Below are 142,802 nucleotides of genomic sequence, written 5' to 3'. Positions count from 1 at the left end.
AAATGGTAAATAACATTCTGTGTCAAACTCAAAAAGAGTCTCTACGGGCTAAAATAAGCTCCTAGACTGTGGTACAAAATGTTTTAATTTGTTATGGGGGAGCAAGGCTACAAGAAGACTTCCTCAGATCACTGTATTTGTACAAAATATTTCTGAAGATGGTTTTATCATCTTTCTACTATATCTGGATAATATGTTGATTGTGGGCAACAATACTTCTAAGATTGACGAGCTGAAGAAAGAGTTGTGTAAGTCTTTTGCTATGAAAGACTTGGGTCATGCCAAGCAAATTTTGGGCATGAGAATTACTCGTCTCAGGAATGAAAACAAGATTTATCTGTCACAAAAGAAGTACATTGAATGTGTACTGGAGTTCTTCAACATGAAGAATGCTAAGCTTGTTAGCATACCTCTTGTTGGTCATATGAAGTTGAGCAAGAAGATGTGTCCTACAGCTCAGAAGGAAAAAAAAGAGCATGGCCAAAGTTCCACATTCTTCTATCGTCGGATGTTTAATGTATTCAACGGTATGCACTAGACCTGATATTGCTCATGTAGTTGATATTGTCAGCAGATTTCTCAACAATCCAAAAAAACAACATTAGGAAGCTATAAAGTGGATACTTAGGTATCTGAGAGGAACCTCAGATAAATATGTGTATTTTGGAGGATCAAATCCAATCTTGAAGGGCTATACAGATGCTGATATGATAGGTGACCTTGCTAACAGAAAATCCACTGCTAGATATTTATTTACTTTTTTAGGAAGAGTTATATCATGTCAGTCGAAGTTACAGAAGTGTGTTACACTATTTACAATTGAAGCTGAGTATATTGCAGCAACTGAAGCTAGCAAGGAGATGATATGGCTCAAATAATTTTTTTAAGAGCTTGGCTTGCATTAGAAGGAGTATGTCGTTTATTATGACAATCAAAGTGCAATAGACTTGAGCAAGACTCAATGTACCATGCAAGGACTAAATACATAGACGTGGTATATTACTGGATTCGAGAAAAGATAGAAGACGAATCTATGCAGTTTGAAAAGATCTCTAATAATGAGAATCTTGTAAACATGCTGACCAAAGTGGTAACAAGAGACAAATTTGATTTGGGCAAAGTACTTGTTAGCATGAGCTCTCTCTAAGAAGATGAAAATACCTCATTTTAGTGAATGAGATTGGAGGGGGAAATTTGTGGGGTCCAGCCCCTATTTTATTCAACAAAGTGGCAACCTCTATTTTATTTAGCAAAATAGAACTGCCCTTTTTTCTTTTCTGTCTTCAAACTACAACTGCCCATTTTTTGTTTTATCCAACAAAGTGTCACGCCCCGGGAGGGTACCCTAGACGTGGCCGGCACTCGAAAACCATTTCTGGACTTCAAGCGAACCACTTGGTCCAATCACACTTTCATTCAGTCACATTCTATCAGCGGAAGACTCAATCATAAGAATACTATTCATAATTTAGGGCCAAAGGCCAAACTTATATCCAATCAACAACTAGTAAGAATAAAACTAGTCAAAATGAATAATTCAATATTTTCCATACTCTAGTCTATGAAGCCTCTATCAACAATCCAGGAGGTGCCGATGGCAGGTCCATGACTACCAAAAATCAAAATAAAAGAAAACTAATCAAAGCAAAAAAGAAGAAGATATTTCGGCATCCTCCGGAAACAGAGAGGACTCACCAACTAGCTGGAAGTGAATAGATCTTCAACGATGCGTCGGTTGATGATCTCTAGTACCTGTCTCTGCATTATGAAATGATGCAGATCAAATGACGTCAGTAGGTGAAATGTACGAGTATGTAAAATGGCTGAATGAAACAAACATCAAGGGAGAATCAAATCAACTCGGAATCTCAACTCAGAAGAAGGAGCAACTCAATCAAGTGTCCTAAGTCTAAACAAAAGTATGGTTTGAACACGACCAATCACATACAATTCAACCCAATCCGACTCAGAGTACTATCAAGACCTATATGAGAGTTTTTCTTATCCGACAACTATCACTTATGAGCCAGTGATAGTACAACAAGCCGACGTTGTTGCCACATCCGTTCATACTTTGCCAGGGTATGAACGAATCAACCAATTATGGATTCATAACCAACCAAGTCATATCATATCAGGACAATAATTTGGGAAACATCCAACTTTAACGGTCCAATTTCCTCCTACATTTGGCGACGTAGTTATTGGATTCGAGTTATTACTTACTCTTATCCAATTCGGTGCTCGATACTCCTCCCAAGACTCAATGCTCATAAAACTCCATCCAATCAACTCAATCTAATCATAGCGATAAGTCTCATTTGGAACCTTGTCAGTTCATCAATTCTATCACAATCAAACCTCTTCCAATTATACTGTCCGATCAATCCTAATCACATTTTTCAAGAGTAGTTTAGATATGCATTTATGACAACATGTAATCCTATCCAATCATTTCTCCATTCATTTAGCAAATCTTTTCGGGACTCATCAAGACTCCAAGATTCTAAATAGACAATTTAAGATAATCAACATATTTAAGGAAATTAACATATTTAAAATAATCAACATATTTAATAAAATCAACAAAATATGTTTAACAACTTATATCAATCAACTCATACCAACATGAAGAATTTATCAATTTCTTGACTCAACAACATCAACATAACAAAAATTAAATTAATAGATGAAAAAGATTCATTTGGACATAAGCCTATCAAGAAACTCCATTTTTATGAACATTTAATCTCAAAGAAGATGTAGAGCACATGGGTGGATTCAACCCATGCTTTGAGTAGCCTTACATACCTTGGTGAAAACTTTGAAGGAACCTTGATGTTAGTTCTTCAATGGAAGGCTTGAATCCTTAGAATTTTTTAGGGCAATTCTTGTTGGAGATTGATTGAGAGAGAAGAGAATGGAGATTAGGGCTTTTTTAGAGAGGCACAAGACAGAAAAAAATGGTCCAAATCATCCCAAGCTAGTGTATATATAATTAGGGAAAATGTCCAATTTGCCCTTCCTAAAAAATCTGGAAAAATGGGCTAAAAACCCTCCTAATGCTATAGTGGCGCGTCGCGCCACTGCAGCGCCAAGCCAAAATGGGCTTAAAACCCTCCACACCTAACAGTGGCGCATCGTGCCAAGGACCAAACTACTGAGGCTGTTTTCTGGCGCGTCGCGCCAAGCCTAAATTTTTCTGAAATCTGGAAAATGGGCTTAAAAACCCTGCGGGCCTAATAGTGGCGCATCGCGCCAAGGACCAAACTACTGAGGCTTGTTCCTGGCCCTATAGTGGCACGTCGCGCCACTGCGGCGCCAAGCCCAGGTTTTCCGTAGTTATAGTCCAGGCTTGAAATTCCTACAGTACTAGTCCGTCGTAGGATAATCATAACTTTTGACTCCGAATTCCAAAAATTACAATCTTAGTGGCGTTGGAAAGAAGACTCAAAGACCTTTAATTTAATAGGTTATGGGCCACCCAGTTTGTTATATTCAAAAAGATAAGGTCGTTGGAAGTTGATCCCTATACGAACTCATTCGGAAACTTAGCCAAGACGAGTTCTTTGGATTTGACTCGATTTTAGGGATCCCTTATGACCTTAAATCACATCTAACACCATTCAATTACTTAGGAATTGATCATAACTCATGCATTCACTTTAAAATCATCGAGTACGATCCTACACGTACACGAAGAATGGTCCGAATCTTAGTAAAAAATTTTGGGGTGTTACACAAAGTGGGCGAGGTAGCTGAGAAGAGTTCCTATAAAAGGATCTCTTCAGCTCCTCAATTTATACACTCAAGATAGATAAAAATTTTTTTTTTAGAGAGCTATGAGGTATTCCATAGACTATAAGAAAATAGTCTGTGAAGAAAAAAATAGAATGTGAGCGATATTTTAGAGATCAAAAGAGTGTGTAGTAGTCATATTTGAGTATTGTACTTGGTACTATCCAGTGTAAAATTCCTTACTATAATGATATCAGTTGCTCTTCTTGACCCGTGATTTTTTTCTTATTTAAAAGGGTTTTCACGTAAATTTTTTGATGTCATTATTTTTCCATTTTATTTCTATTATTTTGATCATATATATTTTTGTGTTAGTCCGCATTTTTCCAACACATTCTACTGCAATATACAATTTTATGTGGAGATTAGTCAGTTTCTCCATTTTACCAACCAAATGTCACTCTCATTTATGAATAGTTTTCTCCTTGATTTACTAATTCAGATTCATACGCTATAAAATTTATTAACGAGAAAAAGTTTTCTATTTTAAAAAAAATGTCAATTTCAAGGCTTAATGCTGAAATGTTTAAAACGATAAAAATAATTTTTCATCCCAATATGATCCTCGATAATATAATCCTCGTAATTAATAATAAATCAAATATTATCATACACCTTTTCAACTGTTTCTAAATACCAAAGAAACTATAAAGTGCACTCTTTGTAATAACGAAGAATCAACGAATTGTTTATGTTGAGTCTTTGAAAACTGTCAAAAAATCTAAATATATGATAATATAATACAAAAAATGAGGGAAATTTTGACATCTTTAGAAGGAACTTCATTACGTGAATAAATACTTAAGGGGCTGATGTTGAAATAAACAATTCTTAAAATAGGACGAAATGTTTGGTTTTCAAAACTTAAGGACCCAAAACGACATTTACTCGGCTTTTACGTTCCCGGTTTCTCCCACATCGAGCACAAAGAGAACTTTACAGCACCATAAGAACCCTAGCGAAGTAATGGAGTTCGTCCCTTCGGGGACATCCGATAAAATTGGAACGATACAGAGAAGATTAGCATGGCCCCTGCGCAAGGATGACACGCACAAATCGAGAAATGGTCCAAATTTTTTTGCCGGTCGTCGGCGCTGATTCTCCGATCCATTTTTTGGACGGAGGCGGCGGTCTCTCGAGTTTAGTCGAGGTTCGTGACCTAATCAGAGTTTACTTCATCTGTTTATTTCATGTTTACCCAAATTTAGCCGACGGTGATAGGCATAATTATACGGTAGTGCTCCGGTCGAAAATTTATCTGCCGGTTGACGGCGGCGACGATCTCACGAGATTTTTCGAGTTTCGTAAACTACTCGGACTTTTGATCGTTTATATTATTATGCCCTAGTTTAATTTTTTTTAATCCTGATATTACTACTAATCTACTATTGTGAAAGTCACTCCTGAATCCTGAATTCACTCTCCACTCCATGAACTTTCATATTTCCTCTTTTTGAAGATAAGCAAATTTGAGGAGAAGTTGAAAGATCATTCTTTGTTTAGTAGATATCCTATAGTGGTTCTGTATTGCAAAAATAATAATGAATGCTTGAGTGAAAGATAATCCAAATAGTGCTGCTTAGGAAACAGGGTTGGAAAATTGTTATGATTGGTGCAATCTTTAAAGCCTCGATAAATTATGCACGTTAACTATGAATTTTTTTGGGAGAAAATAGTTGATATTCTGCAAAATATTTGATCTGTCATTCTAGATAATGATGAGATGAATGAACACGGAGGTATCTATTGGGCTGCCGTGGTGTTCCTACATTAATGTAAAACTCTGTGACATGATATTTGGTATTTGAGTGTCAATTGCATCATGTTTTAGTGTAAAACTCTGTGACATGATATTTTAGTGTGTTATTGGTGTTCATAGTGTGAATTATAATGATTTCAGCCTAATTGTGGTTTTCTATGTGTAGGAGGTATCCGGGCTAAAGTGAAATGAAAACATGCGAATGAGAGTGAAAAATGGTGAAGTTGGAGCAAAATTGTTAGTGTGTTGCAGGCCTTGCGTTGCAGACGCGAGGGAATTGTATTCTTTTTCATTGGAGAAATGGTAAGTTAATTTTATTGCTTCTGCACTGGGGATTATTTTATGCAAAATTGTACATATAGAGCAAAAACCAAAAGTATATCCTATCTGGCAATTGTTAATGAGGAAATTTGTTCCGGGATTGTCAGTTGTGATACTTTGTGTCATACTTATGTTTTTTTTTTTTGGTGGATTAAGTGTGGGATTATCTAGTACTGTGCTGTGTTGGTGGGAGTAGTCCAGTGAAATAGTCAGGTGTGAGGTGTGTGTAAGCTGGCCCTCAAATCATCGTCATTGAAAACAAAGCTAGCCAAAGGTGTATTACATCATAATAAGAGCAATCATGCTTGACTGCAAGGTATCACACATCCCTTTCCCGGGGATAAACTTATCGTATGAATGGGGGAACTCTAATCCGCTTTCAAGTCCGAATTCCACACACCAAAAATAATCCTAGAACTTCGACCATATTTCGTTCGACATTATGCAACCCCCAAATTAACAATCATGTTCAATATAGTTGCTTGTTTGCTATTCAGAATTGACAATTTTTTGTAGATTCATTCTACTATCTTTAATCTACATCATGAGCCGCTTTATGCAATGGATTTTCTCCATTCTTCTATACTTTTTAAGTTTAAGAAACTCGTCCAAATTGTTGTAAATTTGTTTATGATATTTTCTGTCTGCAATGAAGAAACTACAATACTAACTTGCAACTATTCTAAGTCAAGAAGTATCTATGTCCTAAGCTACTGTGCATAAATGTTAAGTAAGCCTTTTCTCATCCAGTAACTTTTGTGACATAAAAGCAAATTCCCCCCCCCCCCCCCTCCCCCTCCCCTTTCTTTGACAAAGAAATATTTCCTTGCTGCTAGAACATTGAAGGAGGAGTCGTCCTAAGGCAAAGATGAAAAAAGGGACTTCATTTTGCAGATTAAGTCTGGTGTAGGGTGAGCCACGTGCGAGCTAGAATCATGTCCCTTCCATTTTGGTGATCTCAGTCTTGATCGTGGGAGCACGTTACAATGACAACAATTCCAAGGTGATTTCACAAGTGGGTCCGAAAAGGGTGATGAGTACGTAGCCTTAGTGAAGATCGTGAGAGCACGTTGGATGATATAATTCTTTTTGTATAGTTTGGTCATATGCACAAACTTTCTCCATTTTTCATTCATAGTGTTACAGAGGCTTCATAAATAAACTTGTATAATATTTTTGTGGTTATGGGTACTCATATTTAATCTTTTATTTTTGTGCAGTAATTTCTGAGTTTTGAGAACATGATTTGGTAGAAACACATGATAATAGTTTGCTCTGATGCTTGGGGTTATAGTGATCCTTAAAGGCAAAAAAATATATGTTACATATAATTTTCTATTCAAGCCAAACAAATCAAATAGTAAAAAGATAACTAATTTCAGTATAATTAATCTCAACATAACTAGTCTTCAAACGAAACAGCCCTTTTATGTTTTCTGCCCAAGGTTTGTCCCTATTTTGAGATCCCATTAATCTGAATTTATGTTACGTATAGAAAAAATACTTCCATTAAATTTTTTTTTAATTTTTTTTTAGGACATGAACTAGAGAGCTCGAGTTAAGGAAGAACAAATCCTATTCATCCCAAGTTCCCAACACCAAATTTAGTGGTATTTCTCATAATTAATATTATATCTATGACAATATAGTACTTCCTTCATTTCAATTTATGTGGCATCTTTCGAATTTTGAAATTCAAACAAATCCCAATCGATTCGAATCAGTCAATCTAACAAACAAAGACTATAGTTCGCGATCAAGTTGTTCGCTTCTATAGCTGTTCGAAATTCCATTTTTCTCTGTAAAGTTGTTCAATTGATCCATCGAGTATAGGAGGGAGAAGGGGTATAAGTAGGGGCTTCTTGAATGGGATTTTCTGGATATCCCAGAAATAAGGCCTCCAACTCTATGTTATAGCCTTCATGCCCTCGATCTGACGGTTCTCATTCTCCCACTTGGCAAGCTGCTATTGTGAACAACAAAGTCAAGGATGCTTCCAGAAACCGTCTAGGTTCTTCCTAGGAAGATTCCTTCTTTCTTTTCTGTCCTATTTAGAGGATGATCCCTGGCCATCGCCCGTGGTGTTAGATCAGAAAGGTGACCACATCTAGTTTCAAGGTTGGCCTAACCTAACTTGATAATAGGCTTATAGAATTTTTTGACCTGAAATGCTGCGTAAAGTGTCTTTCTTGCTTGGTGATCAGTCAATGAAGTCATTCTGGATTCCTAACTCGTCTCATTCTGAGCCTTTGGGCAGTTTGACATTGGGTCAAATCTGTATTGACCACAATTTTTTCATAGATCTTTTAAATATTTTGAATTGTCAATTATTGTGACTTATAATATTTTTTATGTAGTTTACAAATATATAAATTTTATTTCAAAAAATTTGAAGATTCGATGCTCAAATTTCTGTTTAAACTTAAACTAATTGACTCTCAAAAAGCGAAAAGTGTTATATAAGTTGGGACGGAGGGAGTTAAATAAAAAAGAAGAAGGGGTAATTTGGTTAAGGAACTTCATTATGTGAATGAATACTTGAGGGAGCGTTGAAATAAACGCTCATAAAAAGGGGACGAAATGTTTGATTTTCAAAACTTAAGGACCCAAAACGACATTTAATCTACTGATATCTTCTTTTACGTTTCTCCCATCGAGCATGGAGACAACTTTACAGCGCAATAAGAACCCTAGCGAAGCAATGGACTTCGATGACACGAACAAATCGAGTAATGGTTCAAGTATTTTGACTGGTCGTCGGCGCTGATGCTCCGGTCCAAAATATTTTGTTTGTTTTGTCGGTAGGTGGCGGCGAGGGTTCGTAAGTTACTCGGAATTTCTTTCGTCTGTTTTATTTCCCGTTTCCTCTAATTTAGCTGACGGCGATAAGCATATTATTGCGCCTTAGTTTTTTTTTCCTTCTAACAATTCTGATATTTTTGTGAAATTCACTCATGTTACATCTGAAACATTTATCCATATGAGCAATTAAGTACTTTATTCCACTCTCATTAGATGTCCCTTTCTGTTTCTTCTTGAAGATAAATAAATTCTATGGAGAAGCTGAAAAGATCATTCTTTGTTTAGTTTTCACTGCAAAATATCCTTTTCCATATAGACCACAAGCTATAATTATGGCCCATCTCCAGTCTGGGATTTGAAGACCGATGGGGCACCGTTATCTTAACGTAGGTGCTAGCAAATGATTGAGGGATAATAGCGTGTGTGATTGGTCATAGTGGTGTGAGCAGTAGCGAAAATACAAATAAATAGGTGAAATATGAGTTCTAATACTTAGATTTTAGCTTTGTTGTAACAATTAATTGTTATAGCTCCATGGTCAAAGGTGATGAATATACATGTTGATTGCAGGTTGTGGAAGCAGCAGCTTCAACCAACGCCTCAAGGTGCACTTCTGTTTGTAAGAGTGCACAGTTAAATATATATATTTGTTCCTCAAAGTATATACACACACACACACACATATATATATATATATAATTTTTTTCGAAGTCAACGGGTGCACATGTACCCACACCTATACATATGGGTCCATCTCTGGTTGTCAATTGTGTGATACTTGTGTCATTCATTTGGTTTTTGGTGGATTAAGTGTGGGATTGCTCAATACCTATGTTGGCGGAAGGTAGCCGAGGTACGCCTAATTTGGTTGGGACACCATTGTCATTAAGAAAAGCTAGTCAGAGGTGTATTACATCATAAAAGAATTACAATAACAATTAGACTGTAAGGTATCCCACATTAACTTATCCTATGAACAGGGAACTTTAATCCGATTTCAAGTCCAAATTCTACACTCCAAAAATAATCCAAGCACTTGTATTTTTTGTCCTCCATTATGAAACTGCCTATCTGCTATCCAAATGATCATGTTGAATACAGTTGCTTGTTTGATATTCAGAATCGAAAATTGTTTGTAGATTTGTTCTACTATCTTTAATACATTGAGACGCTTTTTGTGCAATATTTTTTGTTCTGTTATATACTTATGATTACCATTGGAATGTCTAAATTGCTGTATCATATGGCTTATGTTATTTCAGGATCAAACAAAATGGATTAGTTTCTATTTACCTTCCCGGCACAATCCCCATCCTTAATGATTTCATCTGACATAAACATGGTTTAACTATGATTCTCCTAATTCTTAAATTGTCTCTTTACCAAGTGAAGTGAATAGGAGAAGACTTCTTTTATTTCCATCTCTTGTTTTGCATAATACCTAATTGAATTGTTTAATGTGAAACGCACATTATGTTTGCTTTCAGACTTAAATGATATTTGTGTTTTTCTTGGCAGATTCACAGTGGATACCTCTGGATCTAGAGGTGTCCATATGCTCAGGTGCCTCTGCAAATGTGAATACTGAGGCCTGAGGGTGTTGCTTCCATTCTTAATAGACTAATATTGAAGACAAATTTGGATCTAAGCATGCTTACATTGGCTGGAGACTCTATTTACAATCATTTTGGGTCGGTTTTCTGGTTATGTGCCTTTGGTATATCATCACTCTCTGTTGGTGGTGACTCCGCCGTGGGAAGAGCCACTTCCTTCTTGCTTGATAGGGGGAGGGGGTTTGGATGTAGAACAACAATCTTATGGTTATGAATGTTTTGTGGAAGATTAGAATTATGGCAACTGATGTATGGGTTGATAATTTGTAGGACAATAGCATAATAGTAATTTGTGGTTACGAGTATTCACATTGGTTCATCGTGCTATGTCCTATCGTTGGTTGGGCTTTTTTGCGAATGTATCAACCTTTTTATTTATTTTCTTTATAGTATTATTATTGGGTTTTATCTTATTTATTTTTATTCATAAAGAAAGACATTGGTATATTCAAATTATTAGGAATAGTTTTTTCTAATGATAGAATTAAGCATAGACTCATTCGCTTGTAAGAAATTGGAACCAACTACCCCATTGTGTATTGTACTAGTCGAGTATAGACGCTTTACCATGATTAACTAATAAAAAGTCTGGGGACTAGAACTCTAGAAGTGGTCTTAATAGACGAAAGAAAAACAAAAATTACATTTTTATTATGATTTTAGAGAACAATTACTTCAATATATTTTTATCTCCTGAAAACGACACATTTTATTTTAAGAGAGTCGAGGTTGATTGATTGTCAGTCAAGATGAGTATCGAACGTTTATCTTTATGTTCTTTTGTCTATTAAAAAAAAATGTGGTAAGAGAAGGAACTGAGGAAGTAACCAAATTATTCCGGGCAACAAGTACTAATTTAGAAAATCTAAAGGTGCATTCATGCAAAATTCAAAAGATAAATGGCAAGTGGTGATGAAGTGGAAATATCTAACTTCCTTTGAGAGTGTGCTCGATGAATTAATCTCCTGTTATATTTGGAATTTATAGAAGGAATCAATCACAGAAATTCGCTAGATTGTAAGTTTATTTTCTATTTCTGCCAAAGATTATTTTAAATTAACAGCCTAAAACACTGCAACATAAAGATGTTTCTGGTTTCACCTTCTTCCTTTTTTGCTCCTCCATCCACAAGCAGAATCAGACCTTCGCCGATCAAATCCATGGCAGTTAACAGAAGCAGCACCGCTCCTCCGCAGCGGAGAAACGGCATGTCAGCTCTCGAAGCTAGAATCTCCCTCGTCATAGCTCTCGCCTCCCAAACCTCTTCTCTTTCTCAGAAACGTAAGTTTTCCTTCCAATTCCTGATTCCTCAATTAATCATATTTTTAGTCCTCGAGCTAGATTTGGAATGAGAACGATGTTGAATGATTGATTGATTGTTATATTGTTGGCAGTTCTGACGGAATTGGCCAGTGAAACCGCGAAGTACGTGTTTCCGAAGAGGATATTTGAAAGTCGGAATTTAGAGGAAGCTTTGATGTCTGGTATTCTTTTTTAAAATATTTATGATTGTTATATTCTCTTTTTTTCAATGATAATGCCCGACAACTCCGGTACATGTAACTCCTACACTGTCATCTTCTTGAAGTGCCGGATCTAGAGACAGTGAAATTCAAGGTTTTGAAACGCAGTGATCAGTATGAGATAAGAGAAGTCGAGGTATATGTGCTGTGACTAATTTCTATTCATACTCTTTTTTCCAGTAGCATCGAGAGAGTATATGCATCCGTTCTGCAAGTTTATCACAGTATTGGTTCTAGATGAAAGAGAAGCAATATTTGACTAACAAAAATAGTTTGAAAACTTTCATTAAAAATATGTGGAAGATAGAGAGGAAATTTGTGATGAGGAAACCTTTAGAATACTACTTACCATAGATACATGTATTAGGCCAGATACATTGTTTATTAAATTTGTTTGCACCAGCTGCTACATGTTCTCTCACACAGAATCTTTAGTCAGTATTTCTTGATATATGGTGATTATAGTGAGTTCTCTCAAAGTGATCTATGGTTCTAAATACTAATACGAGAAAGCATTAGTTGGTGAAAATTACTAGGTCATGTCAATAGATACAAGGGAGGCATTTTGCAGATTTTGGTATAAAATTGATTCTGAGTCTTTTCTTGAAGAAATGGGCATTTGTTCATACATGTCAGTAACCTTATTGTGGTCATAAAAACAAGCATTAAAGGATTTCAAATAGCTGAAATGCACAATCCACATGGAACGAGGAGAGTAATGTTGTTTAATCATACTGGAGAACGGCAGTTATAGTGAAGAGTCAGCATGTCTATCATGAGAGAGATTTGGTATCCAAAATTATTCTAAAACAGTAAGAAATTGACTGAAACAGACTAACGATCACAACTCAGCAGTTTCCTCAATTTTGAGTAACATGTTTGTGACACTGACTCAGCATTAAGACATGATTAGAAAAGCAGAGTTGACAGTTTCTTGAAATAAGATTATTATGTTCTAACTTTTGGTTTGATCACCTAGAATTAAGCATGTCATAAGCTCTCTCCATTCGTATTGAAGCCATGAATCCTTTGTTTGAAAGTCATTGACATTAAATTTTGGCAAATAGTCCTTTGCATTTAACCTGAATTCTGGATCATCAGTCACTGTGTTATCATATATTTCTTCTTAATAGCATTAATCTACAATATTATAGACATGCTGTATTATTAGAACTTTACTCACCGACATCTCTTTATGCTGTCATCTTGATCAAAATTTTTTCCTAATTATCCTTTTAACCATCTTTCTTTTTCATTATAATTTTGTTCATTTATCTAAAGTAGTATTGTGACTTTAAACAGCCTTACTTTGTTGCCGAGGCTACAATGCCTGGGAAGTCTGGGTTTGACTTTAATGGTGCATCTCAATCCTTCAACACATTGGCAGAGTACTTGTTTGGTAAGGTAGTTGAAGGTACTTATAGAGTCAACCTTAGATCGCCTCAAACCACATTGTAATGGTGGCCTTCTTTGTCTCTGTTCTGTTTCTTGGTGACTTCCAGAACACGAAGAAGGAGAGTATGGCAATGACGACACCCGTAATCACTCGTAGAACTCAATCTGATGGGGAGAAAATGGAAATGACTACTCCAGTGATAACTAAAAAGGTAAAACTCTTCTACTGGTCATTGCTTTTTTTTCGTTTTAGACGGCTTGATTACTCTATGTTGCATGCTTTTTGCTCGACTCTTTTCTGTGCAGTACCTTTGGAGACATATTGTGTTTTTCTCGGGGAATTGGAGATACTCTGGAAGAGGGACTACTAACATGGATGCTGATGCATGGTGTTACTAAAAGTAATAAAGTGATAAAATAATGGGGTTGAGTCACTACATAACTTGAGAAATGATAAATGAAGAACTACTCTAATAAAGACCTCGTGTCGCCAAATGGAAACACTGACTTTTACTGATTCTATTGGGGAAAAAAAACATCATCTAGTCACCTAATTCACAAAGAGAAACACATTTACGTTCTTGATGTGGATTTGATAAAAGCCGAAATGAGGTGCCTCGAGCACCCCCATTTAGAAAGACGGCTAGGCTCTGCTGGATGCTTCTGATCTATAGAACACAAAGAAGAGGAAATAAAATTATGTATGATGAGCTTGAGTAAATTATTTATACTGACTCTCTTGTATCATGATCAATCTAGCCACTTGAGGATCTTTCAATTGTTTGCTAGGCATATATGCCAGATCAGGTACATATGAAATGTAAACATTGTGGTTGCTTATTGTTTGAACCTGTAGTATTCTCAGAGGGTACTAGTGCAAATCCATATCTGGGAGAACGGGAAACTATTAGATGGTACTATTGCAAATCCATATTCTCAAAAACAGCATTCGTCCATTCTAGAAAAGAAGAAGTTGCTTTTAACTGATGTCTGATCCTATGTTTTAGTGATTAACCCTCCCACGTCCCACCCCATCGTCACCCAAAATGAAAAAAAGATGAATATTGTGTATATAGTTGTTATATTTATTTCCTGCTCTCGTATTTTCACAAAAAACTACACCTACTGGAATCTCATTAAGAATTTCATTAGGTGGAAGATCAGGAAAAGTGGAGGATGTCCTTCGTCATGCCCTCCAAGTATGGTTCGGACTTGCCACTACCAAAGGATTCCTCTGTAACTATCAAAGAGGTGCCTAGGAAAACTGTCGCCGTTGTTGCTTTTTCAGGTTTGTAACTTCATATTTAGCATGTCAATATAATGTTCAAGATGGAATTTTAAGTTTTCTTTGAAATTCAACATCTGAGTAGTCAGAAAGCTGGGATCTGTGTCATTGGTTTATAGATGTAGATCTTGTTAAAGTTACTTAGTACTTTTATTGATCGATTCACTTGTTATGATATGGGAGAAACTTGTACATAGTTGTACTTCTGTTTGTTTCTTTAATGTCCTATAAGCCTGCTGTGACGAATGGTGGTGTTCAATTCAGAGTTCAAAAGAGAAAACATTTAGGAATTCTGTTTTTCAAGTTTTGTATCCTTACTTACAGCCTTCTATTCCGATGAAGGTTTTGTGAATGACGAAGAAGTTAAAGGACGAGAATCAAGACTTCGAGCTGCACTAAAGCGAGATGCAGAGTTTCAGGTAAAAGATGGTGCCTTGATAGAAGTCGCACAGGTATATTTGCAGAACTATTTCAATTATACTTATAATATATCCTGGAGAAAAGATTTTGACCTAGTGTAACTAAAGTAACTTACTAGCTGTGTATTTGTTATACTTCTGCTTGCAGTATAATCCACCATTTACTCTTCCTTTCACACGTCGGAATGAGATTAGCCTGGAAGTTGAAAGGAAACAGGAATAGATAGTCAATGTGCAGTATATTGCATATAAATCCGTTCACTAATGTATAGAACCAGAGAAGCAAAACTTCGCCAGTATTCATTCAAGACATATATTGTGTGTGTATGTATATAATATTGTATTAATATACTCCTTGTATATATACATTTCAGGCGATTGCTTGACCTTTTGGTCACTAGGTTATGTATATGCACAGCAATGTACAGGTCTTATATTGCTCCTACTCTGAAAATAATAAGACACTTTAGTCTTTTTTACTATTCGTGTTCCTCCATTTGATTCTGTATTATTAGGCATATCTTGGGTAATATTTATTCATTTACCAGAAGCTTATCTATATTTGAATTTTAGATAATATGATTACCTATAATACTATGGTCGGGTGTGTATTGGATCATCCAAAAAAGTTGTGCAATTTTGAAGGACCAGTACAGAAGCAAAAGGAGCAAGCACATGCGGGGTTTATAGTAATCATAACTTTTTCAAAACAGAAGAGTTGTGATGACTCCTTGTATTGACTGTTCACTTCTAACATACAATTTTTTCTTTAAAAAAAGATAATTTATTATCAGTGGACACTTTTCATATCACACTGAAATCACGTTTTTATTGTTATATGTACAAGGGAGGTTTTTTTATAAAATGAATTTTGGCCTTTAGATGGTGAAGCCATTACTAGTAGCTCTCCATTATGATGTAAGAAAGCTGCCTAGTAACAGTTAATCCATTAATTTTCTGTCCATATTTATCAATTAGTATTAGGTACCCTAACAATTTGGTCTAGTAAATCGAAAAAAGAGCAGGAGAACGCATAATAATTATTAGCTACCAAACTAAAGGGTGAAATTTCCACTCGTTATCCTTTTTTGTGATAATTACTTAGTAAATGATTTTCATAAATCAAAAATTTTATGAAAAAATATTACTCAACAATTTAAAATTTTGTAAGTTAACTGGTAAGTTTGTAATGTTTTGTAGGTTGATATAATGAGCAAACCTTTACGCAAATGTTACTTTATTAGTGCTGAGGTCAGTCACACAGACAGTTGTAGTTTTTCTCTGTTTTCTCAGTAACTTATTCCATTCACACTTGCTTTGTGTTAACAATCCTTTGGACGAAGAATTATATAAATTATATTGTATATTCAAAATTTAATTTATATTTTAATATATATATATATATATATATATATATATATATATATAAATTTGAATCCTTTAATTTTTTTCACTGATTTACTTTTTATATTTTAATTTTTAAACAAAAATTCTTACTTTACCGATGAGGATATTCCATTCCATTCTTTAATGATTCTAGTACCAAATAATTGGTGACTAGCTTTAATATGATCCGATTTGTATACAAGTAATTAAATCGTCACGAAGTAGCAATATCGTGCATACATATTAATCTATTTCTACAGTTTGATAGCCTTTATTTAACAAATTAGAAAGCTGATATGATGAAGATTGACAACCAAATTTGTAAAGTTTTCCATGCAATTATCACAAAATATTTTTATGACAATAAATATCGTGGATAAAAAAATAATCTATTATCACAAAATGTCTCTTTTATTATTTAGCGTAAGAAAAGAAGCCCAATCAATTCCTGCCCTCTATTAGAAGAAAAGAAAACCTTTTTTCTTGGTACCTCCCATGATTTTTGTGTCTTACTAAAGTTATTTTACAATATGGGAAACTAAAATCCAAAGACTAATGAATAAGCTAGCTAGCTAGTCTAATTCATGTATACTTATCTAGAGATGGCTTCCATCCTATACAATCATTAATTTCACTAATAGAGCTTTGTTCTTTTTGAAGAGGACATTGAACAACCATGTTGCCATCTTGAACTCTTAATTCTCCTTCACTTAATAGAAAAGCTTGTAACTCTTGCTTAGTGATAACAACCTTAATTCTTACAACCTCTGATGATGAATAACTTTTGCCACTACTTTCCATAACTATTACTTCATCAGCAAACTTCACCTTCTTTTTGACATGTTTTATTTGTGGCTCTTGTAGAAGAGGTGACACTTCATGAATCTTCATGGGAGCTTTATATTCAAGGACCTTCTTCTTATCATTTTGCAAAAGTACTATGCAATTTCCCATTGTTGTTTTGCTATATGTTGTGTTGTTGCTAAGGAATTATAGGGACTTGAGGAGTTGAGGTACAAGTTGAGTTTTTGAGTAAGCTTGTTTTGAGCACACACTACTCCTTTTATAAGGGGAAAAAAAAAGATATGTTAGAAAGCTAGGCCTACCAGGATTTCTTAGTGTTATGTCTGATTTGATTAGGCACAAAATTTAAGATTATTTTTTTAAAAAAATTATAATTTAAAATAAGTTATGATTATTTGTGCGACTATAAATTCAGTATCCCATAAAGAAAAGTATAAAGTTTGTTTTTAAATATGAAAATATATCATTCTTTTTAAAATAACGAAAAATATCTCACATAAAATGAGGTATAGAAAATGTATAGTATTGACATTATATTATCATGTATTTTAACATATTGTAACAGATAACCTGTCTAGGTTACTAATCTTAATTTTTATGAACAATTATATATATATATATGTAGTTATCTTTTGAAGTGTTTTTTTTTTGTTGTTATTTTTACATTGAAATTAAATTTTAGTGGAAAGCATATTAGCACTTTGGACCCCACCTTGTTGATTTTTGTTGTTGTGCAATTGAGTCGTCATGATTTCTCTTAGATTTTCTGATATACAATCCACTATAACTGAGAGATGTAGGCCTGCTTAGTTTTTTTTTTCTTTGACCAAGACACCAAGTAAGCATAAACGTGTTACTATACAAATACTTGTAATTAATGATAAAATTAATGATTATCAGAAAACAACTAAAGTAAAGAAGATTAATACAGCTGATTTATTTGCAATTTAGTAGTAAGTTTTTTTCCTGTTGTAAAAATTATAGGTTTTTCCTGTTGAGATAAATGTCCGCTCAGGTTATGTGGCAAAATCCTCACCAGACACTATTTTTAAAGTGGATGGTCAATAATGGTGAGTTGAGAATTATAAAATTTTAAGTTTAAATAATTGTTTTTTATTTGTTTTAATCTTAGTTGATAGAAATAAATACGTGATACTTGTTGTTGGTGAGAACTGAGAAGTGATAAATATTCCATAAAATTAATTAAAATACGCACAAATTAATTCTAACACCATGATTATAAAAAATAAAAATAGGACCACTAACGCAAAAATTAAGTGATTTTGACAAAAATGCACCAGAAATAATAGTGGTATTCTCATTTTGGACTCCTCTTTTTAATTTAGTGCACTTTGTTTCTTTTTGGCAGCAATATGCCTTTATGACTATGATTTTCTTAACGAGGTCGGTTTGGGCATCCAAAACCATCATTGCATTTCTAGTTACTTTTACAACTTTTTCCTTAATAATATTATTATTTTGTATGAGTGAAATTAATAGCTTTGAGAAGATTAATATTATTGTAATTCATGTTTATTTTTCTCTTTCGTACGTTCTTTTTATACCTTGATTCGTTATATATTTTATTTGAATCAAAAGTTTATTTAAAATAATTGGTATATCTTTACAAAGTTATAAGAATAAGATTATATTGCACGTGCATCATTTTTTCGAACCCCATATTTAAACTTATATTGAATATACTATTATTATCGGTATCTTATTTATACCTTATATTATGAAAAGCTAAAGGAAGAAGGGGAAGAATTAGAAGAATAGAATTTGACAAATTATAAAGTGTTTTTTGGTTTTCCATCCGGTGTTCGAAGTCCGTGGAGCTTCGATTAAATTTGAATTGCACACTGCAGGGTCTATTCAGGGGTGGATTGCGCTCCCAATAAGATTTTTTTCATACCCAAAACTCTAATCTAAGATCTCTGATTAAAGGTGAAACAGTCTCACCACTACACCAAACTCATATAGATGACAAATTATAAAGTTAGTGACAAAAAATGGTCATGATATTTTTCATCAGGACAAGTGTAGGGTCAGATGGTTCTTCTTCTTTTTGGTTAGCCCTCAACCAGGAATCATCATATAAATTTGTAGCAACTTTGTAATTTTCCACCCTCGATCTTAGACTATTTGATCAGTCTTCAGGATCTAAGATCCTTGTGCCATTTCACATTTCATGTCAAAAGTGTCATTTATATTAAATTAAGTTAATACTGATAGTTTTAATTTAAGTGTTTTAGTTTGATCGAATATAAAATTTAGAAAATTAATGGAGATTTTTGAATTTTATGATTTTAAATTAAAGATATGTATAGTTTATTAAGTTTTGTGATCTTAAACTAGTCATACAGGATATTAAATTAAAAAACTTACTAAATATAAAAAAAACTTTTTTTTTGGGATAAATCAAAAAAAAAGTACGACACTTAAATAGAGACTGAGGGAGGAAAAATTTGAGAGGGCCTATACTTCAACAATTTAGGGGGACAACATATAGATGCATATAATTTTTAACTGAGGAATTGCAGACACCATGGTCTTTTTCGAAGATTGGAGGGGCATGTATGGCCCTCTTGTTTCCCTTAGTCATATGTACTTTGTAAACTAACTTAACCACTAATTAAAATGAGATTTTAACTTTAGAAGCTTCAAGATATGAACTCATATTCATTGTTCAAAGAAAAGGGGAAAGTTATATATTTGGTCGGGGATATATATTATATATAAAATATACGATAATAACAACAATCCAGTGAAATTCCACAACGTGGGATATGGAGAGGGTAAAGTGTACGCAGACCTTACTCCTACCAAGGTAGGACGACTATTTTCGAGAGACCCTCGGCTCAAAAAAAGCATAAAATGAGGTCAGATAAGGCTAAGAAGTTGAAAGCGTTATGGGAAAGCAAATAACGAATAACGCAAATAACGAAAGCGACATAGATAAAATAGAGTAATCAAAGTATAGAAAATAATAAAAATAATAATAACAGAAGTCAGAGCACAAGAAATTATAGTGCGCTAATGCACCTACTAATACGGAAGAATAACGAGACTATATACTAGCCTTCTACCCTAATATGGGTCCTCCACACCCTCCTATCTAATGTCATGTCCTCGGTAAGCTGTAACTGTGCCATGTCCTGTCTAATCACCTCTCTCCAATATTTCTTCGGCCTACCCCTACCTCTTCTGAAATCATCCATGATCAACCTCTCACACCTCCGCACTGGGGCATCTGTGTCTCTCCTCTTCACATGACCAACACCATCTCAATCGCATTTCTCGTATCTTGTCTTCCATCGAGGACACTCCTATCTTATCTCAAATAACCTCATTTCTAATCCTGTCGCTCCTGGTATGCCCGCACATCCATCTTAACATTCTCATCTCGACTACTTTCATCTTTTGAATGTGAGAGACCTTAACTGGCCAACACTCCGCCCCATATAACATAGTTGGTCTAACCACCACTTTGTAGAGCTTGCCCTTAAGTTGTGGTGGCACCTTCTTATCACATAGCACACCGGAAGCGAGCCTCCATTTCATCCACCCTGCTCCAATACGATGTGTGGCATCATTGTCAATCTCCCTGCTGCCTTGCATTATAGACCCAAGGTACTTGAAACTACTTTTCTTTTGGATGGTCTGGTCACCAAGCCTAACTTCGACGCCAACCTCCTGAGGTATCTCACTGAACTTGCACTCTAAGTACTCTGTCTTGGTCCTACTCAGCTTAAACCCTTTAGACTCCAAGGTATGTCTCCAATCCTCCAACTTAGTGTTAACTCCGCTACGAGTCTCATCGATCAGGACTATGTCGTCCGAAAAAAGCATACATCTTGACACCTCACCTTGAATTTGTCGCGTCAATTCATCCATCACCAAGGCTAATAAAACGGACTAAGGGCTGATCCTTGATGCAACCCCATCATAACTAGGAAGTGCTTTGAGTCCCCTCCTACTGTCCTTACCCTGGTTTTGGCATCCTCATACATGTCATTCATCACCGTAATGTACGCCACAGGTACACCTTTAGCCTCCAAACATCTCCATATTATCTCTTGTGAAACTTTATCGTAAGCCTTTTCTAGATCGATGAATACCATATGCAAGTTCCTCTTCCTCTCCTTATACTGCTCTACCAGTCTCCTCATAAGATGGATGGCTTCTGTAGTTGACCGTCCCATCATAAATCTGAACTGGTTCTCTAAAATAGATACACCTCTCCTAACCCTCATCTCTACCACTCTTTCCCACATTTTCATAGTATGGCTTAGAAGCTTGATACATCTATAGTTGTTGCAACTCTGGATATCCCCCTTATTTTTGTATAGAGGGATCATTACGCTCGACCTCCATTCTTCGGGCATCGTTGTTGTCTTAAAAATAACATTAAATAACCTAGTTAGCCACTCCAAACCTACCGAGCTCGCGCTCTTCCAAAATTTCCCAAGAATCTCGTCAGGTCCGATCGCTCTTCCCCAGCGCATTCTACGCACAACACCCTTAACCTCTTCGACCGAAATACTCCTGCAACATCCAAAGTCGTGAAGCCTCCCTGTATGTTCCAAATCTCCCAACACAATCTCTCTGTCCCCTTCTTCATTCAAGGGTTTATGGAAGTACAACTGCCATCTCTGTTTAATGAGGGTCTCCTCTACCAATATTTTTCCATGCTCGTCCTTAATGCACTTCACTTGATCCACATCGCGTGCCCTTCGCTCTCACACCCTGACTATATATATAAAATATGTATATAGAAATTAATACATAAAAAATAAGTATATATCTATTGACTATTATTTTAATGGATTATATAGTGTAAAATCCTAAAAAGGAATGTTCAGTATGAAGATGCATGCTTTCATCTTATTCTCAACGAGAACGAATTTTTGGGTTTTGGATTTTATTTTTTTGAAGTTACTTGATTCTAAATTAATAATTTGTATATTTAATAATTTTTTAAAGTAAATATAAGATTTAAACGTAAGCTATTGGATTCAGTCAAATTTATAATCGACATTCTAGCTTTGCCCCTAACTCAATATCTTATTAATTGTCTAGATTATATACACATATTTTTAGAATAATATTTACTTACTTATCAAATACAAATAAGAGAACTATTTATTTTCCAAAAAAAAAAAATCAAGAAAATATTTTCCATGAAATTTTTTATTTGTACCAAACACATCCTAAAGGAAGCGATATTCTGTCCGTCGTGCGAAAATAAGGTTGTCCAAGTTTGTTAAAAAGGCACTTTATCTTTTAATGTAGAATTTATTAATGCGAATTTAAATTTAATTGATTTTAATATAAATATGGAACATAAGGCGATAAATTTAATGAATAAATCTATGTATCAATTTTGAAGAACACCCAAAATGGAAAACCAAATCCAGAAGATACTTTTCAAACATATGAGACAAATATTACCTCACAAATCATTTCCAAACTAAAAAAAAGGTCACTATCTGCACTGCATTTGCCACTCCACGTTTAAAAAGAACAATAATTTGTTTTCAACTCTTTGGAAAATCTATTTATGTTGTGAACTTTTCAACTACTGTGGATTTGTTGGTTAGTACACACTGAAACTTGTCTTCCTTCGTGGGCGGCCACCGCCATTTGGTTTGATATTACGGTGTTTGATTTGATATGATATTTTAAGAATTTTTTTTTTGAAATTTGTGATTTAAAATAATTTTTTGATATTTGTGTGGTTATAAGTTATTTTATTAAGAGTGAAAGAGAAATGTTAAAATTAGATTGTTTTTAATTATAGTAAGGTGACATGCCACTTACTAATTCATCATCAACATCTCAACTTTTGATATTGTATATGACACCGTTTGATTTGACACGATATTTAAGAAAAAAGTTAGACTTTTGAAATTTATAATCTAAAACAAATTTTTGATATTTATATGGTTGTAAATTATTTCAGTAGGGGTAAAAGAAAAATTTTGAATTGTTACTAATTATAATAAATTAAAATGGGCTAAAAAATAACATGGGACAAGACAGGAAATATTTTCCAGTTAATTTATTTTTATAGCCAATCTATTTTTATAGAGTGAACTGGTCCTAAGTAAATTGAAGTATTGATTTCATTTTTAATAATATTTCTTAAAAAATTACTTATACAATTATCACATCATTAAATATTATATTTCCAGTTAAGTGAAAACTAAGTAAGCAAAATTGAATAACCATGAACCTAACTACACAAAATTAGATGATTCTTCTAGCATGGGTGCCAAGTGCTAATTGATAACATTATATTAATTTTTAAAAATACATTCATAAAATATCTTATTTTAGAAAGATAATACCTCAAATTTTGCCGATGCTCGAAGCTATTCACTTTTTGAAGTTTAACTCCCCTATTATAAGAAACCAGTGTTAGGTTGTGTAGACCTTACTACTGTTGTATATCAGTAAGATATATAAAAATGTGAATTGCTTATTCTCAACAAATATAAAGTACAAAAATATTACAGTATAGTATTTGAAGGCAAATAAAGACAGAAAACTTATCAAATCTCATTAGTTTAGGAGCTAATTATTTAAATACACTTTAATTTACAATATTATGAATCTTACCAGATTTATCTCGAATATTGTCATTTAATGGTTACAAATTACAACTTTGTCTCGAATCTTGATCTAATGGTTAAGTAGTTCAAATAATTCAATGGCGCGGTTTGCCATTCAAATAGACCGATTTTAAAGTTTTTTTCTTACAAACTTGAACTTATACTCAGTTGTACATAAGTTCCTTAAGGTTGTGGAGACATAACTTAGATATTATAATGTAAAAATATAAATTTATGTCTCGAAAAAAAACTATTTTTCCTAAGAGGCAAAAATTAAAGACCAATATAAAATAGGTAACAAAAATACAAATAACTAGATTCCGGTATTAAGTTTACCATTTTACATTACTTAAAAATATATTTGAATAGTTGTTCACTCAATCAGCTAAATTAAAAACAATTAATTGAGCTATAATATATATATATATATATGGAAAAGGCAAGTCTTGGAAACAGCCTTTGACAAAAATACAAGGTAAGGCTGCGTACAATAAACCCTTGTGGTCGGGCCCTTCCCCGGACCCTACGCATAGCGGGAGCTTAAGTGCACCGGGCTGCCCCTTTTTATATATGGAAAAGGTCCTGATATACCCCTCAACTTTGTCGTTTAGAGTTGATATATCTCCCGTTATGAAAGTGACTCATATATACCCATATCGTTATACAAATGACTCACATTTACCCTTTTCTTCTAACAGAAGTGAAAATAATTATTTTAAATTTATTTTTAAAGTTTTTTATTTTAAAAAATACATATAGGGTATATTTGATCCTTCTCACACATAATTTATTTTTTTGACTGTTCTGATTCAACGGCTAATTTGAATTTATTATTTTGATGGTCAAATTTATTTTTCTCACTACTTTTATTGTAAAATTTATTATACATGCTCCAATTTTTTTTATAGATACAAAAACTAAATTACAATATTGCAACAAAAAAATTAGTTTTAAATTACATTATAGCTACAAAAAAATAGTTTTAAATTTTTTCTCTTTTTTTCATTCACACTATTTTTTATTTCTCTTATATTTACACCAAAGAATGAATAATAATAATAAAATAAGAATTAAAAACTCAAATAATGATAATCAAAGAAGTCAAAAAATAATTCATACGTGAAAAATATTATATATACCCTTAAACTTTGCTAAAAAAAATCACATCTATGGGTATAGATATTTTTTTATTATTTTTTTACTTTCTCAAAAAAAAAATATACCCCATACATAAATTTTTTTAAAAAAAATATTTTTTTAAAATTTTTGTTTTCACTTTCTTAAGATGAAAAGGGTATATGTGGGTTATTTTTGTAACGGTGGGGGTATACGTGAGAAACTTTAATAACTGTGGGAGTAAAAAATTATTTTAAATTTATTTTTTAAAGTTTTTTATTAAAAAAAATACATATAGAGGTATATTTGATCTCTCTCATACATAATTTAATTTTTTGTCTTTTCTGATTCAACGGCTAATTTGAATTTACTATTTTGATGGTCAAATTTATTTTTCTCACTACTTTTATTGCAAAATTTATTATACATGCTCCAATTTTTTTTATAGATACAAAAATTAAATTACAATATTGCAGCAAAAAAAATTAGTTTTAAATTACATTATAGCTGAAAAAAATAGTTTAAAATCTTTTTCTCTTTTTTCCATTCACACTTTTTTTATTTCTCTTATATTTACACTAAAGAATGAAAAAATAAAAATAAAATGAGAATTAAAAACTCAAATAATGATAATCAAAGAAGTCAAAAAATAATTCATGCGTGAAAAATATTATATATACCCTTAAACTTTGCTAAAAAAAATCACATGTATGGGTAGAGATATTTTTTAGGAAAAATTACGTGGATATGTAAATATATACTAGTTAATTAGCTAACATAGTTATAGTTTGAATTAATTATGGCTTGCGGCAAATTTTTAGTTGTATACATAATTATTTTTAAAAATTAAAAATCAAAAAAATATATTTTTTTCACTTTCTTAAAATGAAAAGGATATATGTGGGTTATTTTTGTAACAGTAGGAGTATATGTGAGCAACTTTTATAACAATGGAGGTATATTTGAGTCATTTGTGTAATAATAGAGATATATATGAGCCATTTTTATAATAAAGAATATATCAATTCTAAATAATAAAATTGAAGAGTATATCAAATCCTTTTCTTATATATATATAAAAGGGACATAATATTTGTATACCTACTAGAAAAAAAAAGATAAATAGTGAATTGGGATGTCAATTTGTGTAAAAATTCCACTTCACCCACTATAAAATTTATAAAATCAATAACTTTAGTATTATAATTTATAAGAACAAATATTATCCACTAATGGGATTTTAGAATTGATTTCTTATATCAACATTCAACTAATTATTATCTCATGAAACCACTCTAAAGAAACTCAAAATTATAAATATGAGTTTATTTCATAAATATGAATTTCTGAAATAATAATATGATTATATATATATATATATATATATATATATATATATATATATATATAATATATATATATATTTTAACTATATATAAATAACATAATTTTGCATGAAGGAGAACAACGTGGTTCCGCTCTGCATATGAGAAATCGGGGAGATTGTTTTCCCCTCAATTGACAACACACTTCAGTGGAATTTGCATGAAAGTGAAAGATCACTATGAAGAAGAATCACGTGGGTAAAGCTTTTAAAAATGGCGAAGAATGGGCATTTCTCTACTTTTTTTTTCCTTATAAGGTATACATGTATGCACGCAGATGGAGATAAAGATAATAAAAGGGAAGAAATTCGATACCTTATCAGTTTCACTGAAGCATATCGATGAATTTATCAATTACACCTTTTATTTACTGTTCAATTGAGTATAAATGAAAAGAAAAAATGGATCTTTTTCTTCTTTGTTACAGCTCGTGTCGATTTCAGTTTTTATTGGAGTATCATTTTATGCTTATTAGGTATTTGATGAAATGCCGGAAGTTTTTTAGTACTCCAACTTTTAGAGTACACATCTAGATTGTCCCTATTGTGTCTCGTGGACACTTGATGCTTGACATGACACATAAATTTTTGAGTTGTCTAGATGATTATTTTGTAAGTTGGAGTGATCAATTGATAGAGTGGAGATGAGTTGAGGTGTTTAGATGTACATATTTAAAGTTGAAGTGCTTACTTGCCTACTCAGACTAAATTTGAGTTTCTATTTATGAATTATGCCTATGGCAAAATAACAATTATCCATGTGAACTTTTATGAACTTTCATAGGTCAAGTGGTTGTCTATATCACTTGTATAGTATTTCAACATTAATTGTTAGGATGAGATATATACTTGAGAAAGCTGCTTTAAAATGAGTCTCTGATTGGTTACAGCTCTGAATTGAGAAATCAGACTAGTTAAACACTTGATTTTGGCTAAAAGTGACTTCAGCTATGATCATTACTTTTGATCTGAAGAAGTATTCACAATATTTCTGGAGAAGAAAATTGAGGAAGTGCTTAGCATGTGATGTATTTAGTTAGAATGAGTTTCTGTATATTACCTTTCGAAGACTTTTTACTGCAAGAATTTTAGATATATGGAACGTTCAACTGCTAAAGGTTACTCGTATTTGTACTGCTAAAAACTATGCAACACAATAGGTTAGATATTAGACCAGAAAATGAGAACCTCTGAAGATCCAATGGTGTTACAGTATTATATATAATCTTGAGTTCTAATCGTTATAAGTTATTTTATTCCTTTCAAAAGGAGAATCAACTCAGTTTCCCACATGCGGGCGTCTGTTTGAGACATAATTACTCATGTTTTTCCTTCTATGTGGAGATGAGATCTCTCAATTCCAACTGAAACCATTTAAGTCAAGGTGCTTGCAACTCGAAGCAGCATCAGTTTGATCATCCGTGTTTAGGTCCAGCTTAGGAGAAAAGTAAGGAAGCTTATACTCTTGTGGTGACGCCTGCTTCTCTGCTTTCGTTGAATCACTTCTGTCAGTTGCAGCTTGGTGAAAAAGTTTGATGTCTGCATCTATTCCATTAAGTCTTCCATCAACGTAGCTACTGTTAACATTCCGTTTTCCTCCTTGGATACCAACATTCATTGATAAGTTGCTCCAGTTTGTCTCTTTGGCAAATTCTTTTTCTGTAACCTCATCCATTTTGGGAAACAATCTGTTCTCTTTGAGGTCGTCACGCCATCTTAGTGCAGTCTGATGTAATCTGGTCTGATTTTCAATGTCTTCTGTACATGGTCCAAAGTTTAAAGTCCTCAGACCTATTTGGTTATTATGCATTTCCTGCAGGTCCCTCAAGGGGCCTTCAGATGAGGTTAAGCAGCTATCCATTGAACAATCTGCTAACCGCTGGGTTGCTTGTGTTTGTGGAGTGTGAAATCCTGAGAGTTCTTGTATCTCTGAAAATGCAGAATTCAGGAATTGGTTGGATACTTTGGATACCAAATCAGATAGTTGAACCTTGGCTGCCTCTAATCCAATCGTTCCCAAGTTTTGTGTTCCAAGGGTTTCTTGTGCTTTCTCGAGCACAGCCTGCAAATATTTCCCTTGAGCCTCTATCCTTAGCTGTAAATGTCGTTGCACCTAATCAGTTCAATTAGGCCTAATTTAGAAGACAGCACAGAAAACTTTTCATCGACTTGTAAAGTTTTTGGCTAGAAGATAACCTATGCAGAGTCATAATTTAGATCGTCGTCTTAAAACAAAAGCATTATAAGTTGCTTAATATATAATTTTGAATTCAATTAGGCATCATTGGAAACTGGTAAGGAAAATTTACCGGTACTAGTAAAGTTTGTTTAGATGAAAACCTTATGGATGGGTCACCTTGTTAAATTATTAATTCTTATAACAAAGCACTATATACATCTAGGACTATTCAACTACATGATCAAGCTATCATTTTGTTATCTTGTTTTCCACAACTATGAGAAATATGTTTCTGGTTGTCAATTAACCTGTGAAGTCTTCTTTCATGAAAATTAAAATGCCATATAAAATTACCATAATGTATTGCTTCTAGCTTTTCTTCAGATTATGACACAGGAAGTCTTATAAAAATGATTTCTTGCATTGGCCTTTATGGTTCCAACATCTCTGATGTAAGTTAAACTTGAAGCAGTTTCTTACCTCAAGCTGCTCATGGAGCCTTCTTTGCACATCAATTTGCATTTGTATTGCTTCACTTATTGGTATATTGCTGGACAAGGAAAAATTCGGTTGCTATAGTGTAAGGTACGGTTAAGACATGAAGCAGGTTGATATTAACAACTCAATTTTGTTATTTCTTACTTGTTTGGTTGGGGTCCAATGCTTGGATTGCTCGTAGGGCTTCCAGCGCTCTCACATATTTTCTCCATACTTGCTGCTACAATTATTTACAAACAATAAATTTTGGAATGTTCTCTCTCTGTAGAACAGTAGAAGAAGCTTTTTAGATTTATATATCCTTGAAAAATATTGGATTTCTTACCAGCTTTATTGGCCCCGCTAGTATTTGCTTGTCCATGGTGGTTCTTACTTAGTCTGTATTTCTGCCAGCAAAAATAGAAGGTTAGATTTTCAATTGCAACTCAAAAGTACCTGAATGTCATGTTCACTCTTCAACTATTTTGACATAAACAATTTTAAGGGTCTTTGCAACCAAATGTTTTTTGGCCTGAATGGTTCTGTGGAAGCTATGCTATGAAGGTTTTTCAAGGCTCATTGTGTCCCTCTTGAAATGTCTTGTTTCTTCACATGTAATTTTGTGAACCATGGAGAGAATAAAAAGTTAAAAACTAACCTGAAGATGGCTCTTTAAGTGGTACAAGGTTAGTCCCGGGATCCCCATAAGTTTCAGAACTGATTTTGGTGTGGCTTCTGCAATAGAAGAATGGTGGATATTTAATTATCTCAGTGAGAAACAACATGTATCTGGTGTGTATCCAAATTAACATATTTGTGTGCACTTACTATCTGCCCCACCAAGTTGGTTAACTGCTTCTATAAACCTCTCATGGAGGTCTGGCGTCCATTTCAATCTTGGCTTAGCATCGGTTGAAAGAACAAGCCCCGAGTCTCCATTGGCATTTCCACCTTGTAGGAACAGATGCCTTTCAGGGAAAGACATTCTTGTTGAAGAGTGCATGTTAGCAGCTTGGTGATGATGATGGTACATCTTCTGGCCTTGGATGAATATTTGGTTATCAGCGAATAAGTCTTATGGTAAGATTTATAGGCATGATGGGTGACTGAAAGTATTTATCGCTTACCTAGAGGGAATCTGATGTCGCTTCAGGTTCAGTGGCTCCAGTCTTGTCTTACTCTTGAATTACAAGTTATGATTCTTTACTATTATTCGTAGCATATAACATTGTTTTCCATTTGGTTAAATAAAGTTTTCTGCTACATCTCTATATATCTCCTTGTTTTTCTTTGACCAAATTCACAAAAAAGACCCAATCCTCATAAGCAAATGAAGAGAGAGGGAGGGGGTCCAGAAGGCATAGCATCTTGGACGGGTCCAGCAGAACTAGATAAGGCGGATCTATGGCAGGTTCTGTGGGTTCAACTGAACCAAATGTTATCAGCTCGAACCATGTATACATAGGAAAAAATCATTTAAAATATATGCATATAAACATTCCGAACTCACTGACTCTAAATCCTGAATTTGCCTCTAACTCTAGACCAATCTAATTTTCATACCAGCTTAAGAAAAAAAAATCTTGTCCTTCTAATTTTACACATTTGTGGGTCCTGAATGCACGTTCGCTTTCTAATCTAAGGGAAAGGCACTATGTATTATATTCCTCTGCATTATAAGTTGCTGAAACACTTGCACACCTTACAATAGGTACAAGAATTGATCCACCAACGACTTTTTCCTATGCACACATATTCTTTATCTGGCAAAGTTTGGGAACCATATTCCAAGAATTAATAGTGGAATATTTTTTCCCTAATGGAGATTGGAGGAATCCACTATCTATGATGTCCTGAAAACCTACAAAACCATCTTCCGTTTCAAACGGAAGATTCTGTTGACTGGAGCATCTAGTACTGGGTATTAGATACATGCAAGAAAGAAAAGGCAAAAAGGTAGGAAAATGGTTAAGATGCTTCTCGTATTGAACACCCAAACAAGAAGAAATGATACATTGTTTTTATTTAGTTTCAGTTTGATTAGTTGTGGACATGATACATGCAATTAGTTGAGGATGCATATTTTATCATATCAGATTGACTATAGCTTGTCTTGGCAAATGGAGATAATATAACGTCTTGGATTTTCTAAATATCGTGCTGTGTCAAATCCTCTGCTACTAATATATTTCTTCTTATTTGTCTGCAATCCATGTCATGCTATTCAATTCCTTTCCCCGTATCTCTAGATTTATACTTGCATATATTCATTTCTGGTATGAGGAAAAAATCATCTAATTTTATGAAGTGTAATGTCCCTTTGAAGTCCTGCATGATTTTTTTGATCGGAAGTGGGGTGGGCAACCTCTACACAGTATAGGAACAAGCATGCCAGCTTTGGATTGTTAATGATTTTAGTGCAATATCTTGGCCTGTACCTAGTGATATGAAACTTCCTGAATATCTTGAGCATCCTTTCCATTCTATGCTATTCTAAAATATGTGAATATTGAAAAGGGAAGCAGAAATAAAATAAATAGATATAGTGGGAGAAATGCTTCTTCGCTTTGTCTGAAGGCTGAGAATCAAATGAAGAATACTTTCTTGTTCTCTCCCTCGGTAAATTTGGTACTTATTCTGCGTGGATAGCCCTAAAATAGAGAGAAGAGGACCTCTAGCTAAAAGTTTTCTATTCTTTTATTGATATGAAATGGCCATCACCAGAGCATTGGGGCCCCTTTCAAAAAAAAGGAAATAAAGGAATGTACTTCCATACTTGTTTGATAGAGAACATGACAACTCGCAACTGGAAGATCCCGATTTACCTTTCACTTATGTCTTAATTGGATTTGGAGTACCCTTGATGAATCTATCTATCCTGTCCTTACAAGATAACTTTTACATTCTTTTGTGCTCATTTATGGATTAAAACGTATCCATACGCAATATAAAGATACAGGTTACTTTGTTTATAATAATAGTTCTAGTTTCTTGGACAAGCTTGAGTATATCTGTCTCGTTTAGGGAACTCATACTAAGCTTCTTTTGAAGGGCTTAGCCTATTTTGCACCTCTGTCTCGTTTACTTTGTTTTAAAAGTGTATATCTGTTTTATCATATTTGCAGATAGGAATAAATTAGGGACTATTAAACGAGTAAAAAAGAGTATGGTGTGTGTATAGATACCGTATGCAGCTGCTTAGTATAAATTGAGCTGTACAGCATTTCAATCTACTGTATAGATATAGATGATTACATTGGACAATTTTTTCAAAGGGGAATCTTGTTTCTGTTTTGTAATTTAATTCCATCAAGGAATCGATCCTCGAGATCATTTATACTTTGAACATTATCTTGGATCAGTCCTTGTAATTTCATTTAATGGTTATGATATGTTAGTTGAAAAGCATGCCACACCCTTCATTTCATGTTGCTAATGGATTAAATCCTGGATATCAATACAGCCTATTAAAATAAGACAGAATATGATCAACTGATGAACAGCCAATATCGAATAAATTTGCATGGAGCCTAGGTCTGCCCATGGCCATTGACAATACAAGTTAAAATCTGCAGCTGTTAACAGAAATGAGGTTACTGTTTTGCATAATTAAGAAATGTCAGGTGTCAAAAGGGAAAAGAATTTGACATTATTACTGGCTAGTCGTGTGTCATGTACGTTTAATTAGTTACAATTTTGATAGAAAATAAGTGAAAACTCCTCATCTTTGAAAATGATATGCATATTTGTTTTCAGTTGAACTTTTGCAGAAAAAAAAAAGAATCAGTTGATTCTGATATGATAGAATATTTTATGGAGTTTGGAGGAATGCATTTTATATGCAGTTTAAAGGAATCTATCACAACCTTCACTTAAAGTGGCAAAAAGAATCTCAACTGTTTTGCTGGCATGGTGGCTAATATGGCTATGATGATAAATAACTTTTGTGATGCTCATGGTTTACTTCTTATCATTAATCAATGTTAGAGTTTTTAAATTCTTGATGTTCAGCAGACGTTTTTTTGCACGGTGAAAATGGTGCTTAATAACATAGTTCTATTGGAACTTGTACTTACTTCCTCTCATCAACACATGTACCAAGTGACTCTGTCTATAGATGCTTAAACATATCAAAATAAATTATTTAGAGTTCCTTTTTCTTTTATGTGATTCTATATATATGTATGTTGTAACTTGTGTAGAATAATTCTTTCTTTAAATACTCTTTTCTTTAATTTTTCAAGGGACCACCTCAACTTCTCCAAGGGAAAGGATGAACAGAGAGTACTGCAAATTGGGAAGCTTTTCTCCTGTCAAGGTAAATAAAACCTAGTACTACTAATATGTAAAGAAATGGATTTTGGCTCTAACTAAACCGAAAAGCTAGCCATATAAGGAGACAATCCATATCATTAACCACCGATGTGGCACTTTTTCATTCATCAACACAATATTTTAACCCTTCAAGAAAATTACGTGTAATGTTATTCTTCCAGCCTAACTGTCACTTGATAAGTGTTGAATTGTTTTGTATTTATTGTATTCTAAGTCTCCCTTCCAATATCTTAACAATGAACTTTTGATTGATGATGTGCAAGATTTATAAGTTGTTTTATGTTGCCATATCAAACCATAACTTCTACAACCATGTCGTAACCTTCATTTCATGTCTCTTTGAAGCAGGGGCGGAGGCAGGATTCAAAAAATGCTAAAATGTCACCTATGGGAATCAAACCCATGACTAATACATATCTGAACCCCCTTTGTAAGTTGTAGCTACACTATAAGCTTTCCTTGTGTTAATGAGATTAAACATCAATATGTACATTAAAAAAATATTCACCTACACGCATTGTAACTTTCCAATTAGGTCAATGTTACTCTGCCATTGCTTTAAAGGACCCAAAGCTTTTGTCTAGAATGTCAAACAAAAGTACTTATCTTTAGTGTTGCCATAAAGCCATGACTGCTGCTTCTCTCTTTGGACTTACAGTATAGAGTTAGAAACACACTTTGCTTTTTACCATCCAATCTATTTTGTTCCTCTACTGTTTCCTTTGTGTTATTTGCAAATGATATATTCTCCACTTTAAATAAGAGAACATGTGCTCTTGTTCTTTCTTGTACTTCCATTTCCTTTTTGAGGTTAACTTAATTTTACTTTGAAAAAACAAGATGAAACTCACACACACACAAAAAAAAAGATAAGAGCATTTACCATCAATCATTTAGTCAATGATTGGCTAAAAATTAGAAAAAAAGAAAAGGATAGAAATGACCACAGAATGATATTCCCTGTAAGGAAAAGGGATTCTGCTGTGAGGGGATAATTTAAAGTTGGATTCTGGGGAATGGAATATCAGAATCTTAACTCAAAACTAAAGCCATAGGTCATACTAGTCCCAAGGTCAAGAATTTATTGGTCGATGTTTCACATTCGAATGAAATAGACCTGAATAAAATTAATCTAAAACATACTTAGTAAGATGAATACTCATTTGTGTTCATATTATTCGATTCCAACTAATACAGAAATAAGAATAGTTGATTGCTTGTTACTTAGTAGTAACATTTTAGATGCTCCTAAACAATCAACGTGCATATAATCGATGATTTTATCCTCCAATATAATTTGCCAAACATTTTTAATGCTTTGAGATATGTTTGTCTTTGTTTTGCTTATGATAGAAGAACATAAGATAGAATCAAGATCTGCTGGTCATAGCCGTGTAGGGGTGTCAAAAATGAGCCCAAACTTAAATAATCCGCCCATAATTTTATGGGTTGGGTACAACTCATAGGTATTATAGTGTTGCTTTGAGAAAGGAAACTGTGACAGAAAACTATTTATTTATAATTTTTTTTTAATAATTATTTTCAATATACTTCATTACTAATATACCTCAAGGGTGTATGTGTAAGATTTCGATCCTACAAAAAAAATGGAGTCTTGACCCCAACTCTAGTGTACAGGAAATCCATCTATCTTATATTTGTAATGTTAAGTTTTACTTGTTTTCACTAAATAGATTCTTTGAGACCATATATTCTGTTAGAGCTAGTAGCACTTTCTTCTGTTTGCTTTCACGAATGCACCACTTTTCTTTGATTTCTATTTAGTCTTGAGTACTCGCTTTGAATTTTCAAACTAGAAAAATTTATATCCATCTAAGGATCGAAGAACTTTATCCATCTCACTACAGCTCTTGATGGTACGAATTCATCAGTTTAGAGCCCCACCTTTATTATGTAGACTCCACTTCAATTCAAGCCAAAGACCTACCTTAAAACTTCATGAGAAATTCTAAAGGGAGGAAATTAAGGTCTTTGTGAGATTTGAACTATATGCACCTAAGTTAGTGGCAAATGCACCCTTAGGCACTGGCGATTTCAGGGATATGGTCTAGTGGTCAATGAAGTTGATTGAGTCAGGTTTAAATCTCAGCAGGTATGGAAATTACTCAATCCTGACACGGGGAGGTAGTGACAATAATAAATTAAACTCAATGAGTCTGATAATGGAAATGAGTATAATCTGAATTCCTTAATAAGATCCTTGAGGAGTGTGTAACAACTCACAAGTTGAATCAGTTAGCCTCAAAAATGGATGGTGCTTAAGCGTTCTACCTAGCTACACCCGGTGTCTGGGCAAGTGCTTGGCCCTGATGAGGTGATTTCTTAGCATGTATCTATCCTTGTGGGACATAACAAGTTTTTGTGGAATTAGTCGAGGTGCATACAATCTAGTGCGGACACCACAGGTGGAGATAACAATTATCTTGTGAAATTAATTGAGATTCATGCCCACAGTAAAAAATATTCCCTAAAACATTTTGCAGCATTTATGGTACTAATTCAGCTACGAGAATATGATCTCATTTGATACTCATTGCCACTCAATTAAGACCCTCTAATCTTTTATGCAATTGGAACTTAAAGAGTGTTGGTCCTTATTATTTTAGCTTGATTATCATTCAAAAAGGAGAAAAGTTTGCACATGTCAAGTTTCAACTTGTGTCTCTAAATTTGATCAAATCAAATGCTTTGGAATCAAATTCTCTACAAAATATTGTTAGGTTTCTCAGGAATTTTGGACTTGAGAAGTCCATCTAAATAATACACAAAAAAGCCCTATCTTATAAAATTATATTATAAAGTTAAAACTTCAAACAGTGTTCTGCCTCCATCTTATATGTTGATATTTTGTACTAGAACTCTTTTTAAGAAACACTGCTCTGTGCTTTTTATTAGATACTGTGAAAAATCCTAGAAACCCAAAAAAACCCGAAAAAATTCGAGAAAAATTGATATCAAAAAACCCGACTTTTATTGATTTGGTTTGGTTTATAGATTTAATAACTCGACACAAATAATTTGATTTAATTTGTAAAAAATCCGAACCAACCCAATTCATGTACACCCCTACAATACAATATAGCTTTTAACAATCATCCAAAAACAAATTGTTACAAAACATGGTTCCTGCCAGGCTGCCACCAGTGAATTTACGTGTGGAGAAAAAACAAGATACGGAGAACCTCTTCAAATTAATACTCGATTGATTAATAAATATTTTAAGGTAATATTTTTCTCTAATTTCAATTTAGATTAGGAATTTTTTTTTATTGATTTCGATAAGATAATAAGGTAATATATTTTTGAGAGACCCCTATATAAATATATGATTCAATTAATATTATAAATTAATAATCTTTTAAAATTACAAAAATATTTAAGACGATTTAGTGAAATATGATTCTAGTATTTTTTTATTTTTTATTAAAATTTAAATCTAGTTGAAGCTCATTTCTAACTTTTCTTATTGCATTCAAAAGTTTCGGTGCCGTCTTTTCGAACTGCACCAGAAAATTGTGAAGAGTTCTAGACGCGGTAAGTGATTCCTTACACGTAACTGATTTCAATAGTATTGTATCATCTTCAACTTCATCGTTAACATTGTTTTCTCTGATGGTATCTTGAACCTTTGAACATGTATCATTTTCACTCGCATAATCCAACAGGTTATTGACATACATTTTATTACTGTAACTGAAATTATTAATCATGACCTCAAGTTCATGAATGTCGTTTTCATTAGTGGGTTCATTTAAATTTCTTGAGGCTTTATTGAATCTCAAAAACAATCTTTAAATTAATAAATATTAATTTATTTATTAGATAATACCTCTACAAAATAATAATATATATTTCTTGATTCCGATAATATTAATTTTCATATATTTTATTGTATACCGTATGCAATGTCTCGTCCCAATCAATGAACAGGAATATAGTTTTTATATTGTCAATATAATTACTGGAAAATATGTGGTTTGAAAATATGAACAACTTCTAGTTAAGTCTCATTAATGTTCTTAATTATTTCAATTCTTCAAAATAATAAAAGTCAATCATCGTGACCACTGACCAAGTCCTAGATCAACAGCAAGGATATTATAGCTCAAGAAATTAAACACAAAACAAAGAAAATATATAATTGACTAAATTAGGATAATTTTCCTCCGTAAGGATGTATGTGCTACGTGCAAATGGACTTTTTTTTAGGTTTCTGCCTGATGTCCGAGATTCATATTGGAGATCGATAAAGTGTGTTAGAATGTATGCGTCCACTATCATTTAGGGATCAAGTCCCTAAATAGAACAATAATAAATGAATAGCTAATGCATACAAGGAACAAGACAAGATTTTACGTGGAAAGACTCATTGCTCAAGGAAGAAAAACTCACAACCTGTCCAACATGATTTCACAACCAATCTTTCTCTAATCAAAAAGAGCAAAGATTCAGTTTACAAACTCATGTAACCCTAGAACTTTAGCTCTCAACCCTTCCCACTTGCAATAACTCTATTACAAGCCTTAAGCCTAAGTAATATCTCTATTGCCCACTATCCCAACTAACTCTAGTTGACATAGACTTTAGAAACCACTTCAAAGCTAACTCTAGCCATGAACTTGATGTGAAACAAATACAAAGAAAGATGATCAATATTCCTTTATAATGTAGGAACTGATCTTACAATATTTAGTATACTGGACTCAACATTATAGCAAAGCAACAACCTAAAATCTATTCTTCAAAAGTAGCTCGACCAGGTCTCTTGCTGCCTTGAGGAAGTTGTTCTATCATTTGAGTACACATACCTTTTTCCTAGAAAATATGATATGAAGAGCTGAGTTGTTTCATGTCCTAAGGATAGTATTTAACATATGGACGAAATAATCTACTCTTCTTTGATTGGTTGGACGCCTGATGTCCTTCAGCTGCTGCCCACCAACCACAGTAGGTAGTGACAGCTTTTACAGTTGATTCCCATTTGATCTATGACACACATCGTTCATATGATCAGGTCCGCGAATCAGGTCCCATTGTTTGTTGATACATCAAAACCTGAATTATAACAAAGCATTTTCTAACAAAGACCACTCAACTCCATACTCAGGGGATTTGAATTCAAAATTTTTGGATGAAGGGGTACTTACTACTCCATCACAACCCCTATTGATAAGTGCAAATATACTTATAAGTAGGGGTGTACATGAACCGGGTTGGTTCGGATTTTTTATAAACCAAACCAAATCATTTGTGTCGGGTTATTAAATCTATAAACCAAACCAAACCAATAAAGTCGGGTTTTTCGATATTAATTTTTCTCGGGATATTCGGGTTTTCGGGTTATTCGGGTTTTTTCGGATTTCTCGGGTTTTCATAGTATCTAATAAAAAATAAAGAGCGGTGCTTCTTGAAAAGAATTTTAGTACAAAATATCAACATATAAGATGAAGGCAGAACACTATTTGAAGTTTTAACTTTATAATATAACTTTATAAGATGGGCTTTTTTTGTATATTATTTAGATGAGTTTCTCAAGTCCAAAACTAAATGTAAGAAAGAAAAAACAATTATGAAAAAAATTTAAAAAATATTTATAAATTACATTTTAATAAATATTTTATGTATAACATAATTTAAGAGTAATATATCTATAATCGGGTCGGTTTGAGTTCGGTTTGACTTTTTTTTAGTTAAAATCAAACCAACCCTATAATGATCGGGTTTTTTTTCCAAACACCAAACCAAGTCAAACCAAATCACTAGTCGGGTTTTTTTTCCGGTTTGGTTTGGTTTATCGGTTTGGTGCGGTTTATCGATTTGCCCTGTACAACCCTACTTATAAGTGCTTATAGACTACATATTTATTTAGTAATCTCAAAAGTGACTAAGTATTATAAGCTAAGATCAGTCAAAAGTCATAAATTAGTTATCTTAACTTACTATTTTACAACTTATAAGCTCTTTTAATTGATAGGATCTTTTACTATTTCATCTCTTTATATCTTCTGTGATCTATGAAGGGGAGTCTTGGAGTAACTGATAAAGTTGCTGCTATGTGACCAGGAGATCACGGGTTCAAGCCTTGAAAACAGCCTCTAGCAGAAATGCAAGGTAAGACTGCGTATAATAAACCCTGGTGGTCGGGCCCTTCCCCAAACTCTGTGCATAGCGGGAGCTTTAGTGCACCGGGCTGCCCTTTATATCTTTTGTGATCTATGAAATAATTTTTAACAAAAAACATCACTTTTAATTATCTCTTTATCTATTTCCGTTATTCATTCTTTTTATGTGTGTTAATTTTATGTACAATTTTTAATAAATATCTGTCATTTTAATATAAAATATGTTTATGTAACATCTTTTCACCAAGTATACTAATTGTTTATTATTAATTTCAATACTTTGTAATCAATTTCAGTACTTGATGCTTTCTAGTTACTTTAACTATAAACTTATTTTGACGAACAAGTTAGGATCATGACATTAGTTTTGGAAAGAAAATCAGACAGAATCATAAATAAATTTTTGATCAAACTTAAACTTTTTTGTTATAGTTCATTTGTATATTGGATTGTGAAATTAGTGAATGTAGTTATAGTTTTAATAATAATAATAATAATAATAATAATAATAATAATAATAATAATAATTTGAAAAGAAAGGGAGATAACGTGTTGGACCCTTCATTAAGTGGTGCTGTTTAAATAATTTCCTCCAAAATGACAATGAAAACTTGCCCATAATTTCAAGGTTTAATTATTATTATATATTAATTTGAAATCGTTTTGAATAATTGATAAAAAATTTAATTCTATATCCATTTTGTCCATATATAATTGAGTTTAATTATTTATTTGTAAAATATCAGATCAACGTGGAAGCAGCGTCTGTGAAGCAGATTCATGTGATGACGCTCGGTTGTGTCTTCAACAGAGTGTACCTTTTTTTTTTAGGCTCCCATTATTTCCTCTTCTCCCTATGTGCATGTTTTTCAAATTTAACTTATATTTGTCGAAAATAATATTTTTATCTCTAAATTAGTGAACTAAAAATATGGGGTATGTTGTATTTGTAAGTGAATCGTGGTTTCTTTGTAAAATCATATATATATATATATATATATTATTTATTATTATTATTTATTATTATTATTATTTTATCATTTTATTATTATTTTTTTAAAAATTAATATAATATTATTATTAATCTTGATTAAATATTAAGTTATTTATCTAGAAGACTATAGATCAATTCTCACTTGATTCATTTTTCATTTCTTTTTTTAGTGGCATGCACCCATGTTTCACATATCCTAAATTCACTAAGATAGAAATAAGATATGTTATATTTTATTTTTATTTTTTTGATTTTATTTTATAAGATTAAATTGAATATATTATTGTTGTTGTTGGTATCATAATACTGTATAAGTGTAGCTTAATTTGTTGTAAAATATTAATTGTACCTTTTTTCCGGTCGTTAGCTTATTAATATGACTTATTAGTGTTGAACTTTTTACATTGTCAAAATTATATAGTTGAAGTTAAAATCACTTGGATATACATGTAACAACAACAACAGTATTTTAACATGTCACATTTTTCAAAGTTGTCCTAATTCCAAAGAAACTTACAAATTGAGATTTTGAGTTGTTGAACTCCCTTAGTTGCTTTATGAGAGATAGTTTGACCAATTTTTTAATTTAATTAATTTAATTTAATTAATATAATATTTTAAATTTAGTTATTTGAAATAATATGAAAAATATAAGTTGTATTCTTTTTTATATATATTAATATGATGAAAAAATAAATTTTAAAATATTAATTAAATTTTATGTAATTTGACTCTCAAAAATCAAAACATGACAAATAAAAATAAACAAAAAAATTACTATTGAAAATAATTTTGACTCTTAAAAATTGAAATATAATAAATAATAATGAACAGAGAAAATAATATCAAAAGCAATTTGACTCTCGAAAATTTAAACGTAACAGATAAAAGTGAACGTAGCTTTTCCTATCGCTTTGTTACTATAGAATTTGGATGTTTTCTATGTATCTCCATATTAATTAAGTGAAAATTCATAGTACTAACTCATAATTAATTAAAAACAAGTAGCAACTGCAGCGCGCAAATTGATGCACGAGAATAATGAAGTTATTAATCTTATAAACTATAGATTCTATTAAATATATAAAATGTGTAGTATGTCAGTATTTTGAACATGTTAAATATTAAATGTTGAGTTACTTGATTTTATACTTTTTTTATGCACAGTAAAATATACAATGTTTTATAAGTAGTAATTAATTTTTACATAACATTCATCATACTATCCACTTTATTCAAAAAAAGAATTTACATTATAATTCTGGCATAACTAGTTGAACCAACAAAAATTGAAAATAAAAGTTTTCATGCGATTTTAACCTCAACTAAGAAATTGTTAGTTGAGAACAAGATTAAAAAAAAAAAGTAAAAATGTAGTAAATTTTACTGCCACGTCCGATTAATGACCTTACGCGCGCTCCTTGACTGGAATTCAATTTCTTCCATTGGGACCCACTTTCCGATCTGTACCCAACTCTGAAAGCACTGCATCGATCTCATCGGCGGCCCAGGATTCCGATCTCCGGCCTGATGTGAACCGCATCATCCCTCCTAAACCGCTTGAATCGGAAACCGAAACCGGTTCAACACTCACCGGAACTTTACGAACCTTTTCGACTACCAAAGCGTTGCTATTTCTCGGCGGAACTGGCTCTAGCTCTTCTGGTATGGAATCATGCGTTCTCTCAATACTAGCCTTCACCGGTTTAATGTGACGCCGACCGAACCCGAACATTGAAAGTACTCGTGCATAAAATCCGATTTTACGTTTAGGTGCTCTGCTGCTTTTTGATCTCTCGAGTGATATTTCACATTTTTGTGCTGCTTCACATGATTTCCGGCGACCTTTCTTCGATCTCACTCTTCCCATACACGATACCTTCGGTGACACCGGTTCAGGAGCGGAAACCGCTTTCAATGCCGATTCAGACCGTTTCGTCGGGAAAAAACGTATATTCACTGGTTTACATGTTTTCCGCTTCGAATCAACGGAGCTACTCTTCGGTAATCCGAAAAAAGTAGTTTTAGTTTTCAATGTCAATGGAAGTCGTTGTGAGCTCGAATTCAAACTCGGATGCAAATTTGGAGTCACATTCGTTCCGTGTGAACTGTTACCTTTCGCAGATTCCTTACGCTCTAGAAAGGCATTTCTATCAAACCAATCGAGTTCGGCATCTTTTGAAAGGCAGAATGATTCCGGCGGGAAATCCGGCGGAAGTTCCTTTTCGTCGTCCGGAATATCATTTTTGACGCCGGCGGCTTTCGCCAGAGTTTCACATACAATTTTCCGGTCATTACTTCCACCGGAATTGGTAGGAACTAGTGATTCCAAATCAACTTGAGTCATTATCGAGAAAGAGAGAGAGAGAGTAGTACTGTTGAAAGTAAAATTCCAAAACTCTGAGGCGATTTGAGTCTGTGGATTGAAAATTGCTTAGTGGAATATCCTTAAAAAGGACTCGCAGATAATAACTGTATTTGAAGAAGGTAAAAATCTACCACGTTTATACTAAAATAAAATTATAGTACTAATTTACTAGAGTTAAAAGTTAAACAAAAAATAAAGTTAGTGATAAGGTATGTATATATTTTATTTTTCTCAAATTTTACTTATGAAATTATACTAATATGTTATTGTTGTAATACATGTCCCATCCGAAATTCTCCATCTGACCCGTAATAAGTTGATTATATAAAAAGTGACTTTAATAACATTTATCTAAAAGAATACTATTGTTATTCATTTTTCCTAGATGAAAAAACAGATAATTATACTCTTGATTATGGGTGTTCATGGGATCGGTTTAAATTGATTATTGGTCAAAATTAAAATCAAATTAGTTAATCAATTTTAAAATTATTAAAATTAAATTAAATCAAATAAAATATATATTCATCGATTTGGTTATTCGATTATTAATTATACACAATAATAAAAAATACGATTCATTCAAAAGAGAAAAAAGGACAATAATTCATTCAAAAATAAATAAATTATTTTCAAGCCATTTTGAATCTGATAATTCTTATATCAGAACATTAATTATGTTTAACTTCCTGCTTATATTGTTAGCTAATTCAATGTACAAAACAACATAAACTTACTGAATAATGCACAAGCTAATGATATAGTTGTACAAATAAAAGACGCATTATACCTTACTATTTTAAATAAGTTTGTTGCATTTTATGCAAAAAAATGGTCATACAAAATAATATATATGTATATATAATTTTTAAAAATATATATATATATATAATTTGTCGGTTCGATTATTTCTTTAATTTTTTGTACAAAATTAAAACCAAATCAAATATTATCAATTCGTAAAATTATAAAACCAAACCAAATCAAATAAAAGATCAATTTAATTTGATATTTTCAATTTGAATTAATTTTTACTCAAACCATGAACGTCTTAGATATATTAACTAATTTTTACATCACATTTCATTTGTGACATTGGACTCTAAAGTTGCTTCACTTAGAACTAGTTTTGTTAAAACGGTATACAACTATACATTAATAGTCTAGAGAATTACTCCGTAGTAATTTTTTTGTAATATACATTAATTAGTGACCATAATACATTACACTGCAACTAGCATATATATATATATATATATATATATATATATATATATATATATATATATAACTCAAAATTATTTATTTATTTTAATTGCAGCAACAATTTACAAACAATAATCCATTTAATAATTGAAAGATTGATGGGATCCCAACACCAACTAAGCAATGTTTAATTATTTAAATTAATAATGAGTTGTTTTTAGTCATATTCGATGAGGACAGACTTAAGAGTACCAAATTGTGTGACCAATTGATCGTATTTCATATGACAACAATGCACGTGCCAACCCATGGACCCTTGTTTGAAAGTAATTTGGAGTGGAATCTAAAATACCTCGCGATTTAAATCGAATATATTTTTTATTAAAAAGTGATATATATATATATTTTTTTTTTTTTTTTATCGTATAAATAATATTGCATATCTTTTTTTCTTTTATAAAATGAATTGTGATCCTCAACTAAAAGAACATAAGTTTCATTCTCGACATTGCAAATTCTTTTGTTACCTTTTTTATGATGCGGCTCATTTTGGTTATATCAGTCAATTTACTAAAATAAAAAACACATCCACTAAATAATTTCATTATTACTAATCTAATATTATAATTAAATTTATAACTCCTTAATTTCAAATCAAACGACTCAAAGTGTCTTAGCCCCTAATTCCAATTACCTACTATTGTTGGTCAAGTGGATATTCTCACCTCTTTATTGACTTTGTAATACGAAAAAAATTAATACTTATATGGATAGTAAAGACCGGAGACTGAAGACTTGAGAATTAAATAATGGCCTCATTAACATAATTTCCAAAAAAAAAATAGATCTTTTTATATGATCTTGGTAATTTTTACGTTTTAATATGATATTAGATTCATATTTATCCCAATCATGATTCGTCAATGTTGGATCTCTATGTTAAATTATTCACCCTTTTGATGTTTAGTCTTGAATATGTAAGGTGTGTTGAGTCTCACATAGATGGAATGAAAATAAATTGGTCTTTTTATTTGATTTTGAACAATTCTCACCTTTTGAATTAACTTTTGTGATTAAATTAGATTTAAAATGCATTTTTTTAACATATTGATTTTAATAAACCTTTAATTTTGAATGTGAAAAGCTCATTTTAAATTAGAGGCAGTCAAAACAGGAAATCGACAATTTGAGATTGTTTTAACTTTTTATATTGTACAATCTTACTTTCATTAAATGTTCAATTGGAGTAAAAGTTCCAAATTTTTTTCCCAAATTTAATTGGCGTATTGACCTTACTAATTATTTTCCAATAATTCTTTTTTATGGTCTTGGTTTGGATGGTTCCAAACAACAAACAATAGATCCCAATGGTAAAATCGATTTTCATACTTAGTAATTCTCACTAAAATTTAGCTAAAATCTCAATTCATTATGAATTTGGTTAGTCTTTCCTTTTTTTTCAATAGGTCTAATATATTACAATGAAGTGTACCATTTATTCAATCAGTAACAATTCAAAAAGATTAGTATGGGGCAATATTGTTTGGGCTCAGTATCCATTGACTTAATTAGTTGGATTCGCTTAAAGCACACAATTTATCCATCTAAAGTGTTCAATAAATACGATAAATGATCCGATGTAGTCACTTTTTTTTCAAGATAACAAGCATGTTATTCTCTACCTCAAAATAGTGGATGATATAATACTCAAGTGCAAAATTATGTCATATCTGCTGATTTTTCTTAACCATCACTCCCATAAATGAATCAAGTTCGATAACAATCCATTAGTAGTCGTTAACAAGATCCATTTTCATGACCCAACAATACTTTGGTTGGGTAGAAAAAGACATTGGGGAATGTTGATTGGTAGTGCTAGAAGATGAAAAGTAGCAATATTATACAGAGTGCGGATTTCTTAAAATGGACCAAAGCTCAACATTCAATTCATACCTCTACCAAGATTGAAAATTGGAAATGTCCTCATTTTTTTTCAGTATTATTGAATCATACAAATAGTATGGACACGATGGTGAGAAACGTTAAACACAATCTTAAAGTTATTCTTGATGTTATTAGATTTGAGTGCTACATAATTAGTACCTATGACATAAAAAAAATAGATATATTCCAGACGATACAATGATTGATAGATGAAAACAAGGGATTGAAATTGAATTATGACAATTTTTATGCATAAAAAATTTCTATAATCTTAGCAAGAATCGAAGAATTTTGTGAAAATGAATCAATGAATCGGATATTGTTTCAAAAAATTCTGTCAAGAAAGGATGGATTGGAATTTAGTCTATTCCTTGAAAATTGTGGCTGATCCTAGTGACCTAAAATGACCAAAGCTCAATATGTTGTTGTATATTTATCTTATGCTAAAAATTATAGCTATATAATTCACACCTCTTAATTTTCATACAGTTTATAACCTCCAAATGTTGTTGTATATTTATCTTATGCTAAAAATTATAGCTATATAATTCACCCTTCTTAATTTTCATACAGTTTATAACCTTCAAATGTTTGGTTTGTAAGTTATTTTCAACTAATTTCATTTAGGTATTTGAATTATGGTTTGCTTTAAATAAATATCACAAGTTCCTATTAGACATTGTAGATTTCAAGTTTTTAAAAAAAATTGCGCTAGTTCTCAAATGCTTATTACATAAATAAGTTCACCACATAAAATTTGTCATTTCTTTTTATTATGCATATCATTGTCAATTGGAACAAACATGAGGCTTTACGACTTATTGATCCTAATTTGTATAGTTAAAGGAGGCCGGTGACCTAATTTAAGTGGTTAACTTATCTATGTAATGAACCTTTGAGAAAATTCACAGTCTTTCTTAAAAAATTAAATCGAAAGTGTTTTATTGACTATTATCAAGGGCGAAATGTTTTGTTCTAATAAGGATGAAGAATCGGAGGTTTAAGAAAAAATGAATCAAAAGCAGGATGGATTTAAAATATGGGTGACTTTTATTTAATTCTAAATTTAAAACGTGAAAAATTATAATAGGTCACATACTATTTAAAGAGAAAAATTTGAGCTAGATTCAGAATTTGTTTGAGAGGTATCCTTAAGTCAAAAATTAGAGGTTAAGGATATTTTTATATCTAAAAGTTGAAGGACGTTATTGTGTCATTTTTCATACATTAGGATACCTTTGGCTCGTTTCTGTTGTATAAATTAATTTAAGATCGTTATATGAACTCCATAGACTTCAAATTCTAAATCCCCTTATATACATGATGACAACATATTGAATTATGTTATACAAGTACAACTTGGATACTAATAAAGTTTTTGTTTTAAGCCTGACAAAATTTTGTAATATTGATTCATCAGTTAATTTTTACTTTAAAAAATATTGAAATTTGCAGGGGGAAAAAGAGTGCAAAATCTTTATTTAAAAAAGAAAAGAAAAGAAAGATTATTTCTTTTTTTTAATAGTAAAAATATTTCAGATCTTGAATTAAATTATTCAAATCTTCATATTTTAGATAAAATTTTCTATGCAACAAGATCTAAGATAATGTATTACACACACATGGCTAACTTATTAACTTGACATAATCCAAATAACATTATTGCTATCAGATTTTTGTTCTAAACTTAATAACACTATACCTTATAAAAATATTTATACAATACACAATAAGTACACGAATAAAATACACAAATGATAATTCGTTTTGAATAAGTTTTTGACCAAATCAACACTTGTTGATTCTAACTTTCTAAAAATTTCATTGTCCAAACACATTTGTAAGAAAAAAAAAAATCCAACAAAATGATTTTTTTCCAAAACAGATAAATCTGCAATTAACTTTTAGTTCCTAATTTTATAGTAACAATATCAATTTCTTCTTTTTAATATGATTTTTTAGGTTCACTATATCTCTATTTGTTTTTAAAAATTATAATAACAATCTCAATTTTATCTTTTGCTATTTTATTGGTTAATTCTATCTCTATTTTTTCTTTAATAAATTTGTGTTCTGAGTCCTATATTTTGTTATTATGTTGGTTGGCTATTTGTTTCTAAATTTTATAACAATATCAATTTACTTTTAGCTATTCTTTTGGTTGCAATTTGTTTCTAAATTTTAAAAACAATATCAATTTACTTTTAGCTATTCTTTTGGTTGACTCCCTCTCTATTTTTTCTTTATAAATACTCTTCACATTCTTTCTAACTTTTTCATTGGAGTTCTTAAGAAAATGTTTTCTCCGCCTTTTCTAATGATATATTTTCTACTAAATTTTTTTTTCAATAATGAGATTTATGGTTCACACAAAAAATTTAGAAAGTTGAGTCTACAAGTATTGATTTAGTTAAAAATTTAGTCAGAACTAGTTATCATTTTCAACCTCCTAAATATTGGATCAATGGTATGTTTTTCTCTAATCTCTCATTTGTTCATTTACAATTATAAACACAAAATTTTGTTTGAGACTGCTGGATTATTTTGAATATTTTATTTTGTGTCTCAAATTGATATTTATTTTATATGCATGAACAATTATATATATATATATATATGGGGGGGAGGGGGGGGGGGGGGATTTAATAGTATAGCGTATGAGTTTATGTAAAAATAAAAGTTGAATGAGCCTTATTATTTTAGCTATCCTTTTTTTTTTTTTGAAACACAATTTTCCTGAAATATGGAATAGTGATTACAAGAGAATATTTTCATCATGTTATGTAATTAAAAAATAATAATTTATAGTATTACAAAGTCTACATCTTGAATGTACTCACTCTATATTTTTTCGAAGAGAGAATTCAGTATGTAAATTTAATAGTTCAATATTTAAAGTTTTTATTATTTTTTCAAATTTAAAGTTATAAAATTTTAAAAAATTCACTCACACGTGTGTGAAAAATTATTAAAATTTTAAAAATTAAACTCGGTAAATATAAACTATATCTGCCCGTGTGCTTTTGGCTGCTAGTTCTTATTTTGTTGTCTATATCTTTTTATTTGTTTGTTTTATTTTAGTTTTTTTCACATAATAAAATACATATAGTGATATAATACATGCTTGATTCTTATTCGTGTTACATCAATAAATATATGAGAAAATGTGCCATAACAAACATGGTTATCACAAACAATAGTTAAATAATTTTTATTTTAATCATGATAGTAGTATTGTTTGGTATAACTGATGCTAAGAAATATTTACCTACTCTTCAATAATCATGAACATAATATATATACAACTTACCGCACTTTGTGATTAATTAGTAATTTGATCTCTTCGAATGAAGCTACTATTTGACTCAGAAAGCAACATCAATAGAGCAATCTGCTTTTATAGAGAAGCTCAATTTACTACTAATAACATGAAAACTAATTTAGGGATTCTCTAATCAGAGATTTAGAATTTTTCTTTTTAATAAGTTAACCAGAGATCTAGAGTTTGAAGCGGGAAAAATGGAGAAATCCCCCGTAGGAGCGCCTCCTATTAAATGGGTACCAGATATAAAATGGTTATTGGCTTATAGCGGAAAAACAAAGACAACTTTGATTTTTCTCTTTCGCCCTACAATGGAGGTAGAGAGGTTTTTTCCGATAGACCATCAACTCAAGCGAAAGCATATTAAAACAGATCATACTAGAGATAAAATGAAGAGGAAAATAAATTGTGTGATCGAAACAAACCATGGCTTGAAACCATTGCATTTGACTAGCAGCACTTACATTTTAAGAGTTTTAATTCGAGTGATTTTAACATGCTCTTCACTTAAAGAAACCGGGCAATAACTAGAGTAAAATCAATTAAACTAACCTTTAGTGTCCATAACTTCATAAACTCCTGGTGCTGAAGATGGCAATCTATAATAGTCATCAAGCCTTCTAATTCATGCTCAGAGAAGTACCTTCTAGCCAAAGTCAAAACATAGTGCTTTAAAGTCCTTTGCTTTGCTTCCACATTGACACGAATCTATAAACGAAAACAAGTGATTTACCATGCAGTTGAATGTACGTATACTCTGACTCGAGGGACCAGAATATTTACATTGTCACACCACAAGCTACCAGAGATGATGTATGTAAGATGTTGAAATGCAAGGGAGGAGGCTCACTATAATCACAATGTTGCCAATCTACCTATACACATTTTCAAATAAAGTTAACGGTTAACAATTACGAGCACACATAAAATGAAAATTTGAGCATACAGAAATTTACTGAACGCTCAAATTACACTAACCTCAGGCTTCCCATGAATACAGAAAATTTGAGCATTTTTCTGGTTCTAGATTAGCAGCTAATAAGCTTCTAAAATTAGTAATCTCAGAGGAAAGAAACAAATATAACATCCTTTTACCAGTCATTGCTCTTGTGTAAATCCTTCTACCAGAAGTTTTATCGCAACCATATAACCTTTCAGTCATCTACATTTTGATCCAAATCAATTCCAAGGACCATACAGTTTGACTGCAGTTCTACCCACCCAGAGAAATAAAAACAAGAACAAATTTGACGCAAGCAGCACACAATAGTTGGGGAGATAAATATATGAGTATAAAGCATAAAAACTTCCAAATTCTAACTCCTCTTGCTACAATCAACTTTTGAAACTGGCATGACATAATTAATAAGATACAAATGACATGGGTCGATAACCATAAGACAAAACGATTTCTTCACATATGTTCAAGAGTTACCCGATACATGTGCTACCGGGAGGTAACAGGTACCTCGTGGAATTAATCAAGGTAAACAAAACCAAAAACCCAACAATGTATCTTACATCTTGCAATGGTGGTTCTGGCAAGCGTACGAGCTAGTAAAGCACTTTTCCTCAGAGCAAAAACACATCATCAAACAAAAAACAAAAAACAAAAGAGCTGAATCTTACTTTGGAGATGGGTCGACTAGGATTGAAGATTTACTATCACTGGAACAATTCAACCTCATTTTACAAAAATCACGTTGCATAGACGAATATTTCAAGGTAATCATCAAAAAGAAAAAAGAATTCTCAAGTAAGACCAACACAATTCTCCCCATACCAGAAATGTAGTTCTCAGTAGTGTACCTGATAATTATTCACTACTGGTTGATGAAGATCTTGAAACCACAATTTTGCATATAATCAACTTGTGCTTCCTGGATATTCATAGCTGACTGCACGACGGATTCGTTGCACCACTTTACCTCAATGGACTTCAAAGAAGGTTTGTCTTCGAAATGTGAAGGGATTTCCTCGAGACGTTTGCAACCAAACAAAACCAAACGCTCGAGGCAAGGGAAAGCATCGTCGGAGACATTCCATTTGTCAAACCAATAACAATGTACTATTTTCAACACCTTAAGTTGAGGGAAAGAGTACTCAATATCATTGCTCACTTTCCATTCCTTATTGTAAAACTCAATGGACTTCAGTTTTAGTACCTCCAAGTTGGGAAGCATTGCAATATTTGATTCGTCAGGACCGCCCAATTTGGCATAGCATAGTGTCAACTTTTTGAGATATGATGGGAAGATGTATGCATCTCTTCCGAATGGAAGCCTTCGGGAGTAAATCTTTACAGTCTCTAGCTTTGTCAGCAAATTCAAGACAGGGAACGATTTGGAATAATCATTCAATGAACATTTCAGTTTCCGGAGATTAGGTGCTTTTCTCAACATCAATTCCATATCCTCAGCCTGAGAAAAACGTAGAAAGGAAAGAGTTTCACACCCATGAAACTTTGAGGGGTTATTGACAAGTAATTCCTCTGCAACATGTGAAGTGAAATAAGTTTCGAAGTATGTCTGAAGATGTCTCAATTTATCTATCTTCAAAAGTGCAATAGGCAGTGAAAAACTTCTTCCAGATGATCTAAGTATCAGCGTCTCAAGGTTCACAAGATTGGCTATGGATGAGGTAACTATATCACAAGTCATTGTTGCGGCAAAATACCTCAAGTAAGGTAACTCAGTTGGGATAGAATCAATATAGATGAACTCCAAATCCAACACTTTTACAAACTTGAAGTTGCGAAAAAAGTGTGAGGCATGGTAAATTGCAACGCGACTTTTTTCATTTCTGTAAAATACAGAGCCAACAAGTGAGCAAGACGAACTCCATGCCTCGTGCTTCCCACCATAAATGGACATGCGACGTTGAGCAAGCTGCTTGTCAGAATAAATACAAGAAGAAGGATTCGCATTTTGATTCCTGTGAAGATATAAAATAAACTGTAAGATAACTTGACTTCTCTATTTGTATGAAAAAATAAAGTATCATTGCTTGGCGTATTACCTGTTTATCCATAGTAGAAGATTCTCCTTGCTAGCTCTTTCCTTGCAGAAATCAAGCAATAGGTCATGGATCTTACATGTTTTGACCTTACCAGTAGAACTCCTCTTAACATCCGTCACTACATTTCTTCCAATAAGATTCTCCAAGTAACATTCTGCTGTATCTTCTAAATTCTCGTCTTTGCAACTTTTTATGAATCCTTCTGATATCCATAACCGTGTTAACTTTAAAACATTAATCTCTTCATCCTCTAGAAATGCTCCAAAATAAAGAAAGCAAAGTCGGAGATGATAAGGTAAATGCTGATAACTTTTCTCTATAATGTCGTTTGAATCATTGTGAATGTGCGGACCTAATTCTGCAGCCACTTGTCTCCAACAGTGTTCTTTCTTCTCCGTCTTCGCGAGAATACCTGCCACCAGAACAACTGAAAGAGGCAGCCTTCCACATTTCTTTGCTATTTCTTTCCCAACTTCAGTGAGATGTGGAGAGAAGCTTTCTTTACCAAACACTTTCTTTTCAAGTAACTTCCAACTTTCATCTTCCTTAAACATACGAAGCTGAAGAGGATCACTAACAGATTTTGCATAAACGGCAACTTCATGATCTCGCGTGGTGAGAATAATTCGACTACCATTATTAGAATCATAAAAACAAGAACTCAAATCATCCCACGCAGTAGTTTCCCATATGTCATCAACAAGGATAAGATATCTCTTGGGCAACAAAACTTTACGTAGCCTATCTGCTACATCAGCATCACTAGGCGGTCTAGGAAAATCAGGGATATGACCAATAGCATCACGCAGAATGGCTAGTAACAAGTCCTTACGAGTATACACTTGAGACACACAGCACTGTGCACGAATATCGAAGTGAGATTTTACAAGCTCATCAAAATAAAGTTTGTTGGCCAAAGTCGTCTTACCTAGTCCAGGCATTCCGACAATTGAGACGACGTCTAGCTCTTTGGATCCTTTGATTAGCTTTTCTTTTAATGCTCCCATCACATCCTCAAAGCCTACAATTTCTTGATTCATCATTGGAGTCGTCGCCAATTGTGTTGATGCATGAGCAGTGGCAGTAGTATCATGTAGTACTATGCCAAACTCAACCATTTTCTTTTCCTGAATCTGCATTATCTCTGTCTTGATATGTATAATCTCCTCTATGATGTCTATGAACCAAAGCACAAGACACCAGTCGGGAACTTCTTTGCTTATACAGGCATCAACCACGAATTCTACCTCATATGCTTTTCCAATCAATAATGTAGCACAATCTTGAAGTCTTTCATGCTTATTGTGTCGCTCTTCTGCAACATCCTTGAGAAAAAGTTGCACGCTCTGAAGTTCGTCCTGAATTCTTTGAAGGTGATTCTTGACAAAATCAAGTGAATTTGAGTAACGGCCTTGGAACTCCTTCAGGTTGTTTAAAAGAAAATCGACATAGCCTAGTCCATGAATCCTTGGCAAATTAGATTGGAAGGCCTTCCGTATGATGAGGTAGATCACTGCCCTGATATGCTGAATGTTGCTTGGAAAATCAAGAACTGATGCTTCATTCATTTCCTCAAAAGTCACATCTTCCTTCTCCTTCTCGTTATCATATAACGAGTAAACGAGAAGTCCAACATCAACAATTATAGTGTCTATATCTTGAATATGAAATATAAGATCTTCCATTGGCAGAGGAATGAGATTGGATCTCAGGAGGTTCATCATCTCCTGAAGGGTTGCCATTTGATCTTTTAAAGCAACTATTCGACTTGGGGTACTAGTAGTTGATATCTCTTCCAGATTGTGTAGGAGACTCTTTACAAAGCTAGCCTCACAATCAGCTACATACTCAATTGGGATAACGGGATACCATCGTGATTGTGTTGACTTCAAAGCTTGAAGAACCTCAACATAGATCTTGCGGATGCATGGTTGAATGGGCTTAATTCTCATTCGCAGGAGTTCAGATAGCAAAATATTCATTTCATCTAAAGCTGAGTCTTGATCTCCATTGGCATGGCATGGAAAATACAACCAAGGAATCATCGCTGCGTGGCCAGCCAAAACTAAAACATGAGTGAAGAAATCATGTTGGCTTTGAGTCTCTATGCATCTGTTTGAAACAAAGCATACAAAAGTTGTCAGTAAATTCAACTCCTTTAACACCTCTTCTATTTGTGATGAATGCAAATCAGAAATCTTCATTATATCACTGAGATTCACCACCACACTGTCGATGAATTCCGTTACAAATATGGGATTAGCAACAACTCCACGCTTCTTGGATGAAAGTTGAAATGATATTTCCGGAACCAAGTATTCAGCTCTAATTTCCAACTTCGTAGTCCAAATCTTGTTTTGCACTTGAGAGAACATGAGATCAAAATCTGGACCAACGTGCTCGAGCCTGTACACATGATTTCCAACGTCTCCTGCAGCCTCCTGAAACAGAACTTGCACTTTCTGTATGACCTCTAGCATGTAACTTTCATGTATGAAGTTCTGCAGACTGAGTAAAATATCAAGGAATTTGAACTCCCTTTTAAGGAAATCGATTCGATCTTTCAAAGTCTCCAGCAAGAGTGAACCCCTTTCATCTTCAATCTGTTGCAAAAGATCAAGAGGATGATAATTCTCTGAAGACATTATAGTTCTTTTTTAGAATTTTGTTTTCAGAGATTAATTGTTTCCAACTTTCATTTATACAATTACACAAACACTTAAGTTGCTTCAATTATAAAATTAGATAACCTTTGTTATTTAGAGTATAAATTAATACTATCAAGGACAGATTTCATTAATTATCATATTACAGGGTTATTAATAGATCTACATGAAATAATATAACATCAAAGTGGATCTATAAGAACATTAATTAGAAGAATGAGGATACATTTCTGCATTAACAATCAACTTGCATATTGATAGAACAAGAAATAGTAAAAGAGCAGCCCGGTGCACTTAAGCTCCCGCTAATGCGCAGGTCCAAAAACAATCTCTATGTCGATACAAAAATATAAATTAGTATCAAAATCTTCATGACTCACTTCTTGATTTTTATATTTTAGTTATTTCCACCACTTGTTGATTATTATAAGCTTTGTTGTTGTATAGAATTTCGCAACGCATGTTCTTTTGGGTCTCCAAAAGCCAATCCAATAAAATTCATGTGCAAGTTGTTTTTTTAATACTAGGAAATTCACCAATAGTGAACTAATGTTATGTGCCCACTGCACTTTGTAGGGGGGCCCAACTAATTTTAATTGGACCAACATTATATTAGTAAATAAAAAATAAAAAATCCCCTTTAAAAAGTCAAAAAATGATTCTTTTTTGTATTATTATATAACATAATGGTAATTATATTATTGCAACTAAATAACTATCATAAAATTCTTTATTTGTTATAGTGACACTACTTCTAAAGTCATAGAAGAACTAAAACAAGGTAATGATTGAATTGTAAACCAGATTATATAAATTTATTCGAAAATGATAATGTAAATTTTCTTATTGTTTTAGATTGTTGAAAATTCAAATTTGACAACTAGACGCATCGAAAGGTGAAATGTGGAGATTGTCGATAGATCAGACGTGACTCAGCAAAGGCAATATCGATTTCTGCACACTAGTCCATCCGATAAAGTTATTCATGTATCTCGAAGGGCCGCATTTGTGATGTTAGCTCACTCGATTATAAAGTTATAAGACTAGAAATATTCTGATGGCCGATCAAGATTAATCCAAAAGTGTAATGAAGAACCTGAAATCCTCTCTAGCGATTACGTAATCCCACACGTAAAAACAATATGCGAATATGAATTATGAGGGCACAATTAATACAAAAAGTTTCTTAGATTTTAGCTTTAAAAACATCATTTTTCCTCAATTGTAGAATTGTAACCAATCGTAATTTCATAATTATGCATTGATTATAATTATTCTCAAGTTTTGTAACTAAAGCTCTCAAGTTTACTGAATATATTCTTGCTTTTATGATAATGTTGTTGGACAACTACGGCAAAAAATAGATTTATAATATTTGTAACTCATACCTCAGTAATTGTTTTACTGTTCAATATTACTTTCGTTCGTCACTTTAGTTATTTTTAACAAGCAATTTTAACATTAACAATCCTATTAGTTAAATCGTTATAATTTGTGTGTCCTTGAACCATATATATTGACAAATTCAATTGTTATTCTAAACACGTTCTCAGAGGCAACTCTTGTTATTGACTTGTGAATGAAGAATCCTATGGAAGGTTCTTTATTTTAATGAAATTTCTGCAGTGATACTTTCCAAGAATCAGGTACACAATTTCGTACTGATCATTACCTTTATTATATTATGCACAAGTTAAGCAAGGCATCATCAATATATAAACGAGTGAAGTCAAAATCACAAAGAATATTCTAATTAATTTTGACTTTTCTCATCTTTTAAAGTGATCAGCTATTTCCACAAAACAAAAAAAAATTAACTCAAAACAGCTGTATTATCTCTAATACTTTTCAAAATAAACAACAATTTTGAAAAGTATGTCTTTGTCATCTTTCAAAGTACCGTCGTTCTTTCACCATCGATATTTTGAATTACATTAAATCGTGATAAGAAGTTAAATTACACCAAATCATACCAACAAAATTACTTTATTATTTATAATATATCGTCACGTATTTAAATTATTTCAAAATATTTTTTCCATTGCTTGATATAAATTGTAATTTAAGATTGTTGTTAGGGACCCTAAATCTTTAGTAGGTCTAATCCCTCGTTAATATATATGCCCATTTTTTTACAAAAATAATTTTGGTCTTCGCTCCTCACGTAATTATGTGTATGCACGTTTAGTTTCTTGTCTTTTTCATTTTTAATGTTTGGTAGTTCGACTAATTTTATTCACCTAATTAAATGACTAATATTCAAAGGGTTTAAATATTATAATAAATACTTTTTGTAGGGCTTCTTGAATTTGACGTACAAGCCGTCCAACAAATTGATGAGTTATCAGTCAGGATTATGGTGGAGTGGTAAGGACGTTTTTGTTAGGGAGCGTGAATTTTTCGACGCAAATCTAGATTTAATCGGATTCTAATGCAGATATTGAACATCGGGTGAAACAAAATAAAAGAACACATTAATGAGTTGGTGATAAGTGATAACTTCGTAAATAGAAAAAATCGCAACTTCTTTAATTTTCTTATTTATAGATTGACAAATGACAAGGAATTAAGTTAACCCTTCAACTAAACCATGATTAGATTCTTCATTCAATTATACAACGGCTATATATTTTTGTTTTTTTGGTAGAATAGGCTGGTTATAACTAATCCAAGTTCTCTTTTATGCTAATCCATTAGTTAAGTAGTTGTTAATATTTGTTCTAAAGACTCCTTTTCAGTGGTTACAAGAATTTGATATAACCAACTCTTGATCTCCTCCATTCATTTACCTAACGAAGTTTTAATTTATTCTATTTTGAAAATAAATATTGCTCCAATTAACTACGTTTATATTTGTGTCACTTCTAATCCCTCAATTATTGAGAAATTTAATTTTAATTCTTATGATATTTGACAAAGCATATTTAACTTAAAATATGCCTTTTTGATCTCGTCGCTTGTGGATACTCACAATCTTTAAGTATTATTAATCATTAATTCCACCATTTAATCACATATATATGTTATATTAATTTTGTAGTGTTGCTCGTATTTGAGGATAATATACTTCTAAAAGTAATCTAAATATAACATATTTTCTACAAAAATGAACTAAAAGCACACATTTTAATTAATTAAAAATTAAATATCTCGAGTCATATATCACAAGAATCAAAATTAGAATTTACCAATAAATGAAGGTCCAGATTAAAAATGCTATTATTCCCCTTTATACTTTTGGAGTCTTAACATCCAATAAATAATTATGTCTTCTTGGTTAGATAGGCTATATAAGATTTGACATATCTACTAATAATTGCTCAAAATTAACTATTGAAAAGTGCAAAATATAAAAAATAATACTTACACGATATATATAAATTAATAAACTACAACAATCATAGCTTTCTTTGAGAAAAAACCATCCCACCCACCGTTTTCTAGTGGATATATATTAGTCAAGGAACTTCTTTCCCTTTTAACTTTCTTCCTCTCCATATATCTTCTTCTTCTTCTACCTTTTATTTTTCCAATCCAAATTCTTTCCCTAATTATTCAAAAGGGGAAATTAAAATGCTAGGAATCAATAAGTTTATTTCAATGAAGAAATTAGCCAAGAAGGCTAAGGCAATAACAAGTCCTACTCATGAATACTTTCTTATTAAGGACAACAATAATGAAGAGTGGTCGCGTGCTAACCCTAATTCCTCAATACCAATAGGGAGTTTAACCATCTATGTGGGGGTAGAACGAGAACGATTCATCGTTCCAACGAGCTATCTTTCTCATCCATTGTTCAAGATTTTGTTGGAGAAAACTTACAATGAGTATGGGTTTGAGCAAACAAGTGGATTGGTTGTGCCATGCAGTGTTAATGCATTTCAAGAAGTGGTTAATGCTGTGGAATGTTGCAATGGGAAGTTTGATTTTGGTGAGTTGGTGGAGGAGTTTTTGTAGATATTATTACATGAATAATTAATTAGCATAGGAAATAGTAGTTGCTTTTTCTACATCCATATGATATATGTTTAGAGTAGCATCTGGGTTCTACCTTCTCCTTGTCGAGTTTTGCTTCTGATCTCTCTTTGAGTCTCTAGTTCGTTATCTTCTACTATCGATCTTCTCCCTCAATGTTTTGAAACTTTGAATTAGAAATTGGATCACATTTTTGAGTGCTTATCATATAGGTTGAAGTTCTTGAACCAAGGATATACCGAAGATAAATTCATTACGACTCTACCTCACAAAGATAGGGTTAGTGTTGTTATTGTTGTTGTCATTGTTGTTATCATATATCATGAAGAAATGATCGAAGGATTCATGAGCTAGAAGAGGTAATTAATTACTTCAATGCTCAATTTTTTTTTACCATGAAATTTGGTAGGGCAAGATTTTTGTGTAAATTGAGACTCATTTTCTTAGTAGGTTTAGCTTCCTTTTTGTTTCCTTCCATCATTCATGAGAGCTTGACGATCACTACAAAAACACAGATTTAATTTGTGATAGTTTTATTACGTGAATTCATCAATTTTTGTTCTTCTCAAAGAATTAAATCAAATATATATAAAATTTACAAGATCTTTATATTCGTTTTGCCATAATTTTGCACTCGAATTTTTGACAAATTGTCAAACACAAATACTAATGTTTATTTCGTGTTATTGCAATATGATCATTATATTCTAATCCAGGAATGTTTTCTAAAATACACTTTGTTTAATTAGGAAATAATGTAGCTTATATATTATTTAGAGGTGAAGTCAGGATTTGAAACGTATGAGTTTAGCCTTTTAAGTTATTGGTTCTAAAGTAACAATTTTGTACATATCAGATGAATTTCTAAAAAAAGTTTAAATACAAAAGGTTACTTAATTTGGCTAAATTCATAACTTGATCTCTAGATCCGTCCATGTATATTATTCTCTCTAACTTGTAATACTAAAACAACATCATATCTAGTAGGGGTGTACATGGACCGGGTTGGTTCGGATTTTTTACAAACCAAACCAAACCATTTGTGTCGGGTTATTAAATCTATAAACCAAACCAAACCAATAAAAATCGGGTTTTCGATATCAATTTTTCTCGGGTTTTTTGAGTTTTTTTGAGTTTCTCGGCTTTTTCATAGTATCTAATAAAAAGCACAGAGAAGTGCTTCTTAAAAGGAGTTCTAGTACAAAATATCAACATATAAGATGGAGGCAGAACACTGTTTGAAGTTTTAACTTTATAATATAACTTTATAAGATGAGTTTTTTTTTGTATATTATTTAGATGAGTTTCTCAAGTCCAAATCTAAATGTAAGAAAGAAAACAAAAGTTATGAAATTTTTTTAAAAAATATTTATAAATTACATTTTAATAAATATTTTTATGTATAACATAATTTAAAAGTCGTACATCTATAATCGGGTCGGTTTGGGTTCGATTTGACTTTTTTTAGTTAAAACCAAACCAACCCTATAATGGTCAGGTTTTTTTTCCAAACACCAAATCAAGTCAAACCAAATCACTAGTTTTTTTTTTCCGGTTTGATTCGATTTGTCGATTTGATGCGGTTTATCGATTTGCCCTGTACAGCCCTAATATCTAGCACGGTAATCCATAAATAAAGATTTGGTAGAATAAAAATGTACGTCAACTTTATTTCTATTTTTTTATGGAGAAGAGATTATTTTCGATAATAGAAATGTAACGTTCACACAACACTTTGCCTCTTCATTTCAACAAGGCCGGCGGAAAGGAATAAATTATTTCACTTCGTTACCATCAATAGGTGCATTATCATACATTGTACAATATCCATTAGTTAATTAATTAAGACACTTTTACTAACTTAATAATGAGATGAGCCAAAAACATAGTACGTATTATTTTACTAGATAGGTTGCACATTATATGTTAGTTGGAGAGCAAACTTTAGTGTTTGATTCCATGCACCTTGATTGGTCAAAATATTTAATTTAGAAAAATAAATTTTTTTAAAAAGAGAAAAATGACTTTTCGTGGAAGTAAGAAAACAATAAGTTTTATTATTGATATTTCGAATTTATTGTCTACTTCTCACTATCACCGGCCATTCCTTGATCATCCCACCCCCGAACCCCTACTAGGCCACTCAGCACCCCATCCAATCCTCATTAATGTTTTGATAAATTACATATTAATATTATTAGAATAATATATTTTTTACTTACTTATCAAATAAAAGTACAAAAAATATATTTTCTTCCTTACCGAACACACCGTTTGACTCCAACAGCAATGGTGTGAGGCAGTAAAATAAAGTTCATTACCGAAACGATCATTAAATCATTAAAATAAATGAATATTTTGTTTCCTTTTTAGTAAAAATGTCACTTAATTTTTCGCAATTTCAGTAGAAATATCATTGATACACTCACATTTAACAATAACAATATATCTAATGTCATTTCATAAGAAAATAATATAGCCAATCACATTTTAATGACGATACACCTGATAAGCAATAAATAAATAACATCAAAAAACTAACCCATTTAACCAAAACTCTCCTATCCAATGAAATAGTATTAAATTAATTGTAAAAGCCCCCGCAGCGACCGCTTATCCGAAAAGATCAGTTGTTTTATCGCTTTACCTAGACCGATCAAGAATTCTAGAGACAATTCATTCTTTCTAGTTCAAGCTAGCTAAGGAAATAACACCATCTTCTTGCTGCTGGCGCACCTCTCCTAACTATTATCCATTTATTTTGGAATAATCTTTTTAGAAGAGACAATTTTACATATTTTTGCTCCCCCCTCCCTCCCCCACCCCCTCCCAAAACAACATCAAACTACCTTTTTTTTAAAATGGGAAACTTACATATATATACTATATTAAAAAAATATTTACCATTTATAACAATAATATTTTTTTTCACTGGACACTTATAATATAATTTTAATATATATTAGCGAGAATAATTTATAAAACTCATATAATACAAATTTTATTCATGGATAATATATTTATCACACACTTTAATACACTTATAATACATTATGTCAATTTCTTACCAAGCAAGTATAATATATTTTAAAACACTTATAATACATTTATATTGCATGCATAATTCAATTTTAATACATGAAAGATATATTATAATATTAATATGTATTGTTATAGATGGTAATAAATAAAAAAAATCGCTAAAATCAGTAATTATTTATTAAAAAGTGTTCTCCCTAGTAATTTTTCCTTTTTAAACTGGGCTTTTGTTCAAGTACAAGCCCATGTTTCTTCCTTCCAAAAAAAGCCCATGAAGAAGCCAGGCCCGACCCGAAAAGCAAATCGAACATGACCCGGTAGATGACTTCGTAAATTGGCAACCTCATCCGAAATTCCAACATCATCTCAACCGTCCATATGAATCCTCACAAGATCAACGGTCAGATGATGATCAAGAGCGTCTTCCCAAAAAATTCAAATTCTCCTCTTCATCCCGCTCCCATTTTCAGATCTCCCTTAACACAAACGGCTAATCTCTCTATCTTTCTCTCTCTAACTTTCTCTCTCACACAGTACCACACAGTGCCTCTAACAATTGATTCCTTGGAAAATGTGGAATCGCCATGAGAAGGAGAAAAGCGTAAACGTTCAAGTTCTGCTTCGTTGCAGGTACTAATTATTATGATTTCGTTTGAAAATTTCGTTAATTATGCTTAATGGTAATCATTTATTACTCGATTCCTAATTAGTTTGAGTCGAAAATGGATTAATTTTGTTAATTTGATGTATCATAGGCCGTTTAGTGAGGATGAAGTGCGGAATAATGCTCCGCAAGTGGTGACTTGCAATGAGTACCAAAGAGAGGTAGCTGTTTCGCAGAACATTGCTGGGAAGCACATAGATAGAGTTTTTACATTTGATAAGGTAATTACTTTTTAATTAAAAAATGGTTTCATTTTTTTTTGAAATCTAGTTAGTATACTGGAATCAATTTTGTTGTTCATTTTGGTTTGTTTATGTGTTGATTTTGAATTGGTACTTGGAATTTGAAGGCTTTTCCTTTCACCCCTCTTTAAACTATGCTATTGTCTTTTTTATTTTTTGCTTTTGTATTTGAACACAAACCTGAAAGAAGAAATCTTTGCCATAGACATTCTAGTTAATACTTAGAGACTTCCTAGTTGTGATGGGGTTGCATCAAGGATCAATCCTTAGTCCGTTTTTATTTGCATTGGTGATGGATGGATTGACTCGACAAATTCAAGGTGAGGTGCCATGGTGTATGCTTTTTGCGGACGACATAGTCCTGATCGATGAGACTCGTAGCGGAGTTAATGCTAAGCTAGAGAATTGGAGACATACCTTGGAGTCTAAAGGGTTTAAGCTGAGCAGGACCAAGACAGAGTACTTAGAGTGCAAGTTCAGTGAGACACCTCAGGAGGTTGGCGAGGAAGTTAGGCTTGGTGATCAGGCCATCCAAAAGAAAAGTAGTTTCAAGTACCTTGGTTCTATCATGCAAGGCAGCGGGGAGATGAACGATGATGTCACACATCGTATTGGGGCAGGGTGGATGAAATAGAGGCTCGCTTCCGGTGTGCTATGTGACAAGAAGGTGCCACCACAACTTAAGGTCAAGTTCTACAAAGTGGTGGTTAAACCGGCTATGTTATATGGGGCGGAGTATTGGCCAGTTAAGGTCTCTCACATTTAAAAGATAAAGTAGTTGAGATGAGAATGTTGAGATGGATGTGTGGGCATAATAGGAGCGACAAGATTAGAAATGAGGCTATTCAGAACAAGGTAGGAGTGGCCTGGGTGGAAGACAATATGCGGTAAGTGCGACTGAGATGGTTTGGGCATGTGAAGAGGAGAGACACAGGTGCCCCAGTGAAGAGGTGTGAGAGGTTGGCCATGGATGGTTTCAGAAGAGGTAGGGGTAGGTCGAAGAAATATTGGGGAGAGGTAATTAGACAGGAGATGACGCAGTTACAACTTGCTGAGGACATGACCTTAGATAGGAGAGTGTGGAGGACCCATATTAGGGTAGAAGGCTAGTACATAGTCTCGTTATTCTTTCCTATTAGTATATGCATTAGCACACTATAATTTCTTTTGTGGAGGACTCAGATTAGGATAAAAGGTTAGGTGACTTATCCTTACAACATAGTAGTTGTAGTTTTGCTCATTGTTTATTGCCATTTGATTTCTGCATTGTATTGCTGTTTATAGGTGTGGGCCGTTGTACTTTGATTATATTATTTATTTATAGTAGTTAATGCCTCTTTCTTTCCGTACTATTCTATCATGACTTTCTCACTTTTTCTATTTCTTGTTTTCATCTTGTTTTCGATATGTTTGTTCCTATCTGACCTTTTATCTTATTTTCCTCTTTTGAGTCGAGGGTCTTTCGAAAACAGTCGCCCTACCTTTCAAGGTGGGGGTTAGGTTTGCGTACACTCTACCCTCCCCAGATTCCACATGGTGGGATTATACTGGGTTTGTTGTTGTTGTTGTTGTACTCTGGAACCTAAAACCTACTTTCCTTGGCCCTAATTAGCTTAGAAAATAAATACTGCTCTTGTATTTGAAATTAAACCTGAAAGAAGAAAACAACTTTTATCGAAAAACGGATTCCATGAAAGGAGAAATACTGCTCCATTACCATGTTTCTTTTTTGGTTGAAGAAGTGATGAAACTGCATCTTTTCATCTTATAGAAGAGTAAAGCACTTGGGCATGACAAGAAGGCAAAAGAAAAAGCTGCCTTGATCCCTAGAGATTATCCACAATTGCTTTCCCTATCTTCATGTCTGCTCTCTCAAGGTAAAACCAAAAACGAGAGAATCCTAGGAGATAACTGTGTTCAGCAACATGGAAGATCATTTAATTAAGTAATTTTCTGAGCTAATGCATTGCTACTAAGATTCTTCTTCTAGGTTTTCTTTGACTAGTTTATTTCACACTGGGGGGTAAATTATTATTTACTTCATTGAGCATGCTGATTAGTTCTGGCATTGAGTCCCAAGTTAATTTGGTTAAAGTTAACTGAGGGTTGAGATTCCTCCAGTGGACTGGAGATTAGAAATGGCTGGACTGTGACTCTGCTCCTGCAACGTTTCTCTCTTGTAGCTCATTTGTCATGCCAATGTCAGTCTTTGACATCAACTTCCTCTTTCTAGATTTATCTTATGCACCTTTCTAAATTAAGAAAAGAACTACAACCTGTCCTCTCAGATCGAGCATCTATTTCATAATCAGACTGACCATGAACTACAGTAACTATTGGTGAGATATTAACTTAACCAGAGTTTCCCTCTTCCATATATTGTGTATCACTTCTTATGTTAAAGAAAGGGAGTTTACTGATATCTCATTGTTTTTATAGCATCATTAATTTAGAGTGGAGTTCTGGCTTTACTGCTTGTCTGAAATATTAGTGATATTTAGTCTTGGTTACAAAAGAAAAATAATATGATCCGATTTGTTTAGAGAATTCCCCTACCCCCTTCCTTGGGGTGAGTTACCATTATCATTAGTAAGTTGGGTATCGATCATAGTGCTAAACAATGGATATACGCTTTATCACAAAGCATTATCGTGTGGAATTTCTGATCGAAACTGCTGTAAACATTAGAGCCATGCAATGTTCATTGTCAATTTTTGCTGTAATTTGTCTTATGTTTTAAGTTAAGATTTTATCATGCTTCTATCATGTTCTGATGACAAAAGAACTGCTTCTATCATGTTCTGTCCTGTTCAGGTTTTTGGCCCATCTGCTCAGCAAAGGGATCTTTATGATCAGGCAATTATCCCCATTGTCAATGAAGTTTTAGAGGGATTTAACTGTACTATTTTTGCTTATGGTCAAACTGGTACTGGGAAAACTTACACCATGGAAGGTGAATGTAAGAGGTCTAAGGTACTAGCTGACAGGCCTTGTGCCTCGATCCCACTGTAAAAAGCTTTTGTAATGATTTTTGTTTCTAATCTGTGATTGTCTGATGTAACAGAGTGGGCATAACAGTGAGCTTCCTCCAGGAGCAGGAGTTATACCTAGAGCAGTCAAGCAAATTTTTGATATGCTGGAGAGTCAAAATGCAGAATATAGTGTGAAAGTAACTTTCTTGGAGTTGTACAATGAAGAGATCACTGACTTGTTAGCCCCTGATGATTTATCAAAAGTTTCTGTAGAAGACAGGCAAAAGAAACAATTGCCACTTATGGAAGATGGAAAAGGTGGAGTATTAGTGAGAGGGCTTGAAGAAGAAATTGTTACAAGTGCCAGTGAGATATTTGCTTTGCTTGAAAGGGGATCAGCAAAACGTCGAACGGCAGAAACCTTGCTGAATAAGCAATCAAGGTACTGATTTTTGCTTGTTTTTTAGAATCCATCATTATTATTATGTTGCATTCAATATGTTAGAAGCAATGCTTTTTCCCTTTTCAGTCGTTCACATTCTCTTTTCTCCATAACAATACACATCAAGGAAGCAAACACTGAAGGCGAAGAACTCATAAAATGTGGCAAGCTAAATTTAGTCGATTTGGCTGGTTCAGAAAATATTTCACGTTCTGGGGCTAGGGAGGTAATGTGTTTACTTTTCTTGCACAAACTCTTTGCGAAGGTTGTTTCTTGATCTTGTTTGTTAGCCACACTCAAATCATCTGTTCCATCTCTCTTTATAATTTAGGCACTGCTATCTAAATTGTTTTTCCTCCTTTTATTTTGCCATTTAGTTGTTCTTCAACTTCTTCAATCCGTTCACTAATCCTCTGTCTCTTGTACCATTTGTCAGGGACGTGCAAGGGAAGCTGGAGAAATAAACAAAAGTCTACTTACACTAGGTAGAGTAATTAGTGCTCTTGTTGAGCATCTTGGGCATGTCCCTTACAGGTAGTTACTATCTGCAATTGTTTTTTCATTTGTTTTAGATCTGTGTGTTTCAAAGCCATTTCTTATGATGCTTCCTATGAAATTTAGGGATAGCAAACTCACACGTTTGCTCCGTGATTCATTGGGAGGAAGAACAAAAACCTGTATTATTGCCACAGTGTCACCTGCTGTTCACTGTCTGGAGGAGACCTTGAGTACGCTGGATTATGCCCACAGGGCAAAAAATATTAAGAATAAGCCTGAGGTAAAGTGCGTGAATAAGCAAACAGTTTCTTACATGAATCATCTCACAATTATCCACTCTTAATTATCTAAAAACAAGTCAATAAATCTTTGATCGCTTGTGCTGTTTGACATTCACATGCAATATCAGTGCCATCTATTGTTCACATGAATGATTTATTTTGTATGTTGAATCTCCATGAGTATCTTCTGGATGTGAATCACGTCATAGTGATTCATATTCTTGTTGCATTCCACTTGCCAGATGGTTTATGTGTCATTTATCAATCAATGTTGCTTCTGGCATCTCCAGCTGAACATTCCTCATTTTCTGGTTTAGTACAACAGCTTTAGGCAAGAATTGCTGGCCTTAATTTACCATATCTGTTTTGGAATGAAATTTCGTTTTCTGAATGGAGCTGTTTTTCCAAAGTTGATTAATTTTCTTGACTTTGCCATGCTTCCTCCAAAGAATAGAGATATCATTGTTGTTTGGGTTAAAACAGAACCACTACATGACCTATACATTGAGATGTTTCACATTCACTGGTAATGGATTATCAGGTTTTGACTTGTGCAAAGATATTTCAGAGCTTATATGTAAAACTGGCAACTTATCTGGTGTTCCTACAGTACTTTGGTTAATTGAAGGATATCAGTCAGTTTGTTTGAGTAATCAAAATTTCAGCATTTATCCACTTAATCTCTATCAGATGACTGCTTTATCTCTTTCAACCTCACCTTATCCGATACGAATTTCCAGATAACCTCTTCATGTCAATTAAATTTGAAGCATGAGAAAAAATTATTTTGGTCATCTCTTCTCTCTGCATCTTATTTTTTGGTTAAATCTGCAGGTGAATCAAAAAATGATGAAATCCACCCTCATCAAGGATCTGTATGGTGAAATTGACAGGCTTAAAGCAGGCGAGTACTTTTATTCTAGCCAATTGTGCTGTGACTAAGGCACCCTCATCAGTTATCATTTTTTCTTTTTGTAGAAACTGTTTTACACAATTGTTCATTTTTTTTTGTTCCTCTTTCTTCTTCTAGAGGTGTATGCTACACGTGAAAAGAATGGTGTGTACATACCAAAAGAGCGATATTATCAGGAGGAGAATGAGAGAAAGGTAGCGTGTCTTTGTTTTTACCCACATTTTGTCTTGTTTTCTGTCTATGAATGATAAAGGTAGTGCATCTTAGTGTGTAATATATCTAAATTCACTGTATGTAGCTTCATTGAGTAGTGAATTATATAGCTTGTCTTCATTCAGTTTATTGTATGATTTCCTGGTATTGAATTATTGTCTCACTATTCATTTGATAGCTATGCTTACCTTTTCCATGTTTAGGCTATGGCAGATCAAATTGAACAAATGGGAGTGACCTTAGAAAACCAGCTGAAGGTCTGCTTGCTGAAACTCTTGTAGTTGACACGTGTCTATGTATTCCACTTGTGTAGAGTAAATGATTTCGATTTTTGGTTTGTGAAAATTAGCAACTTGAGGAGTTGCAAAGTATATATGATCACCAGGTTCATCAATGCTCGGATTTGACATGTAAACTTGATGCTACACAGGTGAGTTTCTAGCCTTTTGTACTAATATCGTTGTTTTAAATCCTGTTCAAAAAATCTTACCATTGATGCTTCTTGCAGAAACACTTGAACCAAACTACCTCCTTGTTGGCTAATGCTGAGGAAGAATTAAGACAAAACAAGTACACCCTCAAGGAGCGGGATTTTATCATCTGCGAACAGAAAAAAGCTGGTAAAGTGGTCTGACTTTTGGTTTTGAATGTCACATGGACTTTGGTCTTAAATTTTTGTTGATATTTACAGAAAATGCCCTTGCTCAGCAAGCATGTATATTACGGTCTCAGTTGGAGAAATCTCTTCAAGAGAATGCTTCACTATTTCTGAAAATTGGTAAGGCATCTAATCACAATCTGCAGAAATGATTTGTTGGGATCAGTTATTATTTCCTTCTGATATTGTTTTCTGCAGCTAGAGAAGACAAGCTGAGTGCTGATAATAGGTCAGTGGTGAACAACTTCCAAACTGACCTTGCGAAGCAACTTGGTTTCCTTTCCAACTCAGTGGCAACATCAGTGTGTCGACAAAATGAACACCTCCAGTGTGTTGAGAAATTCTGCCACAATTTTCTTGAATCACATGATAAGGTGATAACCACATTCCAGTGGCAGACATTCCTTCTTTTATTTCCTTAATTATAAGCTTTCTAGTTGTTTGGTTTGTTTTACTATTGATACTGGACTTCACATTGTTAATTTCAGATTAGTTGAAAGTCCAATTTTTCTAAACTATTAGTGAAATAAAATTTCTTGTAGGCTGTTGTAGATTTGACGAGGAAAATTAGAGCTTCAAGGGCCTTGTATGTATCTCATTTAGAGGCCATGCAAAATGTGGTGAAACTGCATAAAGCTAGTTCTACTGCTGCTCTGGAGGAGATTTCTGCTTCGGCTTCTTCTAATTCAATTTCCATTAAGGAAGTATGAATTTGTTCCTTCTCTGTATGTGTTTCAGTCTGTTTATAATATAATGATCAATGCAGTTATGGGATTGAACACTTCCCTTTTCCCCTTCCGTGATGCAGTTTTTAGATGCGGAAGGCGTGGAAGCAAATTCTCTATTTGATGAACTCCAGAGCACTCTGTCAACTCATCAAGGAGAAATGGCACTTTTTGCTGGCGAACTTCGTCAGGTTTCAATATTTATTTTATCTCTAGGAGTAGTTCTGCCTTTTATCTGTTCTTTTAAGGTTTCTTTCATGTTTTTAATTCTTAGATTAATCATTGTGCAGAAATTTCATGATAGTACAGAGCATTTGGCAAATATCTCCGAGATCATTCAAGGATTTTTTGATAAGCTTCTGGAAGAATCAAAAAGACTTGAAAGACATGCATCGACAGTTGATGAGATCCAGACGAAGTGTATTGCTGAATTTGAGGCGGCATATGAGGTATACATTTGAAAATCTGCCCGAATAGATATTAGTTGTCCTTACTGTGACTGATGTTTGAGTTTGTTGCAGGAACAATCTAGAGCAGAAGCAGAGAAGCTTATTGCTGATATGACTACCATGGTCTCCAATCACCTGCATCGACAACACGAGCTGGTTCGTCTATTTTAATCTTGTGATCATTAGCGGTGTCTCTTCCTTTGGGTTCCTTATACTGTAGTTGACAGGTGGGTACGCGATTAGTTGATCTTAGAGAAACTGTTACTGGAAATAAGACATTCTTGGATGGGCACGTATCCTCTATGGAGGGTATTACAACAGTTGCAAAAAGAAAATGGCAGGATTATTCTACGCATGCAGGCAGTAGCACAAAAGAAAATGCTGATTTCTCAGCTGCTAAACATTGTCGGATGGAATTACTTATGCAGAAGTGGTAAGAATCTGACTTTGTTGTTGTTTCGAGTTTCAGCCTTTTATTTCATTTAAATAAGCATCTGATCTCTTTTGAATTCTGATTTCTTAATATTGTCCGTTCATTGTTTTTGTTTGGATCTCTTATCTTTTTGTTTTCTTTCTATTATTTTAGCTTCTCTTTTATTTCTGCATTTCTGTTTTGTTTTTCATATCCAGTGTAAGCACTGCTGAAACAGCTCGTAAGAAGTGGAAAAGTACAAATGAATCAGTTAATGACATGGGTAGTCAACATGTCTTGACAATGCATTCAGCTGTCAGGTTAGTTTTTAATATTCTTGGTACCTGATTTCATGATGCTGAAGAGTAGATATATAATGTATAGGTAACTGTAAAGTTAGTGGATGTTGAATGTATTGGCTTCTATTTTTTGTTAATGGATAAGAGCTATTGTCTGTCTGTTCTGAAGAGATTTGATTAAAGCAACTTTTAACATTTTTATTTATTGAAAATCTGAGTAATAGTATTATTTAATGTCTGTAATCATCAAATGTCCAGTTTGGTTGGAGATGCAGTGTTCGTTGTTTTCTTTTGTTCCAATGTTTAAAATAAATATCAAGAAGTATCTTTGCTCAAGTTGGGGGGATTTTCATACTATCACGAATCTTTAACTTATTGGAGAGATAAGTTCTTAAATTTTTTCCAAGTGTCATAAAAATTTAAAGTTCCATCCGTTTCGAAAAAAACATCCAGGTAAAAATGCTCATGTGTAAATGGGATCTAACGCTTCCTCTATGTTCTTGGTTATCCATCTTGCTCAGTATCTTTTTATCTACTATGCAGGATGGTTCAATGAGCTTGTTGATGATCCTTTGTATTCAAATAACTTCTAATACACTTTATCCTTTTTGCGTTTGGAAATTATGGGGCTATTGTGATGTTTTTTTTTGGTCTTAATGGTAGAGAACTTTAAAATGGCTATTTGTGGACTTGTTTATAAATTTGATTTCTTTAAATTTTTGAGTGGTGAATAAATTTGTAATAAAACGTATTAAACATTTTCTTAATTCCAAAGGAAAATGCATCACATCCAGTAGATAGGACTAAACAGAAGGTCAAATACGAATTTACAATACTGTCATTAATACCAATATGAGCTTTTGCTGTTTGTTTGCAGAGAAACTTGAGGATTACATTGAATTTCCTTATTCAATCCTTTAATTATTTTTCTTTGCTGGTGACAGGAATATGTGTGACAGTAATGAGCAACATGTAACCGAATTTGACTCTACAAAGGATGCTGCTGAAGAAGTCGTAACAAGGAATAGTGAAGATGCCATTCAATCTTTTGATGGTAAGTTTCCTATGTTATTCATGCTCTCTCTCTCTCTCTAAAAGTTTTATTTTCCTCTTTTTTTGATTAGATTTGTCTCCTAGCAAAGCTTTCTGTTGTCTTAACTAATGTGTTCTAAATATAATAGTGTGTACAATTTTTGCGAAAGTCAAGAGTTTGTACATCTAATAACGAAGCATTTTACATTAATAGCTACATCTGCTGGTTGCATAACTTTTCTCCTGGTTTAAATTCTAACCCAGGCTTGTCGGAGAAAGAGAGAGCATCTATATCTGGCATCTTGGATACTGCCAACACTCACTCAGAAACCCTTGGAGTACTTGAGCACGATCACGTGAGTCAGTGTACTTCCATAGAACAGAATGCCCTTGAAACTTTTCAGCAGAGATATATGGTATGTTGTTTATCATAATCCGTTATAACTTTTAGGAGCTACCATGTGCTTTTTGGTTATCTCTTCAGCAGAACTAGCAGAAAAGAAAAAGCTGCCATTTGCATCTTATATTGCCTTTTCATTTACAAAATAAAACTCTCTATCTGGTTTTTCCATGGCTCTTGGAGTTTCCAGTTAACAAATAGGACTTTGAATGGAGATGTCTTTTGCTTAATGACTCTCAGGATTACGAGCCAACTGGATCAACACCAATCAGGTCTGAGCCATATGTTCCAAGCAAGGGGACTATTGAATCTTTGCGCGCCATGCCTATGGAATCTCTTCTAGAGGAATTTCGGGAGAATAATTCTTTCGAGTCATTTCAAGTAAAGGAAGTAAAGCCATCACTAATCCCAAGATCTCCTCTATCGCAAATTAACCATTAGCAGATTGGTTTCTTTCTTGTGTGTCATCCTCTGACATGTATCTGTAATTTTTGTGTGTACTTGTACTACCCTCAGGAGAAATACGAGTAATACTGTAACTTTAACATGCTGCTAGCTAATTCTGTTAAACAAGAAAAAATCCTGCCTTGGGATTCAGAAATGGTTTCATGGTTTCCAGAATTTGATTTAGTGAATGAGAGGCATTCCTTTATTTATTGTGAAAATGGCTCTTTGCTACTCAGAAAGAGTGACAATTCCATTTTGTAACAGTTCTGTAATAACATTCATAGCTTCATTACTAGTCAATAGATATGTTATAGTAACTTTCGTTTTGACAATTCTAGTTATGTAAATCTGATGAAATATATACTTCCACTTAAGTACTTTTTTTCTTAAACTTTCATAGCAAAATTGTGCAGATTCCTCTGCCTTTTAGACAATATTTAGATTATGTTTCTTGACATGGGAAAACATGGAGATTTGTTTCTCAGATTGTTTTGGCCCTTTATTTTCTATAAGATTTTCAAGAAAAAAGTGGGGTTAGAAAAAGAAAGTGTATATATCCTAATGTCATTTGTCAAATTTTTTTAAGCAACCAACAAATTAATAACAACATAACCAATGTAGTCTTGTGAATTGGATTTGGAGTGAGTAGAATGTATGCAAACTTTATTTTTATCTTTGTGGATTGTTGAAGTTGTTCCTGATATAACTTCGGTAGAGAAGTTCTGTAGCAGGATTGCATATGACCATAAAATAGCAAGATACAAAATAAATGGAACAATAGATAGTAATACTCATTAAAGATTAAGAGGCTACGTGACTATTGAATAACTACTAATAAGGGGAAGAGGGCCTCTCTACCTGTTCCCACATAATATTCAGCTACCTATTAATCTTGTATTCTAATCATCGATCAATATATTTTTTTATCTAGAATTATGTCTTCTGCAAGCTGAAATTATAAAATAATGTCTATAAAAATAGATGAATATTAAAATCTGTGTTGATTGTATTCGTTAGAATCGTGGGAAGTTTAATATGTAACTGTGATGTGCTGTGCATTTCATGTGCTTATTCAGCATCTATTCATCTTTTCTTTTTAAAGTAATTTCCTATTTGAGGCAATTAAGCTGGGCAAATCAAATCATACAGATTTTTAAAGATATTTGTCTAGAAAATAGATAATAATAATGTCATTGTTTATGTGGGTAGTTAGTTTCCAAGTAATTTTTAAAAGCTCAAACTTATCACTGAGATTTTATTTAGATATTTGAATTATAACTTGTTTCAATTAAACATCACAACATATGATAATTATATAATTAAGAAGTTACTCTTTCCTTTCTAATTTTAAGCTGGGCAAATCAAATCATACAGATTTTTAAAGATATTTGTCTAGAAAATAGATAATAATAATGTCATTGTTTATGTGGGTAGTTAGTTTCCAAGTAATTTTTAAAAGCTCAAACTTATCACTGAGATTTTATTTAGATATTCGAATTATAACTTGTTTCAATTAAACATCACAACATATGATAATTATATAATTAAGAAGTTACTCTTTCCTTTCTAATTTTATGTGATTTTAATTCAGACCATTATAGTCAAACTATTTAATGTCATATACGAATTTGAACATAGAATTATTTATATATATTTTAAAAGTATATAAGAATTACTATATATATCACAAATCACAATAGTAGGCAATTCGAAACATTTAAAAAGTAACTCAAAAAATACTGTCAAAGACAAACATTCTTTTACTCTTTAGCTAGTACTCCCTCCATCTTAATTTATCTTTCTTTTTTTGGTTTGTTCCAATAAAAAAAGACACATTTCTATATTAGTAAGCACCAATTTATTTTTAAGCTTTTCATTTTATTTACATTAATAAGATAAATTGTACTCATACAAATGTCGTTAACATATTTCAAACCACAAAATATTACGTATGATTAACAATACTTCATAATCCAAGTATTAAACTGATAAAACGTGAATAGTTGAAAGGATTTTGATGTATTAACTCTTAAGTTTTAAATTGTCATGAAACATGTGGCTGCATGAGGATCACAAACATTCAAATTTGAGTGGTTGGACACCCCACAACTCCCAAATTTAAATAAAAACAATTGAGGCAGCCATTTAGGTTGAAGAAACTATTAGAGGTAATTAATTTCTGACAAAATCATATAACCTTCAAATAAATTCACTGCATGGATATTAGATATAGGCGTGGATTAAGGTTTAGGGTACAATAACCTTCAAATAAATTTTAGCGGGCATTGAATATCTTATCTTATAGGAATTCAACTTAAATCAAGTAAATTTTTAATATCTACGTATAATTACTCAAAAGTCAAAATATATATAAATATATATATCCATCGACAATGTAATTTTTTTTATAGTTTAACCCATCATTATCTTATAAATGATCTGAATAAATTGTGTCAATGCATAGTAGTTTAGTTCTTTTTTCTTCTTAATAAGAAATGTTTGTCCAAAGTTTATTAAATACCCCCATGCATTTGATTTGTTAAATAAATAAATCCAAAAAATTATGTCAACTCTCCATGTCTAAAAATTAAGACAATGTCATGAGTTGTTCCATGTCAAAATTAATTTGCAATCTTAGTTGTTGTTTAATTCTCACTCTATAATAATTTATATAAATACCCTTTCTCCCTCCCAAAAATAAACAAACATCTCTAGCAATAACCCAAAAAGAAATGGATTGTTTTAAAAAGTCTTCTTTTTTTCCTTTGCCATTTCTTTTGTTGTGTTTCTCTACAATTTTATCTTTCAACAATGGCATTAATGCTTCACACGAAATTTTTCCAGAATTGCAATCTACCAACACTGTTGATGTGAAGAATGCCCATAGAACTGGTTATCATTTTCAACCACCTAAAAACTGGATCAATGGTACGTTTTTTCACACTTTCATCTATTTAAATATTATAAGATTTATGTTATATATGTTTGATAATATAATATTTTTTATATTATTAGTACAATAGTATACTTTAATTAATTTGTAAGAGCAGGTTAATTAGCTATCACTTTTATTAGGTTACCAATTAAAATATATCAAGCGCAGAGAGCTTAGCCCTTTGCCCTTTGGAGTTTGGTATGTACAATAAGTGAATTATTTTTAAATATGTGATGTTGAATCTCCTCAAAAAAATTTTATTCTCTTTTAATGAAAATTTTGCCCTGTCATGATCATTTGTAATTACCTTATAAATGACCCAATTATAATTTTGTGGTGCATATATGTATGTGATAAGACAAGATCATTGCATTCTAATCATGACCTCAGGATTTTTTTTATTTTTTTGCAGTATTTCTGAATAACTAGATGTTGTTTATTCTGTTATAATTGGTCGTTGACTGGAAATATTATTCAGTTATTTTAATTTCTTACTCTGACGACTTTTGAGTTAATGAAACTATCTTTTGAGTTAATGAAACTATCTATAAAAAAAATTAAGTACGTGGGTTGTGTATGGTAGATGGTTGTGTCCATTCTTAATTAGAGATTTAAAATTCGATTTTTTAAGAATGAAAAAAATTATGTTAAAAGCGTTGTGTGTCCCAACACAATACCGACATCGAATGTAGCAAAAAAAAAAATGAAACTACGTGATATCCATAACTTTTTGGCAGTAATTTTGGTGTTTATGTTTGTCAATGATTTGTTTCGTGTCTGTGTATGTTTTATTTTATAGTAGAAGCAAATATTTAAATAAGAAAAAATACACCGCTGGAAATGAATATTCACTTGTTTTTGAACCACCACATTGTGGTAAGCAACTCAATATATAAGTTGTGGTGGAGTGATAAATAATTTAATTATTTAATTAGAGGTTTCGGGTATGAATCATTCACCCTCAATATGAAATTTCCTGACGCGAATCTGAATTTAGTCAGGCTCTAATACATATACCGGACACCAAATAAATAAATAAAACTCTAGTGAGTAGCATTCACGTAAATATAATGGATATTGTACTCAACATGTATATATATACTAATAAATATATATATATAGTAGTAGTAGTATTATACATCTCTTCACATATGGGTTGCATTTATAGAGGCAACTGGTTAGACAGGGCAAACTGTGTGTTTATGCAATTTATTTGTTTTAATTTTCTTCTTAATTTATTTTAAAAAGTTTCTTTCCTTTTTTTTTTTTGCAATTCTCTAATTCTTAACTTTTCACATAACTTGTTCAAGACCACATAAACTGAAACGAAATGAATTTATAAATTCTTTGTTCCGGAAGATCATAGCCATCTTGTTTACTTCATAGTTATTTCCTTTGAGATTTGATTAGACTAAATTCCATTTAATTTGTAAACATGCATTTCTTATCATAATTACATATGTTGTATTTGCTAATTAATATTCCATTTGCATGCATGGTCACCATCGGATGCTTTAAACGAACAACAGATCCCAATGGTGAGTTAGAAATTTTCCCCTTTTAGTATTTTTGTTAAATTTAATAATAACATATTTATTTAATTATCTATTAATTTATAACCTTCTTTTTTCTCATATAATCTTTTATATCAAACAGGACCAATGTACTATAATGGTGTCTATCATCTATTCTACCAATACAACCCATATGGGTCAGTATGGGGAAATATTGTTTGGGCCCATTCAGTCTCAACAGACTTGATTAATTGGATCCCTTTAGAACCCGCAATCTACCAATCTGAAGTATTCGACAAGTATGGTACATGGTCCGGGTCAGCCACAATCTTGCCGGGAAACAAGCCCATTATCCTCTACACCGGAATTGTAGATGCCAACAAGACCCAAGTCCAAAACTATGCAATCCCAGCTGACTTATCCGATCCATTCCTCCGTAAATGGATCAAGCCCGATGATAATCCATTGATTGTCGCTGACATTACCATCAACAAAACCCAATTTCGTGACCCAACCACGGGTTGGTTGGGTCAGGATGGTTATTGGAGAACCTTGATAGGGAGTGTGTGGGGAAATAAAGGATTGACAATCTTGTACAAAAGTAGAGATTTCATGAAATGGACCAAGGTCCAACATCCACTTCATTCAGTTGAGGGTACTGGAAATTGGGAATGCCCTGATTTTTTTCCAGTGTTATTGCAAGGTACAAATGGATTGGATGCCTCATACAACGGGAAACATATTAAACATGTTCTTAAAGTTAGCCTTGATATTACGAGGTTTGAGTACTATACAGTTGGTAAATATGATAAAAAAAAAGATAGGTATATTCCGGATAACACTTCTATAGATGGATGGAAGGGATTGAGACTTGACTATGGTAATTATTACGCATCTAAATCATTCTATGACCCTAGCAAGAATAGAAGAATTATGTGGGGTTGGTCTAACGAATCAGATACTGTCAATGATGACGTCAAAAAAGGATGGGCCGGAATTCAAACTATTCCCCGCAAACTATGGCTTGATCCTAGCGGAAAGCAATTGGTCCAATGGCCTGTCGAAGAATTAAATAGGCTAAGAGAGAAAAAAGTCCAATTAAGCAATCGCAAGTTAAAAAAAGGTGATAAAATTGAAGTTAAAGGGATCACACCTGCACAGGTTCGATTTTTTTTTCATTTTGTATCATATTGTTGCATAACAAAAACCAGTCTAAATTAGGGTGTTAACGAAAATTGCAGGCTGATGTTGAAGTGACTTTCTCATTTTCAAGCCTTGATAAGGCAGAGCCATTTGATCCCAATTGGGCTGACCTTTACGCTCAAGATGTATGCGCCATTAAGGCATCAACAGTGCAAGGCGGACTTGGGCCATTTGGGCTTCTAACTTTGGCTTCTAAAAATTTGGAAGAATATACGCCTGTATTTTTCAGAGTTTTTAAGGCCCAAAATAAGTATAAGATTCTTATGTGCTCTGATGCCTCAAGGTTTGTTCTTTCACTCTTACACCTTAACGACATAAAATAAGATCGATCAAATTCTATTGAGTTTAACTCATATTGATCATTTATCCATTATTTTTCTATAGTTGAGATCGTTATTGGATGTTCAACATTGGCATAAATCGTTATCAGTAGTTTCGTTAATATTCACTATTGGCTAAACATGTTATTTAACTTGATTTGCTTATTTATTTTTCTTTTATATGATTAGATCAACCCTTGAGAATGATAAGACAATGTACAAGCCATCGTTTGCGGGATATGTGGATGTAGATTTAGCAGATAAGAAATTGTCTCTAAGAAGTTTGGTAAGCTTTCTTTATATATTTCCCTAAAATATATCCAATTCTCTCATATTCTTTGATTATTTATTTCTTGACAAGTTTATTTTATTGATTTTTTACAATATATTTTACTACAGATTGACCACTCAGTAGTGGAAAGCTTTGGTGCCGGAGGAAAAACATGTATTATATCAAGGGTTTATCCAACGTTAGCAATTTATGATAATGCACATATATTTGTATTTAATAATGGGACAGAAACTATCAAAATTGAGTCATTGAATGCATGGAGCATGAGTAAACCTAAGATGAACTGGTCATTAGATCACTCATCTTATTGATGATAATGCATTGTATTAAGTTCCACATTATTAGTGTCGGATTTTGCCGGTCTTTATTGGGTTTTGTTTTGGTAATACTCGCATTATTTATTTTAATGTTGTGGTGTTAATAGTAATAATAATACATTTGTATGAACAACATGTTACACGTATATTATATGGAAAAATTGGAAAATTATTATACATTCGTAGTGAATTTAGTTTGATATGTTAGATATGATATTTCAGCAGACATATGTCTTCTCTTCCTATCTCATCATCATCCTTTCTGATCGACGAAAGAAATTTCACATGTTTGGCTATGAAAAATTCATATCATGAAGGGTGTATATCCGACATATATTTTTAAGAATATGAAACTTATAAACAAAGAAAAAAAGTAAAACCTCTCAAACTATTTTTAAATATAATGACCATACAATTCGACAAGTTAAAATACTGCAATATAGGGAAACAACATTATTAGGATCTACTTATAAAATGGGTATTACTCGAATAAATCTATCGACATGGATTTTAGGATAAAAAAAATTCTAGGATAGTAGAGCTTTTTATAAATATGTTTTCTTTTAACTTGAACATTTAGCTAATGATAAAGAAACATGAGATCGTCAAATATTAAAACATGCTCCAGTAGTATATAGTAGATGATACGTAGAAGAGGCTCATTTGAGATATAAATTTTATAGGTTTGACTTTGAAATTTTACTATAGTTTATTTAATCTATTGAGTACAAAATTTAATATTAACTAATTAATTACTCATGAACATTGACAAATAGTATACAAGATTGATCTAAAGAACTGAATTCGAAGGAACTCATATTCTTTAACCTATATCCGCCTGATTGGTAGCATCCAAGACTAATATGTTTAGGGTAACATAATTCGAAAATACTCCATGTCATAATGTGATATTGTCCTTTGGATCAAACCAACAAAATACTATTCAAAAGACCTCATATCATTTAAAATATCTTATAGGTAACCAACAAGATAGCAGTGAAGTGGTAAGTATTATTTCATTCTTAATCAGAGGTCTATGGTTCGAGTTTTTCTCGGGTATGGAGTAACATTTGTTAGGGTGCGCTTTACCCCCCAATATGGAACTTTCCAGCGCAAATCCAGATTTAGTCGGGCTCCAATGTAGGTACCGGACACCGAATCGAAAACCAAACAAAATAAATAGCTTATATGTAACTTTTTTTTATTCTTAGCTACTAGTATTGGACTTTGTTCGCACACCCAACATTATGTGAATCAAACATGAGTTTGCAAGTTCAACAGAAATAGTGTTTTGGATTGTGTTTGGTACGAAGGAAACATTTTTCTATAAGATGTTTTTTTGAAAAACAAATGAGTTTTTTATTGATTTTTTAGTGTTTGGTAAGTAAGCAAAAAACGTTATTCCAAAAATATTTATGTATAATCTAGAAAAACACTATAGAACTACTCGAAGCAAAGGGGCCAGTCTTCGTCTGTCGGGGTATTCCGTGTAGAATTCTCAGCAAAAGAATGAGAGAAATTAAGGATTGTATTGATAATAATAAATGAGTACAAGTCTCCTTTATATAGGAATGAGTTGTAGAGTCCTAGGCTAACTAAATTTAGAGTTATATTACAACACAAATACAATGAAATTAATTACAAATTAACTATTACACGTTCATAGCAGTATTCTAGGCATATTCTGACTCTAACTTATCCAACAGTGAGTCCTACTATAACTTAACTCTTTTAGTAGGTCTTTGACAGTCGTCGGGACTCCTATTAGTTGGACCATGTTGTTCAACCTGTTTCTTAGATGTATCTTCAACATTCCGATCCGTATGCCACAAAAATTTAGGGAAGTCTTATTCTTAAAAGATTTTTTGTGACCGAAGCAAAAACGAACGACTAGGAACCTCATGACACATCCAAAAGAGGTGAACCTAAGAAGAGCAGTAAGAGTAAGCGTTTGGGGCATTGTGTGGGTGGAGAAAAGACAATAAACTTGATATGTCACTTAAAAAATTAATTTTTTCATATTTCAAGAACTTATTTTTCTAAAATAAAAAATATTCTAAAGTATTTTGACCAACTCGATCATAACTCACAACACCTCTCTCTATATATTCTGGATCCATACAATGACAAAAACATGAGAAAAAAAAACAAGATAAAGCTGGCTCTTTTTCTGGCAATAAAACCAGTGACAACTAATTAACAAGATCGATGACTATGAATAGCTAAAGGACGTAACATGTGAACACTACACGCCAATAGTCCAATAGATTTTGCAAGTTGAAATGTTTGAGGTTCATTTTATTTGACTTAAATTGGAAAGTTGTGAATCTTTTGTTGTATATACCAATGTGAAAACTTAGCTTAATACATAGTCAATCTTTTAAATTAACTGTCTGGATATTGTAATTATAATTAAGCAAGACGTTAAGAGAGATAAAAAAGGTAATTTAGATAAATATTTTTGTTAAAAATAATAGTCTAAAAAATCTCTCTTAAAAAGTGTGCATCGATGTTAAAAAAACATTATGTATAGAGTATGGGATAATAAAGAATATTTATGACTTTCCTAGTAGATTGCTGAAAATTAACAACACAATTTGCGATGAAGATATATTTTACATAAAATTGGAAACCCTCTTTGGACACAAGTGTTTGACTAATAAAACAATAGACTATATTATGTTGACTAAAAATAGTTATTTCGAAATATTACTTGTTATTTTGAAAAGTCAAGAAGGAATTATAATTAATTTTTGAGATAAGTGTCAAAAACACATTTAAATTATTCATGATTTTTTTAGTGTCATACCTAAACTATTAGGAGTGTTAGTTTCATACCTAAACTATCACTTAGAAACATACCTCTCTCTTTTATTCCACTTTCACCATGGTGTGTGTGTTACACTCTCTTTCATTTTAAAAAAATTGTCATATCACACTCTACATAGACAAAATATTTCACTTAGACAAAAATTAAATAAATTCTTAGAATTAGTTAAAATTAAATATTAAAGTATTACTATCCCACCCTCAAAAAAAATATAAAATAAAATATAAAATATTTTTATTACCCCACTTCACCACTTTTTCTCACCATACTCCCCCCTCCCCCCCCCCCCCCAATTTTTTTTGTGTTTTTTTAAATTTCTTTTATAAAAGTTTTTAAAAAAAATTCTTACTTCATCTTTCTCCTCTCCCATCAAATAATATTTTATATATTATTTTTATATATATTTTTTAAAAAAATCTATCCCGACACACCTAACCCTCCGCTTTCAAAAAATTTTCTCGTTGTGTGTTAGATACATACACATGAGAAAAATATTTTAAACTTTTTTTAAAAAAAATAACTTTTTTAAAAAATAATTTCATTTTAAAAAAATAATTTCATTTTTTAAAAAAATAATTTCTTTTTTGGGGGATTGAAATACTTTAGTTTTAACTTTTAACTAATATTAATAGTTTGTTTAATTTTTATCAATATAGAATATTTTAGCCATGTGGCAAAAAAAAATTCAAAAAATAGAGAGTAGAGAGAGTGTATGAGGTGTGTTTCTCAAACTGAAAAGTGATAGTTTAAGTATGAAACTCAAAAAAGAGAAATAATTTAGGTGTATTTTTGACACTTATCTCCTGATTTTTCCAAGCTTACCACTAGCATAAGTTGCTATATTATTTTTAAAATGATAATTATTTTTGAAAAGTCATCAAAATTGTTGTACTCATAAAATTCTAAGAATAATTGGGCACAAGATTGAACACATTGTAGCCTTGAGTGGAAAAACATATATTGAACAACTTTCTAAGACACCAAATTTGACAAAAGAAATAAAAGTCATTGCCAATTTTTCATCAGTATATTATCTCTAAACTTTCTCGAAAATTATGTTATTCTATTAATCTGAAATCTTAACCAAAATCATTTTAGAGTTGATCAGAAGAAGGGAAAAAAGTGAAAAAGTTAATTACTCTGAAATTTATGCAGTGTTATATTATGAAATAAATATTATAAAGTAAATATATCAAAGAAAAATATAGGAGACTAATAATTTATTTAATTTCTGATATATATATATATATATGAACTGAACTAGCTTTCTATTTATAAAAGAAAAAAAAAGTTGTTGTAAAACTTTCTAGGAAGTAACTACAAAGCTTTTCAGAAATTATTTGTAAGTTGTCTCCTTGAACTATTCGGAAATTCCAACCTAACATATCCGCTTTGATTGCAAATCTGAGAAAATTGTTTGTAATTGTCTGTTTAAGCTATTTGCAAATTATCTGATTAAGCTACTTAAAAGTTGTGTTGTCTGTTTAATTTTATGATGAATTTATAGCATGAAGATAATTGTTGTATGATGTGTAATGCACATAATTAAATCTACTCATCTAGGTTCAAATGTCAATAAATGATATTATGCTTATCTATTTTGAGGCTATCACGTTACTTGCCCCTCTATCTAGTCCAAAACATCACGATTTTCTCTTCTTTAATATTATATTCTATATAAAGTTGAAGATTTTTCAAGATGTTTCCAAATTTGAAAAAAGATTGAGATGTGATTTCTATTTGATTTATTCAACGAAATAACACTAGTACCTCGTAAAAAAATTTATTCACATTAGTTTTCACATCAAAATTATATAAATTTATTATAGCTAACTTAAAAATTAAGATAAGAATCATTACTAAGTAACTACGATTTAATAAAAATTATGAATGTATTGGAGAGATATAAGTCTATTCTTTAATTGTTTCGATATCTAAAATCTTGGATTATTTTCAGAAATGATTTGCAAAATTGTAAAATGATTTATTTTAGTATTATTACATTTTTGAACGGTCTCATACATCTCATTGTTTCTTTTCAGATAATTCCATTTTAAAAATTAAAAAATCAAATTATATTATTTCATAAACGCAAGAAAAAATAAATTAAAAACAAACATATCAAGGGGCCAGTCAGTTGCCATTCTTTCTTCTCAACAGTCAATTCGATGAATTGTCTGAATTAATTTTCTTAGAGTTTAAATTTAAATATTCAGAAATTAATTTTTTTTCATATAATAATGGAGGAGGAATACATCTTTAAAATATCAGTAACAGTTTACTTTATCTAATTTTGAAAAATGAACCAACCAAGGATTGATATAGTGGATGGAGTTGTTTGTTCTTTAATTTAGGGTTTCGATTTTGAACCTAGTTGGGTATGAAAAAAATTTATTATTCCGAATGGGGCAGTATCCGATGTGAATTTAAATTAGTCAAGCTTCAATTTGAGTATCAGACACTGTATGAGAAATTAAAAAATTTGAAAAGTAAAACGTCTTGAACATTTCAATACAAACACCACCCTCACAAGACATGTAAAAGTAAGACCGCGTACACATTATCCTCGCAAAACTCTATTTTGTGAGATCTTCTAGGTATAATATATGTGGTTGTTGACAGAACTATATATAATGGATTTAATATTCTTTAGGAAAAAAACAGTATTCTATTGGAAAATTTCTTAAATTAATTGTTTTCCCCATTTTCTCTGGCATTACGTAAGGGTCCACCGTCACTTAGTCAACTTTTAAAGGGCCTTATCTAACACTCATACTTTGTTATAAAAAGATGAGAAAGACAAAATAAGGTAGATCTAAAATACAACTTTATAAAATAAAATAATGTTGCATCATGTTGTGTAGTCAAATGAATGAACTGTACATTTGCCGGGTAGCCACCCCCAACTTGTGTTATGTAGATCCATTATACCAGGCCACGCATCGAAATCCTTGAAAGCACGATTAATTTATTTTCGATAAATCATCAGTTGAAATAAAAATATTATAAAGTATTTTGGAGAAAGAAAACAACAAAAAAAAATAAGTCAAGATAAAATGCTAAATAAAAGCATGACAAAGTCTACTAAAAAATAACAACTATTCTAACAAAATAAAATGATAATTGAAGTACACAAAATATTAAATAGTCGCAAAAATGGAATAACAAAAACTCTCAAAGTAATATTATGCCTACTAATATAAAGGAATAAAGGAGACAATTCTCAATTACCTAACTAATCATTTTTCTTAATTTATGTCCTCCATAATCTCATATCTATGTGGTGTGGGTAAAGTTATACATGTATATATATATATATATATATATATATATATATATATATATATATGTATATATATAATAGAAGGGGAACTCCATTCGTCTAGTTTGTGTGTCTACTTCTTAAGATTTTAAATTCCCTTAGTGAAAATCCTAGCTACGTCACTACTCGGTTCCCTAATTTTTATATGCCTTAGCTTGTTCTTTTTTATGAGATATAGAAAGCACTACATATGACTCGAGCCTTGGATTTTAATCTTATCTTTAATAAGTTCAAGTTACCTTTCCCCCCTTCATAACTAAAAATGTGGATTGAGCACTTTTTTTTTTACTTTATTCTATTTCATGTGTTATCAATTGTAGCATGTTAACTATCTTCTTTTTCTTCGTTTATAATAAGATAGAATAAGTGGATAAGGAAGAAATAAGAAAAAGGGATGTGGCTCTCACTTTCTCCACGCAGATGTGAAATCCAGAAATTGAATGAATACACATAAAGTATTTGTCATAAAGAATGTCACGAGCACATTTCTTGGCAACATTTTTGAGTAGTTGAGGAGAGAACGCACTACTCTAGTAACTGATTTATTGGAATACAAAGGACTATAATGTAGCGACAGAGACGAATCCAAAATTTAAATTTATGAATTCTAATTGTTCCTTGTTTGCTATTGAACCCTTTAACATTATGTTTCTAGGTTAGCTATTGAATTCTACCATACATGTATAATAAGTTGTGAATTCGCCCCTGATCAACCGTCAACTCATTCCACTTCATTCATGCATCCTTAATCAGGGGCTCAAATTCGAGCCCCAAGAGCAAAGTTTTCCTCTAGTAAAGACTAAAGAGCTTTAAAAATCTCCCATTGTGAGCTTTTCTACAATGTAAATCTGAATTCACAATAAGGATTATAGTGAAGTGATAACATTCATCCATCTTTAACTAAAAGTCTCAAGTCGACCCCGAATGTGATTGCAGATAGTAATCACTGGATGATATACCAAAAAATATGGTGTCTCCTTTAATTGGCTAAATAAGCCAATTGTTGACTGGTGGGCGGAAATTGGGGGAAAAAAGGGTTGACAAATCAAGCTGAAAATTAAGATAATAATTTCTGCGACCAGTCAGCAATTGACTTATTTTTACGCCTAATACATTGATAATTTCTTAAATTTGTTATTAAATTATATTTATACATTTAAATTATGATTTATTTCAATTATTAAGTACCCGAACACAATAAATTTTATCTTGAAATGAGCAATTCAAATTTAATCGAAGCTCTAATACAGACTTCGAACACTGAGGGGTGAAACCAAAAAAAACTATGTTTTTGTTTTCTTGAATTTTCTATTGAGCTTGTTCAACCGTCAAATATCTCATGGGATTTGTTGTTTTGATTTTTCTAATTAAGTTCCTTAATTGTTTTCTCCACCAGAAATTACTGTTTACTTATTAAAAAAAAAGGGGGCAGCTGAGCCTAGGAGTTAGGATTGGATTCGATTTAAACTTGTTGATATTACGATTTAAAAGTCAAAACTAGTTATCATTTTAAGTATTACTAACCAATAAAATATCAATTATATTTGATCTAACTCAACCTGAAAAAGCTAGTTTAGGAGGTAAGAATTGTCCAAACTATATTAAAAAGACCATTAATTCATCTCTTAAAAGGTCAATGCATAACTCTTTACCCACACCACACATGCACAGAGATGAACATCTGGTAATGAGCAATTTAATACTTAAGACGGGGCCGAACATCGAAAATATGAATTGAAATGAGTCATGCTCTAATACCATATAAAGTATTACGCAAGTTATATTAAAAAGACTATTCATCTTTAAGAAAGATCGATGTAAAACTTTTCACACTTATAATTTCATTTATCATTGTAGAAAATTTTCAATATAACAATTGATTTTTTTATCAAATGTCCCCCGAGAGACAACAAATATACATTGAACTCTAATTTAAATCGATCACAGAAATAAGATTGGAAAAGTTAAATCAGAAATCTTTGATCGTGATTTACTGATATACTTTTTAAATATTTTAAATTGTTAATTGTTGTGATTTCTAATAATTTTTATATAATTTTTAAATATGTAAATTATTTTAAAAAAATCTTACAGATTGTATGTCCAAAAAAATGATCAAAATAAATAAATTTGACTCTCTAAATTTAAACTATATCATATAAATTAAGACAGTGAAAATAATAAATTATAAATATTTGTCATTTTAGAATATTAAAGAAGTATTAATTGTTCTTGAAAGTAAAAGCGGGGGTGGATCATTAAATGACATTTTCCGAAAAATAAACTGATAAAATTTATAGTTAATTATATGCATACTGCCTCGATCTATGGGAACAAAGGGATTATAACACACACTAAAAATCCAAAAATTAAATGTAACATACAGTGATCCAATGAAAGTAACGTTTACTGAAAAAAAAATAATTTAAAAAGTCCAATTCAACTTGCATACATACAAATGGCAAAAGACTGCTGTTTTTATAGATCTAATTTATTGAATTTTTTTATGAGATCTGTTAAATCGCCGTCGGGACTGAATGAAATTCTCCGGAGAAAAAAAGGTAAACAAAAGGAGGAAAGTAGTGGGAAAGAAGGATTAAAAATTAATTTTTCAAAATTAAAATTTTGATACGAGAAACATCAGAGAATTTTCCAAACAGCCTCTGGTTTATAAAATTAGCTCAGAAAATTTTTTATCTAATTTTTTAAAATTTGGAATGCATTATTGACACGTCCATTTATTAGTTTAGTCATTTTAAAGTTATCAAAAATTATATTTATATGTAGCCAAATTGTCTTATTAGAAATTTTGTCAAAATTCAAAAAGATATATATTTTTTTATATATTTGACATGTTACATTAAAAAAATTATAAAAAAACAAATAAGATAATTAGAACTTAGTCGAAATTGAGTAGATTAAGTTTATGACTCACATTTCAGCCCGAGTAACATATTGACCAGCCCATTTATTAGTTTAGCCATTTTGAGGTCATCAAAAATTATTTTGATATATGTAGCCCAAATTGTCTCATTAGAAATTTTGTCAAAATTTATTTTTAATTTGATACGTTGCATAAACTTTTTATAAAAGAACAAATAAGACAATTAGAACTTTAGCAAAATTAAGTAGATTAAGTTATGACTCGCATCTCGATCTGAATAACGTATTGATCAGTCTATTTATTAACTCAACTAATTTTAACTTGTTTAAATTCAGCTCATTTGACAAAAACATTTAACTAATATTCAACGTTTACTCCTATGTACTTTTTGTTCAACATGTAAACAATCTCATTCTTTTCCTAACTATCCATTCATCTCTATGAGCTTTTTTTCTCTATAAATACTCTTCACACCCATTCTTTCTTCTTCATATCAATTCTCTCTCTTTCTCTTTAAACAAAAAAAAAGACATAAAGATGGAGATTTTAAGAAAATCTTCTTCTCCTTGGGCTTTGCGAATTCTTTTGTTGTGTTTCTTTATCAACAATGGAGTATTTGTTGATGCTTCTCACAAAGTTTATATGCACTTGCAATCTACTAGGCATGTTGATGTTAGCAAGGTTCATAGAACTGGTTATCATTTTCAACCTCCTAAAAACTGGATCAACGGTACGTTTTTCATGTCTATATTTCCGTCTCGTTCTAAGATTTAGACATTATGAGTTCTGAGTTGAAAATGAAAAGTTTGTTGAAATATGTGTTTTATCTTATTCGTATTTGTTTTTTTTTTTGCACAATTATATGAACATAAATTAGTTGTCAGTTCTGCCAAATGGCAAAACTATTGTTAAGGGCGGAGCTAGAAAGTTAGGTACGGCCACAAGAGTTTGGCCAAATGCAGCTGTTTTAGTTCATTTACTACATTTGTATTAAGAAGTCAACTAAATAGATATAAAGATTAAATTCAGAACTCAATTACTAATACGATATCAGGTTTTAAAATTTAGAACAAATTTTGAATCTTGGCTCCGTGTCTATCAATGGCTTTTTTTTGTCTTTGGAAGTATCTACATATGTACAATTTATGTGTTTGTAAACAAATAAAAATAAACGGATGAAATAATAATCATGCATGATATTTTATAAAATTATTATTTTATTTATTCAATAATTATTATTGACAGCTGATTGGTTAGGTTGACTGGAAATATTAGACTATTTTTAATATTATTATTATTTAATAATAATAATACTCTGACAGTTTTTGAGTTAATGAAACTACGTGTTGCCCATGAAGAGTAGATTCACATATTAATAATTAGTACCGTAATTAATATTGCCGTTCTATAGATATATATTAATATATACAACGAAGTATAGATTTGAAAATATCGTTGGTTGTTCACATCGACTTAGAAGTCAAACTTAGGAGCCAGCCTGCTATTTTATACTTATATAAATAGAATAATAATCGTGTTTTTTTTTTTTGAAATATTAATCTAAAATGATAGGAAAATGATCAGATAATAATGTTTTGGAAAAAGAAAATCATATGTCAATTTGGCACTAGATTTGCCTAGTATGAGTTACATCTTCTGTGTGGTTTGTTGGTTATTACATAAGAGCGAGAATTTTATCTTGTGCGCACTCAAATGATAGCGATTGCAGATTTTTCTTCTCATAAAAACAAATCATATGTCATTCAACAATGAATAAAATTTTACGTATAATTATTTATAAGTAATTTAGTTATATAAATATTTTTTACGTCATTGGTTCAAATTCAAAGAATGCTAACTCATCAGTATATTTTACTTTTTTTTTTAGTATATTTTACTTATTAGAAAGGTTTATGATGTGTTTTTAGAGACAGCTGATATGTGGTCAACTTCAGGCTAGCGTGAGAAAATGGACTTAATGCATGTGTCATGTGTTATCTTTTATATATTGTATATTTATAAGAAAAAAATAGAGTAGATTATCATAGCGAAATCAAAAATTTTATTAAAGATATTTAAAATTTAATATACATATTGTATGAAAAATATTTTTAACTTATATATTTCGTATAGATTTTATATATACTAGTACTAATAATTTTTTGATAAAGTGTGTTTGATTAATTAATCTTCACTACATATGGCTACGCAACTAGTAGATAAATATAATATAGTAGTATTATATAGTATAGTCAACTCCACCACCCAGTGGCGGAACCACATGTTGCTCTTTCTCGATGGAAAATTATCGTATTTATACATGGTAAAAATAATTTTTTATATGTATATAGTAGATATTGAAATCGCTTCGATAATTTTATATGTCTACTTCTTCAAATTTTGAATTTCCAAAATTAAAATTCTGGTTTTGCTATTGCCACCACCCACTCCAACTAGGTGGGGTACGTGGGTTGGTGGTAGAATCTGAACCAATCATATAATAATATTAATCTATACAAATAAAGCATGTGAAGTGATTACGTGAAATATATCGAGCCAAAATATATGACGTAAAGCTGAAAAGTAAATTTAAATTAAAACATAAATGAGTCTATCGTTCAGATTTCGTTTATTCTATTGACAATTCAGTTTTTTTCTTAAAAAAAAATAGAAATAATAATAGTAATATAATATAAAAATAATATATATAATCCTTGTTGTTACTATCATAGAAATAGAAAAAATAAAGAACTAGAAAAAGACACTTTTTATTTTTTGTTTATATTCGAGGAATAAAGAAAAGTCAAAATGTTTCTGGACAATATTGGCAACTTGTCGGAAAGTCTTTGGTCTTTGGGCACGTCGGTTATCAAATTTCTGCTCGTCTTTTGTCTTCATTTAATTCTTCTTTTTAGACTTGTTTGCTATCCTGTTCGAAACGAATTTAAAATTTAAATTTACGAAGAAGAATGAACAATTTGCATTTGGATTCACATGAGCACGTTCTATTATTATTGTATATTTTTATCTTAAAGATCGTCGTAGAAATTCATAAGTAAATTTAGAATTTCTACTATGGACTATAATTATTTTTTACTTACTAAATGTTGAATAGATTATTTATACATATTAAGTATTTTAAGATTAAGTTATTGATTTATGTTGACTCGTAACTTCAATCGTAGGTCCACCCGTGAAACTTTTTTTTATTACAATTCATTAATTTCTTGTTTTCATTTCCATTTGTCCCTTTTTTGAAGGGTTGTGGGTCTTGCAAGAGTTGGTTCCCTTTAGAAACTTACAAGAAAATTGGGTAGATTTCTATGACAGAATTTAAAAAAACCAGTAAACGTTTTTTACATTTCCTAGATTTTTGTATTTTTCCAGTGATAGTGAAAGCTCATCCATCAATACTTCAAAATATGTGCATGAATTCTTCATCTAAAACTATTTATTTAGATGGATGATCATGTACTATTTGTTTATATGCTATAGCTCCCCTTAGGTTTTGATTTTAACATTCTACAATGATGTTTTAACTTCTTGCTATAAATATATCTCAATTGCATTTAATTGTGTTTTTACTAATCAATCTCAATTGTTCCCTTTTTTTTCATGGTTTCTTCATGATGCTTCAAACAAATAACAGATCCAAATGGTGAGTCAGAAATTTCCTTTACAAATACTTCTTTTGGTTCATAATTAAATTATATTTACTTAGCAATTTTTCCTTTTTGTCATTTTTGTTCTTAACAGGCCCAATGTATTACAATGGAGTCTACCATCTATTCTACCAGTACAACCCAAAGGGAGCAGTATGGGGTAATATTGTTTGGGCTCATTCAGTCTCAAGAGACTTGATCAATTGGATCCCACTTGAGCCCGCTATCTACCCGTCCAAAGTATTCGACAAGTATGGTACATGGTCCGGGTCAGCCACAATCTTGCCAGGCAACAAGCCCATTATCCTCTACACCGGAATCGTGGATGGTAACAAGACACAAGTCCAAAACTATGCAATCCCAGCTAACATGTCTGATTCATACCTCCGTAAGTGGATCAAGCCCGATAATAATCCATTGATCGTTGCTGACATAAGCATCAATAAAACCCTATTTCGTGATCCAACGACAGCTTGGAGGGGCCAAGATGGTCGTTGGAGAACCTTGGTTGGGAGTGCAAGGAATCATAGAGGAAAGGTAATATTGTACAGAAGTAAGGACTTCATGAAATGGACCAAAGCCCAACACCCACTTCACTCAGCCACCGGCACTGGAAATTGGGAATGTCCTGATTTTTTTCCAGTGTCATTAAACAATACAGATGGTTTGGACACATCATACAATGGCAAAAACATTAAGCATGTTCTTAAGATTAGCTTTGACGTTACAAGGTTCGATCACTACACAGTTGGTACTTATGATACCAAAAAAGATAGATACTTTCCAGATAACACTTCTATTGATGGCTGGAAAGGATTGAGACTCGATTATGGTAATTATTATGCATCCAAGACATTCTTTGATAGTGGAAAGAACCGAAGGATTTTGTTGGGTTGGGCTAATGAATCAGATACTGTTGATGACGATGTGAGGAAAGGATGGGCCGGAGTTCACCCTATCCCTCGCAAATTATGGCTTGATCCAAGTGGAAAACAATTAGTTCAATGGCCTGTTGAAGAATTAAAAACTCTAAGAGAGAAAAAGGTCCAATTAAACAATCAAAAGTTAAACAAGGGACAAAAGGTTGAAATCAAAGGAATCACAGTTGCACAGGTTTGGGCTTAATTTCTTTTTTTTTTCCTTTCATTTTATACTCATTTGAGATGTGTAAAGACAAATTAAGTTTGAAATTGGGTCATTCACGAAAATTGTAGGCTGATGTTGAAGTGATTTTCTCATTCGCAAGCTTGGACAAGGCAGAGCCATTTGATCCTAGCTGGGCTGATCTTTACGCACAAGATGTATGCGCCATTAAGGGTTCAATGGTCCAGGGTGGACTTGGGCCTTTTGGGCTCCTAACTTTGGCTTCTAGCAATTTGGAAGAATACACACCTGTTTTCTTCAGAATTTTCAAAGCACAAGATAAATATAAGGTTCTCATGTGTTCCGATGCCTCGAGGTTTGTTCTTTCATTTTAAACATCTCACCAACAAAAAAAATTGTTATTTTTGTTATCTCATTGCACTTCCACTATAAATTACTCATTTCGTTATAATTTATCCACACATAATTAAAGAAAGATTATTGAAATTTGTGATCGAAATTTTTAAGTTGAATTCTTGCAATGTATACAAAGATAAATATTCTTTCTGGAGAATATTAAAAAAATAATGTATCACATAAATTGACAATATTTTATTCAACTTTAATTGAGTCATTTGTTTGTTCCCTTGTTTAATTCAAATGGTGTCACCAGGTCCAGCCTAAAGAATGAAACAACTATGTACAAACCATCATTTGCTGGATATGTGGATGTAGATTTAGCAGACAAAAAATTGTCTCTTAGAAGTTTGGTAAGCTCTCTTTCTTTCTTTTCCTCAAATGTGTGTTGAATTGAATTCCCTCATATTCTTTGTTGATTTATTTTACAAATTTCGCGTGTTTTGATAATTTGGTTACATTTGCAGATTGATAATTCAGTAGTCGAAAGTTTTGGTGCTGGAGGAAAAACATGCATTACATCAAGGGTTTATCCAACGTTGGCGATATTTGACAAAGCACATTTGTTTGCCTTCAACAATGGCAAGGAGGCAATCACAATTGTGAGTCTAAATGCCTGGAGCATGGCTAATGCTAAGTTGCACTAAAACGTTGGGAGAATAGAATTAGATTAGAACCCCCCAAAAAAGACGTCATGATTTTACCTTATTAATCATTATGTCATGTCTCAAAGAAAGCATAGTATAGAAATTTAACTTGCAGTTGTTCATGAATGATGCAATTTTTTAATATAAAAATCTTGCCATATATTTATCAAATGTCGTCTTGAATTAAGAATATCCTGGTGCAACTTTTTTTTAATTTATTTTTGTGATTGAGAAATCTGTCAAGACCCAAATCAATCCTTTGGGTCAACTATAGCCTTTGAAACTCGGGATGATGAGACCATCCCTCTACCTTTCTCTACTTAAATATTGAACTCGACACAATCTGGTGACATAAGACACAAGTCCATAATGGGGTTTTCTTTATTGTATTGTTTTCAAGTGAAAACTTAGCTGGTCCTTGTTAAATTTTGGAACAATTAAACAAGATAGAAGTTGATGCTATTGAACAAAAGATTTTATTTAATTTAGGTGTAAGGACAACAATTTAAACTTTCCTCAAGCCTAAGAATGTTTCTCAATGAATTTTTACACACACAACAAAAATTAGTTCAACACTTTTTGGTTTTCAGGCTTGGTAACTCTCACAAGCTTTCAATATCCGTTTTCATCTTCTTTAATCTGTGTGGAAGAATCATTTTTCACTTATAATTGTCTTGAAAATGAAAGACATCTCCTCTTATTTCAATATTGATTGAAGACTTACCCTTCTTTGTTCCAACTGTTCAAAAACTATGAATAGGAGATGGTGTACTAATATCGGATGGCCCTAAATTATTACCAGGCTCTCCCATCACATTAACAATGTGTCCCAGAGTCAACTCCCCCAACCGGAACACTTATAGGAGCTCTTATGTCAATGACTTCAACTCCTCTCGTTAGACCGTCTGTAGCACTGCTACAGCTAACTCAATTATTTACTAATAGTTAATGTACCTCACAAGCCACTTAATTGGTTGACCAACACTATCTCGACCTTGAACTACCAGAGAGCATCGTTAATTCAATTAATCCAGATACTCTTTTAGCCTCAATTCTACATTTACGTATGTTACCAATTTTCAATTCTTATTCATCGTCATTGACATTCATTCCAATACAGATTAATACTTAGGCATCAATATTACCTCCATTTTTCCTCCTTTCAAATAAATAAACATAATTGAAGTTATTTCGATTAGGAATCGAGTGTATATACATATTTTCCAAAAGTTTTTTTTTATTCTATTTGGGTGAAGTTGGAAAATTTTGGGCAACAAAACAGTGGTAGCGTCAGGCTGTCAGCCATGATGATTCTCATTGTACCGGTTTAACCTAAACTATATGGTACAATAGTCTAGTTTCTGATTATTTCTGTTCAAATTCAACTTCAATTAGACTTGGAAGATTTCAGTTCAAAATTTGGAAAAACTACTGGTGGTCTTTAACATCACAAGTGATATAGTAAAATTTATACCCTTTTGTTGTTTTCTAAAATATGCTATGGACAATGTTGGTATAGGAAGTTTAAAACATGATGTTACCAAGGAAGCAGCACCAAAAAAGCTCACTTTTCAACAACAATAAGTGACAAAGACAACTTACTAATCCAACTCAACAAAATATTTTCCATCTCACAAGATTGAAAAAGCTCCAAATTATAATAAGTCAGAATGACTTGTACTCTGACTACAAAATGTTCAAAGCTAAGTTGTAAAACACAAACAAAGTTGCTTCCTTAACCAAAGCATTCCGCTTTGCAGCAAGTTGCTGAGAAGAATTCACAGCCTCCTTCCTCTTCTACCACCCTTTCTCCGGGTACTGTCAGTGGGAATAGGCGTAACATCCTCTGACAAAATGAAGAAAAAATACTTTCAGCTGTGTTTCAGATTTATGATGCTGATGTTAAAGTAAAGAATATAAAAAAGTAGACCAAATAGATGATGATAAACTATTCAACAATTAAAGTTTACCTATGCGTCCAATTTTCATTCCAGATCGAGCAAGGGCTCTAAGAGCAGACTGGGCACCAGGACCAGGAGTCTTAGTTTTGTTCCCTCCTGTAGCCCGAAGCTTAATGTGAAGAGCATTAATTCCAAGCTCCTGTTAATTAACAAATATGAGTTGCAAATCAACATGACTTCCAAACTATTCAGAAACAAGAAAAAACCCTGATCAATGAAACTACCACACCAACTTATAGTGTCAAGCTCATAGAACGCTCAAAGGCAGCTAGAATGAAATTGCAACTAGACTTTCACTATACATTCAAGATTCAACTTGGCTACTATGGTTATTCAAACATCTGGGACATACTTTAAGACATTGTCTACACACAACAATATTAATAAGGAGTTTATTTAGAAGAATAGTGTTCCAAGAGTAGTCAGACAATTTCACATAGGTTGACCAGTATCACCTATGACCTTGACAGCATAACATGAATCAAGCCTAAATACAACATTCTAAGCAAAACATTTCACTTTTTTCAACGAAAGAGATGTATAAAATAGCATAACAGAAAGTAACAGAGTTCAGGTAAAGCTAAGCATCTTGTAGACTTGTACTATAGTACTGAGAATTCATCATCATATTTAGATTTTTACAGATGAATCTTTTAGAACATGCAAAAACCACTGAAGCTCTGATTAAAAATCAGCTTGCACTTCATTAACACCTCTTGAAACAAAATCTGTTATATTCTACTCATAAGTAAATTGGATTCAAAACAGAGCTATTTGTATCTCTAATGGATTGTGTGGTGAATTAATATATCATAAAATGATGAAAGAAAAAGATGGTAGAAATGGCTGAGCAATATGTCTGACCTTGCATCGTTGAGAAACATCTTGTGCTGCAAGCATTGCAGCATAAGGAGAAGATTCATCTCTGTCAGCCTTCACCTTCATTCCACCTGTAAAGTAGAACAACTCTTAAATGAAAGTCCAAGACTCCTACAAATTGGTTTCCCAATTAAGGAAGATCTAAACGGATAAGATGAGTGGAATGTGTTTATCAATTGAATTTGGAAAGTTAAAAAAAGTCATACATTTTATACCTATTAGTAGTATAGGTTTGTCATACTAACACTTTTAACTTTCTGAGAAAATATAAAGAACCTCTACTCCTGTTTATTTAATTATTTTTTGTATTATATGGGCAAGATATGAGCTTAAATGAAGAAACATTGTAAGTGAGGATTCATAAAGTCGACATCAATTATGTTGGGACACAGGCATAGTTATTATTATTGTAAACGTTACAGACAAACTTAAGAATAGGAAAAGTGCACTCTGCAAACTAAGGGGTTGTTAAATTCTATTTTAGCTAGTAAAATTAAGGTCTTCACTGACCCTGTAATGACAAAATACAGAACAAGAGATACTGCACAGATGCAAACCGCTCCCACATTACAGAATACTTACCAGTAATGCGAACCATTGTTTCCCGACCAGACAAATCAGTCACATGCTGCAATCAACAAAGATGTGCCAATTCAGAACAAAATAAACAACTATACAGATTCTTTTTCAAAAACAAAAATAGTACAAAGGGGAAAAACTCAAGAACTCACAATGAATGTGTCGTTGAAAGAGGCAAAAATGTGAGCGACACCAAAGACCAATTCACCCTCCCTGGTTGCTGGTCCAAGGGTAACAGTCTCTTCCTTGGGCTCCCTGGTCTTTCTCCTCGACTATCAACCCAATACAATTCATCAGCATAAACTTTACTAATACTTACTTCAGAAAATAAAAATAAACAAACAAATAAAAATCTATAGACATGACTAATAACCATCAATTCCACTAAACTTAAGATCATCAATATTAAGTTGGACACAATTAGTCAAAAAATTGTACTATCTATATAACATTATTACTGAATATATATGTCAAAAATAACATTTTTTATACATATGTATTAAATCATGAACAACCTTAGACAAATTTTCTGGCTTCGCGACTGTGAGTATACATTTAACTAGTGTCAAAGCATTAAAAAAATGTCAAACTGTGCATACATATCTAGCCAAACAACTATAACATTGCAGTACATTTCCACAAATACTCAAAAGCAAACCTAATTTTCATATTAATTAACATCGTAGGAGTTTAATTCGGTTAATTAAACAGTAAATTAAAATTAAATTAAATCAGATATAGCCTACTGGAAAGAGAGAATACCATGGTTTCGGTTGATTTTCTGGTGGAGCTGCTACTGAAGCTTGAAAAAACCCTAGCTTCTGGTGGTGCGAGTTGCTGATGAAGAGACTTAATCGTGTATGCCTTTGTTTATATAGCTAGGGTTTCCAGAAAGTATTAACAATTTCATAAATGGGCCTCTTCTTTCTTTCTTTGCATCTTATAGCCTATTGACAAAATAAGTATTTAATTTGTAGCCAATTAATAAAATTCAAAAACAATATTTGCTTTTCACTCGCTTTTTCTTCTTTTCTTTTTCGTCTTCTTGATCCTTTTTTTAGGTGAATCTACCTTTCAATAAATAATTTTGTTCATTTTGTCCAACACTTGGAGATTATTTGGTAACTAGTTAGAGTTACGCAAATATTAATAATGTAGTGATTAGTTATGAATGAATTTATGTATTATTTTATGCAGAGATTAGTTATTCATTTATTAGTTATTTTACCTTTTATTCTGCATAAATAGTATATAAATTTTTTCATAACTTAGTACATGAATAACTTATTTCCTATCTGATTATCAATGTATAAGTGATACGAAAATTAATACATGAATAACTTATTTCTTATTCAACTATCAAACACCCCCTAAGGTCCAATATCTAACGTTGAGTAAGATAAATTATGTATTTTGTGAAAGTTATTACTGCAATTGAATGATAAATAAAAGATAGATCAAAGAAGACATAGATCAAGATGTGGAAAGAAAAAAGAGTTATGGTAAATAATACCTTGATTAAGGTTAATGTAGTCGCTAACATCATAGTTGAATGTATGTTTGAAATTGGATTTCATCCAAATAAAAGATCAAAATCATCTAATGTTTTGTCTTGTTGAGGTTTGAACTTAAGATATTATGGTGTTCAACTCATTTCATTAACCATTAGATCATCCCCTTATTCTCTTACAAAATAAATTTGATTCTGAGTGATAGCAACATAACAATAACTATACCTTAGTCCCAAATAAGTTAAGATCAACTATATGAATCTGAGTGATAGCAACATAACAATAACTACACCTCAATCCCAAATAAGTTAAGATCAACTATATGAATTCTCATTTCTAAGTTGATTGGAGGTATTCTAAAATCTAATCATATATTGTATCTAACTCTACTTGTTTCACACATCGAACACGCAAAAGTCACGCAGCCATGAGATTTTCGAGTAGAGGAAAGCTTATGATCAGTAAATATTGGAAACCAGATTCTTGCAACAATGGAATTCATCACTTTTCAATTATTGAAAGCAGGAAACAATAGTGAAGGATATCAGATATGCAAGCACAGAATGCTCAAGTATGGCAAAAAGTAAGTTCACATGTTCTCTTTCACTTGGCATATAACAAATCCCAGAGAATGAATCGGAAAAAAAAAACTTGCTAAACCAGAAAAGAAACTTGCTAAACAAGAGAAGCTAATTTGGGAGTTATAATTTCAAGAAGCCCCTTTGGATTTTCGACATGAACCCAATGACCAGAGTTGGGAAGGAGATGATATGACATCTTGCCTTCGGATCCACCAGTTCCATTAGAGGCAATGCTTTCGAGTTTCTGGACAGTCTCTGAATCCCACCTATCACTTTTCTCAGCACGCACAATCGCTATCTCTGTCCCTTTAGGTGGGTGCTCCAGCAAAGGCCAATAATCTTCCTCCCTAAAAAGTTCCAATTTTTTCAGTAAACAACCTTCAAGAGTACAATCACTAGAATTTCTTGAAGAAGAATGGATCTGGTTTTACCTGTAAGAATCAAACATCTCTACAGCAGCTTTAATATTAAACGTCCACATCATGTTATCCCCTGATTTCTCAAGATTGCTGCCCAGCCATTCTGACAATGCCTTAGAAAACCCAAGTTTCAACATGTGATCTACCAGCCATCTGAAATGCAAGATTTATGTAAGAGATAATGAGAATACATGTTAGGTAAAGCTAATATGAGAATATTCAGGTAGGCAAGATTAAACGAGTCAAAAAGAGGTGCAAGTAGTACTTGGTATTTTCAACTTCCGAAAAGCTAATTAAGCCTTAAACATGACACTTCGCAAGGTCATAAGAGTTATAATTTACGACATAGTACAGAAAACATAAATGTTTGCAAGTGTCAGACTACTGCAAAAACCACATAATATGTGATTTTACACCCGTTCCAAGTCCTGCTGATTTCTAGGTCCAATTGAATGTTACAGACCAACCGTTAATAATTAGCTAGACTAGTTGCTGGATCATCCAAAATTTGTTGAAACGAAGCTGGTTTAATAATGTCGTATGAATCTGGACACCAAAATGACACATACATCTTGAGCATAACTTAGACACAACCAAAATATGCATATATCACATTAAAGAAAGGTGATAGGAAGGAATAGAGATTCCACTTTCGAGATGGGATTGATGAAGGTAGGCTCTGCAGCGTCTGCATAACTTTCTCTACTTCTCTGTTGCTATCTTCAGGGTTCACCTTTCCAGGGACAGAATCCAATACCCAGAGCTGTTCTGCATCAGGTGAGAGAACTATAAATTAGCATAAGAGTTCAGCAAAGACATGATGCAAGTGAAACAATCAGAGGCAGTTAAAAGTAGTCAATTACTCAGACTTTTTATCTGGAACCTGTATATTCCACAGAAGTACCCATGTGACTCATTTTTGCACAAGATTTCCCGATTTACTAGAGAAGATTGTAAAAGTGGCAGCATAACCAAATTAGGAAGTGTGTTTTGGCTGCCAAGCTAACTCGGACAGTGTATGTGTTTACCGTGTTTATGTTGATTTCATAAATTTGTAGCTACTCTAACATTACGAGGATTTCCAAGTAAAAGACTAATTTTTAAGCATCATTTCACAACGTAGATCTAGCTTACATCAAAAGTTAAGCACTTATTTTTTGTGCAAGGGAATGACAATAAGAGGTTTGAAGGCAACAACATAAACCAATAAAAGATAGTAATGATGAACGTAAGGTATTTCTACAAAGAAAACCTACATGAAGAAACTTCTGCAAGTTCTCCATTTGCCCCAATATGAAAAAGTTATATATAAACAAGCAAGTGGCAACCATCCAGTTGTAGCTTTTTCATGGTTAGAATACTTTTCTATAGACGTATATCAAAGAAGCAAAACAAAGATAGAACAACTTACATATACAGAGGAAGAGAGAGCTAAAGTATATGTCTTTTATTTTTCCATTTTTCTTCTTTCAAATATCTCCAGAAACAAGGTTCTTTCCTTACATGGTATTATCATATAACAACAACAACATACCCAGACCTTACCCCTACGTAGAGAGGTTGTTTTCAATAGACCATCATCTTAAAGGATTACATGGTATTATCATGGATAAGCTAAAACTTCATTTAAACATACTGTAAACAGATTGAACTAAATGAAGGAGACCATAGCTTAAATAGGCAATGGGATAATTTGCATATTGCCAAGAAAATCTTAATAACAATAGTACATCAAAAAAGAAGTTAAACCAGATACTAGGACAGAAAAAAATTGTGCAAAATTGAACAACCATTTCACCATATAAATATGTAATAAACGAATCCATAAATGCTAATCAGATCAGCTATCCATGAATGTCGAATGAAGTTCAAAAGCAATTGCAAGAAAGAGCAAGCACCTGCTTGGGCAATCGAGCCGATTGTCCGTATGCCCCACGAGAACAGCTCTCAGCATATTGCAAGGCAACTTTGCCACCCATGGAATGCCCTATAACAACATCAGGCCAATCCCAACCCTGTGAATTCATCAAATTAGCGACATCTTTTGCTGCATTTTCCATATCATGCGGTGGCACGAAGCCTTCAATTTTAGCAGAGTTCCCATGATTCCGCAAATCCACAAGAACCATCCTCCAATTTACGCCATCTAAAAAAAACAGATAGAAAAGCATATAAGCTGTAAAATTTTAACCTTACAGGCAGAGACGCGACAGAATTGCTTCCAGTAAAGGAGCCAAAATATAAAGAATTAAACGACCAAATAAGATTTCTTTGTCACTTACAAATTGAATAAAAGAAAATGACTTTTTTGGATCTTATGGGTAAAAATGAGGATGACTATAAAACTTTTCAGCTCAAATTGTAACCAATTCTCCCAAATTAAACATACAAAAGATCAATCGAATTCAACATATAGCAAATATACACACAAATAAAATTTATTTATCTACGTAGTGTAATTTCCTGGTGAAGGAATGTCAATTCGATTAATTAGCACAAAATTATTTACCAGTACCGGAATGAAACTAATCGAAATACAAACAAATTTAGAATATTCATTATAACTGATCGCAACTAATTAAACTAGCTTGAAATTGATTGACTAAAGTACCTGCAGAAAGGGAGGAAGCGAGAGAACGAGAGAAGGATCGCCAGTTTCGACCGGAACCTAAGAGGCCGTGGATTATAAAAGCTGTACAATCGTAAGGTTTTTCCGGCGAAGACCGGACTTCTTCGAAAGCTACGGTGGCGATGGAACGGTGTGGCCGATGGATATACGGCGTCGATATGGTGAGAACCCGGTTCAATAGTCTACGGCCCGTTCTGCAAATGCTCGACATTATTGATGTCTCGTTGCTTCAGAGTTCCTTAACTGCTATAAATAATACTTCTCATATCTCAATCTACGTGGCATAACTTGAATTTTAATTTTAACTACCAAACAATTTAATTTTTGTGTGAATTTTGGTGTGGAATTTTATTTTTTTATATAAATTCAAATTGTATAAATCACAATATTTAATAATTTAAAATATATTAAAATTTTCAAAAAATTTATGTGAATTTTGAAGTTCGAAAAATACAATTGAAATTGAGACGAAAAAAATACTTCACTAATTTTCACCATACTTTTAATAATTTTCTTTTATGATCACATGAATATTTAAATATATTTAAAATTATAAATTTTGTTGATATTATAGTGCCACAGATGTAGTGATGTAATGTAAGATAATAAATTTCAAATTCTTTTATTTTATAAAAAATTGATATAAATTAATTTTTATGTTCATGAGGTTCGAAATTTTTATGTATAAAAAAAATTTAGAAAGGTCTTTAAAAATGAATACAAATTGCACATAAAAAACATGACAGCTGTGGGATTTGAACCCACGCCCTTTCGGACCAGAGCCTAAATCTGGCGCCTTAGACCACTCGGCCAAACTGTCATTTACATTTTCTGTTCACAAAAATATATTATGGTTTCTTTTAGACGTTCAACATTAATTAATATCTTAAGATATAATTTTTTATTAGATATTTACTTTATTGAGTTGTTTATAGTCTTCAAAAATAATTATTATTAAAGATAAATAAAATAAAATAATTATTTTGTCTTGAACTTCTAACAACAACTTACAACATACATATCCAGTATAATTTAATAGTTGAAAAGATAAAAAAGTTATTTCCGAAAAATCTTTAGCTCATATAATAAATAATAAAACAGTTGAAAGACAACACAACACACGAAAAAAAAACATAACGAATAATAGAAAAACCATTACATGTCTTGAACTTCTAAATTTTAGAAATCGCGAAATAATTTGAGAGGGAGGGACATTTTATCGGTTATCTATTAGGCTTTAATTCAAAGTAGATGTTTAGCTAATTACTCTCATGTGTGTGGTGTTTATGTGTAGGTGGTTCACTTTATAAAAAGAATTTGTTACAGATTTTAATTTTTATATATTGTTGGTGTAAATAAATTTTATCGCTAAAAACTCATTAGAAATCAACTTATATGTGATAGTAATTATTAGAATTAAACTTATATGTAATTGTGTAGGATAAATATGAGCTAGTACTTCGAAAAACAAGGAAAACAACATGCTAAAACAGATTAATTGTCTTACATTTGTGCATTGGATTTATTAATTGGGGAATTAAGGGCCTATTTGTTTGGTAGTATTTTCTAATATGAATAATATTGTTATTATTATTGGAGAACCCTCCAGAAAATGTATGTATTTTCACACCATTTGATGTTTTAAAAGCTTATAATCTGTAGATGAGTTTTAAGTTTGTATAAAATGTTTTGCATGGTTAACAGAAGGATACAAGCCTCTGGTTTTGAAGGACCACTATCTCCAAGCGCACGGCTGAGCAATTCACGTATGACTTGACGATTTTTATTTATTTGTGGGACCACAGTCTTGCTCACATATCACTTAATATAGATGGCTTATTTTTTTCATCAGATCACAGTCTTGACATTCAATCGAGCGACGAACACAAATAGATAGTTGGTTAAGAGGGAGATGGTCGATAGGTTGAACCTGCATTTTCAATCAATCCCCGATCACTCAGTGCCGCCACTATTGGTGATGGTCGTAAGGATCGGTCTCTTGGTCTCAAGTCTTGACGAATGAACAAATAATTAGCTGTTTTTCTATGTCAATTGCGTACTTCCTTTAGTTTGCTTCTTGTATATGGTGTTCTTGTTAGTATTTGTTTGGAATTTAACTTCAATAAGATACTGAGTTTTGTTTGGATGAAAAATGATCCACACAACTTTGCAGAATCTCTTCAAATAAAAGTTCTGTTATAAGTTCTGAGCAATTCACTTAGGACAAAATAGCTTCATTTGCATTTAGCAAACAGCTAGGAAGACAACAACTACATACTACCCTTGAAGCCAACAGGCATTTTACAAAAACCAAAACATAATAGCAAGTGGAGTACTAGGTAGTTTGACATCAAAAGAACATGAACAAAAAAAGTAGAAACATTATTGATCTAATCCTTTTCTTGATCAACATGAGATGAAATCATGTCCATGAAATCCTCCGGAATCAAAGCAACTTCCTTGACTCTTTTTTGCAGTACATTTAGGAAAAGGTGTCTAGGAAGGAAATTGGGCAATCCAATCCCATTAGTTTCCTCTAAAGCCCTAATCTCTTCCATCAAAAAATCTTCTTTTTGGTCGAAATTCTTGAAATGCAACTCATTAGAGTATTGATCAAGTATTTCAACCAGTCTAGCTGTGCAATGCATTTCTTTTCTTCAGGGTACTGGTCAAACTCCCCTCTTAAAAGAATTTTCTTTAAAGACTCCTTGAATGAACTAAGAATACGCATGAAAGCCGTTTAAACTTCAGCCACAGAATTTAAATGCCGAGGCAGCCTGTTGAGCTTCAGACAGATTCACAACAAGTTTTTCATTGATTTTCCTCTCAATTTCAGGCAAAGATTTCGAAATGATCATTGTTTGAATGGACAACAACTTTTGTGCCAAAACACTTATCAATCTTAGACATTAACAAATCTTTATTCTCAATTTTTCATGTGAGATGTTTAAGATCATAACATTCAAGATCATTCTAATACATTTGGCATATTATTTATTTTCTTAAACTTCGTAACAACTCAAAATACGACAAAAGAATGAGACGAAAAAAAGTGCTTAGAAACGAAACGTCATAAAAAGGAAAAAAAGAAGGTGTTTGTCTGTTTTTTCTATTAATGGATATGATTGATTTTAGAGGATAATGAGTGCTTGTTTGCAGTGTATAACATCAGTAGACCTTCTGGCTTCTACCCTCTCCTAAGTTGGAAAAAAAAACAAAATGACTAATCACATATAATAGTATAATACTCCCTCCATCTCAATTTTGTGACTTTTGTTTGTATTTGTGGATTCGAATCAATATTTTAAAATATATTTTTATTATATTGTGATGAAAATAATTATAAATTATAGTTCTTTAATATAATTTTTTGAATTATAAAATTTTATTTTTAAAATATTAAATTGGTCTAATTTAATTTATCTTAAAAAATTTATCAAAATTGACTTTTCATATGAAAATATCATATAAATTTAGACACATTTGAAAGAAAAAGATTCATTCAAATCTCTTTAATAAAAAATATCTACAAATAAAAATCAAAGATTTTGAGAGATCGATCCAATAAAGCAACTCAAAAAGATAAAAAAAAAAAAGTATTCTTAATTTCTTCATACTAGATCCAAGCTCGAACTTACTTTTTCTAGAAGCGTACCAACTAGAATGAAAAAAGGAGACTTTTATTAACCGAGAATAAATTAACTTTCTATCATATAGTGCAAAAGCAAATTTAAATTTTTTTCGTAAAATAGAAAGTTCGCTCACCGACTACATTCTATATTACTCTCTATTTCTCTATTTATAGAGAAGTATATAGTAAATTTTTAAATTTGAAAAACTACTATTCATCTTCTCTATTTCACGATTTGATTATTTTAATAATATTTTTATTATATACAAGCTGAAAGTTGCGGCCTAAACTCCTACACCATAAAAATATCTTCTAATACATAAGATCATCTTCAACCATACACTATTTTATTCTCTATTTTTTATAATTGAAGAGTAAAATAAAGAGTTCACTCATTGACCACATTCTATATTGCTCTCTATTTCTCTATTTATAGAGAAGTGAATAATAAATTTTTAAATTTAAAAAACTATAATTCATCCTTTCTATTTTACGTTTTAATTATTTTAATATTATTTTTATTATATAAGACCATTAATTATTTTCTAATGTAAAATAATATCTAAAAACACTTATATATAATATATATATATGAGTATCACTCTTGAAAAGAATAGATAATGACATTTCCCGTTGAATAAGAACTTTCTGCGTCCTATCGCCACGTTATGGTCGCAGCGCTAAAGCATCCACCGTTAGATAAGTTGTGAATTATTCCAAGTCGTTCGATAGAAAAGTGGGACCCATGACTTCATAAATCTCTGTGAATCTTAAAAAGATTGTATCACTGACGTTTTTTCACATACGCAACGCAGAAGTTGGTGAACTTTTACACAAATGGATCAAAACGGCGTCGTTAGCTTCCGCCACCGTCAATCTCCATCCTCCGATCGGTTTCTCGGCGTCTTCTCCCCGCCGTTGAGTGATGCTTCTCTCGGCGGTGGGATAGATGAACCAGTCGCCGATGATGATGAGCTCAACGAAGATGACGTGTTCTGGACTGGAAGAGTTTTGACTGAATCTCAACTCCGTTCTACTTCTCCTTCACGAAATAGTTTCCGGCAGCCTGAGAAGTTCGGTATTCTCGCGGCATTAGCGGAGGATCAACAGAAAACTAATCTGCCTGTTGTACGTCGGAAGCCTTCAATCGCTTCCTCGCCTTCTAGTACGGAGTCGATCCCGCAATCGCCGATTTCATCTTCGCCTTCTACTGTGATACCGTTTTCACGTGCCTTTCCTTCGATTCCTAAGCCTCCATCAGGTAACAATAATTTTAATCACTCAAAATCCATGCCGGCGAGGAATTTCCAGCACTCAGCTCCTGTCAATGTTCCAATGATGGCGAAGAAGACACCAAAGCATAGCGACCTAGCTGAAGTTGAAATTGAAGACGATGATGCTGACGATGAGATGTTACCGCCGCACGAGATGGTGGCCCGAGGATCAATGAGGTCTCCTAGAACCACTTTCTCGGTGCTGGAAGGTGTTGGAAGAACTCTCAAGGGAAGGGATCTTCGTCAGGTTCGCAATGCTGTGTGGCGCCAAACAGGTTTTCAGGATTGAAATATGCTCAATGAATGTTGATATAACTATATATCTTGTTTTAGATATCTAAAGTTATAAACTGACCTGATGTTTTTGTTATATTCTGTATATAGGCAATGAAGAAATACTTTTACAAATTTCTTCAGTTTCTTATGTGGCCTAAGTGTATTGAAAGAAGACGAAGTTATTTTCTAGAAAAATTGGGTGATATGTTATATCAACATGGTACAATTTGGGCAATGATCTCTTTGAATGTTAATGCAAGATAGTTTTGTCAAATTCTATATGATGTTGGTTGAACTTCATTATTTGTTAAAAAGTTTCCAGCTTTTAGCCATTGATCTCTGTTATCTTTGCTATGTCTATAATAAAAGTTCATAGATCATTGCCTGTCCCGATGGTTCCTCTGTCGAATTACCATAGCTGATCACATTTTGATCATACACATTATCTATCGATTCAGGTGACTTCTTTTGCTCCTTCTGTGCTATGTGTGAACTGAATTAGTGGACTGGTCCCCCAGAATCAAGTTTCTAGCAGTTTCTCATCTAGTTATATTTTGTATATAGGCAATAGAGAAATGTTTTTACAAGTTTCTTCAGTTTTTAATGTGGCTCAAGTGTATTGAAAGATGCTGAGGTTATTATCTAGAAAAAATGGGTGATTTGTTGTATTAACATATACATTTTGGGCAATGATCTCTTTGAATATTAATGCAAAGATAGTTTTTTAGATCTTATATGATTCTGTTGGGCGCACTTCATTATCTGTAAGTTAAAAAGTCTCTAGCTTTTAGCCATTGTGTTATCTTTGCTATGTCTATAGTGAAAGTTCATAGATTGTTGCCATGTTCATGTTTGAACGGTACCATATTATCCTGTTCTGATAGTTCCTCTGTCAATTTCCCCATAGCTGATCGCATTTAATCATAAACATTATCTAATAGTTCAGGTGACTTCTATTGCAACTTCTCCACAATGTGTGAACTGAATTAGTGGACTGGTTTCCCAGAATCAAGTTTCAGTAGTTCCTTTGAGAAATCTTCTGCTTTTACCATGATTTTATAGTGTCCTTTATCTAGCAATTCCTCAACTAACTGAAACAGCTGAAAGTATCATGTATCTTTCTCTTTTGTGGTGATGATTCTGTTCACATCAACTTGAACACACCTTCACTATTTTGCCGAGAACCTTCATCATCTCCTTGTCTCACCAGTATCACTAGTGTAAATTTCGAGCAACTCTGTCCACCTAGCTGTTTGTTTCTTCTATTGGAATGGCATCTTGGTTTCTCATGATTTCCGTTCCAACACCATTAGGCATTATCTTTGAATGCATCATGTATCTTGACTGTGACACAAAGCACTTCACACTAGTCTTGTCATTGGATGCTCTTGCCATCGAAGCTGTTGTAGAACATCAATCTTTGACTGTTGCCCTTGATATCTTCAAATCATGGTTTGGTCTGCATTGATTTCAAGTTATGGAGCCCGGAGGAAGTAAAAGAAATTACCCAGAATCAGATTTCGATGATCGAAGTTTGATCCAAATGCATGAGCAATGGCACTCCTGTGCTTCAGTTATTGCATTATTTGGTTATTATTATTGCTCCTTGTGTTTTGAATGCTATGTTATGTTTTTCCTATTATTTGTTGTGTCCTCTTTACTTTTGTATTAAATTTCTTAAATGCTTTGATCTGCATTATTCTAGCTGAGAATTTTTCGGAAACAACCTCTCTACTTCTATGAGGTAGAGGTTAGGTATACATACACTTTATCCTCCTAGACCCTGCATATGGAATTACACTAGGTATATATGTTGTTTGCATGAGCAATGGCACACTCATCAGCCGAAAGAATCAAACTTGAAACGCATGAATGTGTCTTTGTTGATGCATCACTTGTACAAGCTAAGTAGTCCTTGTTACAAGCGCGACATATATAACCTTTTTCCTGGTGCAAATACTGGCATTTTAGAGCTCTAGTGCATCTAAAGCACCAGCATAATCTATTTCTTTATATGCTGAACATGCTATATGTTGTCATGCTTATCAAATGCAAACATTTGAGTGCGAGGAAAGTTCAATATAGAAGTCCTTCTAGAGTCGACCTTTTTAGTCAACCACAACATCTGAAACTAGGGAATAATAGGCCTGCACTTCTACCTTTATATGACCTAATACGCAAGTCCTTCAACCTTTGCCCTCAAAAAAAAGTTTACTAAATTTATCTTCCTTCAATATTGAAGCACCACAAAATCATGTCAAGATGCTTTTACTTAACTAAGAGTACTTGTTCCATACCCTTCATACCACTAGCCAAAATAACGGCACACACCAATTTGTATTCGGATTTGTGATTATATAAATGTATACTAGTCAAGTAGAATTTGATATTCATACATATGTGATATGTATATTTATCAAACATTTTGAAATAGAAAGGAACTTACTAATTTGTTGAGTAAGTCCCCATTGTAGTGTCATCAAAGAGAAGAATTGCAAAGGACAACATATGTAAATAATATTCATGAATTTCAGTGGAAAAATAGAAAATTTCGTCCTCTATAAAAGAAAATACAAAGGAATCTAATCACTAGGTATCTATCACTCTATGTGTGTCTTTCCTTAAGTCAAAGAGAGTAGATCAGATATAGAAAACAAAGGAAACCTAGGTCTTATTTTCTCAAGACATCAAAACGATCTTCGTAGCTCCCAATCCTCTCATTATATCTGCGCCATGACAATCAGCAAATTAACGGTCGCAAAAGTACGTCGCAGGCGTTTGAGGTAACCGCTAACGTTCCAATATTGACATTTGGTAAGAACTCAACTCCCAAACCTTCACAAGAAACTTGTAATTTTCCAGAATTTAATCGATTATGTGCTTCACGATGGCTTATTTGAACTTTCCCATTTAATCTCACTGCAAATCTAGTAGGACGACCAACATGAACATCATGAACAACGTAATCAACTATATAATCAATATTAGTATCATTCAAAGCACCAAAAGTTACATCAATGATGGTTTGAGTTTTTTCCCTCTTGATGGAAGTTAGGAGAAACATTGGCTTGCCAATAAACGTTGTCATTGTATGTAATTTTCACCTCAAGATCGTCGTAGTAGATAATATAATTATTATTAGGGTTCTTGATGATGAAAATGAGGTTCCATTTGTTAGGGTTGTGCAAGATTAAACCATCCATAAAATTTCTTGTTATAAAAACGCTAGGAGATGGTGAGGTTGATGATATAAGATAAAATTTAGGGTTTAAGAATTGTGTAATAGTCCTAAGCAATGAAGAAGCTAGGATAACACCTAATGCTAAAACCATTCCCATCAATATCCCCAAGGCCACATAATAGAGCTTAGGGTTGTTGGTTGGATCATCAATTTCAGTGTTTGTGGTTGATTTCTCCATGAAGAAAATTTTATTTGGAAATTAGGAATTAAGATGGAATTAATATTTTGAAATAAGATGGATTTTGAGAGTGAAAAGAGTAAGTATATGTGTGCAAAGACTACTGTACTTTCAATGACATATCTTTATCGGTATATATAGAGTACACAATTAGGATAATCCTACTTCCTAATTTCTAAGGTTTGTATTCTTAGTTAAAAGGCCTAATTATCCAAATCAGAGATGGAAAAGAAGCACCTAAATACGTGGCATATAATTTGTAAATTTCAAGTTACAAACAGCGAGCTCTATTATTACCACGTATTAGCATAATAAATTCACGGCGGTGGATACGGATTTGATGAAATTCAATAATTTTGACTTAAAATTATATATTTATATTAAAGAATTTAAAATTTGCATTTCTTGACTCTACATGAAGGTTGATGTTTGTTGGGGGAGGAAGCACCACAACTAAAGTTTGATATGATGAAAATGATGAAAATAATGAAAATAAATTGGACACGAGAATTTTACGTGGAAATCCCTCTAAATGATAGAAGGGAAAAACCACGGGGTAGAAGGATCTCACTATAAAAATATGGAGTACACAGCTCTCAAATACAAGGAGAAAAAAACAATTAACACTTCTCTCTTGTAAAAGGAACAACTACTAAAGAGGACACTCAAGACTAAAATATTTATCTTGGTGTATAACTCTCTTTGTATTCTTACTCTCTCTTTCTAGGATGATCTAAAATGAGGGCAAGAGACCCTCTATTTATAGGAGAATGAAAACGCGTAAAATTATTTTACGCGTTTTCAAAACGCGTATGTTCAATTCAACAAAGGAAGGCTGCAACAAAGTCATTAGGGAGGCAACCTTTTTGACTTTGTTGGCCTCCCTTTTTGACTCTGTTGGCCTCCTTTGTTGTCTCTCTTTCATTCTCCCACTTGAAGATTTAATTGAGAATCAATTAATTCTTCACACCATCCTTTCTACCCAATTACTGTAATGTTACGTTTCTGCTAGGCCAATAGAAGATCGACACCATATAAACTTGTTACTGTTGATCGGCTTCGTAAACATATCTGTCAGGTTGTCATTGGTGTGAATTTTCTGAATATCTACACTGTCTTCTTCCACCTTCTCACGGACAAAGTGATACTGAACTCGTATGTGCTTTGTTCTTGAATGAAATGCCGGATTCTTTGCAAGATGCAAAGCGCTTTGACTGTCACAAAACAGAGCAACCTTCTCTTGTTTGTGCCCAAGCTCCTCCAGTAACATCTGCATCCATATTGCCTCTTTGCTAGCTTGTGTAGCTGCTACATATTCTGCTTCCGTCGTAAATGTAGCCACGATAGATTGCAGTTTTGAAATCCAGCTTACAGCTCCTCCAGCAAGAGTAAACACATAACCTGTGGTGGACTTGCTTTTATCAAGATCACCTGCATAATCTGAATCAACATAATCTTTAATAGTAAAGTCTGATCCTCCATAACACATTGTAACATCTGAGGTACCCTTGATATATCTAAGGATCCTCTTAACAGTATTCCAATACTCTCTTCCAAGATTAGTCATGTACCGACTAACCACTCCCACTGCTTGTGCAATGTCAGGTCTTGTACATACCATGGCGAACATTAAACTTCCCACTGCTGATGCATACGGTACTCGAGACATCTCCATCCTCTCTGCTTCATTGCTAGGACACATACTTGAGGATAACTTGAAATTAATAAGAAGTGGGGTAGAAATTGACTTACAGTCTTGCATCTTGAAGCGTCTCAAGATTTTCTTCAAGTAGTTCTTTTGAGAAAGCCAAATCTTCCTATTATTTCTGTCTCGGTGAATTTGCATCCCTAGAATCTTGTTTGCTGGTCCCAAGTCCTTCATTTCAAACTCCCTAGCCAACTGTGCCTTTAAATTTGTGAGACGATCTTTGTTGGGGCCTACTACCAACATGTCGTCAACATACAACAGCAAAATAACAAAATCTTCATCACCAAATCTCTTGTAATAAACACAAGGATCTGAACTATGTTTGTTGTATCCAAGGCTTATAATGAAGGAATCAAATCTCTTATACCAACATCTCGGCGCCTGTTTGAGACCGTATAGAGATTTGTTCAACCTGCAAACCAAGTTCTCTTTTCCCTGTTCTTCAAAACCTTCTGGTTGGAGCATATAAATTTCTTCTTCAAGTTCTCCATGAAGAAATGCAGTTTTGACATCTAACTGCTCCAAGTACAAGTCAAATGTAGCACACATCGCCAGGACTACTCGAATTGTTGTGAGTCGAACCACCGGAGAAAATATCTCATTAAAGTCTATACCTTCTTTCTAAGCGAATTCTTTCACCACCAATCTTGCACGATACTTCTCCACTTGATCATTACCATTGCGTTTGATCTTGTAGACCCATTTGTTTCCAATGGCCTTCCTTCCTTGTGGTAATTGAACAAGATCCCATGTTTTATTTTTATGGAGAGCTTCAATTTCTTCTTGCATTGTTGCCACCCACAGAGATGATTCTTGGCCTTTCATAGCTTCTTGAAAGGTTAAAGGCTCTCCATCTTCTGTTAATAGACAGTATGCAATATTACTCTCCATAGAATAATCTGAGTGCCAAGCTGGTTCTCTTCTCTCCCTAGTTGACCGTCGAACTTTTGGAGTTTCGATCTCAGCTTGCTCTTGTTCTTCGTGCTCTGGTGCTGCTTCAGAAGAAACTGGAACTTCTTCTATTTCTTCAACTTCAACTGTAGTAGTCTCTAATTTTTCTTTTGAAGTGCTACCTTCTTTTGCTTGTATCTTGTTTTCAACAAATACAACATCCCTGCTGATTACCACTTTGCGGGCTGTGGGATCCCACAAGCGATACCCCTTGACTCCATTAGCATATCCTAAGAAAATGCATTCCCTAGATTTTGGATCCAACTTCAATTTTTTTTGGGTGTTGTACATAGCATAAGCAGGACTTCCGAATATATGTAAGTGAGAATAATCAGCTGGTTTTCTTGTCCACATCTCCATTGGCGTTTTCAGATCAATTGCGGTTGATGGTGACCGATTGATCACATAACAGACGGTTTTGACTGCTTCTGCCCAGAATGGTTTTTCCAACCCTGCAGTTGCCAACATAGCTCTTGTCCGTTCCAACAAAGTTCTGTTCATCCGCTCTGCTACTCCATTTTGTTGTGGAGTATATACCATCGTGAACTGCCGTTTAATACCTTCTTGTTTACAGAAGTTATTAAATTCATCACCAGTGTATTCTCCTCCATTATCTGTCCTCAAACACTTGATCTTTTTTCAGATTCAAGTTTCACCCGCGCTTTGAATTCTTTGAAAACTGAAAAAACATGTGCCTTCCTCTTGATTGGATACACCCAACTTCTCCTGGAGTAATTGTCGATAAATGACACGAAATATTTCGCTCCTCCTAGAGACTCCACCGGTGCTTGCCAGACATCAGAGTGAACCAGATCTAGTATTTCCTTGCTTTTAGCAGAGGAACTGCTAAACTTCAGTCTATTTTGCTTACTGGTAACACAATGCTCACAAAAGGGTAGTGAAACCTTTTTGAGCCCTGGAAGAAGTTTTTGCTCAGCAAGAATCTTCAAACCTCGTTCCGACATATGGCCAAGTTTATGATGCCACATCATCGTTGATTCTTCAAATGAACTTGCTGACGCGGTTGATGCTTCTCCTTTTTGGTGTGTTTCACCTTTAAGCACATATAGATTTGCAGCAAATTTTTCTGCTTTCATCACTACAAGCGCTCCTTTGGATATTCTCATGACTCCACTATGAGTCTTATACGAACATCCATTATCATCTAGTTGTCCTAAAGATAATAGATTCTTCTTCAAGTCTTTTACATGTCGTACCTCCTGGATGGTGCGAACCATGCCATCATACATCTTTATTTTGATGGACCCAATACCAATAACATCCAAAGCATGATCGTTTTCCATGAACACAGACCCTCCTGAGATAGGATTATATTGATGGAACCATTCTCTCCTGGAAGTTATGTGCCATGTTGCTCCTGTGTCCATGATCCAGACATCAGCGAAACGTTTTCTACCTTCATTATTTGATATTGCCTCACTACATAAAATATCGCCATCATCCGAGGTACATGCAACATTCCCTTGAGCATTTGATGGCTCAGGGTTTTCACTGTTCTTCTTGAATTGACAATCTTTCTTGAAGTGCCTTTTCTTGCCACAGTTATAGCACTTGATATTCTTCTTACTTCTTGATTGAGATCTGCCGTGATTGTGACTCCCACTAGGGCCACGTTCCGTTGGTCTTCCTCTCACCATCATCAAAGCTTCAACTTGTTGCGAACTTGCTTGTCTGTCTTTCTTATTTTTGCGCCGATTTTCTTCTTTCAAGACAGCGGTTGCAATTTCATCGAAAACTAGACTGTCTGAATTGTTCGTCAGGTTGATGATGAGTTGATCATACGAGTCAGGCAGACTTTGAAGTAGAAGCTCCGCACGTTCAGTCCCCTCTATTTTGCAACCCATTGTTGTAAGTTGCGAAAACAGAGTATTCAAAGTATTGATGTGTTCAGTAACTGACATGGACTCTGCCATTCGAAGAGTATACAATCTTCTTTTTAAGAAAATTTTATTATGTAAAGACTTGGCCTCATACAACCCCGTAAGAGTATCTCATATTTCCTTCGCCGTCCGCTTTTCCGCCACACTAGACAACACTTGATCAGCTAGTACCAAGTGTAGATCAACAACTGCGTTGTTGTCTATGTCATTCCACTTGCTGTCATCAGCAAAGTCTGCGGGCCTGCCTTCAATTGCAGCTAAGCAATTGTCTTTTCTCAATATCGCTTTTATTTTTATTTTCCACAATGAGAAATTAGTCCCATTGAATTTTTCAACATCAAACTTTGTTGTACTCGACATTGTTATTTGCTTCACACCCTTCTAGATCGTTTCTGAATATTTTTGCGAACAATCGTGACAAACTGTACCGTCACCGAAATTTACTATTCACGTGAATAGTACTATTCACCAAATTTTAATATTCACAAAAAGTTATTATTCACAGATAGTACCTTCGCATAAAATAGACAGAATAACCGAGGGCTCTGATACCACTGTTGGGGGGAGGAAGCACCACAACTAAAGTTTGATATGATGAAAATAAAGAAAATAAATTGGACACGAGAATTTTACGTGGAAACCCCTCTAAATGATAGAAGGGAAAAACCACGGGGTAGAAGGATCTCACTATAAAAATATGGAGTACACAGCTCTCAAATACAAGGAGAAAACAACAATTAACACTTCTCTCTTGTAAAAGGAACAACTACTAAAGAGGACACTCAAGACTAAAATATTTATCTTGGTGTATAACTCTCTTTGTATTCTTACTCTCTCTTTCTAGGATGATCTAAAATGAGGGCAAGAGACCCTCTATTTATAGGAGAATGAAAACGCGTAAAATTATTTTACGCGTTTTCAAAACGCGTATGTTCAATTCAACAAAGGAAGACTGCAACAAAGTCATTAGGGAGGCAGCCTTTTTGACTTTGTTGGCCTCCCTTTTTGACTCTGTTGGCCTCCTTTGTTGACTCTCTTTCAATGTTAGCATTAGTATTCTTCAAGCAAAATCAGAAAATCAAATCAAATTAATAAATCAAATTAAATCGACCATAAAATAAACTTATTAATTATGTTTTGGTGTTGAAATCGGGTAATTTTATTTAATTTGGAGGATTTCATCCAAATGAAGGGTATTTTTGAGAATTTTGGTAATGGGAGAGATATATTTGGCCCTATAGTATAAGTGTTTAATTAGGAATAAACTTGAGTAATAGACCAAAGTAGAGGGATATTTTTTTATCCTTCTCCCTTTAAAATATTACTCGATCATAAATAAATACAAATTTTCTTTTAAATAACAAATAATAAAAGTCTGTTAATTTTGAGAGACATTAAACTAAGACACGAAGATCATTAGAAAGTAAAGATATAAATTTAGGTGGTCTAATCTAAAGCTATTTTCAACTAGTAAGTAGCAATAATGTAATACTAAGGCTTATTATTTGACTAACTCTGAGTCTCTTCATATCTCTATAGATGATCGATTGAACCTTTATTATTCACTTGTTAAGGATTTTGAGGACTAACAATATTAATTATGAAATTTGACATGTGATTTTGGTTGAAATTATTGAGTGATCTCCGAGTGTTTAGTATTAAAAAGGACAGTCCGGTGCACTAAAGCTCCTGGTATGCGCAGGGTTCGGGGAAAGGCTTGACCACATGGATTTATTCTACGCAGCCTTACCTTGCATTTCTGTCAGGGACTCCAAGTCATGTTTAAAATGCACAATCAAATTAATCCACGAGACATAAGTCTCATAGAATAAAACCACACGTAAGTCTCAAAACATCTTAGAAGTACTCGCGAATTGAGAAGAATCCCAAAAAAAAACTTTTAATCTAAGGTTCAGCTTTCTAATTTAAGTTGGGTAGGTGTTAGGGGGGTGGGAGAAAATAAAATTAGTCCCACTTTAATGGATTAGGGTACAAGTTCGTTGTTTAGTTGACATCTCACAAGAATTTCAAAAGAATATTTTCTAATCTTTTTAAAACTACTCCATCATCTCCATCTTTTTGCTTTTTAATTCAAAAGTTGACATCATTAATATTTTCTTTATCTCAATTTGTGTCACATAGTTCGAATTTCGAGAATCAAACAATTTAATTTTGAGTATGAATTCGGGCATGAAATCTTCAATTTTTAAAAAAACTACGTAAAAAAAATATTATAAGTCACAATGATTGATAATTCAAAATATTTAAAATATATATATGAAAAAAATATAATAAAAAATAGACTTATTTAATTCTCAAAATCTAAAAAATATCACATAAATTGAGACGGGGAAGTGACATTTTCATACACTAGCTACTAGGACTATTTTATTAAATAACCACTCTTCTTGCTCCATTACCAAAATATTTACTAAAATAGTCATTAGTATAATAAGTCCACCTTACAAATCCTCCCTATATAAGTTCTACCCCTTCTTGCTCTTCTCACCATAATCAAAGTAAATAGCCACTCAACCCTTCATTTAAATTCTAGACACTTTTCTTCTTATTTTCTTCTTTCAATAGCCAAATGGAGAAAAGTGAATCAACCAAGGTTGATGCTGTGGAAAACAACAAAGAAAGGAAAGGAAAAGCCCCACTTTTGGGAACAGCAGCTCCTGTTGTTGCTGCAGCTACTCATGCAAAAGGAGGTGCCAAAAGAGGAATTGCAATTTTTGACCTCATTTTAAGAATAGCCGCTTTTGCTCCTGCATTAGGTGCTGCTGTGGCTATGGCTACTACGGAAGAAACTCTTCCCTTTTTCACTCAGTTCTTTCAGTTCGAAGCTAGCTATGATGATCTTCCAACTTTCACGTAAGCAAATTAATAGCATGTTTGATCAAACTTTCAAAATCTGTTTGTTTTAAAAGTTGTTTTCGAGAAACGCTTTTGCCAATATCATAACATCAATTTGTTTTTGGCAAAGATTTTGAAAATGCTTCTACGGAAAAACTACTTTTTTTCAATTTTTGCTACTACACAACTCGAACATCTTAAATAAACACTTTTACTTCTCAAAAGTTTAGTCAAACAAGTTATGAACTTCTAATGTTACGTACTTTTTAAAATTATTTATGTACATGATACGTAAACAATTACAGTACATGATACGTACATTATATATATATGATAATTAATTAATTAATTATTTTGTTACATGTTACAGGTTTTTTGTGGTAGGTATGGCAATAGTTGTTGCATACCTTGTCCTCTCTGTACCTTTCTCTATAGTTTGCATTGTACGACCCCATGCAGTTGTACCCAGGCTCCTCCTTATTATATTTGATACGGTACGTAGAATTTCATGCGAGTAGTATCGACCTATATTAGAGTGATTTTAATTTTTTATTGAACATATTAAATTTTTTGCATTAAGTGATTAATATTTCTTAAAATTATTATTATTTTTTTTGACAATTTTGAAGGTGATTATTTCATTGGCAACGGGTGCAGCAGGGTCATCAGCAGCTATAGTGTATTTGGCTCACAATGGAAACCAAAATGCAAATTGGCTAGCAATTTGCCAGCAATTTGGTGATTTTTGCGAAAGGGCCAGTGGCGCCGTGGTGGCCGCCTTTGTCACGGTGGTGATTTTGATCCTCTTGGTGGTTCTCTCTGCTTCCGCTCTTCGAAGACACTAAAAACAAGTTCGTCTTTATGAAGATAAAAAAAAAAGTATTCGCTACTGCTTACAACATCTTCATTCACTCGTCACGTTATTTCAAAAGTGGTTAAAATGATGGAAAGTACTTGTTATTTCATCTTTGTATATTGGGGGAAAAAAATAGTGCTATTGGATTTTATTGTTGATGTTTTTCTTTTGTTATGTTAAGGTGTGGATCTTGTGTTTCTGTCTTTATTAAAAAGAAGGAAATTTGGGAAAGTCTTCTAAATCATAATTGGTTAATTCAGGGAATCTATATTGCAAATTATGCTGTAATTTTCATAGTGAACTTTGTAAATGGTACTTTTCACCCCCTGTATTATCACTTAATTCCAATGTTGATTTCTGTAACTTTCATTAAGGGTAAAAAACTTACTTAAAGTCTTCCCATTTTTTTAGTTCCATATTTGAACTATTATGGATGTGGATTTACTATTGTTGAATCAAAGAAGTCAAAAAAAAAAAAAAATTACGCGTGGGAATGATTATCTTCCTAAACTTTGTTATAAGGATTAAATAGGCGGAATGACCTGAAAGACCCTTATATTTGGCTCTATTTGTCAGTTGGACTCTTACACTTATAATTTTGCCAACTGAACCCTTAAATACTCACTAAAATGCAATATTTTAAACTCCTTTTCTCATTCCATGTATGTGCGTGTAGCACAACTGCTTACACGTGGAATTTCATGTCATTTTATAGAATTTCATGTCATTTTTAATGCCACATAGGAAATTAAATATTAAAAATAAAGAAATAAAATAAAAAATAAGTTTGCACATTCTCAAAATTTTCAATATTATGTGCTTCATATTTGCTCATAATTGAGCACTAAATTTATGTCAAATTGGTCTAATTCTTCCTATTATATTCGAATTTTTTTACACTAAAAATTCACCAACAAAAACTCAACAAATTTTCATCACAATTTTGAATTAATTTCATCATTTCACAAAACTCATTTATTGTTCCTGAAGCTTCTTTAGGAAGCTTTTCAACTTTTCAATATACACCAATACTTTTCATAGTAACTCATACAAGATTCGAAAAATACTCATAAAATTGATGGGAGTGTGGCGGAAGGATTGTGGGAATGTTTGCAACAAAAAAAAATTGAGTTGAAAATTTTCATTTTATTCGAGAAAAACACTACATACAACATTGAAGGTGAATTTTTCAATCTTATCTCACATTTTCACCTTTTATTCCTGTAAATATTTTTATTTTTGACTCTCAAGATTTAAAGATTATCTAAATTTCATTCTTTTACCAACAAAATTCAAAAACCCAAATTTCAAAAGTATGTAAATTGATCAAGATTCATAGAAAAAGAATTTGAATTTCAAAATTAAAGAAACTAAAATGAAGTTTTGAAATAAGAGATTTGGTTGGTTGAGTGAAGGGTGGGAGGCGAGGAAGAAGAAGAACAAGAAGGAGAGGGGTGGGGTGGGAGTGGGGGCTAAAGGAAGAAGAAAGTTGCAAGTGAGGGGGTGGGGCTTAAGGGTTGATTTTTCTCTTTTTAAAAAAAAAAAAAAATTAAAATGATTTTTAATATAAAAAAGATACTCACTCGCTTTAAAACGCGTGCATTTAAATATTTTTCCAACTCGGTAATATTAGTGTCACATAAGTTCGGTCAATGGTCAGAGGGGTTTAAAATATTGTGTTTTAGTAAGTTTAAGAATTCAGTTGGCAAAATCGTGAGTGTAAGGGTTAAACTGACAAATTGAGCCAAATATAAGAGTCTCCAAGGTCATTCTGTCGATTAAATATGCCCTTATATTTTAAAATAATATTTGTCACTTTTGTTAAAGGTATATCAAGGCCATTTGTGTAATAAAATATTTGAGTCACTTTAATAATGAAGAATATATCAAATCTAAAATGCAAACTTGAGTTATATCATGTACTTTTGCCTTTAAAAAAAAGTAAATAGTAAATTTGATCAGCTATTTGGGTAAAGATTTTTTTTCGGAGAATTTTCACATTTAGTCACTCAAAAATATCTTAATTATGCTTCATAACTATAGTTTGCTAATTATAATTCGTAGCTATAGTTATAGCAACGTTTGTATAATTCGCACAACATTTATATACGTTTGCATAATTCGCTATACAATTTGCAGTTTTTGTATAAAATTTGTATATTTTATTATAAAATCCATACACAACTTTGTATAATTCGATATACAATTTGTAGTGTTTGTATAAATCACTCGAATTATATAAAACTCAACTGTATAATCGCACAAATTATACAAAATCCAAATTATAATTACAGCTAGATATTTACCGCAGGCCATAATTAATTCAAATTATAATTATGTTAATTAATTAATTAATATATATTTGCTTATCCGCTTAATTTTTCATCCTTTTCACGGTTTAGGGCAAAAAATCCAAACTCTCAAATAGTACAAAATTCAAGCCCAAAATTGTATTGCTTCAAAGTCCATCTTCTTCCTCACTTTGACATTCAGCTTTCACTCTCTCTACCATCTACACAGCACAGCAATGGCTGCCTTGAGAAAATTATTAGTATCCACAAATACAAGTGTTGTATATTCAACCTCTGCAATTTTTCTTTCTCGCAGAGGCATAGCTTCTAAGCTATTTGTTGGAGGTATCTCTTCTCTTTTTTTTGTTTTTTTTAAGAACATGTATGGACGATTGATTTTTTTATTGTTAAAGAGCTCATTCTTATAATGAACTTGTAATTATTTGATAAAAAAGACGATTTTTGCGGTTTATTTTGCCTCCATAGCGCTGTTGCTTAGGTATTTATGCTTTGCAATTGGGTTTATGAAGGGTTTATGGGTCTGTTATTGAACAACATACTATTCTATTAAAGAAGTGTTGTATGCAGATGAATTGAATTATTTTCATACTCGTATTGTTTTCTTGTCATGGCTTCCTTACTTCTGCTATTTCTTTTTTCCAACCTGCTTTGAAATGTTTTTCCTTGAGTTTGTTTCTATTCGAAACAACCTTTGAACTCCCTAGGCAGGGGTAAGGTCTGGTATACTCTTGTAAAGGGGGAGCCACTTGACTGTAGCCGTAGCGAAAGCAAAATTAAAAAAAAAGCCCTTCCTCGGATTCGAACCGATGATTTTCTTAGCCTATTTCTAAAGGGCGGACCCTACTTGTGGGATTACACGGTGTTTGTTGTTGTCAAAATGCTTGCAAAGAGGTATGCTAGATCCTCTTCAAGAAGGAGGATTTGTTTAGATGGAGAATGATTCTCCTTCCTGACCGGCTAGTTGTTTGTGACAAGAGAGTTCAATCAAAAGAGGAGAAAATAATCAAAAAGTTGGAGCTAACCTTAAATCACCTACTCGAATGACAATCAGCTTTTGTTCCTGGTTTATTTGTGGGCTAGTGTAAAAAAAAAGTGAATTAACAAATAGGCATAATACATAAATATGCTTCAGCCGGCAACTATGACCTCTAACTTTACTAATGCACAAGTAGGCACTTTAACTATCCAAAACTTGAACAAATAGGCACATTCGTCCTACATGGTAATTTTGTGTCCTACGTGGCGTCCTAGGTGTATTGTACCACGTAGGACATGTGTGTCTAATTGTTCAATTTTATACAAATTTAAGTGTCTATTTGTGCACACCTAAAGTTAGAGGGTATACATGTGAAATGAGGCCAAGTTAAAGGGCATATACTTAGTCCATTCCATCTAGGAATGACCAAGAGAGTTATCCCTAGTTATAAAATTGGTTGGATAGTTAGAAGGAGAATTGTTAATTTTTGCTTCCAAGGTTGTGACGTGGTAGTCAATGAAGTGGGTTGAGAATCATTAGGTCTTAGGTTTCAATCCCACCAGAGGTAAAAACACTAGGTGATTTCTTCCCTCCAAGCTTTCATAAATAGAGTTACCCGGTACCTTTATTGGTGGGAGTTAGCAGGTATCCCATGCAGTTAATTGAGGTGCGCGCAAACTGGTCCGGAAATCACAGTTACCAAAACAAAAATAGGATGGATAGTCGGAGGACGCTGTGGAATGGGAACTGGAAGGAAGATTAGGACAAAGATCACACTGCTTTGAGGTTAAAACCACCAGTCTCTTTCTCTTCTTACTGTTTTAGGTCTAGTGGCAGCCTTGAAAAATCTGTCTGATATCTCCAAACACAGTATGAAAGTAATTCAAGAAGCTATACAATGAAATTCAAAAAAATTGTTAAACAGATTCTTATGGTTGGCATCCCTATTCAGATAAGAGTCTGGAAAAGGAACTTATTAGGGCATAGGTAGTACATACTATAAGTAGGCGCTTGGTTGCAAGAAAAGAATCTAACCTTGTTAACTTTAATTTAAATGGCCATTTATTTTTCCATTTCAAAACTCTAGATCTTTTATCTGGTTGGTTTTTACCAGAAATGGGGATTAACATGGGGATAAATGATAGCTTCGGTTAGAAGGCACTGTTCGCTGTATTAGCTCTCACTTCTTAAAATTCCTACTACTATAATTTCCTCTGCTACAATCTGACTTATCTTGTTTTGATCCATCTATTTAGTGTTGGCACTTGGCTAGCTGAGTGCTTACAATGCAGCTATACTTGCAGCCCCCCAAAACAGAACCTCTAATGTAGCTTCTACACATATTATGACATGACAAATAAACAGCACTATCAATGAATCTTCAAAAGCTTTCTATCTGTGTAGAGCAGCTTACTGTATATATTAGTGACTGATTTAGCACAACATATAAATAATCTTTAATTAACTTGATATCCCAAGAAGCTTTTTCCAATTTGTTACTTATTACTCCCTCTGTCGCAATTTATGTCACTCTTTCCTTTTTAGTCAGTCCAAAAAAGAATGACATCTTTTTATATTTGGTTAAATAATTTTTCTTTGAACTTCCCACTTCAACCTTAATGAGGCCACACACGTATCTACGACTTATTTTGAACCATACATTCCAAAAGTCTTCCTTTCATTCATTCTTAAAATGGCAATGATTTGTCTAGCTATGATCGTGTGGCCTTAAACAACTATTATAGAGTTGATCTTGATTAGTTCTGTCACATAGTCAAATGGCTTATTTAGAATATTATGTAAGTTATCAAGATCTTAACTTCAAACTGCAGACAAACACCTTACCAATTGAACAACTCTGCTACACTTGCCATTTAACAGTATTTGATGTACTTTCCACGTGTTTCAAGATTTTATACTTAAATTACTTTCAGGAAACAACACTGGTTTGCTCACTTTACAATGTTGTGTCTCTAATTGTGTTGGAACAGTGTCATAAACAGTTTTTATTCTTGTACTGTGAAACTGGAGATATATCTCATTCCTTTTTCTTTCAGAAATAGCCAATTGACTTTCTAGCAGGGGATTTTTTGGCGTGCTGCTTATTAATCCTCAATTTATTGTGTAACAGATTGAAAAAACAAGTGTATGCTGCCCCTTATATTGTTTTTTACTTTATTTTTATATGACAGAAACAAGTTGTTGCCTAATGGAATACTTATTACCCACTGCTCTGCCATCATCCACTCTAACGAATAAAATAAAAGAAGGATCATAATCCAAAGAAACAAACTTATGAGATATTGCTATTTCAGGCCTCTCATTTTACACCACAGAGAAGGCACTGTCAGAGGCCTTTTCTCAACACGGTCAAGTTATTGAAGGTGCATAAATACACATATGTTGAGCTCTCTTTTAGATATAGTAGGACTTCACGTCTTTAGTTTAACCTTGTTCTATTTGCCAGCTAAAATTGTGACGGATAGAGACTCAGACAGATCCAAAGGCTTTGGATTTGTCACCTATGCATCTGAAGATGAAGCGGAGAAGGCCTTGCAAGAAATGAATGGCAAGGTACGTCCATATTATCGCTGTGTCTGTTTTTGATGTGTATACTATTATGTTCATTATAGTTCAACTCTGTACAACACGAATGGTGCAGCCTCTTAATGGACGAGTTGTCTTTGTGGACTATGCGAAGCCTAAAACTGATAGAGGCGGGATGCCAATAGCCCGAGGCCCCCCTGAACCACCAATAGAACAATGAGAGTTACCAAACAGACCACTCTGACTCTGTGTGCTGCCAGAGTTGCTAGCGTTGCTATTGCGAAATGATTAATCTGGAGAGCGGTGTTACTCTTTTGGCCTGCTACCAAGAATTATACGAATATATTATAAGTCACCACTAGTCAAAAGAAGTTGGTTGTTATTCAAATATGAGTGAAGAAATATGTTGCTGCAATTGTAATGACTGCAAGATTGGCTCAAATATGAAAATTATCTTTCATTAATCTATGTCAAATGTTATACTATCTACTTTTAGAAGAAAATATATGAAAATTTTGCAGTAGTTAATTTGCCACTAATCTACCATCCAATTTATTGTCATACATGATCTACAGGTGAGAATTTTCCAGTAGTTTCCTCCCTTGAAGTTTTTTTTTTCCTGGGGTGAGTGGGTAGTTAGGGTGGGGTGGGGGCATTAACTCATATTATATAATTATAGAAAAAAGAAAAAGAGTAGCCTAATTTTGACTCCAACAAGATTCCATGTGAACTTATGAAGGCTGAAATGTACTGTTCTTTTGCTAAAATAGAAGGTTGAAAGGGCATCTGTTTACTAGTTTCAGTAAGAAAACTGAAATATTTTTCTTTGAACGAAGGGTTTATCGTGAGGTAAGGTTTGCATACACTCTAGTTATGCAGGCAAGGGAAACTTTCATTCTACTTACCAGACTTAAATTCAAAGAAGTGCAAAGAATGAAGTGTCACTAAAACCTAATCGTCACTTTGTTATTTAGTCATATTTTCCTTCCACATTAAACAAAAAAAGCAGACTTCATTTTGAGATTGAATTTCTTGAGAAAATGCTATGCACAATGATAAAGGTGCAGATTTGAGTCATTAGTAATTGCTGCACTCAAAAGGAACAAACTTGGTGATGAAAGGGCATCTTGGTTCATGCACGATCGGGGGAAGGGTTACATCATGTAATGTAGACAGTTTATCCTATCAAATATGAGTGTTACTTGTTGCTTTCACGGTTTGAACTTCTGATCTATAAATAACACGAAGATTATTTTATCTTTGCTCTAGGAGTGTACGTTAATCTGTTAGTAGAGCTGCGTAAACTCTTGAATTAGGTGGTGATCTTTGAACTCTTAAAATGTAACATTTTTCTAGTTGTTCAACACTATTTAATTGTAATAGAGAAATAATGATGTGTTATATTGTTTTCATCAAAGTGAGACAGACATGTCCATAAATAGGAAAATTTGACCTTTTTTGGAACAAATTTAAAAAGAAAGTACCATTACACATAGTTACTACCTTCTTGCCTTTGGTTCTCCTCGAAAAAATGATAAAATTATCTTAGTGTGATTTATAGGTCATGGATTTGAGTTATACAAACAATTATTCATACTTGCATCAAGATAGATTGTTTATATCTCACCTTTGAAATGCAGTCTAAGGGTGGACATGGTACGGTATGATATGGTATTTGAAACTTCGATACAGTAATTTTGATATTCGGTTCTTAAAACTATTATATCATTATCATACTAATTTAATTTGGTATGGTGCGATATTTTGAAGTTTAATTTTGATATTTTGCGGTATGGTAAATCGGTAATCATAGTTTGTTTAACTTTAATATATACTCGTATAATAGAGTATTAAGACTTTGACAATTCAAAAAAAGATTTCAATTGTATCATACTAACACATTACACATGTAGAAATATATATATATTCAAAAAGCAGAACCTATCGGTGGCTTCCTAAAGTTGGCACCAATTTTCACATAGACATCTCAACTAGGCTTTATTCATTTTAGACACCTCAAGTAAGGTTTCGATGTGTCATTTTGAGACATTGTGCTGACTTGGCACATTGCGTGTGTTGCACCCATTTTGAGCGCCTGAAGAGCGTTTTTTTTTTTAATTTTTTTTCTTGTTCGTCTTTTTCTCCATTTTCTAGGTACCATTTTTCATCCATGGTGAAATAGATTTAATGATGCCAAATATAAAGTGAATTCGAATGTCATGGAATTTCCTCAAGCTTAAACACCTTTTTTTGTTTTGTTGCCTTCTTCCTCCTCGAAATAATTTGAAAAACATCGACAAAGATTTTAAAAATTCTCCAAATCATTTTAAAGTCATCTTCATATAATCAATTTTTTTAGTAGATTTAGTAACTATAAATCCACAAATCATTCTTCATTTATTTTGATTCCTTTGCACATACGAGAATTGATTTTTTTTCTTTCATTGTTTATTAATAACTAATTTTTAGAAGTAAAGAAAAAAAAATTGTGCTTTTATAAAATAACAAAATAGTTAAATTCTTTTTAAAGTGTTTCTGAAGATGATATGGATAGGATTGGAGTGGGTGGGGTGGAGATAAAGATCTGGTTGGGTGGGGGAGGGGTTGGGATTGGGGTGGATGGGGTTGGAGAAGGCGATAGGAGAGGTGGGTGGGGTTGGAGAGACAATTGGGAGGGTGGGGAGGGGTTAATAGAAGTTATTAATTTTTTAATTATTATTTTGATTTAAAAATGTCACATGTCATCAAGTTAATGACCATTTTTTCCACTCAAAAGTCATTAATTGATAATTATTTTTGATGTACATATATATATGCCACATGTCTTCGTTTAATTCACTACTTTGACACATCATCGATGAGTGCATTACATACATTTTATATATTTGGGTGATTGTCAAAAAAGTGTCAAAATGACACATCAAAACTTTACTAGAGGTGTCTAAAATGAACAAAGCCTAGTTGGAGTGTCTAAGTGAAAGTTGGTGTCAACTTTAAGGGGTCATCAATGGTTTCGCCTATTCAAAAGAAAGTACAAACAACTCATTTTCTTAATCAACTACATTTAATATACATTTCATCAAAATAGAGTAGTCAAAGTTTCAACTTTTAAACATATAGTTTATATTAATATGAGGTTGCATATTTGTTAGTATTTTAATAATATATTTATATTATATATTTAAACAAGATAAGACTGCGTACAATAGATATTTGTGGTCAGGCCTTTCTCCGGACCCCGTGCATAGCGGGAACTTTAGTGCACCGGACTGTCCCTTTAATAATATATTTATATAACTTATACTTCAGTATGGTATTCAGTATTTTGATATATTAATTCTAAATACTAAATACCGTACCGAATACCAAAAAAAATTAAAAAATATACCATATATCATACCAAATATCATAATATCAAAATCACGATATCAAAAATTTCAATATAATATATACCATACCATGTCCATCCTTAATGCGGTCCTTCCTCAAATCCTGTTTAACGAGATATTGTGTAGCAAACTGCTCTCTTTTTTCTAATCTCATTATAAATATATACTCTTAAATGATACTCCTAATTTACAAGTATTTTTGTTCCTTCTATCCTTTTGTAAATTGCATAAAATAGATTTTTTATTTTTATTTTCTCTCCATTTTTATCTACGCAAACAAAATAGAAAACACCAAAAAGCCACAAAAATTGATATCCCAAATGCAACACAAAAACTATCTAATGCGCCTTCTCTCCTCAACTTCTTCTCTCTTCTTTCCCTTCTCAATTCCAAAAAATCTTTATACCTCTTCCTCCCTATTTCACCTCTGTTAGCTCCATTTCCCCTTTTACCCTCCAACGCGTTTTGTATAATTACCAAACTCTCCCTCCCATTCAAATGGGCTCCATCCATATCCTCCACTTCCAAACTCACTTCCCTTACCTGCATTTCTCCAGCCTCAGATCCACTGCACGTGACCACTATCTCGCACTGCACGTGACCTCTCTTTTCATCAGCGGTCAGGATTGAAGTAAAACGCACCTGCACTTCACCGGTTAACCAGTGCCGTTGTACGGAAACAGACTTGAAAGAAGAGAGGTTTATCGATCGCCGTCCGGTCGGATCAATCAAAATCCAACTCAACGTCATGTGTTTAATCAGATTCGTACACGTGTCGTCGTCGTTCGGGTGTTTGATCGGCGTTGAAATCACCTCCTTTGGATCTATCATGTCGATTCTGAACGGCGAGCATTGAAACCAATTCGACGTCGTTTCAGTCTCTTGAACACTACTGAAGATCACCTTGTTGGTGTAGTGTATATCGACGGCCGATATTAATTCCGGCGGTGAAGATGAACGGTTTGCAATTGAATTTGTGTGTTGAATCCACTGTTTTTGATTCCGATCAAAAATACGTACTGAGAAAAAGTTCAAAAGGATTATATATATTATAGATCTCAAATTCACTGGCTCTAAATCGTGAATTTGCTTATTTTCGGGAAGTAGGAGAGAGAAGGACTGAGAGAAGAAAGTACGGTGACCGCCGTCGGGGAAGGTGGAGATGACTTGGCGGACACGAGGAGTGGCGGTGGACGGCCAAGTGGAGTGGCATACACGTGACCATAAGTGGTTTTCGGAGGAAAGGTGGTGTAGCGTGGTGGAGGAACAGCTGGTGGAGGCTAGAGTTGGTCCATCGAGGCGAGTAAGGATATGAGCTTCTATGATATCTAGGTGCAAATCGGAAAAACCGGCGTTCTCCGCCGTGACGGAGGCGGCGATGATGGTGATTGGTGGACTATGGAGGGAGGAAGTCATTTGAGAAGTGTGAAATTTTGGTTTGTTGGGAGGTTGAACTTTGAAGTTGTGTTGCATTTATAGGTGCCTGCAAATGGAAATGGAAATGGAAAGTGAAATTTTTGGGGAAATGCCCTTTGTATTTTCAATAATTACGTAAATTTAGTTAGTCGCTGCCACTGCGTGGACTCGTGAATATATGAATTTTAATCTTAATATATGATGGTTTCTCTATTTTTAATTATTATTTCACTATTTTTAATGTATCACATAATCTGTTGTTAATGAAGTAAATTAGTTACGAATTTTAAATTCTACATCTAGTCAAACATACTTACATAAACTAAAATATTAATAATAATAACATATTCAATAATTCAACAAGTGAAATTTAAAAAAAAAATTATATATATTGTGAAGACAAATATATTATTTCTGATAGAACTTTGGATCAAATAAAACATAACAAAATTATATATCAAATTTTCATTAATTAAGTTGACTCTTATATAAAAATTAAAGTAAAAAATCAAGTTGGAGGTAGCTTGGAAGCCAATTGAAGGGGAATTACGTACATGATCTTGGTAAAATAATTATAAAAGTACATGTAGGAGGCCACAATATTATTGTTAATTGCCGGTGTTTTAACGCTAGCCTTGTATTTACTTTCTTAATTTTATTCTCAAAAACCTATTTGAATGAACATATATAAATCTTATAGTACGTAATACTCTCTCTTGACTTAATTTATTTGATCTACTTTTCATTACAATTCATTTTAAAAGAATTTAACTTTTCACATGACATATTTAAAATCATAAGATTAAAAAATATTTTGATATAATTGACATAGTTTTAATTTAGATTTAAAAGTATTTTTTACTTTTTTTAAATATTGTATCGAGTTAAAATAGATCAAACACATTTTAATGAAGGAATTGTACTAGTAGTATATTGACAACCAAAAAGTCTATATCACTATTCATCATGCAGATTTTGGTATAGTTCAAATATTGATCGTGAATTTAGGCATGAAAATTTTAAATTTCATGAAACAAAACTTATATATATGAAAATTGCGTAAAAAGTATTTTTATGTCAAAATAATTCATAATTCAAAATATTTAAAAGATATACAAAAATTACAATAAAAAAAGGCTCGTTTGGATTTCGAAATCAAAAAAATACCACATAAATTAAGACGGAGAAACTGGGGAGTAATGTGTTACTATAAGAATTAGCTCTTTATTATCAAAGATTGAGGGATTTGTATGTCTTAAATCAGTACATGTTGGATTTGTATATCTTAGCGAAGTTTGAACCTGCATCAAGAAAACTAATTTTAATATTTAAATAGAGAAGTGTTATAAAAGAAATTAACTTAGCAACGTAATAAGAGAAAGAAACAGTAAAAGAAGGATTAATAGAAAGAGAAAGAATTTGCTATATTTTTTTTGTATCTTTATGTATTCATTTCAATTGCAAAATTAGGCAATTTATAAAAAAGAAAAAGGAAAAAGTATGAAGACAATAGGGAGTGGAAAAAAAAGGGAAAAAATAAGTGGGATGAAAATTAATGGAACATTCACTTCTTCCTAATAAGAAGCATAAAAGACGAGTTTATCATCTTCGAGTTGCATTGATCCTAAAAAATTAGATATAGATAAATTTCTCGATCATAAAATAAAGTATAAGAAAGATGGTCAAAGTAGAAGTCCTTTTCGACGTGCACCATACTGTAAAAAATATAATTATGTTTCTTAGTGGTTTGACTGTTTATTAGGTATTTTTGTGATAATTTAAGTTAATGGGCATTGAACCCTGTTGGTTCATGCATTTGATTGTGACTTCACATGATATTTCAACTTGGCAAATTGTTAGAATAAATAAAGGTATTATGAATTCTTTACTTATAAGGTCAGTGGATATTTGTTACTGTGTTAGTATCATGTGTTCAAAATAGTAATCTCAAAAATATAAAAATGTTAATTTAATTTTTCGAGCCTACGGATATTATTATGTGTTTTTAGGTATCTGAGGTATTGTATTATTTTTTCTCAAGATAAAATAGATATATATACTTGTTATTAGAATGATGGTATACTTTTTTTTTCATACATATACTTTTTTCTTTTGACGGGTGCCTTCTCTCCAATAATTGCTTCAATCAATGTTAAGTCTGACTACGCCTGCAACTAACTACTTATTGAAAGACCGAACAGAAAATGATTATCAACTATATAGGATTGAAAAAACCAGTCAATCTACTCTCTTGGTCTTTCCCCTGTAACTTGAGAAATTTGAATTTCATTTTGCAGTTGCCCCATTTCGACAGCAATTGCAGAAAGCCTGTTTGCAGTATCCATAGCCATACGTGCTAGTACTCAATTTCTTCTTCTTCTTTTTTGCCTTTTTACTAAACTTAAACATCAATAACTTCGGCAAACTTGAGGACATGAGTAACAAATCACACAAAGACAAATAGCAATAGATATACATCTTGTTTGTAAGAAAGTAAGCAGAAATTTTATTCTAAAAACTGAGACTAGTCCTCTAAATTTATAGCCAATAAAATATAATATGAATTACATGTAGTATTGTACCTTAACAAAAGAGTTACAATCTATTCAATATTTTAAAAAAAAAATATTTCATGAATTAATTTATAGTTGTCTATAAAATGTTGTTTAGTCATGAAGCAATTTTCTCAAATAATAACTTATTTATTTATTGTCAAAGGGTACCCTCCGAGGGAATCTATAGATCAATAATGAAAGGAAGAGCAAGTTACGTAAAAAATAATTCAGACAATTTTTACTCGTTCAAATTCAGTCTAACTCGTTCATTTGTCATCTTTATTCCTGAGCTTGAAAGTAGTTTAGAGATATATTGAGAAATACAAAATCAGTGAAATGATGGGGACTATCAATCTTAGGAATTAAAATAAGGTTTGTATGGTTAAAGGATCTGGGGAGATCCTATCAAACAAAAAAGTCCAAAACCAAATTATAAAAAGATCCAAAGCAATAATGTGATCAATTCATGCATTTTTGTTCGTATCTATGGCTATTTTGAATAAATACATTTATCTAAATAGTTGGTGAATTAATTTACAAATCTAACCTATAATTTGCCAGAAAAGCCAACAAGAAAAGCAGCACTTTAAATAATGAGAATGTTTTAGAGAAGATCCACAAACTACTTGGCAAAAACAAACTCTAATGCAAAATTACAGTTGGTCGAATTTAGTATAGATGGTACATAAACGATAGTCGAAGTCGGCAATCTCTTTCAAAATCTCCTCAACTGGAATCAAGTTGGCCCTTGCGAACAACTTGATGCACTAAAAATAACATACTTTGTCTCATGTTGCTGCAATTTTTTAAGTTTTAGTACCAAAGATATGTCATTGCTGAATAATTACTCCTTAATTTAATTCTTCACTAGATTAAGATAGGAGAAAGGGGGACCAAAACGAAGACTGACATAGTTACATTATCTTTTGTACTTTTTTTTGTTCTTTATCTTATTAGTATCGGGAGATTTGATTTTGTAGCCTTTTATAAATTTATTTTAGTTTTATATTATTTTTTTTTATAAAAAATCTCCATTTTTACATATAAAAAATCTGAAAAAATCATATATTTTTTTATTCAATTTATAAATGACAATAAGAGATCATTTTTTCCTTAGTATCTATATATCTTGCTTAAAATTTTAAAAGGAATTATTGAATGTTTTATGTCTTCTCGAATTGGGGCGTTTATATGCTTGCAATAGCAATAAGTTTAAAGCAGTCTAAGGGTACTATAAAATTATAATTATATACTACTAGAAAATAAGGAATTAGCGACGGATGAATTTTATAGTTAAATAAAAATTTCATGCTAATTACATTTAACTAAGAATTTTAAGAAAATTCAATTAGCTAGGAGCCTTTTAGCGATGAATTGGATAAAAATTATCAATAAATTTCATAGCTAATTCCATATTTTCTAGTAATAATTATGTTCAGCAGGATTTTGTTCATAAATATATTGTGAACCTCACCTATAAACTAGACGCTACGTGAATATTTAGGAAAGGGATGATTATGCAACAGCACAACTTACTACACTATATTATATCTACGTAGTCAAGTTTTTAAGTTTCTAGTCTCATAATCCACTAAATTCTTAGGTGTTCAAAAATCCAGTATACAGCATTTTGCAAAACTCAAATTCTTTTATAATGATGTTTAAAAAACTCGATACACAATATTATACCTGGTATACATACATTATACATAAAATTATAAGAGGTATTTAAACACCTATATATACTATTATACAAAAATTGGCTTCATCTTTTTCTTTGTGCCTTTTATGAAATTTAACTCAAGTCTACTCCAAATCACTTCAAAGGTAAGTTTTAAACTCCTTTTGGAATCAGTTGGAACAACACCCAATTCAAATAACTAACTCAAAAATCTCAAATTTAAAATCTAATTCAAATCTACTCTAAATTACTTTATGATTAAAATTTGAACTCCTCTAAAGCTTGTAACTTATTGTGGAATCTAAAGACGTTGAATTTGAATGCGAGCTAATTTTGATCGCATTATTATCTTAATCACATTATATTTGGCACAAATCGATCATTGAAAATTTTTATCCAAATATTTTCAGAGCCATCTTATTTATTTGATATGATATATACACATAAAAATGTTCCCACCCAGATCTCCCTCCCAAAATCTCCCAAAAAGATAACACTATTTCCTATATCCCCTCTTACAAAATCAGAACATTTTCTCCCTCTCGCCCAAACCCCTCCACTTCAATTGAATCTAAGCCGTTTCTCTTCTTGCGTAACTCTCTTATTCCTTTCTTCATCTACTACACATTGAAACAATCTCAGGTAAGCATTGTTATTTTTGGATCCAAATTGTTCCTTCTTTTTGTAGTATGTTTTGATTTCACAAATGAAGTGAATCATGTTTATTTATTTGTGGCTTATGATGTTCACAATGGAAGAATTGAAATCCAATTTATAATTTTATACGATTTTGTAATAGACTAGTGATTAGGAGTCGGTTTTGCTGAAGAATGTTGGGTAGGGATGTTACTATATAATATATCTATGTGAATATCCTATTTGCAAATTACGCACAACAACTGTTTGACGAAATGCATGTGAGAGCATCTTAAAAACTATGACTCTTTATTTATTTATTTTCAAATTTAAACTAAATTGATGGGATCTCCTTAATTTTTCGTTGCAATTGTTGCTTCTTGATGGAAAAATAATTTGATAACATCAAATTGGTAGCATTGCATATGATGTTTCTACTAATTTCTTTTATTAATAGCTACTGCACACACAACAAAGGTTATGTTTGAAAGTTGTATGGAATTGTGATTTACGTAAATTTGATAATATTAAGAGTTAATTATATTATTTTTCTATTTTTTTTTCTAATTACAAAATTTTTTAAAAATTTATGGATATATTACTGAACTCCCGGATACATTAATAGACATCTAGATACATAGCAGAGGATGTATCTAAGAAATTTGATACGGGATAGAGATTTATCAGAGAGGGATAGGACATTTGAACAAGGGAGGGATGTATCCGAGAGGGAAAAGGAATGTATATTTCCAAGAGGGACTTGTTGAATTTTTTCCAAATGATAGAAAATTTTAGAGATCAATGATAAAATAAGATGTGTATTAAGGTAATTTTTTTTAGAAGTATTAAAATATCATAAACTTTAATGTTTACTTTTAAGTTAAATTGCTTGATCTTTTGTGAAATAGAGTGCTAATAAATACTTATCAAATTTTACGCTGGCTGGTTCACCAGATTTGAATGAACGAAGGTGAGGTTCCAGTATCCATCTTTCCCCCGCACGCAATCTCCTTTGGTGGAGCTGCTTCACTACTGGTGAGTTATCGGCAATTATAATGCACGTTTTTAAAAAAAATTGGGGGTAACGGTCCAGAAAATGGAGTAGGAGATTAAAAGTTGGGAAATCCTACGATCACTCTCGCGAGGCGAAAGTTCAGGTAGCTAACCAAGTGAATTACTGATATTTCCCATAATTATGCATATAGAATTAAGAATCGTGTACATTTCATTTGTGATGACAATGTGTTTGATAATTTGCCTGAAAGAGAAGATGCACAGACATGAACTAAATGTGATATTTTAGAAATGAAGCCTTCTGCAGATTATTAATTTTGTTTGAAGTGGATGTATTTTGTCTACATGATTGAACTTGCAACAAAGGCGATCTGTTAGTTGTTCCATTTGCACTCTGTTTTAACAGAATTACTTGCGTGCGTGCCTGTGCACACACACAAACATGTAATTATTTTCTTCATTGATATATTGTTAACATCAACCAATTTATTAATAAGTCTCATAATGACTTTATAGGATGTGAGAACTGATTTCGGGATGAATTGTAGGAAGGACGGTTTGATCAAGGAGACGTTACTTGATCCATCATGAACTTTGCCACAAGTCTAGAGGCATAGTTTTGATCCTTCAATGATCGTTAAAACAAATTTCTCTGTCTTGTGCAACCCTTTCTCCAGTTATATTTCTTATGGAAACTAACTAGTTCTTGGGTTGGCGAGGGAACCAGTTTTCTGTAGATCTTTTATTTCTCACGTTGCATCCTGTGAACAGTTATTTGGCCCTTATATCAGAAAATAATTCCTCCAGCTTTGATATTTCTACTATAGTAGAAGAGTGAGTTAAAGGAGAGATCAACATGTCTGCTATGTGTCGTTTTATATTTGTTTAAGGATATTTTAGTTTTTTAATTAATGAATGAAACTTGTCTTTAAATCCTAAAAAGAAATTGTCTCTCTCTGTTTTTACCCAAAAATTGAAGAGCCACCGCAACAAAGCATCTGGAACTTTCTCCTTTTCTCTCTCGGTAGTAGAAGTTGCGCTTTAGGGTTCCTTTCATGGTTGCAATTCGTCCTTGTTTTTCAATTCTGGTGAGTTTTTTCTCCACCTTTTCTTCTCTCTGCTTTTCAATTCTAGAGAATAAATTTTCTCCATTTTTTGTTAGCTTTTTTACAAGGTATTGTTTTAGTTGTGGCCTTTTCCTTCTATTTATGATTTTCGCTGTTTTTTATTCTTAAAAATTCAACAAGTGACACATAAATGGGGATAACATTGAGTTTAAGGTAAAAATAACATTGAGTGTCTTGGGATTGTTTGAATTATCTAAAAGAATCACACGAAATTTCAAGATGGAGCTTACACATTGACAAATTTACAACTGCAAAAAGACTATATAACGACTCAATTAGTATCCTAGATCAGAAGACACCTTTTTCATCGAGTTTTGCAAAGTAAGATGTTGAGGGAAAGAGGTGAAGTAATGAATAAGAAATAATTATTAAGAATGATGATTAATGGGCATCTGCGAAGAGAATTTTTATGCTTTCATAGGTGTCTTAACTGTATTACCTGCACATTTAAGTAGATAGTGGGCATGTGAAAAAGCCTATAAGTATATTAATGTCACCAAAAATGAAGATGCGAGCTTTGAAAGTCTCTGAAGACTTGGGGATTGCAAATAGGTATAGTGAGAAGATGGTGTGACTGAATGAATTATTCACATTTCGTTAACCAAAGGAATACCCTACATAGCAGTACAAAGAAAAGTAACAAATAGAAACAATGAATACACTACTAAAGCTTAGTTAATCATTTACGTCCATGTATGTCCTTACTCACAAATACTAACCACTTTCTCTCTTTCGTATTAGGCAGTACCCCTCATAATCTATTGCTTTATTTCAGTCTTTAGAAAATAACAGAGTAGTAGAAAGAGAAGTTAAGCTAATATTGGTGCTTCACTGATCGGAGTGCGCTAAGGCTGTTAGCCAAACCAAACTTGGTAAAAGAAAGAGAAGAAGAGAATCTAATCGGCATGTTAGCAGAAGCCATCTCCTAATCATGACATCTGAAGCTACATTCTCGGGATAGTGTCTTTCCACAAGTTTTGCCTTGATCAAATCCACATTTTCTTTTGTCTTGTCAAGTTACAAGTTCAAGTATGCTCTCTTAAGTTTTTGCCTAAATTTTTCGTTTCTTTTTTCCTTTCGTCTTCTTTTCACTTTTCTCTTCAGATGTTGCAGAGTAATTTGGATGTTCTGTGGAGCCAACTCTTTTCAGCAGCCTTCTATCTCTTATTTCATCAGCTCTAATCACATTACACCCGATCCCTATTTCGATAGAGCTCTTTCTCGAGTGTTTTATGTTGAATTTTTTTCGGTATTGATTTAGTTCTATTTTTTTTCCTTCTTTTTCTGATTTTGGTTGATTCTATTTTTAATAAGATGGGTCGTTGCCTTCAATTTAGTTATAGTTGTATGTATGTAGCTCTGTTTTTTTTTTACATTTCCTCCATAACTCTTACTTGCAGGAGAAGTTAAAATTATTTATATCCTCCATTTAATTTGATTTGCAGGACGTATTACTCATGCTTGTGACATCCGCAGCAAACTCAATTTTTCAGGCTTAGAAAAATGCTCATCCTATGCTGAAATTTTAATTTTGGACACGGTAACAATTGATGATTCTTGTTGATCAATCTTATTCTCTTATGTTTTTTTTAATACAGTGATCTCATATCTACGGTTTAGTTAGTGTATAAAATCATAGGTGTAACTTGGAAATATGGAATTCTGATTCCATATGGCGCAGTTGGAGCAGAGTATCAATGCAGAAAATTGATTTGGGTTTTACTTTTGTACACTGAGATGTAAAAAATGTATACTATCATTACAATTTAATCGATTATATGTAGCATGATTATTAATCTTTTGTCCAGACTGTCATACAAGAAATTACATATCGTTGTCGATCATCTAACTTGACAGTGGAAATTGAAATTATTTTCACCTCAATAGTGGTCTTCTCTTGAAATTATTTTCACCTCAATAGTAGTTTTCTCTCTAAATGTATATATATATATATATATATATATATATATACACACACACACACATAACACTATTGAATAGATTTGAATTTAGTGGAATGGTATATTCCAGCAAAGATACTAGATTAGTTAGTGAGCTTTGAATCCAATTACTAATAAGTCATTTATGATTTCACATATAGAGTCATTCCCAGAGTCATTTTCATTCTCTAAAATGGGATCTTATTCTCGCCTGATGTCTACTCAGTCACCACGATGGGAAAGACTAAAGGCGGCTGCTTGTAAACCAGAGTGTCTTTTGATTTGTTTTATGTACTGCCATTTAAAATTCTATATAAATTCATGATTGTTGTCTTAAGTTGAAACTTTGGACAATAAGCGACTTTGTGACTTGAAATTTAAGTAGGAAAATGAATGGTATTATCGGCCTTATCTTTGGGAAAAGGTTACTAAAGAGCAAGCTTGATGAGTGTGTGTGAAAGGTATAGACGATTTGGCAAAAATAATTCCTTCTAATGTTCTGTTAGTAACAAAAACTGTTTCAGTCATTTTTCACTGTAGCACCTGCCCTCATCATCTGTATATCCTAGCATTTTTCAGGGTTCCAAACCGAGAGCTCTTGCAACAGAAGTTTCTTCTTCCATTTCTCGACAAGGTTAGTAATGTTAGCTTTGTTATTTTTGTCTAAGTTAGAATAATGGATTATTTCATCTAATAGACTCCATAGAATAGGCAACTTGAAGACTTCTGTTTTATCGTATGCTATTAATCATTTTTAGTTAAGTGTATGTAAGTTGAAGTTAAAGAAAAGTGTACTACTGGAGTTTTGAAGTTCCGAGCATTTTTTTTGCCATTAAATATTAGATACTTTCATAACCCACTTACCTTATCACAAATAGACATTTTGCGAGGAAGATGGATGTCTTGGGAAAAAAGTACTAAGATATACATGTAGAGTAGTATGCAGGAACAAAAAAAAAAAATATTTTTTCACATTGCAAAATACTAAATGCTCATCTAACTTAACTTGCTGCATAACTATCAAACTAATAAAAATAAGTTCTGTAGTAGTTATATGACAACAAAGAAGAGATTACATGAAAGACACTAGCTGAATACTGTAAATCATAACACGATAATATATAAATACTTTTAAATTTAGTTTTTCTCAACCATAACAACAAAATGTTTGAAACGGCCTCTCTACCTCCAGGTAAGGATAAGGTTTGTGTATACTCTACCCTCCCAAATTCTACTTTGTGAGACTACATTAGGTAAGTAGTTGTTGTATAACGAGAAAAGGTTAGAGGGTTACGGACATAAAGGGAGGTCCTAACAAAGATTTTTTTTTCCGGAACTAACTAATGAAGGTTTGGATCAGCTTTCTAAGACTTTGGTGGCTAGAGGCTAGGTTTGCATTGTTTGGGTTCAAAACAGTGTTATATCTGTTCATGTAATGCCATAGCTTGAAATTTGGGAGTTCGTTTTCTTTCTATTTTAGCATATATGATGATTTGGAATTGTAATTTTTGGCCTTTTTTTATGTACAAATAATGATGGTTATTGTCTTTCAAATAACCATATTCTTGTAGCTGTTTCAACTGGTGCGGAGTAAGAGACCAATAAGTAGAATTACATAGATATAATTTATATTTGAGAAGAAACAAATCAAGTTTAATTTGGTCCTTACAAAAAGTGATTTCTTTCACTGGTCTCTATGAAGTTTGGTGTGTGAAACTTGAGGATTTCAATGTTGAAGGGAAGATTTTCTGGAGAATTTTACAAGTTAGGTTTCTCGTGCTTAGATATTGGACATGACCGGCAGGCACATACACTTAGAAAGTTACTTTTGTATTGATTCATATGAGTGTCAAACTACATGCTATGCCCCTTGGATAACTATTCTTGACAACTTTTTAATTTTTATGTGACTTGAAGCAGCTTAAGAAGTGGTGTCGTGTATGTAAGTTCTTAAGTACTATTTTGCTTTATGTCATTCTCGCTTCAAATCAGGTGGTTGTACAACTTTGGATGCATGTGCGGGTTACTAAATATATGTAAATTGTTCAACATTGAATATTACCATTATTGCTAAATGATGCCAAGTTAATCCTGCTATAGTCCGTCCTCATGCATTTATTAATTTTGCCATGTAACATGTATTGATTCGATGAAATAAGATGTTTTTTTTTATTGAAAGATCAGAATTACAAGTGTACAAATATATCTTATAATTTTCATGTTGGGCCCGTACTAGCACGGGCAAACACATCTAGTATATAGAGAATTCACACGTGTATGCATGCTGTTTGATCATATACTAACTTGGAGTTAATGCATTACATGTAAGGGTACTTCAGGACTCAAAATGAAACTGAAGATAGTTTGGAGGAAAGTATCTGATTATGTTCGATATGATCTGAAGGAGATTGCTTTTCCTTCATCTTTACCGGACCCTCCTCACTTCAAAAAACGTAGGAAACTAACTTTGAAGGAGCGCTATCTTGTGAGTGTTCTTTTTATTTTATTTCTGGTAAAATCTTTTGGTAATGAATTATTATGATGCATTTATCAGTAGTTACCGTCTAATCTTGGTAATATTGATTCAGGTGCTTAAGGAAGCATCTAGGCTTTATGCTGCAAGCTGGGTGAGGGACATTGGTCCTGAACTTCGTCCCAATGATTACAAAAAGAAGCGTGAGATTGAAGGCGAGTTGGGTGAAGATAATGGTAACGGAAAGGAGAAGGAACCCTCAACATTAGAGGATCTAGGTAAAATACCTTACCAGTTGTCTTTCATATACGATTGCTATTCTTTCAATTTAATTCACGGAAACTTTACCAGACATATACTGGATTAATAGAAGTACTTTTTGACTCAACATGTTGTAAACGATATGTCCTATACATATTCCAGGACATCCCTCCTACTTCTTTCTGGTATGAATGATATCTTTATCTGAATGGTGGGACTGTGGGAGTCAGTGTTCTTAAAAGAAAAAAGTGCAAAAAAGCGACAAGGTCTATAGGGCTTGAAGCGAAAAAGGAGAAGTGAAGCCCGTGTTTTCTTAAATGAAGCACACAGTTTTTCGTTGCGATTATAGTTCTCTTTTCTTGCATTACATATATGATTATTTGATTTGTCTTTCATTCCAGTGTTATCAAATTATCCTGTATGTTGATTTTAGTACTGAATTTCTACTAGTCACCTTGTTTTCTTGACCCTCCACAGTCTTATTGGATGGAATCATAAGTAGGGTGTGTAAGCATTCATGAGTAAGTGTATTCCATTTTGATCCTGTTGAATTTCACCCTAATCTCTGAGGTCCTAGTTTTTGAAACTCAGAATGAGTTATGATTATGTTCTCCACAAATCACAGATAACACATAGCTTGTATATTCCCAAGTATTTCATCCACAAGATTTCTAAGTCGTGAACCCTTAAAGCTGAAAGCTTGGGTGACTTTGACGATATATTCCTGGATTGACTTAAAGTTCTGTTATTTTAAATTATCCTCGGTATTTTAGGTGTTAACAATCACGTAGCCTCTTGAGAACTTAGTCATGAAATTTGATTTTTTCTGCGATGATTCTTTATAACATGCTCCAAGAAGCTATATATCTTATTTTCATGAAAACTCTGCAATAATATATGCTGAAAATCAACTTAGACTTATTTGTTTTATCCATCTAAAAGTTTCTCTTAATCATATCACCGATTGCACAACATTTTCAATTATTACACTGTATATTTCTTGTACATTCTTTAATTAGTACATAAATCCTTTCAGTCTTGTTGAAATCGTTTCTATATTGAGTTATGAACTAACTCCACGTT

The 142,802-nt window shown here is 32.6% G+C and overlaps 15 protein-coding genes, 1 long non-coding RNA gene and 2 other non-coding genes across 24 annotated transcripts in view; 11 read left to right on the top strand and 7 right to left on the bottom strand.

Annotated features, from left to right (window-relative positions):
- The first annotated feature begins 4,662 nt into the window (after window positions 1-4,662).
- Window positions 4,663-10,706, top strand: LOC129876052 (uncharacterized). The gene is made up of 4 exons (XR_008763285.1): window positions 4,663-4,948; window positions 5,724-5,860; window positions 9,251-9,285; window positions 10,199-10,706. It is a non-coding gene; the product is annotated as an uncharacterized LOC129876052 (long non-coding RNA).
- Window positions 4,774-4,876, top strand: LOC129877975 (U6 spliceosomal RNA). The gene has a single exon (XR_008763683.1). It is a non-coding gene; the product is annotated as a U6 spliceosomal RNA (small nuclear RNA).
- Window positions 10,707-11,331: 625 nt separating the features above from the next.
- On the top strand, window positions 11,332-15,394 carry LOC129876051 (heme-binding-like protein At3g10130, chloroplastic). The gene is made up of 8 exons (XM_055951342.1): window positions 11,332-11,574; window positions 11,688-11,777; window positions 11,882-11,952; window positions 13,119-13,220; window positions 13,319-13,423; window positions 14,364-14,499; window positions 14,839-14,948; window positions 15,064-15,394. The coding sequence occupies exons 1-8, from the start codon at window positions 11,379-11,381 to the stop codon at window positions 15,136-15,138; spliced, it is 885 nt and encodes a 294-aa protein (XP_055807317.1). The 5' UTR covers window positions 11,332-11,378; the 3' UTR covers window positions 15,139-15,394.
- Window positions 15,395-27,413: 12,019 nt separating this feature from the next.
- On the bottom strand, window positions 27,414-29,983 carry LOC129877167 (myb-related protein 2-like). Of its 3 annotated transcripts, none has more exons than XM_055952652.1 (6): window positions 29,707-29,983; window positions 29,537-29,613; window positions 29,225-29,285; window positions 29,044-29,119; window positions 28,882-28,951; window positions 27,414-28,335 (listed from the first exon to the last, which is right to left on the bottom strand). In XM_055952652.1, the coding sequence occupies exons 1-6, from the start codon at window positions 29,909-29,911 to the stop codon at window positions 27,577-27,579; spliced, it is 1,248 nt and encodes a 415-aa protein (XP_055808627.1). In that variant the 5' UTR covers window positions 29,912-29,983; the 3' UTR covers window positions 27,414-27,576. The 3 variants fall into 3 exon arrangements, with proteins under 3 accessions (XP_055808627.1, XP_055808629.1, XP_055808628.1); XM_055952654.1 differs by having other exon boundaries at window positions 27,414-28,317; XM_055952653.1 differs by having other exon boundaries at window positions 29,044-29,116.
- Window positions 29,984-41,560: 11,577 nt separating this feature from the next.
- On the bottom strand, window positions 41,561-42,785 carry LOC129876339 (uncharacterized). Its single transcript, XM_055951749.1, has one exon. It carries the CDS (start codon window positions 42,695-42,697, stop codon window positions 41,783-41,785), a length of 915 nt encoding a protein of 304 aa, XP_055807724.1. The 5' UTR covers window positions 42,698-42,785; the 3' UTR covers window positions 41,561-41,782.
- Window positions 42,786-49,619: 6,834 nt separating this feature from the next.
- LOC129877744 (late blight resistance protein R1-A-like) lies at window positions 49,620-54,907 on the bottom strand. Its single transcript, XM_055953272.1, has 3 exons — window positions 52,209-54,907; window positions 51,000-52,124; window positions 49,620-49,898 (listed from the first exon to the last, which is right to left on the bottom strand). The coding sequence occupies exons 1-2, from the start codon at window positions 54,851-54,853 to the stop codon at window positions 51,014-51,016; spliced, it is 3,756 nt and encodes a 1,251-aa protein (XP_055809247.1). The 5' UTR covers window positions 54,854-54,907; the 3' UTR covers window positions 49,620-49,898; window positions 51,000-51,013.
- Window positions 54,908-58,375: 3,468 nt separating this feature from the next.
- Window positions 58,376-59,357, top strand: LOC129877269 (auxin-responsive protein SAUR71-like). The gene has a single exon (XM_055952755.1). It carries the CDS (start codon window positions 58,448-58,450, stop codon window positions 58,829-58,831), a length of 384 nt encoding a protein of 127 aa, XP_055808730.1. The 5' UTR covers window positions 58,376-58,447; the 3' UTR covers window positions 58,832-59,357.
- Window positions 59,358-62,338: 2,981 nt separating this feature from the next.
- On the top strand, window positions 62,339-72,822 carry LOC129877326 (kinesin-like protein KIN-5C). Of its 2 annotated transcripts, XM_055952813.1 has the most exons (23): window positions 62,339-62,518; window positions 62,644-62,773; window positions 65,609-65,767; window positions 65,859-66,208; window positions 66,296-66,434; window positions 66,645-66,742; window positions 66,830-66,986; window positions 67,822-67,891; window positions 68,018-68,094; window positions 68,317-68,370; window positions 68,463-68,543; window positions 68,622-68,733; window positions 68,805-68,891; window positions 68,970-69,145; window positions 69,314-69,475; window positions 69,580-69,687; window positions 69,787-69,945; window positions 70,018-70,101; window positions 70,173-70,378; window positions 70,576-70,677; window positions 71,601-71,710; window positions 71,953-72,104; window positions 72,329-72,822. In XM_055952813.1, exons 1-23 carry the CDS (start codon window positions 62,460-62,462, stop codon window positions 72,527-72,529), a joined length of 3,033 nt encoding a protein of 1,010 aa, XP_055808788.1. In that variant the 5' UTR covers window positions 62,339-62,459; the 3' UTR covers window positions 72,530-72,822. The 2 variants fall into 2 exon arrangements, with proteins under 2 accessions (XP_055808788.1, XP_055808789.1); XM_055952814.1 differs by lacking the exons at window positions 62,339-62,518; window positions 62,644-62,773 and adding an exon at window positions 64,448-64,671.
- A 2,445-nt stretch (window positions 72,823-75,267) lies between these two features.
- Window positions 75,268-79,110, top strand: LOC129876368 (beta-fructofuranosidase, insoluble isoenzyme 1-like). Its single transcript, XM_055951783.1, has 6 exons — window positions 75,268-75,463; window positions 77,000-77,008; window positions 77,127-78,145; window positions 78,226-78,470; window positions 78,697-78,793; window positions 78,907-79,110. Exons 1-6 carry the CDS (start codon window positions 75,268-75,270, stop codon window positions 79,108-79,110), a joined length of 1,770 nt encoding a protein of 589 aa, XP_055807758.1.
- A 12,596-nt stretch (window positions 79,111-91,706) lies between these two features.
- LOC129877267 (beta-fructofuranosidase, insoluble isoenzyme 1) lies at window positions 91,707-94,121 on the top strand. Its single transcript, XM_055952754.1, has 5 exons — window positions 91,707-91,810; window positions 91,909-92,927; window positions 93,029-93,273; window positions 93,571-93,667; window positions 93,782-94,121. Exons 2-5 carry the CDS (start codon window positions 91,914-91,916, stop codon window positions 93,959-93,961), a joined length of 1,536 nt encoding a protein of 511 aa, XP_055808729.1. The 5' UTR covers window positions 91,707-91,810; window positions 91,909-91,913; the 3' UTR covers window positions 93,962-94,121.
- Window positions 94,122-95,498: 1,377 nt separating this feature from the next.
- LOC129877698 (40S ribosomal protein S14-2-like) lies at window positions 95,499-98,260 on the bottom strand. Its single transcript, XM_055953227.1, has 6 exons — window positions 98,143-98,260; window positions 97,533-97,652; window positions 97,384-97,429; window positions 96,787-96,872; window positions 95,932-96,061; window positions 95,499-95,807 (listed from the first exon to the last, which is right to left on the bottom strand). Exons 1-6 carry the CDS (start codon window positions 98,143-98,145, stop codon window positions 95,740-95,742), a joined length of 453 nt encoding a protein of 150 aa, XP_055809202.1. The 5' UTR covers window positions 98,146-98,260; the 3' UTR covers window positions 95,499-95,739.
- A 1,097-nt stretch (window positions 98,261-99,357) lies between these two features.
- Window positions 99,358-102,740, bottom strand: LOC129877702 (uncharacterized). Its single transcript, XM_055953232.1, has 5 exons — window positions 102,503-102,740; window positions 101,790-102,037; window positions 100,542-100,654; window positions 99,904-100,044; window positions 99,358-99,819 (listed from the first exon to the last, which is right to left on the bottom strand). Exons 1-5 carry the CDS (start codon window positions 102,729-102,731, stop codon window positions 99,567-99,569), a joined length of 984 nt encoding a protein of 327 aa, XP_055809207.1. The 5' UTR covers window positions 102,732-102,740; the 3' UTR covers window positions 99,358-99,566.
- A 520-nt stretch (window positions 102,741-103,260) lies between these two features.
- Window positions 103,261-103,340, bottom strand: TRNAL-UAG (transfer RNA leucine (anticodon UAG)). Its single transcript has one exon. It is a non-coding gene; the product is annotated as a tRNA-Leu (tRNA).
- Window positions 103,341-106,940: 3,600 nt separating this feature from the next.
- LOC129876567 (protein S40-7-like) lies at window positions 106,941-108,091 on the top strand. Of its 2 annotated transcripts, XM_055952028.1 has the most exons (2): window positions 106,957-107,700; window positions 107,810-108,091. In XM_055952028.1, exons 1-2 carry the CDS (start codon window positions 106,989-106,991, stop codon window positions 107,857-107,859), a joined length of 762 nt encoding a protein of 253 aa, XP_055808003.1. In that variant the 5' UTR covers window positions 106,957-106,988; the 3' UTR covers window positions 107,860-108,091. The 2 variants fall into 2 exon arrangements, with proteins under 2 accessions (XP_055808004.1, XP_055808003.1); XM_055952029.1 differs by having other exon boundaries at window positions 106,941-108,091.
- A 10,112-nt stretch (window positions 108,092-118,203) lies between these two features.
- On the top strand, window positions 118,204-119,749 carry LOC129877365 (casparian strip membrane protein 1). Its single transcript, XM_055952863.1, has 3 exons — window positions 118,204-118,554; window positions 118,907-119,030; window positions 119,166-119,749. Exons 1-3 carry the CDS (start codon window positions 118,271-118,273, stop codon window positions 119,379-119,381), a joined length of 624 nt encoding a protein of 207 aa, XP_055808838.1. The 5' UTR covers window positions 118,204-118,270; the 3' UTR covers window positions 119,382-119,749.
- Window positions 119,750-121,815: 2,066 nt separating this feature from the next.
- On the top strand, window positions 121,816-125,755 carry LOC129877802 (small RNA-binding protein 11, chloroplastic). Its single transcript, XM_055953336.1, has 4 exons — window positions 121,816-122,028; window positions 124,996-125,064; window positions 125,148-125,254; window positions 125,343-125,755. Exons 1-4 carry the CDS (start codon window positions 121,920-121,922, stop codon window positions 125,445-125,447), a joined length of 390 nt encoding a protein of 129 aa, XP_055809311.1. The 5' UTR covers window positions 121,816-121,919; the 3' UTR covers window positions 125,448-125,755.
- Window positions 125,756-128,681: 2,926 nt separating this feature from the next.
- On the bottom strand, window positions 128,682-130,150 carry LOC129876605 (probable F-box protein At2g36090). Its single transcript, XM_055952081.1, has one exon. It carries the CDS (start codon window positions 130,087-130,089, stop codon window positions 128,881-128,883), a length of 1,209 nt encoding a protein of 402 aa, XP_055808056.1. The 5' UTR covers window positions 130,090-130,150; the 3' UTR covers window positions 128,682-128,880.
- A 4,527-nt stretch (window positions 130,151-134,677) lies between these two features.
- The window catches only part of LOC129877660 (uncharacterized), an 8,586-nt gene continuing 461 nt past the window's right edge, over window positions 134,678-142,802 (top strand). Inside the window, exons 1-6 of one of the 3 annotated variants that reach the window (XM_055953182.1) lie at window positions 134,678-134,910; window positions 135,859-135,939; window positions 138,491-138,585; window positions 139,565-139,619; window positions 141,315-141,470; window positions 141,574-141,736. In XM_055953182.1, the coding sequence (XP_055809157.1) occupies window positions 141,333-141,470; window positions 141,574-141,736 (301 nt within the window). In that variant the 5' untranslated portion in view covers window positions 134,678-134,910; window positions 135,859-135,939; window positions 138,491-138,585; window positions 139,565-139,619; window positions 141,315-141,332. The other 2 variants (XM_055953181.1, XM_055953183.1) reach the window with 2 other exon arrangements.

The sequence above is a fragment of the Solanum dulcamara genome, chromosome 12 (assembly GCF_947179165.1).
Source record: "Solanum dulcamara chromosome 12, daSolDulc1.2, whole genome shotgun sequence".
In the NCBI taxonomy this organism is placed as follows: Eukaryota; Viridiplantae; Streptophyta; class Magnoliopsida; order Solanales; family Solanaceae; genus Solanum; species Solanum dulcamara.
The sequence above is the reverse complement of the archived record's forward strand: the minus strand, read 5'-3'. Positions and strand labels throughout refer to the sequence as shown.

What these genes read in the sequence shown, in the direction of transcription:
- LOC129876051 (XM_055951342.1), top strand. Translation starts at nt 11,379, where the DNA reads ATGTTTCTGGTTTCACCTTCTTCCTTTTTTGCTCCTCCATCCACAAGC. An exon ending in CAGAGTACTTGTTTGGTAAG is followed by an intron (nt 13,221 to 13,318) that starts GTAGTTGAAGGT and finishes GGTGACTTCCAG; the next exon opens with AACACGAAGAAGGAGAGTAT. An exon ending in CCTTGATAGAAGTCGCACAG is followed by an intron (nt 14,949 to 15,063) that starts GTATATTTGCAG and finishes TTCTGCTTGCAG; the next exon opens with TATAATCCACCATTTACTCT.
- LOC129877167 (XM_055952652.1), bottom strand. Translation starts at nt 29,911, where the DNA reads ATGTACCATCATCATCACCAAGCTGCTAACATGCACTCTTCAACAAGA. An exon ending in CCAACTTGGTGGGGCAGATA is followed by an intron (nt 29,614 to 29,706) that starts GTAAGTGCACAC and finishes CTTCTATTGCAG; the next exon opens with AAGCCACACCAAAATCAGTT. An exon ending in ATTGGACCCCAACCAAACAA is followed by an intron (nt 28,952 to 29,043) that starts GTAAGAAATAAC and finishes TTCCTTGTCCAG; the next exon opens with CAATATACCAATAAGTGAAG.
- LOC129876339 (XM_055951749.1), bottom strand. Translation starts at nt 42,697, where the DNA reads ATGACTCAAGTTGATTTGGAATCACTAGTTCCTACCAATTCCGGTGGA.
- LOC129877744 (XM_055953272.1), bottom strand. Translation starts at nt 54,853, where the DNA reads ATGTCTTCAGAGAATTATCATCCTCTTGATCTTTTGCAACAGATTGAA. An exon ending in CTTCTACTATGGATAAACAG is followed by an intron (nt 52,125 to 52,208) that starts GTAATACGCCAA and finishes ATATCTTCACAG; the next exon opens with GAATCAAAATGCGAATCCTT.
- LOC129877269 (XM_055952755.1), top strand. Translation starts at nt 58,448, where the DNA reads ATGCTAGGAATCAATAAGTTTATTTCAATGAAGAAATTAGCCAAGAAG.
- LOC129877326 (XM_055952813.1), top strand. Translation starts at nt 62,460, where the DNA reads ATGTGGAATCGCCATGAGAAGGAGAAAAGCGTAAACGTTCAAGTTCTG. An exon ending in CACGTTCTGGGGCTAGGGAG is followed by an intron (nt 66,435 to 66,644) that starts GTAATGTGTTTA and finishes ACCATTTGTCAG; the next exon opens with GGACGTGCAAGGGAAGCTGG. An exon ending in AGGAGGAGAATGAGAGAAAG is followed by an intron (nt 68,095 to 68,316) that starts GTAGCGTGTCTT and finishes TTCCATGTTTAG; the next exon opens with GCTATGGCAGATCAAATTGA.
- LOC129876368 (XM_055951783.1), top strand. Translation starts at nt 75,268, where the DNA reads ATGGATTGTTTTAAAAAGTCTTCTTTTTTTCCTTTGCCATTTCTTTTG. An exon ending in AAGGGATCACACCTGCACAG is followed by an intron (nt 78,146 to 78,225) that starts GTTCGATTTTTT and finishes CGAAAATTGCAG; the next exon opens with GCTGATGTTGAAGTGACTTT. An exon ending in AATTGTCTCTAAGAAGTTTG is followed by an intron (nt 78,794 to 78,906) that starts GTAAGCTTTCTT and finishes ATTTTACTACAG; the next exon opens with ATTGACCACTCAGTAGTGGA.
- LOC129877267 (XM_055952754.1), top strand. Translation starts at nt 91,914, where the DNA reads ATGTATTACAATGGAGTCTACCATCTATTCTACCAGTACAACCCAAAG. An exon ending in AAGGAATCACAGTTGCACAG is followed by an intron (nt 92,928 to 93,028) that starts GTTTGGGCTTAA and finishes CGAAAATTGTAG; the next exon opens with GCTGATGTTGAAGTGATTTT. An exon ending in ATGTGTTCCGATGCCTCGAG is followed by an intron (nt 93,274 to 93,570) that starts GTTTGTTCTTTC and finishes TGGTGTCACCAG; the next exon opens with GTCCAGCCTAAAGAATGAAA.
- LOC129877698 (XM_055953227.1), bottom strand. An exon ending in AACAATGGTTCGCATTACTG is followed by an intron (nt 96,873 to 97,383) that starts GTAAGTATTCTG and finishes TCTACTTTACAG; the next exon opens with GTGGAATGAAGGTGAAGGCT. An exon ending in AATGAAAATTGGACGCATAG is followed by an intron (nt 95,808 to 95,931) that starts GTAAACTTTAAT and finishes TCATTTTGTCAG; the next exon opens with AGGATGTTACGCCTATTCCC.
- LOC129877702 (XM_055953232.1), bottom strand. Translation starts at nt 102,731, where the DNA reads ATGTCGAGCATTTGCAGAACGGGCCGTAGACTATTGAACCGGGTTCTC. An exon ending in CGGCTCGATTGCCCAAGCAG is followed by an intron (nt 100,655 to 101,789) that starts GTGCTTGCTCTT and finishes GATGCAGAACAG; the next exon opens with CTCTGGGTATTGGATTCTGT. An exon ending in GAGATGTTTGATTCTTACAG is followed by an intron (nt 99,820 to 99,903) that starts GTAAAACCAGAT and finishes GGAACTTTTTAG; the next exon opens with GGAGGAAGATTATTGGCCTT.
- LOC129876567 (XM_055952028.1), top strand. Translation starts at nt 106,989, where the DNA reads ATGGATCAAAACGGCGTCGTTAGCTTCCGCCACCGTCAATCTCCATCC. An exon ending in TGCTGTGTGGCGCCAAACAG is followed by an intron (nt 107,701 to 107,809) that starts GTTTTCAGGATT and finishes TTCTGTATATAG; the next exon opens with GCAATGAAGAAATACTTTTA.
- LOC129877365 (XM_055952863.1), top strand. Translation starts at nt 118,271, where the DNA reads ATGGAGAAAAGTGAATCAACCAAGGTTGATGCTGTGGAAAACAACAAA. An exon ending in GATGATCTTCCAACTTTCAC is followed by an intron (nt 118,555 to 118,906) that starts GTAAGCAAATTA and finishes TACATGTTACAG; the next exon opens with GTTTTTTGTGGTAGGTATGG. An exon ending in TCCTTATTATATTTGATACG is followed by an intron (nt 119,031 to 119,165) that starts GTACGTAGAATT and finishes ACAATTTTGAAG; the next exon opens with GTGATTATTTCATTGGCAAC.
- LOC129877802 (XM_055953336.1), top strand. Translation starts at nt 121,920, where the DNA reads ATGGCTGCCTTGAGAAAATTATTAGTATCCACAAATACAAGTGTTGTA. An exon ending in TTCTAAGCTATTTGTTGGAG is followed by an intron (nt 122,029 to 124,995) that starts GTATCTCTTCTC and finishes TTGCTATTTCAG; the next exon opens with GCCTCTCATTTTACACCACA. An exon ending in TGCAAGAAATGAATGGCAAG is followed by an intron (nt 125,255 to 125,342) that starts GTACGTCCATAT and finishes CGAATGGTGCAG; the next exon opens with CCTCTTAATGGACGAGTTGT.
- LOC129876605 (XM_055952081.1), bottom strand. Translation starts at nt 130,089, where the DNA reads ATGCAACACAACTTCAAAGTTCAACCTCCCAACAAACCAAAATTTCAC.